Here is a 144,179-nt window from a genome sequence, read left to right on the forward strand (position 1 = left end):
ATAGGTTCTTGTTTAGTGGTCTACCCCCATATCTGATCAAATGAACATTTGAAGCTACAACAAGGTTAGAATAATGAAGTATCTTCCTATGTGTCTTGAAGTCCTCAAACAACCACAAGTTAGACTTCTTCACTGTGTACCTTCTAAGCAATGTACCAATAACAACTACTAATCATGTGGGGTACTCAATATTTTCTCCATCCACCACAGGGCAATCCAAATTCTTTTTTGTGTCCACACAACGACACAGGTAATAATATGTTCCTTCTTCATTGTCTTCAGCTACAATTATTGCATAAACATGCCCTGTAATGATAAAGTGAGAAGAATTTAGCAAACAACTAAGGTAAAATATTAAAGTACAAAAAATTGCATGTGGATAATTTACCTGGTTGGACTAAATCTGACACATGGTCAAAGTCAATTGATGCTTCCATTTGTGTGAGTTGTAGTGCACTTGGAGGTCGGTATGTCTCAAGTAGGATTAGAGGCCTCATACACCATTCGTCCACCCACTCCTTTGACTCGCTCTCATTATAGGAACCATCTCTACATGAAGAACAATAACATGCCATCTGCCATGTATGGATAGTCCATGAACTTGCATTAGATATTTTGAAAGAGTGTAGCTCACTCGATCCTGTCAATGTACAACAATCTTCTAATCTTGCAATGTTAGTATCATCTACCAACCAAAAAAATATGTGAACTGAAGACATACCTTGTTTACCTAGACCAATTGTACCATTTCACCATTGAACAATTGATTTTGCATCTTTCAAGTTTGCATTTCCTTTGTACTTTAAATCTTCTCATGCTAAAGCTCTTTTAATACATGCTCCTGCACCATCATGCTCCCCTTTTCCATGCCCAGCCTCAGAGAAATTCCACATATGTTGAATAGTAGTAAACTTATGCATCCTACTCAACCAATAAAACATCTGAGAGTTCTCAAATTGTGATGCACAATTATCTGACCATATGATATGTTCACAGAATGATATGCCTCGGCTAGCCAAATCATCGTAGAATATCTGAAAATAACCTTGCACAAACTCTGTAGAGTGTGAGAGATCATCATTGATGTAAAAATAATACTCCCTCAATATCTTCCTATCCTCTTCCATACTATCATGTGCATGAATGAATGCTATATGCACAAATATGGTAGCTTGTGTGGAGTTGTAATATTGTGATTGCACCTCGTTCTGTGGTTGTAGGGTGTAGTTCTCTACAAAGTCAACAATTGAAACGATTGTATGAAGTGGAAATGTGTCCTTGCATAACTTAAATTGTGAGTCCAACCAACGAACTCAATGGTTATGCCTTGCATAATCATAAAATATATTCTCATGAAAGATGCCCATAAACTGATACACTGGAATCTTCTCACTAACCAATTCACACCTTTTTTCTTCTTTTCCATCTTTTAGCATGTAGGCCACTGTCTTATATTTTCCAAATTCTACTAGTTCATTACCAATTTCTTGTCCAATATCCATATGTTGACAAATTTGTAAATGTCACAATCCACCACAATCAACACATGTGCCATCCAAGCAACACTTATTGTAATATACTTGACAATCTACTCTTTCACATAAGATGCTAGATATGAATTCTCTTGAAGATGTTGGTGGACCATTTATGTTGCATTCCTACAAAACATTGTTAGCATGCAAATCTATACATATGCGTTGATAAGCATCATAATGGTTAGAAAATTCAATATGTACTCTACAACAACAAGTTGTGCATGTGTGATTTATTTTGACATAAAAAGGCTTTACCATTTCAAAAAATATTTGACTAATTTTTATTTGAGGATACATATGCTGAAACTTGGCAAAAAATTGTGTTTGAGTCATATCCAAAAAATGTTTTGGATGTGGATCACAGATTTTACTACCAATCCTCCTTCTTACAACATCTCTTTGATTTGGAGAGACCCTTGTGTTATTATTCCAAAAATCTTCAATTAGGGATCTCAAGGCTTCAACAATTGCTTTATCTTTCTATGGTAATCTACTAGAAAATTCCCATAACTCATTGTTATATGGATCCTCTGCTCTTTGTCGCCTTCCCATAGCTCTCATTAGAGTTTGTCTACTTATCTTCAATTCTTTACTTTTCTTTCTAAGGAGGCGATCTTTCTTACTTTGAGTGCTTATAATTGTTGATGTAATGACACGTCGTGTGGCATTACTATCTTTTGTGCGTGAGTTAGAACCAACAGTATCATATGCATTCATCAAATTCTTCACAATAGATTTGTCGCTTGATTCAATCGATGTTCTTAGCCTAAGAATCTTCATTATAGACCTAAATTTCAGATTTCTCATCATTTCAACAAATAGTTGACATCTTCTTGTCTCATTTAAAGGCTCAAAAACTATTTTCCATATCTGGTTAGCATGCCTTTGACAAGTATGCTTCGGAATCTTGTCAACCATTGGTTTCAAAACATTAGCATCAATATCAGTCAAATACTTAGGCTTTCTATGCAAAACTCTAGGAGGTGTTTGCAAACTTTGAGTTACCTCAAGATTAGGAATTTCAACAACATTAGGGATAGGTGGCATACCTTCAACCGGAGATGAAAATAATGACATACTTTGAAATTGAGGTGTACAAGATGGTGTAGCTCCAATACTTGATGTCAGACGTGAAGTACTTGCAATGACAAATGTCATAGAGGGAGTTCATTCAATATGAGATGTTGTAGACACTGACGGTGTGCCAATAAGAGATGGTGTGCCTTCAACTTGAGATGTAAGAGATGGGGTGCCTTAAACTTGAATTGTGCTAGACATGCTCTCAACCTCAGGATTCAATTGTCTCATTGCATGAAGGTTTTGCATCCATTGCCTTTGTGTGGCCAATTTTGTCTCTCTCTTAGATTGGATGGATATTTCATGTTCCTCTTTGATTGGCACCTCTTCAATTGGCACCTCTTCTTCTATGGTATTCAATTTCCTTTATTCATGAAGTTGCTTCATTCCTTCTCTTTTTTTTGCATTCTTAGCTTCATGCTCTTCCGCTGTTACATTTTTTGGTCGTTTCCTTGGCATGATGATGATTTCTACATGCACATGCACATAAAAGAGAATAAAGTGAAATTATGCATCTATGATTGTCCTAATTATGCACATGTTAAAATGGATATATGAAATTGAAATTATTTCATGTATTCCTTTTCTCAATTATTTCATCAGATCTTAAAAAGGATGTATGAAATTGCAAAAAAATTTTAAACCACTAAACAAATAATTTTCTTATGCAACTTCCTTCAAATGCATTGTTAAATCTAATGTAAATCTAATAGGATTATAATCAATTTTGACTCACACTTTTATTCTAACATTTAAACAAAATAACACTTAATAAGTATTTGAATTCTAAAAATAAGAAAATATTACCTCAATTATTCAAATTTGATAAAAAAAACTTTGTTCTTCCTCTTTGACATTGCCAAATGAAAAAAAAGGTGGTGGAGACCTAATGGAATCTATAAAATAACCTTGCATAAAATGTCAACACCATGCAAAAACCAATTTTTTGTCTGATCATGTGCAGAAAGAAGACAAAATGAGAGAATGTGGGCTTGAATCACGGGTCCAGGGTCCCATATAACCATTTTTTAGTGCGGCTCATTTGGCTAGCAGCCATATTTGGCACTAGCCAAAAGACTTCCATTGAAATTATTTAACCTTTCATAAATTTCTACTCTATAACCTATAACCGTTTTTTTGTGCAGCTCATTTGGCTAGTGGACTTCCATTGAAATTTTTTAACCTTTGATAAATTTCTACTCTATACCCTATAATTTGATATCCACAACCATAAAAATTAAACCATATGACTCTTTAGGATACAATATGGTGTCTTACGACACAAAATGGTGTCGTTATTGGTCGTATGGTGTCCTATCACCCCTTAGGATACCATATGGCCCCTTAGGATATCATATGACCCCTTAGGACACAATAAGGAGTCATTATGGGTTGTATGGTGCCGTAAGGGGTCATATGGTGTCCTGTGACCCCTTAGGACACCATATGGACCCCTTAGGACACAATATGGTGTCGCTATAGGTCATATGGTGTCGTAAGGGGTCATATGGTTTCCTATGACCCCTTAGGACACCATATGACCCCATACGACACAATACGATGTCGTTATGGGTCGTATGGTGTCCTAAGGGATCATATTGATGAATACTAAGAGGGGGTTGAATTAGTATACCAAAAAATATTGAACTCAAACACTTTAACAGTCTAGCAGTAAACCGGTAAAATAGTTTTGCAAACACACCAGTTAACACACATGCAAACCAAACAACAAATAAGGTATTCACCCATAGAAGCACAATCACCATAACACAAGATATTTTGATGTGGAAACCAAAATGGGAGAAACCACGGTGAGATGAAACTCACAAGTAACTATCTGCAGAATAGTAACTAGACCGATTAAGGTCATACAATGTTCTTCACCAGAATAGATCCTGTTAGGAATCTCAATCTCTGTTAGGAGATAAGTCTGATTAAAGACTACCTTGTAATAGGATTTCAGATCCACAAATGTGAACCAGCTTGTTAGAGGATTTACAAAGGCTTTGCCAAGCCTACCCGGTTAAGGGTTTCGGACTTGTCAAAGATGTAAGTAATCAACAAGTGAATGATCTAAAAGTTAGCATAGTATGCTTGGTTAGATCCCTGATAGCTCATTGTTAATGCATTCCAGCATTACTTCAGTCTTCAGTAAATCTACAATCTGTCATAGCACAAAGACTTGATCTTCTCTCCTAAGATCGCACATACAAAAACTCATCAATCACCACAAACCCTAATAGCTATCTAGCATACCACAAAAACCCTAGACATGATGTCCTTAAAAAAGAATCTAATTTCATGTTGGTCCAATAGGATTACATTGCAAGTTCCTAGGCTCATTGCATCTAGAAACATTTGGTAACACGTCGCAAAATCACCGTCAAAGTGTCTGTGGATGGTAACTCATCACAGAGTATTACTAGTTTATACAACTTTACTGATTACCAGTTCGTAACTCAGAGTAATACCAGTTCAATTATTAAACAGATTATCAGTTGACAAAAATGAAGACTGGGAAAATGATAACTGCCACTTTTAGTTCCTTTGGTCCGTTGCGCTTGAGGTCGGTAAACACTTTCTGCAAAACATTGATAGCCTATAGACTATAATCCAATACCAGTTTGAAACAAATAGCGATTGAGCATAATTCATACATTCAAAAAGTGATCTCATAGCAAGTGTGTCCATCAATGACAATCACAACATAAACATCAAAAATGCCAACAATCTCCCCCTTTGGCATTGATGGCAACACTTAGGAAATTTTTTGACATCTAAGTGTTTTACAAAAAAAAATGCCATAATCAAAATTACTCCCCCTAAGAATATACACTATCCCTTTGCAGAAAATACAATGTATACTACTCCCTTACAGAGATAAACATAAAAGTATACATAGCATGCATCAAAATTTTAAATACTAGAATACTTCTCCCCCTTTGCCAACAATGACAAAATGCAACTGAATAACCCTTGTTTCTATTAGCTGAATAAGTGTTTATGACAATAAGGAGTGAAACTTGTCAAAAACAAATTTAAGGTGCTGCATAAATTGCTTCATGGATAAGGACCATGACTCAAGCAATAAGGTAGCAACCTCATTCTCTGTTTGCATCTGATAGACCTGTTCTTCCATGGCATCCAAGGTACTCATCACTTGAGTGACCTCGGGGCATCTAGATTGAGATAGCATTTCTAGAGTATTTGCAGTCTTGGCAATAGGACCAGTTGAAGTTCCTACAAATTTTGTGTCCGGTTTCTTATCTCTGCCTCTATTCTTTCAAACTAGAGTTGAAACCGGTGAATGGTTTGCCCATAAGTGGTAAAGGAATCATATGGTGTCTTGAAGGTTCTTAAGAATGTCTGCAAATCAATTTGCAGTTTATCTTTCTGAGTAAGCACATCATCACAAAATAGATGGGGTTGGCTTATCTTACTGAGGAGTAATTTCCCCTCATCCATTGCATCCCTGATATCTTTCTATGCTTTCTGAAGTTTTGACCGAAGCTCATTCAAATTCTTCACCAAGGTAGTGTTCAGAGCCTTTTGATGCTTCTTTTGTGCACTGGCTTCAACAACTTCTTCCAAGCTTTGTACCTAGTCCTCCACCACTGTGCATAAGAGTTTTAGTTGGGCTAGAGAGGAGTCGGTACTAGGGAGGTTAGTACCGGGTATCAAACCGATAAGAGTGTCCACTGTAACTTGGATCACGTCTTGCTCCTTCTTCCTCCTTATCACCTCCAGACATTCTTGAGCAAGTTTAATGCTTTGCAGTAGCTCCGATTCATTTACAGGTTGGAGGTCAATGGGACTGGTGATGTCAACTGATTTGGCCTGACTATCGGTTGCCTTTGGGGTCTCCACTTGAGTGCTCTATGCCACTTCCTCCTTCTCTTTCTCTCTTAGCTTGTCCTCTTCTACCTTCCTTTTCTCCTCTTCCTCTATCTTTCTTTTCTTTTCTTCCTTTTCCTCCTCTTCCTGCTTCCTCTTGTCCTCTTCCTTTCTCTTCTCCTCTTCCTCTGCCTATTTCTTCTTTTCTTCTTCTTGTTGATTCTTCTCTTCCTCTGCCTGTTTTTCCTATCCTATCGCTTCTGTTGGTGTACCCGGAGTAACATCTTCACCATTCAAGGCATCAACATCAATGGTTTCCATTTGATCAGTGACCAGTATTCCTTCACTGTCATACACCTCATCCAGCTTATTGATTTCTGGTTCTTGCTCAGTTTTCTTGTTGGCTTCAGCCACTTGGTGCAATCTCAGAGAAGCTTGGGCATGAGAGTGGGTATCTTTTACTACCTCAGGGACTTTCCCTTCTAGCAATAAGAGTCTCCTTCTTCATATAAAGAAGAGGCCTTTATATTTTTCCATAACTTCATAGAGTTCAGAATTGGACACATCAGAAAAATATTGTGCAAATATTTCCTCTCTTATTTCCTGTTCTTTTTCTATGGCAATGCACCATTTATTATCTAAAGAATTATATAAAGAATCTGGTGTCACAGATTGAATTTCTGATGGCGACTGGTCATTAATACATAAATATTGAATGACTTCCTATTCTACTTCCTCCTTCTCATTATCATTGAAATCATCAAAATAATTTACTAAGTCACTCAGCACTTTCCTCTTAATATTCTTAATGGTTCATTGAAAATGTGTCAAAGGTTTGTAAGAGGAGATATCAATATTTACCGGTGCAGATGATGTCGGTTCACTGCTGGTTGCTTGTGACTTCTTCCTCGTTTGCCTAGTCTTCTTAGGTGGTACTTCAGATATTGTGTCTTCAGAGTCTGGTGAGTTTTCCTTTGTCTTCCGCTTTCTTTCAAAGACTTTGGCAGGAGCAGCTTCAGGTTTCTTCTTTGCTGGTGACTGCTTGGTCACTTTAGGACTCACTAGAGTAACCGGTGCTGATACAGATGGCACTGCCTTCCCTTTCTTCATTGAGGGATCCTCAATCGGTGTAATCCTCTCCAGATAGGTGTCAATTCTCTACTTCTTGGGATCAAGCAGTGAGGAAAGTAGGATAGAAGCATACCCATCCAGCATGTCGTACACTACCTCATAGCCCATAGACTCCACTTCTTCCTTTCTGGGGTCAACAACCTCCATTATGCACTCATCTACTTTGATGGTAAAGTAGATGTTCTCTTCATATTTCTTAATAATATCACCAGATATTCTCACCCTTTGGCTCATCTTGCATCTGAACTCATCAAATTATTTGTTCAGGACTTTAGGGTAACCGGTTCCGACCGCTTGAAGACTTTTCCTGATTTTCTTTGTAACCGATTGGTCAGCAGACCACTGAATATCACCCACTCCTGGAAAGTAGCCTTGAAAGTAGAAGAACAATCCGACCAATAGTTGTCTGAATTTGAATCTCAAGGAATTGTCCTATTTTATTGACTTTAGGTTCACCAGGAGTTTCCTTTGCATACAGGTGCATAAGTCAAATGATGCATCTTCCATAATCATCCTGTAACCAACATTTTCCGCTGTAGTAGAGATAGAGTTGATCCTGCTAGCATAGAATGTTCGGTAACCTTCATCATACAAGCATACTTGACCAGATCATCCTTGATGGTATTGATGGTCATTCCCCATTGGTTGCTCACAGAACCGGTGAGCTTGGTCATTTCATTCTTGTTGATCTTCCTTAGGGCTGACGCTTCCCCAATGTTACAAAAACTAGTGACAACATGAATCGCTTCTGGTGTGATGTCATGCATCCACTCTAAATACATTTTGTCACCGTGCACCCTGTTTAGAATGATGCGAATGTGATCATCTGAGAAATCTTCAAGGAAATAGACTACATTGTGAAGCTTCTTCTTTTCCAAGATGCTGAATTCTTGTTTGATCTTCTTGTCCTTTCCGCAAAACAAACTCAACTGAGAATGGATCACTAGAGATCCTAGGTCTTCAATTTTACAGTCAATGTAATCGGAAATGCCTTCCTCCACTATAACACCAGTGGGTATTTGAGATAGGGAATTATATTTTTCCTTCCATTGGATGAAATCTACTGAATCAACAGGTGCACTAGAACTAGAGGGTGATGCGGAAGCCATGATAAATAGAGAAATTCAAAAAATACCTTCGTAAATCAAAATTTAGGGCTTGCAAATTCCACTTTGCCACACACTCCTTTGGTTGCTGAAATACCGCTTTGAGTTCTACACTTGACCAACATATATTAGCTTCAGATTCTTCTTCAAGGTTTTCAAAATTCTTTGAATCGTAATTCAAATTGCCTTTCGTTGCTGTGCTCTTGAAAAATTCTTTGCTCAAAAAATGATAAGTGAAAAATGACTTGAAAATTCCTTTTAAACAAGTTCTTCACCTACAACAATAAATGCTCCACTATTAGGGTGTAAACCCTAATTTTCCTTTTACCATTTCCGGTCTTCTGCCAAATGACAGGTATCACATACCAGTTAAGGTATTTTACCAGTGTAAACTGGGGGTTCGAAACATTTCACCTTTTTCTCCCCCTAATCTTTTCTCATGCTTAGTTTGTCGGTTCAGTGACTTCCACACTAGGTGCAGAAACTGGTTCTTCTTGAATCACTTCTTATGGCTTCTTTTTCCATGCTTTCTTCATATCTGCTTGAATAGTTTCAACATCAATCTTTCCTTCTGGAGTGACCGGTATGTCATCTGATATATTCTTTCTCATCCTACAGAATCATGCTATATGACCTAGTTTGTTGCAATGATAACAAACCATTGCAGGTGCTCTCCAAGGTTCATTGTTCATGTTTCCATTCTTCCTTCTGCATGTTGCAGTAGTGTGACCACTATCATGACAAATAAAATAGGTTTCTCTCCATCCAGTTGCCACTTGATGGCCACTGTCACCTGATTGATGATTATAGGTATTAAACCGGTTTAAGTTCTGGTTCCCAAAGGGTTCAGGAAAAACTCCTTGACTCCTTTGAGGATACCTTTCGATGTTGTGCATGACAAACCTGCATTCAAATGCTCTATGCCCAAACTTGTTGCATGCATAACAATTACCATTGAATCTATTGGGTCTAGGATTATCGTTTAGAAAATAAGGAAAATTATTGTAAGCCTTACTTCTACATAAATTGGCAGTGTGTCCTTCCTTGAGAAAGAAAATAGGTTTGAACTTTTGCTTACCTTTATCCTTTGGTGTCGGTTGCTTCTTTGATGCTCCATCTTTTGTTCTAGAGGTCTCACCTTCCTCATATTGAGAGAAACCAAGTCCATTAGTATTCTTTATCGGTTTGGCTGATTCAATTTTTTGCTCTAGCTTAACAGTGCTCTTATTGAATTTGGCAAGTATTTCCTTTGACTCAGTGAGTTTTTTGGAAATAGCAGCATTGGATTCCTTTAAGGTTGCATTCTCAGAAACAACCATGTGTAGTTCACCTTGCATTTCTTCCTTTTCCACTTTACTTTCATGAAGATGAGTGGTAAGTGCACTGATCTTTTGCTTCAGCTTGGAGATCTCATGATCTTTGTCTTCTACCAGATCTTCAGCTTTTCTCCAGTTCTCAAGCTCTTGACACATTTTGATAGTTAGTCCTTCAAGTTCCCTTCTTAGGTTGGCATTGGACTCATTCAATTTTTCAACTTCTTGAACTAGGGCTTCCATGTCCGCTTCATCAAAAGAACTATTTTAAGTTAGCTCTATCAGTTTTTCAGCATGCTCTCTTCTTTTTGCCCGAGAGGCCTTATATTTGACTTTAAGTTCATCATAGGCTCGCTCAGTCTGAGTGAGCCAATGAGTAAGTTCCCTCATAGTGTATTCCCCCATATCTCTCTCCAAGTGGTTAGACTTATAGAGAGGTTGGCTCTGATACCAATTGATGAATACTAACAGGGGGGGTGAATTAGTATACCAAAAAATACTAAACTCAAACACTTTAACAATCTGGTAGTAAACTGGTAAAACAGTTTTGCAAACACATCGGTTAACACACATGCAAACCAAACAATAAATAAGGCATTCACCCACAGAAGCACAACCACCATAACACAAGAGATTTTGACGTGGAAACCCAAATGGGAAAAACCATGGTGAGATAAAACTCACAAGTAACTATCTATAGAATAGTAACCAAACCGGTTAAGGTCAGACTGGTTAAGGTCATACAATGTTCTTCACCAGAAAAGATCCTGTTAGGAATCTCAATCTCTGTTAGGAGATAAGTCTGGTTAAAGACTACCTTGTAAGAGGATTTTAGATCCACAAATGTGAACCACCTTGTTAGAGGATTTACAAAGGCTTTGCCAAGCCTACTCGGTTAAGGGTTTCAGACTTGTCGAAGATGTAAGTAATCAACATGTGAATGATCTAAAACTTAGCACAGTATTCTTGGTTAGATCCCTGATAGCTCATTGTTAATGCATTCCAGCATTACTTCAGTCTTCAGTAAATCCACAGTCTGTCATAGGACACAAACTTGATCTTCTCTCCTAAGATCGCACATACAAAAACTCATCACTCACCAAAAACCCTAACAGCTATCCAACATACCACCAAAACCCTAGACATGATGTCCTTAAAAAGAAATCTGATTTCATGTTGGTCTAATAGGATTACATTGCAAGTTCCTAGGTTCATTTCATCTAGACACATTTGGTAACATGACACAAATTCATCGTCAAAGTGTCGATGGATGGTAACTCATCACAAAAATACCGGTTGGTAACTCATCACAGTGTATTACTAGTTTACACAACTTTACTGACTACTGGTTGGTAACTCAGAGTAATACTAGTTCAATTAATAAATAGATTAGCGGTTGACAAAAATGAAGACTAGGAAAATGATAACTGCCCCTTTTAGTTCCTTTTTTCCATTCCGCTTGAGATCCTCAAACCACTTGAGGTCGGTAAACACTTTCTGCAGAACACCAATAGCCTATAGACTATAATGCAATACCGGTTTGAAACAATTAGCTATTGAGCATAATTCATACATTCAAAAAGGGATCTCATAGCAAGTGTGTGTCCATCAATGACAATCACAACATAAACATAAAAAATGCCAACACATATGGTGTCTTATGACCCCTTAGGACACTATATGACCCCTTAGGACATAATATGGTGTCACTATAGGTTGTATGATGTTGTAAGGGGTCATATGGTGTCCTGTGAACCTTTAGGACAAAATATGGTCTCATTATGGGTTGTACGGTGTCCTAAGGGATCATATGGTGTTTTATGACCCCCTAGGACACCATATGACCACTTAGGACACAATATGTTGTCATTATAGGTCGTATGGTGTCATAATGGGTCATTTGGTGTTCTATGATCCCTTAGGACACCATGTGACCCCTTAGGACACAATATGGTGTTGTTATGGATTGTATGGTGTTGTAAGGGGTCATATGGTATCCTACGACTCGTTAGGACACCATATGGCCCCTTAGGACACAATTTGGTGTCATTATGGGTCATATGGTGTTGTAAGGGGTCATATGGTATCCTATGACCCCTTAGGACACCATATGACCCATTAGGACACAATATGGTGTCATTATGGGTCGTATGGACACCTAAGGGGTAATATGGTGTCCTATGGGGCCTTAGGATACCATATGACCCCTTAGGTGTTGTTAGGGACCATATTGTGTCTTAACGAGTTATATGGTGTGTTATGACCCCTTAAGACACCATATGACCCCTTCAGACACCATACGATCCATAATGACACAATATGGTGTCCTAATGGGTCATAATGTGTCCTAAGGGGTCATAGAACACCATATGACCCCTTAGGACACAATGTGAACCCTAATGACACATAAGGGGTTATATGGTATTCTAAGGGGTCATAGGACACCATATGACCCCTTAGGACACAATATGGTGTCGTTATGGGTCATATGGTGTCGTAAGGGGTCATATGGTATCCTATAACCCCTTAGGACACATATGATCCCTTAGGACACAATATGATGTTGTTATAGGTTGTATGGTGTCGTAAGGGGTCATATGGTGTCCTATGACCCCTTAGGACACAATATCGTGTCATTATGGGTCATATGGTGTTGTAAGGGGTCATATGGTATCCTATGACCCCTTAGGATACAATATGATCCCTTAGGACAAAATATGGTGTCGTTATAGGTTGTATGGTGTTGTAAAGGGTGATATGGTGTCCTATGACCCCTTAGGACACCATATGACCCCTTAGGATACAATATGGTGTCGTTATGGGTTTTATGGTATTGTAAGGAGTCATATAGTATCCTATGACCTTTTAGGACACCATATGACCCCTTAGGACACCATATGACCCCTTAGGACACAATATGGTGTCATTTGAGGTCGTATGGTGTCATAAAGGGTCATATGGTGTTGTATGACCCCTTCAGACACCATATGATCCCTTAGGACACAATATGGCATTGTTATGGGTTGTATGGTGTTGTAAGGGTTCATATGGTATCCTATGACCCCTTATGACACCATATGACACCTTAAGACACAATATGGTGTCGTTAGGGGTCGTATGGACACCTAAGGGGTCATATGGTGTCCTGTGGGGCCATAGGACACCATATGACCCCTTAGGTGTCGTTAGGGATCATATTGTGTCTTAATGGGTCATATGGTGTGTTATAACCCCTTAAGACACCATATGACCCCTTAGGACATGATACGATCCATAATAACACTATATGGTGTCCTAATGGGTCATATAGTGTCCTTGTTGGCAAATGCAACCTTACAATCCTATGACACTGGCAAGGCAATCCACCAGCACTAGAAAAATCAGACTCTACACCGGCACACAGACCACCAGCACTGGCAATGAAAGGAAGCATATCGGCATAGAAGCCGACAGGAATTTTGTTGATAATATATTTTGTTTATTATTGTAAAATCATTGTAAGATGACTTGGCAAGTTGTAAAATGACTCTTATATTAGAGAGTTCATTATAGAACATTGCAATAATAATGAAGTAAGCATGGAAGAATGCAATTAGGCGAAATAAGGTAGACCTATTATGCAAATTATAGGTTAAGGGTTTATGTAAGAAGCAAAGATGTAAACCGGTATTGGATCTGGCATAGTAGATGCTATTTTGAAGCAATACATCACATTGGATTTGTATAATCCATTTTGTAAGTCAGTGAGACTTCCCATTTTGTAATTGAGCAGTGAGCTCTAGGCACTTGGCCTTCCTGCATGTGCAGGCCCCTCTTGTAGCAGTAATATTCTCTTATTGGCCAGTAAGTGAATATTGTGGGTCACAAATCCCACTGAGGTTTTTCCCACACTGGGTTTCCTCATTAAACTACTGTGTTATGGTGTATTTTTCATGTGGTTGTTTTTGTCTCTATTTATTGCATTACATTTTGTTTACTGGTACACAGTTTTAATTTGTTTTTACATGTTTTAAGTTAAGAAATTCACAAAACCGATTAGATACTGATTCACCCGCCCCTCTCAGTATCTGTGGCAATCCTAAAAATTGGTATCAGAGCTTGGTCCTCTAGTTTCAGAAGCCTAACAGCTTGAGGAAGATCTTGACACTGGTAGAGATGGAAAATTTGATGAAGCAATTAGAAGTAGCTCTCTAAGACTATGATACAGAAAAATTTGAAAAATATCAAACTTGAAGATGATCTAAAGGTAGCTGAGGATATTATTCAAGCACTTCAACAGAATTTCACAATTGTAAGAAATAAGAGAAGAGAACTTTGTGAAAAGATGAAAAATGAGAATGATGAAAAGGAAACTCTTAATGATTAGATAAACAAGCTAAAACAAGAAAATATGACAATAAAGAATGAGATGCAAGATATGACTATGAGATTTTGTAAGGAAATTGAAGATAGAAAGAAGGATGAAGAAGATTTGACTAGAAGACTAAGTGATGCAACAAATGAGAACACAAGACTTAGCTATGAAAATGAGTTGTTGAAGACAGATCTGATGCATACATAGAATGAGTCCAATGAACTTATGAGGCAGAAAGAGATCTTAGAAAGAGAACTGGATACTGCAAATCAGCACAAAGAGAAATTCAAGAAAATCTCAGAAGAACTTGGTGACTTGTTGAAAAATCAGAAACCTAATGGTGACACTTGTGGACTTGGCTTTGAATTTGGTGAAAGCTCTGGTACTGCAAACACATAGGATCATAGCAAACTCGTAAGACAACCTACTGCTTATAAATTCAATGGAAAACGCTTTAACTGTAACAAGTATGGTCATAGAGAAAATCAATGTAGATCTAGAAATTATTAGAATACCAATACACCCACCGATCAATGTTCAAAATGCAACAAAGTTGGTCATAATTCTGAAAATTGCAGAATGAATGTGAGATGTTATATTTGTGGAAGATTTGGACACTTATCTAGTCAATGCAGAACACAAACTGGCAAAGGATATGGAAAGGCTATTCAGAAAAATAATGTGACTTGTTATGCATGTAACAAAATTGGGCATATTGCTAAATTTTGTAGAAGCAAGTCCTCACCGGTAAACAACAAAGGCCCTAGTTTGAAAGGAAAAGAAAAAGTTGAAGAAGTTAAGCATGAATTTTCAAAACAATGGATCAAGAAATCAGAACTGAATTTTGACAAGAATAATCCTCCATCGGCAGAACAGAGTAGTACCCAACTGGCAGAAGTCTCTTCATCTAATTGAAGAAAATTCCTTGAGGGTTTGGCAATCAAATATGAAATATGCTATTATTCCCTCGGTTGATGGTAAGAAGTTAAAATTACTTCTATACCGGCAGATAAAGTTAAGTGATTACTTAACCGACATGCATTAAATGTGGTAGTTGGCAAATTAACATTATAAATTAGTGTTTTTGGCTCCATTTTTCTTCACCGAGCATTCAAACATTCAAAGAGCGTGAAATTTCCAGAGCTAAGGCATTTTCAAGAAAGAAGCAAAGCAATTCAGCAATCAATCTTTCCAAAGGCAGAAAAAGGTATTTATAATCATGGCATCTTATTCTGTACCTAAATTTATAGCAAACCCTAATGTAGTGGAAGTAATCAAGTGCCCTAGGCTCGTATTTCAGTTAGTTCTCGAAATAACAAAGAAGGATGATTATATTGGTGCATTTTCTGAAATCCCCAAAGGAGTAGTTTTTGCAGAAGACCTTAGAATGTATATTCATTGCCACATAGAAGAATTAGGTGATGAAGAAATTAAGAACATGTACAAGACTGTCATATCTGATGATTCCGGTAATGTGAAACTTGAACACAAAATAATTGAAACCCTAGGATTCACTGAAATTCTCAGCATTCTAGATTTCCCTAAGGAAGTTATAAGGATATTATTGAGTAGGGTACATGGTGCATTCTTTTGGCTAGATTCAGTTCACAAAATTACTAAGGAGGCTATAAAAGTTGTAATAGGGTTACCCTCCAACGGTAACAAACCTGACAAAACAAAGAAGGTCTCAAATGACCTAGTAATGAACCTAACAGGTGCAACATCCAACAAGAGGTCTTTAAGAGTGAATGATGTAACCGACATCAATGTCAGATTCATCAGCATGATTCTAGGCTATAAAACCACACTTGCAAATAGGCTAAATTCAGTTTCTAGCTTATGTATAAAGAGTGCTTATGATATGATTAAGAATAATGTGAAAATTGATGTGTGTGAATGGCTGAAGGATGAACTTATTGACAATATGGGAAAGATTAAGAAGGACAAAAGGGGGACATTTAGATTTGGTAATTTACTTGTCTGTTTAATGCTACATATAACAAAACAGGTGCCCGATATAGGTAATAAAAATATTGGTTTTGACATATCAGTAGGCAAACAATTGTCTGACTTATTCAACAACATGGGTGAAAACAAATAAAAGAATATTAATGAGCACTTTCAAGCATTGAAGGCTTGGATGAAAACTATAATCATACTATCACAAGAAATTGTAAATAAATATAAGGATGAAATATGTTTTGTCATTAAGAAGGACGAGATCTGGATGGAGGCAGTTATCCCAAGAAAAATTTGTGTTACTGAGATGGGTTATGAAATAGATGATCACATAATTGAAACATATGCAAAAGCCCTTCTAGAAGCACACAAGGAACCTAAGGAAGAGGTATTTGGCAGTCCTGAAACCATTGAAAATCAAATCCAATCTAAGAAAAGAGTAAAGAAGGTAGAAGCAATAGTGAGAAGAGGATCAAGGAAGGCTAAGGCTATCAAAGAAGATGTACTCAAACAAACCAGTATCACTGAAGATGAGTTAGAAGCACTATAGCCTGAAACTCACCTTTCACCTGTAGCAACTTCTTCGGAGAGTGATATGACAGCCGCATTTAAAAGGGTTGTGAGGAAAAGAGAACCTTCACCGGTAACTACACCTTCGCCTAGAAGAACCAAACAAAAACAACAGGTAGTGAGGCCCCAGACTAAGAAAATAACTCCTAAGAAGAAAAAGTTAACACCAAAGAAAAGGACTCAACAAAATATTGCTCCAATTGACAGACTGTTGGATGAAATAACAGAGGAAGGAAAGCTAAAGAACATCAACAAATTACATGATTCGCTATCGGCTGATGACAAAGAAAAAGTTGAAAACAGTGTAATTCTACACTTGGATATCTACAAGAAATTCTTGATGCAAGTTGTGGATGAATTACTGGCTGAACTATTTAAAAGACTTAAAGAAAGAAGGAAAGCTATTGTAGAGCTTGACAAGAAAATAAAAGTGGAAAACTACTTGTTGTTTATCCTATAAACTCGCCAAAGGAAATAGATGATTTGATATCTGAAGCTAACCGATTAGTATTCTCCACTGCACACCGACATATTGCACTGATGGTTGGTAGAGTAAATGAGGTTGCAGAGGAAACTACAAATGGATGGGATATATTCCTTATAGAGAAAGAAAAGCAAGAAGAATATAGAAACCCCAAACCAATCAAAGTATATCAGAAAGACAAGGATAAAGGAAAAGGAAAGATTGGTGGACCTCTAAGCATTAAATTAACAAATAATCTACCCCCACTGCCTCTAGATACTCCACCAGTAGCAACAACTGAAGATCAACCGGCTAATGAGAGTATGAATATACCACAAGAGGAGACAAATCCTAATTCTGAGGTATTATACACAGTTGATATTGATACTCAAAAAGTTAACATTGTGGCAGATAAGGACACAACTGGTAAGACAGATATGGCTAGTGAGCCACCGGTAACAGATAACACAGAAGGAAAACTGATAGATGGTATCACAAAACAACAATTAGAGAAATGGGCTGATTAACAAATAGAGTAACAAGCACAACAACAGGCTAATACAGAGTCAGTGCCACTGGCAACAACCAAGCATGACAAACCTTTGCTTAAGGAAATGGAAACACAAACTGACCTACCAGAGGTCACCACAAGCAAGGATATTGCTCCCATCGGTGGAATTCAGAGTGTTGGCTCTTCAACTGCAAGATTCAAATCAACAAATGTAATTGAAGTTCTTTTAGACTCCATAAAGAAAATAACAGATTGTAGCTCACAGGCATACAAAGCTATAGATGATACAATTCCAATTTTGAAGATGATAGCTCCAAAATGTAATGTAGATAATAAGGATTCTTTGAGTCAACTTGACACTTTGTCTAAGTATATTACTGGCAACACTGTGATAGTTGAACAAATAAAAGAGGAGGCATTCAAGGAGAGGTTAGAAAAGGAAAAATAGAAATTCTGTGAGGAACAAATAAAGAAGTGTACAAGGCACTTTGACACACTTCTACCGGAACTGTGTAGCACATTAAAGGAATTAAAAAATTTGTACAGAGACACTTGTAAGACTAACATTTTGACAATTCACATTGACAGGAAAATGAGCAAGATATAGGAAGAAATTAATAAACTAGCTGAAAATTTCATTAATTCATCTAATTCATTATCAATTTTTGAGCAGAAGAAACAGGTTTTGAGGAAGAACTACTAAAACTGGAAAGAGAAAAGGAGAGAATAAAAAGTAAGGCTAAAGATCTTAAATGGAGACTAAGTCCAAAACTAGAATACCTCGCATCCTTAAGGAAAGAAATATCTGATGCATTGGTACAAGGATACAAAACACCGATAGAGAAAATGCAACACCTCACTGGTATAGTTCAGAGGACAAAGGCAGCAATAAAAGAGAGCAAAAAGTTTCTTGAAAGCATGAATTTGGTTTTGGCGGATCTTTTTCAAATTGTAACCAACCGGTTACAAGGTTGAGATAGGAAATTGTTAGGAATCCCACAGATACTGAGAGGGGGGGGTGAATCAGTATCTAACCAGAAATTAGAATTTCTTAACTTAAAACATGCAGAACATATTATAATAGTGTACCCGTATGCAAGAAATAATGTAATAAATAGAATTAAGAACATCCACATGAAAAGCACACCATAACACAAGGATTTAACAAGGAAACCCGGTGTGGGAAAAACCTCGGTGGGATTTGTGACCCACAATATTCACTCACTGGACAATAAGAGAATATTACTTACAATAGGGGCCTGCACATGCAGGAAGGCCAACTGCCTAGAGTCACTGCTTAATGGAAAGTCTCACTGACTTACAATGTGGATTATACAAATCTAATATCTTGTACTGCTTTACAATAGCATCTATAATGCCTGATCCAGTACCGGTTGTTGCTCTGCTTCTTACATAAACCCTTCAACCTATATTTCACATAATAGGTCTGCTTTAATATTTCGCATACATCACTTTCTTCACTTACTTCCTTACTTCATCACAAAATGTCTACAATGATCTCTTTTATATATAAGAATCATTTTACAACATGCCAAGTTGGCTTAAAAAGTTTTTACAATAATAAACAAAATATAATATAACAAAATCCTGTCGGCCTCTGTGCCGATATACTTCCTTTCTTTGTGTCGGTGTCGGTGTCCTGAGTGCCGGTGTAGAGTGTGATCTGCTGATGCCAGTGCACTAACTTTCTGATGTAATGCCTTATTGGTATAATGCCTTGCCAGTGCCATAGGATTGCAAGGTTGCCATCAATGACAAAACCTTCAATCACCTACAATGTCTCATTGGAGTGTGCATATGCCAACAATCTCCCCCTTTGGCATTGATGGCAACACTCATCAGAATTTTTAAAAGTGCATCCAAAAATTATCCAAAAATGTAAAGTCCAAAAATGTTACCAAAAATGAGTGTGCTCCCCTAAGCATATGATTCCTGTGATGTTGAATTTTCTCATCCCTCTACTCCCCCTTTGGCATCAATGACAAAGGTTGTCAAGATGTCAGTATAGTTTGTAGTTTAAACCTTGTAACTAGGTAGTTACAATTTGAAATAGATCTGCTAGAATCAATTTTATACTCTCCATAAACTTTTTACTATCTCTTATTGTTGTCTTTGTTCTCTTAATTGTACCGGTGAGATGCTGCAAATGCTCTGCTGGTGTTTTCTGTCCCTGTATTAGTGCCTCAGATATTTTCTTCCGCAGTGATGCTAGATAGTCCAATCTTGGACTCAGTTTTAATCTTAGATGCTTTGCCTTATTCACTATTCTCTCCTTTTCTCTTTATAATTTAAGTAAATGTTCCTCAAAATTTGTTATCTTCTGTTCAAAAACTGATAGTGTATTAGGTGAGTTGACAAAATTATCTGCAAGATTATTGATTTCATCCTGTATCTTGGTCATCTTCTTATCTATATCTATAGTCAAAAGGTTTGTCTTATAGGTGTCTTTGTATAGAGTTTTGTACTCTTTCAATAAATTAAACAATTCTGGTAGAAGTGTGTCAAAATCTCTGTTACAATTCTTTATTTGCTCATCTAAGAATTTTTGCTTTTCAATTTCTACTTTATCCTTCAATGTCTGTTCCTTTATTTTCTCAATGTTTTCTGTGATATATTTACACAAGGTATCAAGTTGTCCTAAAGAATCTTTATTGTCTATATTACAATTAGGAGCAATTACCTTCAAAATTGGTATGGTATCACCTATTGCCTTATAAGCTTGTGAGCTGCAGTCTGTTATCTTTTTAATTGAATCCAATAGTACCTCAGTCACATTAGTTGATTTGTAGCCTGATGATGAACCTAGATTTTGAGTACTACCAGTGGAAGTAACCAAGCTTGTATTGACCTCTGGTAGGTTTGTTTTTGTCTGCATTTCCTTAAGCAATGGTTTTTCTACTTCTCCAGTTGTCGGTGGCACTGTTTCCTTATGTTCCTGTTCCTGTTGTTGTTCCTATTCAGGAGCCTTTTGCTGTGTTTGTTTCTCTGTTTGTTGCATTGTTTGAGTCTGAGTCTGAGTCTCTACCTTTTTCTCTTTGTCATCTGTTGGTTTCTCCTGTGTGTTAACATTTTGCTCAGCTATCGAAGGCTCACTAGCCATGTCAGTCCTACCAACTATATCTTTGTCTACTGCAATGTTGATCTTTTGAGTATCAACATCCACAATATATACGACTTCAGGATTAGGATTACCATCTTCTACATCCATACTTTCAGTTGTTGGTTGATCTTTTGTAGCTGTTTTTTTTACCGGTGTAGTAATCAAAGGAGGTGGGGGTAAGTTGTCTTTAACCTTGATACTAGGTGGTCCACCAAATTTACCTTTACCCTTGTCTTTTTCTTTCTGATATACCTTTATAGGTTTGTGGCTCATGAATTCTTCTTGTTTTTCTTTTTCCACAAGGAAAATGTCCCATGCATTTTCTGTCTCCTTAGTCACCTCATTAACTCTTCCAACCATTAAAGCAATGTGCCGGTGTGCAGTAGAAAATACTAACTGGTTGGCTTGAGCAATTAAGTCATCAATTTCTTTGGCTTAATTCACCGGATATATAGCAAGTAGCTTCTCTATCTTTATTTTCTTGTCCAGTTCTATTACTGCTTGTCTCCTTGCTTCCATTCTTTTAAATAGTTCATCTGGAACTTCATTTACTACTTCCATCAAAAATTTCTTATACATATCCATATGTAATATAACACTATTTTCTACTTGTTCTTTTTCATCAGTTGTTAGAGTGTCATATATTTTCTCTATATTCTTCAATTTACCTTCTTCTGTAATTTCATTCAACAGTATGTCAAAAGGGGCCAAGTCTTTGTTTGTCCTCTTCTTCTTTTTGGGTGTCAGTTTCTTCTTCTTTGGTGTAGCCTATCTTACCGGAGATCTCATTGCTTGTTGTTTATGTCTTGTCCTCCTAGGTGAGGGTGTGGTTTCTGGTGAGGGATCTCTTTTCCTTACAACTCTCTTAAAAGTTGCAGGCATGTCACTCTCCGAAGAAGTACCTATCGGTGATAGGTGAGTTTCAGGTTGTGGAACTACTAACTCATCCTCCGTTATACCGGTTTGCTTTAACACATCTTCTTTAATGGCCTTTGCCTATCTAGAACCTTTTCTTACAACTGCCTCAACCTTTTTCACTCTTTTCTTAGATTGTATTTGGCTTTCAATAGTTTCTGCACTACCAAATACTTCTTCCTTAGGTTCTTTAGGGGCTTCCAGAAGTGCTTTAGCATATGTTTCATCACCCATCTCTGTTACCCAAACTATCCTAGGGATGACTGCTTCCATCCAAATCTCATCCTTCTTGATTACAAAGAATATTTCATCCTTATATTTGTCAACAATCTTTTGTGATAGTCGCATTCTTTTCTTCATTTTGGCTTTTAGTGCTTGAAAGAAATCATGGATATTGTTTTCCTTATCTTCTCCCAAATTATTGAATAGTTCTGTCAATTGTTTGCCTACCGGTATATCATATCCAAGTTCTTTCTAGCCTATACCAGGAACCTATTTGGTTATATGTAGCATCAGACATACTAGCAGATTTCCAAACCTAAAAGTTCCTTTCTTGTCCTTCTTAATCTTTCCTAAGTTGTCAATTAATTCATCTTTTAACCACTCACATACATCAATATTTGCATTATATGTGACCATATCATAAGCACTCTTAATGCATAAACTTGAAACTAAATTAAGTCTATTTGCATGAGTAGCTTTATACCCTAATATCATACTAATAAATCTCACATTAATGTTTGCTACATCATTTACTCTTAAGGACCTTTTATCGGATGTGGCACTAGTTAACTTAGTAACTAGGTCATTGGATACCTTCTTTGTTTTGTCTGTGTTGGTGTAAATAAATATTCATTTTGGATATTATTACACTTTACTTAAGTTAACTTAGGATAATCCATCTCTTCGTAGTTTGGATTTGAGACACTTACGGAAGTGTGCACATAGGGATAGAGCTTGTAGGAGAAATTCCACCTTTTGTGGTCTTATTTTGCTGTTACACTCCACATTCGGTGGGTCATCCACCTCTTGTGGAATATTATATTATTTCTCCTACCTACCCCTAGTATTTCTTACCTACCCTTGTTTCTCATTGAGCCACATGTCATAATTGTGTGCTCGTACATCCATATGGCCTTGCCTATATAAGCAGGCCTATATTCATTGTATTGGTTAATCCAGTTGATCATTTGCATATTGATGAGAATATAGTTTTGATCTTGTCATTCTATTGTCTCTCTTTTTATACTTTTCATTGTGCCCTTGATCTTGGCAAAATCCTACATGGTATCAGAGCCTATAGGGCTTCATTGATTAGTTTTTTGGAGACATTTTGGACGCTTCAATTTTTGAATTTGGGGATCTTCATTTTTTGGGGGCGTCATACAACGATTTGGACATCACTGTTGAATCCGGGAGGCCGTTTCCATGACTTTTGACTATAAAGTCGACCTATTTTGGTGAGAAATTTTTTTTTCCCCATTTTGGCTATTTTTGTACGGATTTCGAAATTTTTTTAATTATTTCTTGAAAAAAAAAAAGGAGAAAAGAAAAATTTCGGAAAAAAAGCGATCAAAAAAATAAAAAATAAAAAATAAATTATTTTTGTTGTTTTGGGGGTCCACAGACCCCCCCGTACTCCGCAGTACCCTGCAGGTTGCAGGTCTCGCCGCCACTGTGTACCGCCGCTGCCGCCGTGTAGTCTCCTCGGCCGCCTCGCTCCACATGGCCCCACCGTGTACCTTTCACCGGCTGCTCTGCACCTCTCACCAGCTGCTCTGCACACCGTCGGCCGCTTTGCACCTCCCGTTAGCCCCTCTGCACATCGCCAGCTGTTCCGCCTACCGCCGCGCCCCCACCTCCGGCGACCTACAAACTCACGCCGCCCGTCCCTCCGGTGATGCCTCCCTCCTGCCGGTGGTCCGCTAAACCGGTGACCCATGTCCGTCACATGGCAGGAGGCCACTGGCCCGTGGACACATAATCTCTACCACGTCAGATCCATATGCCACGTCTACCTGCCACGGTACGTCTGTCACATCAGCTTGCACAGTCAACGTGTCCGTACGGTACAGACGCGCAGTCAGTAGAGAGGTGAAGTTTTCATGATGGTCATATAGTCGTCAAATTTAAGCCAGTAAATTGCTGATGTCAGCACCACATCAGCAGACTTTTGAACTTTTTTGACCCCCTCTTCATTGAGCTTTTCAGTTTTGCAGTCCAACTTTGAAAGGCCATATCTTGCTCATTTTTGCTCCTTTTTTTGTGTAATTTTTTTTTAAATGGGCTAAAATTTCATGATCTTTGCAGTGGTGTGGTTATTTTCTAATTTTGGTGCACAGGTTTTTTAGAATTTTTTGGATTCTCTCAGCTGTACTTGTCCAATCCTCAATTCTGCAACTTCAAAGGCCTCGTTTGAGATCATACGACCTCCTTTTCAAGTGTTGTTTTTTTTGAAAGTGTATGTTTTTTCATCTACTTTCATAATCTATGATCAGAATTCAAATATTTTGAGTGGAAATTGTACTTTAAGATATTGGTCTTATTTGGCCTATTAGGTACTTGTAAAGTGCTTGGATCTTAGTTTAGATCTCTTGCATTATTAGTTTGAGTCTCTTTTGGCCTTATTGAGGTAGTTGTAAAATTGTAATCAGAAGTCCACTTTGCCATTTTTTGCAAGTGGCCCATTGTATACACATTAAGTATAAAGTGCCAAAATCATCACTTTTGGGGGGGTGTCTTATGTGATTGTGCCTCTCTTTGTGCTCTTTCATTTTTGTTGCAATGAGTCCTCATAAATTTACACCTTTAACTCCACATAATTATGCATCATGGAAAATTAAAGTATGGAGTAAATTAATGGAAAAGGGTCTCATGCATTACATAGATGGAACAATAGAAGCACCACCTGATCCTAAGGTTGATCCTAATGCTCAGTTAGAATGGATCACAAATAATTGCATGGCTCTTGGAACTTTGCGCAAGTATGTATCAGATGACCTCATTTTTCACATTGAGAAGTGTACAACAATCAAAGAGGCTTGGGATATGTTTTAGAAATTGTATGGTCAAGTTGATGAAATCAAAGGCTATAAGATTGACAATGAGCTCACCAACTTGGATCCCAAGAGTTTTGATACAATCCAAGATTATGTCACCAAAGAAAATGAGCTAAGAGAAAAGCTTAAGGATTGTGGAATTGACAAAAAGGATGCTCAGTTGATATTCAACTTGTTGGACAAGCTTGCACCAGAATATGCAGCATTTGTGTCTAGCTTCCAAACTCATCGTTTGACAATGGGGAGTTCCTATGTTATGCCTTCATTTGATGCTTTCATAGAAATGTTGATATTGGAACAATCTAAGTTGTTGAACATGGGACTTCTCAAGTCTTCAAAGTCCAAGGCTTTGGTGGCTAATCAAGGGAATCAAGGAAGTCAAGGCAAAGATTCCAACAAGAAGAAGAAGCAATCCAAGTCTAAGCCACACCAAGAAAAAGGACAATCATCCTCTCCATCACAAGGTGATTTTTCATCCTCTTCCAAGAAGGGGACACCACCTAAGAAGGATAAACCAACTTGTGCATATTGCAAGAAGTATGGTCATGATGAGCATCGATGCCACACAAAGCATGTTGATGAGTTAACCAATATTCTCAAGAAAAACAACATCAACTTGCCATCTGCCTACACAAAGAAGGATTCATCTCCTTCCTCTTCCTCATAGTCTAAGGGAAAAGGGCAAGCATTTGTGGCTACAATAGGTTCTTCACAGTAATGGATACTTGACTCGGGTGCCTCATATCACATGGGTTCTACAAAGGAGCAATTTTCTTCATTGGAGCCATCTAAGGTACCTCACATTTACTTAGGTGATGATACACAAGTTGAGGTTGAAGGGAAAGGTTCAATTGACATGGATGATGGAACATTTGAGAATGTTCTCTATGTTCCTAACTTGTCTACCAACCTTCTCTCTATCTACCAAATTACTCGCTATGGGAATGGGAAAAAGGTTGAGTTTACACCAGATTCAGTTGTGGTAAAGGAACTTGATGATGATGCCTTGGTAGCAATGGGACAAGTCAATGACAAATCAAGGCTTTATTCATTCTCCCACTTTGTGCCAAGTTCACCTTCTAGGGCCTTTCTTACTCATTCAAATTTAGAAAGTAAGCTATGGCATGAGCGGTTTGGTCACCTCAACTACCGCTATCTTCAGCAGCTCAGCACTAAAGACATGGTCACAGGTCTACCTCGAATTAGTTTTTCAAAGGGTGTATATTCAGGTTGTTCCATGGGCAAGCATCCTGAGGAGAAGTTTGATAAGGGGAAAGCTTGGAGAGCTTTGGAAGTTCTTCAACTTATTCACAGCGATGTAGTAGGTCCATTTCCAGCACCTTCATTTAGTAAGGCCCGCTATGTCCTCACCTTCATTGATGACTACTCCCGCTTCACTTGGGTCTATTTTCTTATTCATAAGAGTGAAGTATTTGACAGATTTAAGGACTTCAAGACTTGTGTGGAGAAGCAATCAAGGAAAGTGGTCAAGATTCTTCGCACAGATAATGGAAGGGATTATGTGAGAAAAAGACATGAGGATTTTTGTACATTTGAGGGGATTGATCTTCAGCATTCTGTCGCATACACTCCACAGCAGAACAGGGTTGCAGAACCCAAGAATAGAACTCTCAAAGAAATGGCTAGCTGTATGATACATGCATGTTCTCTTGATCCTGCCTTTTGGGCAGAGGCTATCCGTTGTGCCACACACATCCAGAATTAGGTTCCTCACAAAGCTTTGCAAGGTATTACTCCTTTTGAAGCTTGGGCTAGTAGGAAACCGATTGTGAGACATTTCAGAGTCTTTGGGTGTCCAGCATGGGCTCGCATACCTCCACAGAAATGCAAGGCATTGGAACCTCAAAGTCTACCTTGCATATCTATTGGATATCCTGAGGGTGTTAAGGCATATAGATTGATGGACCCTGAGACACATGAGGTGTTCATTGAGAGGAGTGTTCACTTTGAGGAATTCTCTCCTAGCTTAGCCTCTCTACCTCCTCCACCTTTCTCCATTGTGGATAGTGATGTTAGTGATTCATATGATGAGACTCCTGCAACTCCGACTCGTAGGGTTACACCTCCGCAGGGTCCACTTCCAGTTGAGGAGCCTCATTTTCCACCTCCACCTAGACCTTGTTGGGCTCGACAGACACTTGAGTCCATGGGTTCTCTTGTTGGGGATCCTTCTGATACACGGAGAACTCGATCACAGCATCAGGATCTACCACATGCATTCATTGCTACCACTTCCAATCCACAGACATTTAGGGAAGCATCAGGGGTTCCTGAGTGGGACCAAGCTATGGAGGAAGAGTATAGTTCCTTGATGAGGAACAACACATGGGATTTAGTCCATGTCCCTAAGGGGAGAAAGATGGTTCAATGTAAGTGGATCTATTGGACCAAGTTTGCAGTGGATGGTAGTGTGGATAAGTATAAGGCTCGACTTGTTGTGAAAGGTTTCTCTCAGGTTGTAGGTGTTGACTATACTGAGACCTTTGCACCCGTAGCCAAGATGAACTCCATTCATTTGACACTTGCTATTACTGTAGCTCATGGTTGGGCTGTACATCAGATGGATGTGAAGAGTGATTTTCTTCATGGTGATCTTGATGAGGAGATTTATATGGAGCAGCCACAGGGTTTCATCCAGGATACTTCCTTGGTTTGCAGACTAAGGAAATCTCTTTATGGCCTTAAGTAGGCCTCCAGGGCTTGGTATGCCAAGATGGATTCCTTTCTTCTCTCCGCAGGGTTCACCAAGTGTCATTCTGATCCAAATATCTACATTTTGCAACAGGATGACTCTCACTTGATACTTGTACTCTATGTTGATGACTTGATCATTACAGGAAGTATTGCATCCATTATTAGCAGGGTCAAATCTACTTTGCATGATAGATTTGCTATGACTGACTTGGGTGTTTTGCACTACTTTCTCGGGATAGAGATTTCACAGTTACCTTCTGGGATTACACTATCGCAGCCCAAGTATGCTCTTGATATACTTGCATGCTTTCATATGGCTGATTGTAAGCCTGCTCCAATGCCCTTTCTTTTAGGAGTCAAGCTTGAGGCTTAGTGTTCTTCTCCACCAGTTGATGCCACTTTGTATCGTCAGCTTGTGGGTAGTCTCACCTACTTGACTCATACACACCCTGATATTTAATTTGCAGTTGGCATGGTATCCCGCTTCATGCAGGAACCACATGAGCTTCATTGGAAAGCCGCCAAATGCATTCTTCATTACATCCAGGGTACACATCACTATGGGATTCACTATGCAGTAGGCGCAGGACTTCGCTTGGTTGGTTACACAGACTCCGATTGGGCTGGCGATCTTGATGATTGTAAGTCTACTTCTGGTTACAGTTTTCACCTTGGTTCAGGCCCCATTTGTTGGCAGAGCAAGAAGTAACATGCTATTGCTCTCTCTTCGACTGAGGCTGAGTATCGAGGCACTGTTAATGTAGAAACTGAGACCATTTGGCTCCAGCAGATTCTCATAGAGTTTGGATTCACCACTCCACAGCTGACAGTTCTCCATTGCGACAATCAGAGTGCTATTGCAATCTCAAAGAACCCGGTCCAACACCAGCGGACCAAACACATCGAGATTCATATGCACTATATCCGAGAGCTCATTCAGGAGTAGGTCATTGATTTGTAGTATTGTCCTACAGCGGAGCAGGTTGCTGACATATTCACCAAACCTTTCACCGAGAGTAAGTTCCAGTAGTTGCGAGCTCTCTTGGGGGTGCAGGATGTGTCATTAGGGGGGGTTAGCTGACTTCTCCTTCTTCTCTTATGGGGGGAACTTTTTCCTCTTTGAGGTTTTGTCCTTCTTCTTTGAGAGTCTTTTGTACATTCATCTCTCTTTTGGGGGGGAGGTTTTTCCCATTGGGTTTTCTCCCTTTCTCCATTTGTGAGAGATTGCATTGCATGGTTTTGGTTGCATTTGCATATTGTACATTGGTACCTATCATGGCCTAGTAGCTAGGACCCATCTTGCATTGTTGACTTGAGTCTTCATTCCCCTAAGTTGCACTTAAGGGGGGGTGTTGGTGTAAATAAATATTCATTTTGGATATTATTATACTTTACTTAAGTTAATTTAGGATAATGCATTTCTTTGTAGTTTGGATTTGAGACACTTAGGGAAGTGTGCACATAGGGATAGATCTTGTAGGAGAAATTCCACCTTTTGTGGTCTTATTTTGCTGTTACACTCCACATTCGTTGGGTCATCCACCTCTTGTGGAATTCTATATTATTTCTCCTACCTACCCCTAGTATTTCTTACCTACCCTTGTTTCTCATTGAGCCACATGTCATAATTGTGTTCTCGTACATCCATATGGCCTTGCCTATATAAGCAGGCCTATATTCATTGTATTGGTTAATCTAGTTGATCATTTGCATATTGATGAGAATATAGTTTTGTTCTTGTCATTCTATTGTCTCTCTTTTTATGCTTTTCATTGTGCCCTTGATCTTGGCAAAATCCTACAGTCTGGCCTTTTGCTGGTGGTCGGTAACCCTGTGATAGCTTCCTTAGTGATTTTGTGGATTGCATCTAGCCAAAAAAATTCACCATGTACCCTGCTTAAGACTATCCTAATCACATCCTTGGGGAATTTAGGAATGCTAAGGATCTCTATAAATCCTAGGGTTTCAATGATCTTATGTTCATCTTTTACATTGCCGGATTCATCACATGTGACAGTTTTAAACATGGTTTTAATCTCTTCATCTCCTAGTTCCTTAATGTTACAGTGAATGTAAATTCTGGGGTCTTCAGCATAAACAACTCCCTTAGGAATTTGAGAAAAAGCACCTAAGGTATCATCTTTCTTTGCTACTTCAAGAACTAATTGAAATACGGGCCTAGGTCTTTTTATGACTTCGACAATAGTAGGGTTTGCTATATATTCAGTTGCAGAGGTGGATGCCATGATAAAATACCTTTTACTGCCTTTAGGATGGTTGATTTCTTGAAGTGTTCTTGCCTCTTAGCTCGGAATGCCTTAGCTCGGAATCTTTGTGCTCTTCATAGGTTTGAAATCTTTGTGAAATGAAATGGAGCCAAAACCTCAAATTTATAGTGTCTTTTCGCCATCTACCACATCAAATGCATGCCAGTTAAGTATTCACTTAACATTGTCTGCCTGTAATAAGTAATTTCCAGCTTCTTATCTCTAACCAAGGGAATAATAGCACATGTGTCATTAGATTGCCAAACCCTCAAGGAAACTTTCTTCAATTAGATGAAGAACTTCCTGCTGGTGGAGCACTGCTCTATCCTATTGGTGAAGCATCACTCTATCCTACTGGTTAAGCATTGACTGGTTCTACCGGTGGAGGAGTATTCCCAATGTTTAGATCAGCTTTTCTAATTCATTGTTTTGAGAATTCTTGCTTTACCTCTTCAACTTTTTCTTTACCCTTCAAGCTAGAACTTTTGTTGTCTACCGGTGATCCTTTACTTCTAAAAAATTTTGCACTATGCCAAATCTTGTTACATGCATAACAAGTCACATTATTCTTCTGAATAGCTTTCCCATAACCTATGCCGGTTTGTGTTCTACATTGATTAGATAAATGTCCAAATCTTTTGCAAACATAACATCTCACGTTCATTCTGCAATTTTCAGAGTTGTGACCAACTTTGTTGCATTTTGAATATTGATCGGTGGGTGTGTTGATATTCTAATAATTTTTAGATCTACATTCATTTGCTCTATGACCATACTTATTATAGTTGAATCATTTTCCATTGAAATTATAAGCATTGGGTTGTCTTACCGGTTTGTTGTGATCTTGAGTATTTGCAGTACCAGAGCTTTCACCAACTTCAAAGCCAATTCCAAAAGTGTCACCTTTAGGTTTTTGATTCTTCAACAAGGTACCAAGTTCCTTTGAGCTTTTCTTGAATTTTTCTTTACGTTGATTTGCAGTTTCTAGTTCTCTTTCTAAGACCTCTTTCTGTCTCATTAGTTCATTGGAGTCATTCTAAGTGTGCATCAGATCTGTCTTCAACATGTCATTTTCATAGCTAAGTCTTGTGTTTTCATTTGCTACATCACTTAGTCTTCTGGTCAATTCTTCTTCATTCTTCTTCCTATCCTCAATCTCTTTACAAAATTTCATAGTCATATCCTGCATCTCATTCTTTGTTGTCATGTTCTCTTGTTTTAGCTTGCTTATCTGATCATTAAGTGATTCCTTTTCATCATTCTCATTTTGCAACTTTTCACAAAGTTCTCTTCTCTTATTTCTTGCAATAGTAAGATTCTCTTGAAGTGCCTGAATGATATCCTGAGCTGCCCTTAAATCATCTTCTAGTTTGATATTTTTCAATTTCTCTACATCATAGTCTGAGAGAGCTCCTTCAAGTTGCTTCATCAGATTTTCCATCTTTACTGATGTCAAGATCTTCCTCAAGCTATTAGGCTTCTGAAAATAGAGGACCAAGCTCTAATACCAATTGTTAGGAATCCCACAGATACTGAGAGGGGCGGTGAATCAGTATCTAACCGGTAATTAGAATTTCTTAACTTAAAACATGCAGAACATATTATAACAGTGTATCGGTATGCAAGAAATAATGTAATAAACAGAATTAAGAACATCCACATGAAAAGCACACCATAACACAAGGATTTAACGAGGAAAGCCGGTGTGGGAAAAACCTCGGTGGGATTTGTGACCCACAATATTCACTCACTGGCCAATAAGAGAATATTACTTACAATAGGGGCTTGCACATGCAGGAAGGCCAACTGCCTAGAGCTCACTGCTCATTGGAAAGTCTCACTAACTTACAATATGGATTATACAAATCCAATATCTTGTACTGATTTACAATAGCATCTATAATGCCTGATCCAGTACCGGTTGCTGCTCTGCTTCTTACATAAACCCTTCAACCTATATTTTGCATAATAGGTCTACCTTAATATTTCACATACATCACTTTCTTCACTTACTTCCTTACTTCATCACAAAATGTCTACAATGATCTCTTTTATATATAAGAATCATTTTACAACATGCCAAGTCGGCTTACAAAGTTTTTACAATAATAAACAAAATCTAATATAACAAAATCCTGTCAGCCTCTGTGCCGATATACTTCATTTCTTTGTGTCGGTGTAGGTGTCCTGAGTGTCGGTGTAGAGTGTGATCTACTGATGCCGGTGCACTAACTTGCCGGTGTAATGCCTTATTGGTATAATGCCTTGCCGGTGCCATAGGATTGCAAGGATGCCATCAATGACAAAACCTTCAATCACCTACAATGTCTCACTGGAGTGTGCATATGCCAATAGAAACCACACTCTATTGACACCTTGACAACCTTTGTCATTGATGCCAAAGGGGGAGTAGTGGTATGAGAAAAATAATCAGCAAAAGACTCATCTGCTCAGGGGGAGTTCACATATTCTTTTGGTACACATTTTTGGTAAAATTTTTGGACTTCAATTTTTTGTTACACTTTTGGATTTTTCTCATGAGTGTTGCCATCAATGCCAAAGGGGGAGATTGTTGGAAAATGCACACTCCAATGAGATATTGTAGGGGATTGAAGGTTTTTTCATTGATTGCAACCTTACAATCCTATGACACCGGCAAGGCAATCCACTGACACTAGCAAGATCAGACTCTACACCGACACACAGACCACCGACACTGGTAGTGAAAGGAAGCATACTGGCACAAAAACTGACAGGAATTTTGTTGATAATATATTTTGTTTATTATTGTAAAATCATTGTAAGCCGACTTGGCAAGTTGTAAAATGACTCTTATATAAGAAAGTTCATTGTAGAACATTGCAAGAATGATGAAGTAAGCATGGAAGAATATAATTAGGTGAAATAAGACAGACCTATTATGCGAATTATAAGTTAAGGGTTTATGTAAGAAGCAGAGCTATAAACTGGTACTGGATCTGGCATAGTAGATGCTTTTTTGAAGCAGTACATCACATTGGATTTGTATAATCCATTTTGTAAGTCAGTGAGACTTACCATTTTGTAATTGAGCAGTGAGCTCTAGGCACTTGGCCTTCCTGCATGTGCAGGCCCCTCTTGTAGCAGTAATATTCTCTTATTGGCCAGTAAGTGAATATTGTGGGTCACAAATCCCACCGAGGTTTTTCCCACACCGGGTTTCCTCATTAAACTACTGTTTTATGGTGTGTTTTTCATGTGGTTGTTTTTGTCTCTGTTTATTGCATTACTTTGTGTTTACCGGTACATAGTTTTAATTTGTTCTACATGTTTTAAGTTAAGAAATTCACAAAATCGGCCAGATACTTATTCACCCCCCCTCTTAGTATTTGTGGGAATCCTGACATTCCTAAGAGGTCATAGGACACCATATGACCCCTTAGGACACAATGTGAACCCTAACAACACTTAAGAGGCTATATAGTATCCTAAGGGGTCAAAGGAAACTACATGACCCATTAGGACACCATATGACCCCTTAGGACACCATATGACCCTTTACGACATAATATGGTGTCGTTATGGGTCGTATGGTGTCGTAAGGGGTCATATGGTATCCTATGACCCCTTAGGACACCATATGACCCTTTACGACATAATATGGTGTCGTTATGGGTCGTATGGTGTCGTAAGGGGTCATATGGTATCCTATGACCCCTTAGGACACAATATGGTGTAGTTATGGGTTGTATGGTGTCCTAAGGGGTCATATGGTGTCCTATGACCCCTTAGGACACAATAAGGTATCTTTATGGGTCGTATGGACACCTAAGGGGTCATATGGTGTCCTATGGGGCCATAGGACACCATATGATCCCTTAGGTGTCGTTAGGGATCATATTGTGTCTTAATGGGTCATATGGTATGTTATGACCTCTTAAGACACCATATGACCCCTTAAGACACCATACAACCCATAATGACACTATATTGCATCCTAAGGGGTCATATAGTGTCCTAAGGGGTCATATAGTGTCCTAAGGGGTCATAGCACACCATATGACCCCTTAGGATACAATGTGAACCGTAACAAAATGTAAGGGGTTATATGGTATCCTAAGGAGTCATAGGACACTATATGACCTGTTACGACACCATATGACCCCTTACGACACCATATGACCCCTTAGGACACAATATGGTGTCCTAAGGGGTCATATGGTGTCATATGACCCCTTAGGACACAATATTATGTTGTTATGGGTTGTATGGTTTCCTAAGGGGTCATATGGTATCCTATGGGGCCATATGGTATCCTATTAGCCCTCTAAAGTCCTCAAAATCAAATTTAAACTTTTCATTAGACCCCTCCAAAATAGAAAATTTAATATCTTCAAAACTAGTTGTGATCTTGTGACGTAACTTTACCAGAATTCTTATCTAGCCAGCTAAAAGCTTCAGGGAGAATTTTAAACCATTTTGTGCTCAAATGAAAACTTTCTATAAATAGTATCCTCATCTAAATTCAAGGTTGAGACACCATTTTCCCAACACAAGGCACTTGGGGTACCTTGCTCCCAATAGCAGGACTTCCACGATGCCGCACTTCCAAATGTGTAGACCGAAAATTAAACCATGACATTATCAACTAGTTTGAGTAGGAAATATTTTCTCATGTTAGCCTACTCTGAGTTTTGCACCCTAAAATGCTCGAGAGAGGTATATAAGAAAGGTATCCTCCCTCATTTTGGTAAGAATAATTAAGAACAGTACAATATTATACCAAATTCTCAAGAGAAAGTGGTGAAGTATCTCAATATATATACATGTACAAATTTGGGAGAGGTACATATATACATATATATGTGTATGTGTATGTGTATGTATATGTATATGTGTATATGTATATATACTTTATATGTATATTATATATATGTATATATATGTATATGTATGTATGTATGTATGTATGCATATACATATGTATATACATATATATATGCATATACATATACATACATATACATATACACACAGATATATATATATATATATATATGTGTGTGTGTGTGTGTGTGTGTGTGTGCGTGTGTATATATATATGTATATATACATAGACATAGACATATGCATGTATACATACATGTATATATGTACAATTGAAGCTAAGTACATGGCAGCTACTCATTCTTGCAAAGAAGCCATTTGGCAATAAGGATTATGTTGGGATGTTGGTTTTGATGAAAGAAAGATTACTATCTATAGTGATAGCTAGAGTGATACTTATATAGCTAAGAATCATACTTTCCATGCTAGAACAAAGCATACTAATGTACAGTTTTATTTTATTCATTGTATGGTGGAAGATGGAAAAGATTGATTCTTTGGTGAATGTTGCAAATGCACTAATGAAGCAAGTGAGCACTGAGAAGTTCAAATGGTGTTTCGCTTCTATCGACCTTGGGGCGTTGATAAGATGATAGAGTGTTTTGAATCTTAATAGGTCTTCAATAAGTGGGACAATGTTGGGATTAAGGTGTCTCAACCTCAGAGTCCAAACATGCCAATTTAATTATTTATTTTAATTTTCACCCACTTTGGAAGGCCTCAAGTTTAGAGAACTAGTTTCATAGGTTTCTATGTTGCGACTATGATAAATTTATATTATGACTATGACAGTTTCTAGTTCGGTAGAAGAGTCATGGAGAGTTAATTTTTTGCATTCTACATTTATGGTTTGAGTTCACTTTTGACAAGTGGTGTAGGTAAGGAAGGCACCTATTTGGTCATGGTAACTTCTATGTTGTACTTACATTACATTTGAGAAGATGACCATTATGAAAGAGATAGGTGTTGTTGCTTTAGAAGTTGCTATGTGCAACATGTCAATGGATTAGCAAGGTGTTTCTTATGACACAATTTACCTCTTGGGATTTGACGAAACTTTTGGAAACCATGGGCACATACATCTTTGTGATGCGCTCTATTTATATGTTCATGCCTTAGTAGTTATTTTTTAAGAGATAGGGTGATTATTTCTAAGGCTTTGTTATGTTGCTACTGTTCTTGAAATCTCTATTGTAGCTAATCCGAAAGAGTATTGGCTCTATGCATTGTATTGTAACTGTTGTTATTGATAATTCAATTGAGTTTGGCTTTTGGAGTGTGATTTTTTTCCCAAAATGGTTTTCCCATGTATATTTGGTGTTGTCGTTTTATTTGTTAAATCTGATTTTATATGTGTTTATTTAATTTGCAATAGTTTTAAAGTTTATAATAAATTTATACATCACCTCTCATGTTAGATTTAGAATTTGGAAGTGTTATTTCACACTTAGACTTCCTTTCACAAGAAAACCCCCACAACAAACAAGAACAAGGAACATGGAAATGAGGACTCTATGAAAAAAATTAAACAAGATATATTTTTAAGAAAAAAAATGTAAAAATAAAGTTAATCATGATATATTTAAGAAAAAATAAGTGAAGATTTATGTTTCATGCCATATAAAATTATCGTAGAATTTTTTTTGAAAAAAAGGTAAAATATTATATTGTAAATTTATTTATAAGTCTAATTTTAAATATTTTTTTAAAACAATGTCTAATTACATGTGTAATTGGTCTAATGAGAATTGCCCACTTTATATTTATACCATGAATGTATTGTTCACCAATTCTCTCAATGATAATAGTATGTTACAAATTCAAGTCTAGGTGGATAAAGTGGCTTTATAGTCTCTCGTTTGTAGATTCATAATCTATAATGAACTAATGCTATATGTATAATTCCTCATGTACCCTCTCTTGCTAGTAGAGCTTCCCTGCCTCTATGTAGATGTAGATATGATCATAACCATAATGTTCATTCTAGAGGTAGCTTTCATTTCTAAAAAAACTACTCAACATCTAGGTATTATCGCTAATCTAATGGGTTCTTATTATTTTTCTTTTTGTCAATATTTTAAAAGTATTTCCCTAATTGTTATATAAGGTAAATTCTACCCAGTTGTATATATGAAAACTCAATAAAAACAAAAAACATTTGACTCAAAGAATTAATTTTTTTACTAACGTATTTCTTGCTTTAATTTTTAACCTCATTAATAAATTGAAAGGCCATTGTAGAAAAATAATTTACTATTTGACATTCTTAAGTATGAATTCTAGTATCTTGTTTTAATTAAAATGACATTTCAATTCATTTCATAATACATAAGAAAGACAATTTTAAAACAAGGTTGCACCCAATTCCTTTTGATAAGATGTATATATGTTTTTCTATTTAAAGTAATGTTGTTAGAATAATGGGTTTTTAAGTTTTGAAAATCATTATATGTTTGAAAAAGTCCATATGTATAAAAAATTAAGTATGTTAGAGTTGAAAGTTTAAATTTTTTATTTTCAAAATTAGTTTAAAGTAATAACATGCAATTATAGAAAATTTATTTTCTACTATATTTTATGGTAGTCGAAGTGGAATTCCAACAGTTTTGAGGCTACTATTTTTTATCGAAAATATTTTTTTAATTTTATTGATATTCAAAAATAAATTTAGAAAATTAAGAACATGGTGATATACATAGAATAATACATGTCATCATTAGACATCTTATTGTCCCAGCTTAAAACCCACATGGGCGAAAAACTAATCCCCTTAACAAAATGCAACAAACGACACTAAGCTAAAATGATATCCTTACATCTTGCAATAGCTTATCAGCCCAAAGGGCTGCAAAACAACTAATATGGTTCATCTTTCTCATTTATGGAAGAACAAAAAGATTTTTGATTTTGTAAGGAGTGTTTCCTCCTTTTCACTTCAGTCCATCCTTGATTATCCCAGGTGTTTCCCTCTCTAGCAACATAGTCTACCCCACCTTCATCTACAATCTCCAAAACCTTAGGGCAATTCTTTGGCCCCAATATCTTCTTGGATGAATCAACCACCGAAAGGGGACTGTTTACAACCATTTATTGTGCCAGATGGGGATTCAGAAGAATAGGACACACATTAGGAGTAGAGGAAACCACCTTGACCTTTGAAGTAACTTGAGATGTATTTGAAACCTTTGAAGTGTTCAAAGGAGTGATGTAATGTTTAGCTTCTACACCAATCCAGTATGTCGACTTACTTGAGACCTAGGAATTCTTAGAGTGTTTTTTATGACAATGGGATGTTGAGTGACCTATTGAGAGACAAACCCTACATCCGGAAGGAATTTTCTCATAATCCACTAGTTGTTTATTACATTTGATGGCCACCTTTAGTAAAATCGTAGTTGGAAGGCCCTTGTTTAGATCTACGCTCACAAAGATATAGACACACATTGAATTTTGATAGTGGATGGTTTTAGGGGAGGAGCAATGATATCTACCAAGACCATTCCCAGTGGCCTTTGAGACATTCCATATCCCAAAATTGGATGGGAATATATGAAATCCTTACCCACAAAAGTGTATAAGTAAAAATTTCTATGTGAGGGTCAAAATATGGAAACCAAGGCTTCATACACAAAAAAATCCCTTTAAAATTTCCAAGGGCCATTCTCTAGCACCATTTTTTTTTTTCTTTCTAAATATCAAACTCCAAAATAAATAATTTTTTAGCACACAGGAAAATACTGACTTCCCCCACCACAAATTCCTTCCAACTTTCAGTAACCCAAGCATGCAAATCACATAGTTTTGGCCATATTTTTGTAAAATGAAAAAACCAAAGCATGAGTCATTAAAAAAATCCTCCTTATCCAAAGCTAATTCATCCAGACAAATTTCTGGCGTAGATAAGAAAGCACAAATCAGAAAATGAGAGTTAGAGTTTTGACTACATGTGACATCTGAATGTTTTATCTCATAAGATTTATCAGCCATATTTGAGATCTCAAAATCCTTGCGTACCCACAAGCAGTCCTCCCTCTTAAATCTAGGGAGGGAGTTGAACTTGAGACCCATGGCCCAAGCCAACTCACCTACATGTGCGAGATTTATTAGATTTTACTATTATTAAAAATGTATTATAGTCAAAATGAATAGACCATACAAACATATTACTAAAAGTGTACACACAATGTATTATAAAAATGAAGTGCTTGCATTAATTACAAACACGCAATAGATAGATAAAACTTAATATCAAAATTATTAACAAGCTTCATTTTGATTTTTAGGAAATGAAAATGTCAAAATCTACTCTATGAAAGGGACAGGTAGAGAATCAAAGTAGAAGAGAGAAATATAAAGATAAAGATAGGAAATGATATATAGAGAGGGGTAGAGAGAGGGAGATATATACTAATAGAGGGAGTTGGAGAGATAGTAAGATAGATATAAAGGGATAGATGTAAGAAGAAATATGGAGAGATAAAGATGGAGAGTAAGAGAATAAATAAAATATTACTATAAATTTAAGCATAAATATAATTAAATTAATTTAAATAAAGTAAATTTTAAAAGTTAAAATTGTATGCAAATAGTGATCCATCATGGATGAAAAAAGTAAGAAAGCATGTAGGGTTGCTAAAAAGAGGACGCGTCTATTCTTGCTCCAAAATGAGAGTACAGATTGACTAACATGTGTGTTAGTCGTGCGACGTTGTATGAAAGGTCTGTTTTGGAGCCAAAATAGTTTCGACCCTAAAAAGAAGGGGGGGAAGAGACACAAAAAAACAAAGAGAGAAGTGGGGACAAGACAAAAGAAAATAAACAAAAAGAGACTAGAGACATAATGAATATAAGACCAAGAAAAAAGAAACAAACACAAAAGAAAAAACTTAAAAAAAAAAAGAAAGGACACAAATTTACAAGAAAATTATTAGTGCGTACGTAATGAATAATGTACAATTTAATGGTTTATGGCTAGCTTGCGCTGGCTCTGCGTCAGATGGTCCCCAACAAGAGATCTGAAGGGACTTTTAGATCTTGGCACATCGCATGAAGTAAAAGGTCTGAACAATTGTCCTTCAAGGAAAGTTTAGTATCGATTGTATAAGGGCCTTAGGTATCAATTGTCTCATTCGCTTTTCAATTGTCTAATTTGCTCAGACCTGGATCTGCAGAAATTTCGTATGATTCCTGTCTACTTCTTCTGTCTGTGATAGAAATTTGGAAAGTGTAAAGGTGCAGATTCATTCCACAAAACAGAAGCGTGGATTTCAGCGTCCTGAATTGCCCGTACTTGTAATTTCTTAGAAATCTCTTATTTCTGAATTAGTTTTCTCCCATCACATCGTCTTGGAGGCGAACATGCTATGGTTCCTCTCTGCCTCTTCTCTGAAACGTGTAAGGTGTAGGTTCATTCCAGCGTCTTCAAATGCCTGTACCATGAATATGAAAGGCGTCAGGGTATGGATCCCAAGGAAGTGCTTGAGTGGGTCTACTTCTTCTGTCTGTGATAGATATATGGAACGTGTAAGGTACAGATCCATTCCACAAAACATAAAGCATCTTGAAGAGCCCGTACCTCGTGAAAGGTATCAGGGAACAGATCCTTTGCCAACTAAGCTTGTGAATCATGTCCCAAAAAATGCGTAGCTGATGGCTTGTGATCGTCAGATGGTGTACAGAATCAACTAATTTCTTTTAGTATGGTAGTGACATTCAATTTTTATGTTTAAGGTAGAGGACTGAATAAGGTACAGGACTGACTAGTTGAGCACCTTAATTTTGTGCTACATCAACATATGTTGTAGATTTTTTGTAATTGTGAAGGGTTTTACATAAAATTTCTAGAATATTATTATTATCTTGAAAAGATTTATGTACAAAATAAACTATAATCATCAATCAATGAATAATTTGTTTCCTTAGATCAACTAATTAAGTACATTTTTAAGTGTCCATTACCTTCCCTATAGTCAATTATAGCAATTATTCTAGCAACTTTCCTACCATAAATGTCAACTTTACATAGTCACATGTTATTATGAGGTCACAATATTTATAGGATCAATAATAAGTCTCTTTCTAAAATTTGAAGTTCCCCTAGAAATCTTTTCCCCTTTGTTTATATTGGTAGACAATTCTTTTGTCAAAGGAACAAAGGAATTCATTACACTGGTAAGAAAAAGTAGTACACCACATTTAAATTCATGATTCTCCTTATGGTCTAGGTATGTAATTCAAAAATCCAATAGGAGTAATAATATACTTAAGAGTTTTCAATTACATGAGATATTAAGTTTGCATGGGAGCTAAGATGGTGTCGAATGAAAAAAGATGGAATGAAAGAAGGGTAAGAAATTTGATGGGGTAGTTGAATTATCAATATGTAGATAAGTAATGAAAGGAGAAGGAATGTGATGAATGTTGTGAGAGATATAAAATCTATCTCACATATTGTGTTTCTCATTTGTTTCAAATTTTCAATTACATCATGTAAATTGATTATCAATGTTATTTGAATTTCTATCATATAGGAAATGAACTACACCCAAAGAGTTGCAGTAGTAAATATAGCTTTTAAAAACTTATCTCTAGTGAGCTGAAAATGATTTATATCAATTTCAATCATGCTTCATCATATTAAATTTTTCTCTATAGTGCAACCTATTTTATAACATCATTAGGATCATATATGAAGAAAAACCCAACAATTTAGACACTGAAGAAAGTAAGTCTAGAACCCAAACGCAACTACACAAGGGATCCTCACCTTTACTAATAGCATATTTAGAAATCCATGAAGGCATTGTTGTATAATATACACTTCTATCTTTATGAGAAGTGTAAAGCGGAAAAATCGAACCCTAGTCGTTCTCCCCTCCCCAACTCCAAGGAGAGAGAAGGGAGAGTCACTAGGGTTGATGGTTTTCACTTAGGAGAGACTTTACATTCAAAAGTGGGGTTCAAACCCACAAGATCCAATCCCACACAATGCAAGATTGGATTCTAAATGAGTTTCAAGGGGTAAGACATCAAGGATACCCTCTTTTGTAAAGAATGTAGATAGAAAGATTGAACTAGGAATGCATGTAAAGTAGGAAAGATTCACTTATAAACAGAGATAGGGATATGGGATGAAGCTGCGGACCTGGAATTAGCAGTAAAATGTCGAGACGGTGCTGTTCTGCAAATTTGAGCGAAAGTTGACGGGACGATGGCGCCCGGCGTGCACACGGTCCTCCGAAAAATCCGCGAAATGAAGGGGGATCTATTCGTCTCTGCACAAGGATTCCAGATCTTCAATTACAGCCGCGTACCTACAACCTACACACAGAAAAGAGAGGACGATTGGGGGGTTAGGGATGAGGGGTTTGCCTTTAGGTCAAACCCTGGTTTTGGAATTAACCAAGAAATGAGAATGCTGTAAATGTAAATGTTTGTAATGTAAACAAGTACTGATACCTTGTTGTAAGAATGTTTGTATTCTTACATGCGAAGGTGTAATGTATGTAGTATGTTGTATGTTGTATGTGATCTCCTCTTCAATGGTTGAATCCTTGTCTTGAATGCAACACCTAGCCTTGAATGGAGACTTAGAATGCTCAATTGCTTGAAGGAATGCTTGAATGCTTGAATGTTTGAATGTTTGAATATCGCTTCCACGTCTTGCCCACATATGTCCTTCTTCTTTTTCGACCCCCTCAAATGGGAGAGGAAATGCAGTTTATATACTTGTCAATTAGGGCTGATAGACTGATTTTCCCGACCTTAGGCCGACCAGGAAACATTATTTTCCAATTTGCAAGCTTAAAGACCCGATGCCCAAAAGAGACCGGGCCCAAAATAGGGCCAGGGACCAGGGTGCTGGGCGCCATGGTCCCACCTCCCGGGACAGTAGGGTGCAAGGAGGGATCAGGCCAGGGTGTGGAAAAATGCAGTTTTTGGTGTCGTGAACAAGTTTCGGGGTCTCCATTCAGGTTCCGTGTTACATTGCCATCGTGAAGACCCAAATGCAGTCGAAATTGCAAGTGTCGCAATTTTAGGATGCTACATTTAGCCCCCACTTTAGCGTGAGTATAAGCGTACGCTCATACTTCCGGTAAAGTACAAGGAAACAACATTGAGAGACTTTCACCACGTCAAGGAGGCAAGATACACCAAGCCCCCAGTGGACTAAGGATCTTACAACTTCGAGTGACAAAGTAAAAGGGAAGATCACGAGGGAGAACCATGACTGTCAGTAGTAAGGTTCCCTCACTATGAGTCATGCAAGAAAGATATCAAAAATTTTCAAGGCAAAGCTAAATTTGTCAAGAAATTTTCAAGTATCTTAAAAAGGTATGAACGGGATGTATGCCCCCCTACGTTAAAGCGATCACACATGCCTCACCGGGGGTGATTGCTTTAAGGTAGTGATACATATAAGAAATGGGAAAGGAGCATGTTATCACAAGGATTTAGCCCCCAAGTGTGAGATAAGCCCAAGGATAATAGACACAAAACACAAAGCACGAGGTGACTTCGCTTTCCTCGGGGTCAGTATGTTGTATGATAATTCATGTATATCATATGTATGTATGCATAATTGTTCTTCATTCCCCAATCAAGGAAGGTCACCTAGAAGAAGGGAACACATGTGTCTTTTGAGTCAACATGAGAGAGACCAAAAGAGATCTCAATGTTTTGCATCGTCCTCAAGTAGACAACACTAAGGACAACAAATAGAAGAATGAGAATAACACATAGAAGAAGTAACAAAAGAGAGGAGGAGAGAGTCTTCTATGCTAATGAACTAGTCTAGTATGTCATCTACCCCCCAATCTTGCTGATCAATATTTCAGGAAGATAGGAAACACGCTAGAGGAGGAACATCCAACACAGTAGATGGAGCTATCACAAGATCCAAACAAGGGCTATGTTCATACCCCAAGCCACGGTGTTCTTGTCTAGGAGCTAGGATAAGTGCTTTAGAAAATTCATTAGATAGATGGTTATCAACATCAATATATTCATATTCACTATCAGAATGAACAGGAGTAACATTTTCATCATGAATAACATTTTCATCTATATCATCATCAGGATTTATAAAAATAGGATCTTTAACTCGCACAAGATCAAGACCATCATGCATCTTATGTTCAGGAGATTTCGGCTCAATCGTCAGCTGAGGAGAAAATGGAATAATATTGGCTGAAGGTGTTTTTGGGGATTGCAAAGTTTGAGAAGCAGCTGCTTGAGCTCTAAGATGACGCTTTCGTCGGCGTTCATGTGCAGAATGATTTCATCTAGTCTTAGTAGGAAGTTGAGAAGATTGAGGAGGAGGAATGTTCTCATCCTTATCACTTGGGTGTTTAGGTTGTGGTCTCTTAGGTTGAATAATAGGAGAAGAGGAAGGTCTCTTCTCTCCATAATAGGAAGGAGGAGGAACTGCTCCATATAAGGGAGGAATATTTGGTTTAGGAAGGAGACCAAGTCCATCATGACGAGGAGGTATAGGTCTACTTTTAGGAAGTTTATTAGTCATAGGCATAGTCACATTCATAGGGATGGGTTGGGAATCTTCTTGAGGAAAGACATTAGTTTTATCTTTCAAAGGAAGAACTTCCTTCTCAAGAATGATAGGAATGTCAAGTTTGGGTGCTCTAGGTTCACTTAGAGATAGGATCATGTCTTTCTTCCACTTTTGATAAGATTTGAAAAGATGATCACTTCACGGAGGAAGAGATTGGAATTGTTTAGGCCAAAAGTAATCAATAGGAACGCTAGAAGTTCTTTTAGCTAGTTTAAAGAGACTATGATTGACAGTAACAACTTCACCATTATGGGGAAATTTCAAACACTTGTGAATAGGAGAAGCAATAGCTTTCATGGAAGATAGCCAAGGATAGCCTAGCTTCACACGAAATTGTTCGGATGATGGAATAATAGCAAAGTCCACATCAAGGGATTTGTTATGGACCTCAATAGATAATGTAATAGAACCAATTGCAGGAGAAGAAAATGCATCAAATAGTTTCGCAACCACATTTGTTTCATCATAGATCACTTGATTCAATTGCAAAGTAGAAAGAAATTCTTCAGTAATGATATTAACCATACAAGAAGGATCAATAAGCACTCCATGGCAAGGTGTATTCTTGACTTTTGCAACTATATATAAAGGACCATCAGGTGCCCTGATAGTTTCACTAGAATCAAAGGTGATGGAAGGTTCTTTAGGGATTTTCTGTTGCTCTACAAAGTTAATCACATTCGGATTCATAGACACAAGATCATCAGGTGAGACAAAGGAATCAGTAGTATCAATCGCATTAGAGGTGTGAGAAGGTAATGGATCAGTAAAAATCTGAAGATTTTGGTTAGGAGGAGCTACAGATGTATTGCCTTTATCATTCACTCCAGAAATAGAGATAGTATTATTATCAATCAAATCTTGAATTTTACCCTTTAAAGCAAAACATTTTTTAGTATCATGCCCAGGATGACGATGAAATTGACAAAAAGATTTGTTATCAAAATAGGGTGAATTAATCTTTGCAGGGTCTATTTGCCTTATAGGAGGAAGAGTAAGCACATTTTGTTCCAATAACTTATTCATAATACTATGCAATGATTCATTCAAAGGAGTAAACTTTCTTTCTTTCTTGAAAAACTTAGAAATAGGAGGCACACCTGATGCCGCATTCACATTGTTGTTGATGATGTTTTCATTGAATTTAATGGACTCTCTATTCGGTTTAAACTTCCCAAATGGTTGTTGACTACTATCACCCTTATCACTCGGAGCCATAGGATTTGCTTGTTCCATTTGACTCACAGTCAGTTGATAATTGTGAAGAGTTGCGCACAACTGTTGGAAAGAAGTAAACTCAGAAAACAAGAGTTTTTCTCTAATATCTTTTTGTAAATTAGAAATAAAGATTCTTTGAATATCATTGTCAGGCACTGGAAAAGAAATTTGAGCATACAAATGCTTATATCTACCAATGAAATTAGTCACTTTTTCTTTAACACCTTGTTTACAATGCATTAAATCAATCAAAGTAACTTTAGGACTTATATTGTTTTGAAATTGTTGAATAAAAGCATTGGCAAGTTGTTCGAAAGAAGTAATAGAATAAGAAGGCAACGAGCAATACCATTGTAGGGCTTTATCTATTAATGTTCTAGTAAACAGTTTTGCAAGCAACCTTTGGTCATAAGCAAAATTAGTACATATTGTTTGAAAGGTCTTAACATGTGTTAGAGGATCACCCTTACCATTATAAAGCTCCAAATGCGGGATTTCAACATGTTTAGGGGGGATAGCTCGAACAATGTCAAGAGAAAGTGGGCTTGCAACATCAAATGTGGGCACACTAAACTTAGATTGATTCATAGAGGCAATTTGTTGCTGTAAAGAAGAGACAGTTTGTGCAAGATTGTTAATGGTCGCTTCAGTCGAAGAGTTCATATTAGACGTGTTAGATTGAGATGGAGGTATTATGTTATTGAAAGAAGGTAGAGAGTAAGGTGGTGGGACACTATGATAGTTAGTCACAGGAGATGATTGGAAAGGAGGAACACTACAAGGAGGAATGGAATGGTTAAATAAATTGCCCCCTTGCGTCATGTTCATTTGTCGAGATATAATAGGGACACTCATTGAAGGAATGAATGAATAAGTTGGATTGAATGAAGGAAGAGGGTTGATTGAAGAAAAAGGATTGCCCCCATGACTAGTGATCATAGGAGGAATGTCTTGTATTGAAGTAGTCATTATGTTTGATGTAAAAGTAGGTATACTAGCAATAGGAGTTGTCAAAGGAATAGAATGATTAACTTGAGTAGGAGCTTGTGTATAACCTAAAGTTTCGGCACAACTTTTCATCGGCATCACATTCGAATCTACAATGTGTGCAATACCGCGCAAAATATCAATTCCATTCTTATCACTTTGAACCATACATTTTAGACCCTCAATTAATGAAAGAGCTTGACTATCAGGGTATTCTTGAGACATCCATTGTCGAAAATCATCAAATTGGTTATCCAATTTTGAAAGTTGTTATACAGAAACCTCATGGAGAGCTTCTTCATCATTAAGAGGATTAGAGGAATTACCCATGTCCTCGTTAAAAAGGCCATTCAAATTAGGTTCCATCTCCTCAGTAATTAAACCTTGGAAGGACTTAATTCTAAGGCTTCGTCTAACGGGAATAGTGTAAGTAGGGCTTATTGTTGTAAAACTCATGCACTAAAGAAAGAGAGAAGATTTTGAATTTTAGAGGTAGCAAATTTCAATAAAATCAGCCAATCTCCTAGATTTAAGCTGTTAAATGCAACCAGGACAATCTCCCGAAATTTCAAAAAAAATGTCCGGGACCGTGGCGAACGGAGTGCACACGGTCCTCGCAACTTTTTTCAAAATTTTCAGGGATGAAAGTTGTGATGATTTTAAAGCTAATTTGAAAAAATTGAGTGATTTTACGATCTGTAGATAGGCCAAACTAAAGTTGCAATCTCAAAATTAAACCCTACCAAGATTGTTGAAAAATGCAAATTTTGAATCTTGAAAAAGAGGGGGAAACTGAAATTTTGAATTTTATGATTTTAGAGGGAATGCTGAAAGCAATGCAGGCTTTGAAATTTAAAAGTTGACTCGATTTCATGCAAAATTCGAATTTTGAAAATGGAAATCAAGGTTGTTGCAATTAAACACTTAATTTCAAAAGTCACAAACAACAAAAATTTGAATAAAGCGCTGAAATTTTGAATGAATGCTAACACATTTTTCAGATTTAGGACAGTAAGAAACACAATTTTGATATGAATTTCAATTTCAACAATTTTTGAATGATTATAAGCCTTTATCCGAGAAATCACTAGACCAACTTTGACTTTAATTTTGAAAGTGTTAGAATTGATAAAATCAACCAAAATTCTGGATTTTAGTAGAAAAATACAGTAAGATCTAGCTCTCGAAATTTCGGAAAAAATGTCGGGGACGATGGCGCTCGGGGTGCACACGGTCCTCGCAACTTTTTTCCAAATTTTCAGGGATGAAAGATATTGTGATTTTATTGCGGAATCCAAAGTTACAGCCGATTTGGAGGTGTTTTGATTAGTGAAATTATCAGTCAAAGGTTGAATCAAGAAGGTTTTAAAAATTAGGGTTTTGACATTTAACCACTTAATTTTCAGAATTAAAGTACAAATATGAATTGATAATTTGCAATAGAAGGGTAGATCTAAAACAAGCATTAACAATTAAACATTTCACAAGTTTAATTACTAAAAGGAAAATTTTATGGTTTTTATTGAATTAGCCTCGAAAATTTGCAAAAGATCAAACATGGAAATATAATTAGGAAAGCAAAATTTTCAGATCTAACCATGAATAATCAGAATGAGGATGTTCACGTCGGGTTCACCAAAATGTAAAGCGAAAAAATTGAACCCTAGTCGTTCTCCCCTCCCCAACTCCAAGGAGAGAGAAGGGAGAGTCACTAGGGTTGATGGTTTTCACTTAGGAGAGACTTTACATTCAAAAGAGGGGTTGAAACCCACAAGATCCAATCCCACGCAATGCAAGATTGGATTCTAAATGAGTTTCAAGGGGTAAGACATCAAGGATACCCTCTTTTGTAAAGAATGTAGATAGAAAGATTGAACTAGGAATGCATGTAAAGTAGGAAAGATTCGCTTATAAATAGAGATAGGGATATGGGATGAAGCTGCGGACCTGGAATTAGCAGTAAAATGTCGAGACGGTGCTGTTCTGCAAATTTGAGTGAAAGTTGACGGGACAATGGCGCCCGATGTGCACACGGTCCTCCGAAAAATCCGCAAAACGAAGGGGGATCTGTTCGTCTCTGCACAAGGATTCCAAATCTTCAATTACAGCCGCGTACCTGCAACCTACACACAGAAAAGAGAGGATTATTGGGGGGTTAGGGATGAGGGGTTTGCCTTTAGGTCAAACCCCGGTTTTGGAATTAACCAAGAAATGAGAATGCTGTAAATGTAAATGCTTGTAATGTAAACAAGTACTGATACCTTGTTGTAAGAATGTTTGTATTCTTACATGCGAAGGTGTAATGTACGTAGTATGTTGTATGTTGTATGTGATCTCTTCTTCAATGGTTGAATCCTTGTCTTGAATGCAACACCTAGCCTTGAATGGAGACTTAGAATGCTCAATTGCTTGAAGGAATGCTTGAATGCTTGAATGTTTGAATGTTTGAATATCGCTTCCACGTCTTGCCCACATATGTCCTTCTTCTTTTTCGACCCCCTCAAATGGGAGAGGAAATGTAGTTTATATACTTGTCAATTAGGGCTGATAGACTGATTTTCCCGACCTTAGGCCGACCAGGAAACATTATTTTCCAATTTGCAAGCTTAAAGACCCGATGCCCAAAAGAGACCGGGCCCAAAATAGGGCCAGGGACCAGGGCACTGGGCGCCATGGTCCCACCTCCCGGGACAGTAGGGTGCAAGGAGGGATCAGGCCAGGGTGTGGAAAAATGCAGTTTTTGGTGTCGTGAACAAGTTTCGGGGTCTCCATTCTGGTTCCGTGTTGCATCGCCATCGTGAAGACCCAAATGCAGTCGAAATTGCAAGTGTCGCAATTTTAGGACGCTACAAGAAGTATGTAGGAACAAATTATCTTGCCAGATATTATGAAGAGGCATGTCAAAATAAACAACACTTAATGCTTAACTTCTTGAAGAAATAAGATATTAATATTCCCCTTTTCAATAAACTCTTTGACTCTAATTTTAGTGAACTCTTATATTTAAAAAAAATATATTTAATTTCATAATGATGAAGTGAGAACATTTTAATTGTTTGAAAAATATTCCATAATGATTAGCTAGTGATTGAAAGAACCTAAGAGATGAACATTTAATTGAGGTGGTAGTGATTTGAAAATTTTATGGTCTATTTCTAGTATTTTCAAAAGTGTTTCACTAATGTTTCTTAATTTAAACCCTTAATCCTATTGGCTCTATGTGATATGTATGGAAATGAGATTGTAGACCTATGGATGAAAAATGAGATCTCAAATGTACAAAGCATAGTATTAGAACATGAATGGGCTCAACTATAGTCATCATATGAGAGCTAAACACTTGGATTTTGTTTCTTTGCTGCAATAGAATTGAGATAATGAAATGTGTGTACAAGAACTAGGCTTAGTGATAGTAGAATGATAGATTTTAGCAATAATAATACCTAACAAATAAAATTGACATGGTAAGCCAAATTTAGAAAATAGATACAAAGTGGAGCCTGAATTTAAAAATTGGAGTAGAAAGTTCCAAAAATGGGTGTTATGTGCCCTAATTTGATTTTTTCTAAAGCTAGTAGAGAGGAACGAGAATGCATAACTTAAGCAGCCCTGTAGGTCCATCTCCCAAAAGTCTAATCCAATGTAGTAGGATAGGGGCACTGGGTTTTCTGCTCTAGGTGTTTTTGTCCATATGAAATCTATTAGAACACATAACAGGTTGCTCTACATAGATATACCACTTTCATAACCTCTCATCAAAACCTGCACACATTTAAAATAGGGAAGAATGGTTGTGATGTATAAGGGATTTCTTAATTTAAACCCCATGTTGGTGTCCCACCTTCACAACAACTATGATGAGATAAAAGAGTAAGTGTCCTAGGAAGGATAAAGGCAAAATAGTAATGAAATATTGAAATTAAATGATAATAGATTGGGCATGAAACCCTCTTATGGAGTTCAAAATAAAGGTGGTGATGCAAGGCTCTTTAGACAAGTCTTTCAAGTGAATGCAATATTATGAAAAAAATAAATGGAAGACATGAAATCATACTTAAATGTTGAATGTTTGTAGTCTATTTCTCAATATGCTAATAATTGAGAATTAGAATGCTTTCTTAATACTTTTGAAATTTCATAGACCTCTTAGACCTCTTAGATGTTATTAATGATAGAAGATATACTTTATATAAAATCAAAAGTTGTTTTTTAAATATAAGCCAACAATTATCAGTTTAGTGACACAATTGAGACTATACAACAAATGAACAACCCGACACATGCCCATATTTAAATTTAGGCCCCTTTTGGAGGGACAAGGGTTCTTGGTGCCTATTTTCAGTCTATAAGGACTATAAAAAGGTGTAATGATCTATTGAGGTAAAAAGTATAGGACCTAGTCCTGAAATTAACATTTGATGTTTATTATGTTGTGGGTTTTTTAAATAATTATATTTTAGAGTAGAATAGGACTTAAATAAGATTATGATCTAAGAGAAAGAGAAATAAAGTATTTGCCAAGTAGAGTGTGAAATTTTTAAGGCATACAAGTTACTACACTACATGATAACTTTTTTGTTTAATTTACTTGTTGAACACTTTCTCCTACTTAATGATTTTAGTTATAATTTTTGCCTTATAATGTCATTGGTTATGGACCCCTTTATTGTAGGCCCCCTTTTCTATTTTGGTCCTAAAGTATTTTATATTCCTTAAATCTTAATAAGGAAGGCCTACTATTTTGATCCTCACATTTATTTTGTTCTTCTGTGAGTTGTTAAATTCCTATTGGCTCACACAAGACATTTGTATGACATATTTACTAAAGTGATCCACTTTAAATATGTAAAGCTACGGTATTCACCAAATAGCAGATGTGCTAGTAAGACCTTGTTGGATGTTACTAAGAGATTGTTGGAATGATGTGTTGTCATTGACGTCAACATATTCTTTTGTGTATTCCAGTATTGTAGTCAAATTAAATGAGTTGGTTTGGTCAATATGTTGCAGTTGAGATGATGCAGTTTAATGGGTTTTGAGATAAGTATCTCTAGTTGATTCAAAATAATTTTCAGTGGTTCACAGGATGTTATGATCACATTATGAGATCTGATATTAAGTTTGATATTCAGTTGTTCATGTTATCCGATAATTTGGTTTGTGCTCTGAATTGCTCCAGAATTTCTATATATTTAGTTCTATCAGTTCATGATTTGGATGTCCACAAGAAAATATTTCATGTTGATAGTTAGTTTTGATCTTGTTCTTGAGCTTTAGTGATGAGATGGTAATGATTTTTATAATCCGAGTTATTGTGGTTGTTGTGGTGCAATTATTGTTGCTTGTGAATATTCCTAGATAATTTTCTATTCGTATTGGTCCAGTCCATAGTGATTTTTGTGCATGTTTTTAAAGATTTTCCTTGTTTGGAGGTGTTCTTCGTGTTATGCAACATTCTTGGTGGTTGTAGCATGTTGTGGATGATCGAGGCATAATTCTTGGAGGTGTTTCATTTTTGTGGTATTGATTTAGGTCCATACTATGCCTTATCTAACATTGTTCTGGTCTGCATGTATTGTTGTAGCGTGTGAGGATATTATTTTGTAATTTGTATTGAGAGTTTAGTCAACCTTAAAATACAAGTTGATGTCTTGTATAAATAAATCTATTAATCATGTAAGATATATGCCTGCAAGTGTTTGCGTTGTATATGTGTGTATGATTGAGTTGGATGTGCGAATAAGTGATCTGATCTTTCAAAAGTGTGAAGAAGAGAAGTGTTGCAGAGTAGATTATGTTCTTAACTGGAACTATACTTAGGCATATGCAAATGCTATTTTCATGATTCATATGATTTGGATTGTAGTCTGAGTGATTTTTTAATTCAATGAGACTTCATGTAAGGCAGTAGCCTTTTCTTATGGTTGTATCCTTTTTTAGGTCTCTCATTTTGAGTTGTGACTTCTAGAAAGTGTGTCTGAATGCATGTGCATTCTCTATTGTAATATTTAATTTACTCCTAAAATTGTATTATCTCATTATGGGTGGGTTCCCATCGTGTTTTTTCCCTTAATCGGGTTTTCCATTTCAAAAATCTTGGAGTTATGTGTGTTATTGATGTGGTGTTGTTTCATGCTTTAATTGTTAATTATCAGATTTAATATGTAGTACAAGTTGTAAAAAGTTTTGGGTACAAACTGATTCACCTCCCCTCTTAGTTTGCTACCTGTTGCCAACAATTGGTATCCGAGCTAGATCATTTGAAAGAAAATTTACCACTTGAGGGAGATCAGGGATGACAACCTTTGCTTTCAAGAAGGATAGTCCGAGATTTGATGGAACTGTAATCTAGAAAAAGGGTGATGAGGAGATCGAGTGCAAATATTTACCCTCCTCAAGAAAGGAGTGAAAGTTTCACAAAGGATCCTCTTCAACCTCTCACAAAGAGAGGGTTGAATTCACTAGATCCAATATCAATGGAAAGAGATTGAAGGCTAAGTGAATTAACAATGAATTTGAAAAGTAAAGTAACCCCTATTTTAGAATGGACAAGTTGAATTAAGAAATTTGAGACTAAGTGTAAAGATGACAAATAAATGATTATATCTTGAGATAGAAATGCGGGATGAAGTTGTGCACCTAGAATTAGCAGAAAAATGCTGAGATGAAGCTCCCTTGTAAATTTGGGTGAAAGTTTCCAGGATGAGGTTGAAAGTGTACTTGATCCTCCAAAAAATCCATGAGCTGAAAAGGATTTTTCTGTCTCTCAAAATGAAGCCTAAACCTACAATTATAGGTGCACACCTACAACCTACAAAAAAAGGAAGAGAGGAAACATTTTTGGGATTGGAGGTTTACCTTTTGGTCAAACCCCATTTCAGAATTAACCAAATGATAAAAAATACTTACAAGTAAATGAAAGGAAATGTATGAAATAGAATTCACCTCAAGAGAGGATGCAATTGAAATGTAGATAGATTTGTTTGAAAGGATATGTAGAGTAGGATGTCAAAGGAGACCTCCTCTTCAATGGTTGAATCCTTGAATTGAATACAACACCTAGCCTTGAAAGGAGACTTGAGATTCTCAATGCTTGAAAGGTTACTTGAATGGTTGAATGTTTGAATGCTTAAATTCTTGAATGCTTGAATGATGATAATTCTTGTTCACCTTACTTTCTCTTATACAAATAGGAGGGGAAATTGCTCATTATATACTTGACAATTAGGGTTATTTAACTGATTATTCATCTTATCCTGACATAGGGAAACTTTTCTCGCTTCACAATTAACAAGTCCAATGTAGGGTTTAAGTGGAGGGGCCCCAAAATAGGGCAAGCACAGGGGCGCCATGCCGTATGCCTCTGTCCTAGGAGGAAAAAGGCATCACGCCCCTGTCATAGGGGGACAGGGGTGCCAGGCTCCTGTCTTTCTCTAATTTAGGATAAAAAGAAGGAATAGGTAGTGCAGGGTGCAAGGAAATGCATGTTTCAGGTGATATGAGCATATCTCGGGTCTCAAATCAGGCTTAGGGATTCTTTCACCAATGTGAGGACCCAAATGCAGTCAAAAATTGCAAGGATCACAATTTTATGATGCTACATTTATCCCCCACTTTAGTGAGAGTATAAGCATATGACAATACTGCAAGTAAAGTGCAAGGAAACAAGATTGAAAGAATTTCACCACATCAAGGAGGCAAGATACATGAAGCCCCTAGTGGACTAAGGATCTTATGACTTCGATTGAAAAAGTAAAAGGGAAAATCAAGAGTAAGGTTCCCCTCACTATGAGTAATGAACAAGAAGGGATACCAAGAATTACAAAGTAAATCCAAGTTCACTAAGTAACTTTGAGCATCAAGAAGGACAATATGAGCAGAGTGTATGCCCCCACATTAAAGCGATCGTGTGTGCCTTATTGGGAGCAATTTATTTAAGGTAGGATATAACCAAGAGAGAAAGAGAGAGGGAGTACGTTATCGCAAGGATCTGGCCCCCAATCAAGGAATAAACCCAAGGATAATGAACAAAAAACACAAAGAACGAGGTAGTTTCTCTTTCCTCGCAGTTAGTATGTTGTATGATAACTCATGTATATCATGTATATATATGCATAGAATAGCTGTCATTCCCCAAAGAAAAGAAACTACCTTGGAAAAAAGGGAACACGCGTATTTTGAGTCAACATGATAGAGACCAAAAGAGATCTCAATGTGTTGCATCATCCTCAAGTAGACATTACCAGGGAACATAGAAGAACATAGATAGACATAGAAGAATGGTCACAAAAGAGCAAGAGAGAGAGGTAGATAATCTATGGTGCTAATTTAGCTAGTTTAGCATGACATCTACCTCTCGATCTTGTTGATCACTATTTCAGGAAGGCGGGAAAATGGCCATAGGAGAAACATCAAGCATAGAAGATGGAGCTATCACAAGATCCAAACAAGGACTATGCTCATGTGCTAAGTCACTTTCTTTGTTTATAGGAGTTAGGATTAAGGCTTTGGAAAATTCTACAAATAAATTATTGTCAACATCCACATATTCATATTCACTATCAAAAGCATTAGGAGTTGTATTACCATTATGAATAACATTTTCACCTATTTCTTCATCGAGATTTATAGAAAGAGGAGCTCGAGCATGAATATAAGAAAAATTATCACATGTTTTTTGAAACTTATGATTTAGAGATTTAGGTTCAACATCTTGTTTAGGAGAAAAGGGAATCATGTCAACTGTTGGAGTATTGGGAGATTGAATATTTTGAGGAATAGCTTTAGGAGCTTGAGCATGATGCTTTCGTTAGCATTCTCTTGCACAACGATTCCATTGAGTCTTAGTGGAAGGATGAGAAGAAATAGGAACATTTATTGGAGGAATATTCTCATCGTTGTAAGTTGGATGTTTAGGTTGAGGTATTATAGGTTGAACAAGAGGAGAGATAGGTATCTTCTCCCTATTGGAGCAAGGAGGCGGAACTGTACCATATAAAGGAGGAACTTTTGGTGTAGGAAGGAGACCAGGTTCATCATTAGGAGGAGGTATAGGTCTAACCTTAGGAGGAACATTATTTTTCTTTTTAGGAGAAGGCATATCCATAGAAATAGGTTGGGAATCTTCCTTAGGAGGAAGATTAGTTCTATCCATCAAGGGAAGAACTTCATCTTCAAGAATGATGGGAATATCAAGTTTTGGAGTTCTAGGTTGGCTCAAGGATCACTAATTCATTTGGTCTAGATTTCTGACGGAGGTTTCCGATAGAGAAGGTATATTGTGACCAAATTTGCTTTTTTTTGAAAAAATGCCCAAATTCGTCGGAATTCCGATGGTAATTTAACATTTGGTTTTGACTGAGAAGGCATTAGTAATGAGATTTTTTTTAATAAAAGTGCCTGTGTTCGTTGGAATTCCAACGACAATGGGCATTACTTAAAAAAAAAAAAAAAAGAGGGCAAGTCATTTGTGCATTGCAATCCCATGCATGAGGTAGATTATTTACCTTAATTTCATCATGCAAAAAATTACACCATTCAAGAGATTCCTATAAAGAGATTCAAAATTTTTTTCTTTTATACATGCTAGCTATGCTTGCATTCTTCTCGGATATTGACCAATTGTGGAAGCAACTCTTGGAGTACGAGAGATTCCTTTTTTATGCAAAAGATGTTAGGAAATGAGATATGTGGTGGTTAATTGCCCAAGTTTTAGATGCAAATTGGTCAATCTCGTATTCATACTGATTATTCAATCTCAAGTCGGATGGCTCCTGGTCAAAGGTGTGGTTCCCTAAATGTGTAATCCTTATAGGAATCCACTCTTCATAAAACCATAGATCTGTGATTGAGGAGTGAGCATTCAAGTTTGTCAGAGCAATCGCTTCCTCCCGTATACGTGCTGATTGATCATTATTGTACGAGCTAATATATAGGGCAGTGTCTGCCTTTAGCTGCTGGATCGATGGAGATCAAAATAACGCACAAGAAAACAACGAGAATGAATATTATTCAATTTATTCACAACCATCATTCAATGTTGTTCGAGAAAGCCTTTCTTTCTCTTGCCAGCCATCCTAACACACCCAACCTGGAAGCTGACGCGAAGGAAGCCCTTTTTCAAAATTTCATTGTTCTAGGATTGTTGTTAGAACCTTGCATTTCACCAAAGCCTATGCAAGTAGCTACAAATTCTTCTCAATCATATTTTGGGATTCCCCCTTTATTGCTCTTCAAGGAAGACAAATGAGAATCAACTAGTGAAGAATCTTGCCACAACGAGATGTATGGAAGTCTTTTGATCATTCCACCAAGCTTGTAGCAAGGATCATTTCAAAGACTATTATAATGGATAATGACTCTTGGGCATTATTTGTGGGGCGGTATCTTTCCTTCTATTTTCCCCATTACACCTCATCAATCTTTGTTAAAGAATTGCAACCCTAGAGAGATACAATTGTATTTGGTTCAGCACAATCCCAACCTAGAAGGGGTGGATGTAAAATTTCCAACCACACATCTTATCACTTTGTGTTTGTCTCTATTCTATCCCATTCTCTCAACCAATATTTGGAAACCTAGAGAAGTGTATGGTACAACATAGGAGTCCATTCCTGATCCACAAACTAAAGAAATGACTATTTAAATGCTCAGATCGAGAGGTAGACTAACAACACATTGGATGCCAAAAATTATTAACCACATTTTCATCATGAAAGATATCATTAGAGTAAAATAAAACAGTACAACATTAGTGATTAATTGTTGAGGGTGGTTACAATTTCTAGGTGGGGCAATAGCTAGGCAGATGGATTCATATTTTCTCTAGGTCAATGGGTATGTTTGGCCTTTAAGAATTTCCAATCTCTTATAAACCTTGGTGTTAGGGTCATGATTTGTAATTAACATACAACATAAAGCTAGTCTATATGACCCCCAAACAATTTTCATACTGTCTTAGGTTACCCTAGTTTAGGGTATTGGTAGTTTTTACTAAATCTTCTCTTGTTTAGGGTATTGGCAAATATCTCTCCTTTTGCATAGTTTTAGGTAGCATACAAAGCCATTTCCTTCTTTGGCTTCCTTGCGGCCTCAACCTCAACGATCATCTTTTGCAAACTTACTTTCTTCAATACTCTCTTCTTTTTTCTTTCAAATTTGAATTGTAGACACTTAGGAACATCTAGATTCTCATCACTTTGGATGGATGGGTTCATGGTATTTATAACCTACTTTGGCCTTTTCTCTTCATCTTTTTGCTTGTGCACCTAAGTTTAAATTTTTGGAGGAGCCATCTTGGGGGTGGGGGCCTAGATAGATTATCTTTTTCTTGTTCTCCAGGCTTCTTTGACTCCATATTCTAAGTTCCTTCTAACTTATATTTCATTTTCATGAGTTAACTTATAGTTCTTAATTCAGTTATAGGCTAGTATCTTGTGTGTTGATTGTACCTCTTAGTTTGATAAGGTTTTGGGTGGATTTTAATCTCTAATTTTGAGGAAAAAGTTTCCCTATAAATTTAATTTCAAAATTCATTTTGAGGGTCTAAGAATTGATTATTTAAGGTCGAATTTTAGTAACACTACTTAGTTTGTTTTCTTTCAAAAGACATTTAGCAAGAGGTTGTAGATTGAATACTTGTGCTTTGTTGGTATATTTTGAAGAATTAATGGAAATGAAGTTCATTGTTTGCAATGGTATTGGTAGTCTTTTTTGATTGCGTGGTATTCTTCTATTTCTTTCATTTTCCTTAGTCCTAAATTAATATTTGCATTTATGAAACATCTTCTTTGTTATAATCAATTTGTGCATCCTTCATGGTGATTGAGGTTAATAATGAACATATGAATGAATAGTAGTAGTTGTTGTAGAGCTTTCCTTTGTCTCATTTTCATGTTAGAATTGACAATTTTGGCATGATAAATTATTTACATACAAGGTTATTTCTAGATTTTGTTGATAATGTGGGTTTAGGTAATATTGATGATTCATTTTCTCATAGCCTTGTTGTATATTTTGCAATTTTTTTTAACCTTTTAGCTTAGGCAGATTGAGAAATAGACATTTCAACTTGATTAGTGACATTTTCCCCTTGAACAAACTGGCCACATAAACACTTTCTTATCTTGTATCATTGTTACCTTGGGAGGTATGGCTTCCTAGGAAATGATAAATTCTAAAGGTAAGCTAGCTTAACTCAAGGGAATGAGATGGTATCCTACCATGAAAGATGATAGTTCTAAGCAAAAGACTACCTAGTAATATGAAAGTTGATGCAAGATAGTAAGGGCAACAAGGAAATTTATTTTGAACTTTGACAAGATTCAATATTTGGGTGAAAGTTTGAATGGATTGATAGAGAAAAGGCATGGTGATGCAGAGAATCCAATAAACTCAACCAACTAGGGAGATATTTCTCCCAACTCACCTATTCAATTAGGCATCAACCCTTGACTAACTCACAAGACCCCTCACAAGGCCACAAGTTACTAAAAAGGATTCAATACCCCAAAACACACCCATACTCACCAGCCCTCACACAACCATTGAATCACACTCAAATAGGACAAAACATGTCTATTTCACAATCCAACTCTCCAACATTCAATCTCCACCAACACCCTCAACCCTTATTCACACAAATCCTCCTTCAACTGGGTCTTCTAATCCCCCATGGTACTCAACTCACAAAATGTATTAGATATCCAAAAAAAAATGTACTTTCACACACTCTTACAAGGACCAATAAACATATACCACCATGGGTCTTTACTACCTCCTAACCACCAAAAGGTCAAAGGAAGATTCACTGCTGCAACATTCACTTTTTGTGACAGTCTCAAGCTCTTAGAATATTCACTCCTTTCGTGGCCATTATTCTTCACAACACTCTCTAACATTAATTTTGATGATAGTGTGACTCCTTAAATCTTCCACCAACACCAAACTCAATACCAAAATCCTTCCAATCTTGCTAATGGACTAACTCAACTCATTGTCAAATTGTGATAGTCAATGCAAGGTTTAGGACAGTCATACACCCTGATGGATTGATGGGATTTTTTGGTCACCAAACACTTGGACTATCTTTATAAATCCCTCAAAAATTCCCCAATCCCTAAACAAGACCATTAAAGGACCCTTTAGTCAATTACAACATCCAAACTCCATGCATACACCATGTTCTCAGATTAAGACACAAAAATCATCACCTTCCACATATTTGCACATACCAAAATGCTCATGAGACACTAAAATGATTAAGAAAATAAAATAAATAATTTTATGGATCATCCCATTGATTGAAATGAATTTATCAACATGGAAATGACCCCTAATGCATTTTAGTTTGCCTCGGGTTACCCTAGACTAGGTCTTCGACATTTTTCACCAATTTGGCTATAACTTTTGCAATACAGAATGAAACATGATGAAACCAAAGGGAGATTGAAGAGGATTGATCCCTATAACATATTAAAGAGATTTTTAAATAAAAATAGCATGCTAAGTATTGGCATATGTCCAGAGTTTGATGACATGATAATAATGTATGTTGTCATTGATGTCAATATATTGAAGTGTGAACAGGTATGTTGAAGTAAGTATACTGGCAAGTGAACCGGTATGATGAAGTGTGAACCGGTATGTTGAAGTAAGTAAACCGGAAAGTGAACCGGTATATGCAAAGTTTGTATCAGAGTTTCACCTGATATGACTACTGGTTGGTAATCTCAGCCTCAGGGTTTCCAGCTGATGCATTCCAAGTTTGTGTGCGACTCGACTGATGACATCCTATGATGAGTTAGCATTGAAATGAAGATAAGATCACGTTTCCATGTCAGCCTTGTGCACGTGAAGAATTTCCTTGAGGATCTTGTATAAGAAATTGATTCTATCTACCTCAGGAATGCGCCAAGTCTTAGTAAACGATGGAGAGTGCATGATGGGTTATCAGCTTCTAGAAGCAGTGAAGAACAAATGATGCAGAACGTCTTGAGATTTGTTCAAGATTATTTTACCCTATGTAATGTGTTTAAATGGTCAGGATTGGAATGACTATATTGTTAACCTAGATGCTTAGGGTTTTGGGTTTTTTGCCACCGACCTAATTGTTGTCTATAAGGTCGATGATGATTTTCATTTGAAGTTGTTGAAAAATGAATGTATGTGAGGTGATTCTTGCCAGACCGAAGAAGTGAGTAGAGATCTGTAGAGTGTGATTACAGATGTAAAGGAACTAAAGTGGATCTGCCTTGGCATTGAGTGTTGTTACTAGATTAGTGTATTACCTATTGACTTCTAACCATTTCAGCAGTTGGAAAATCCCTTTACCGAGCAACTTTAACAGGCTTTTTGTAAATCCTTTAACAGGGTGACTCAAAATCATTGAGTTATTCAAATCCTCTGGTGAGGTAACCTTTTACAGGGTTTTAACCTCTAACTGAGTATTTAGCCATCCCTTAATCGGGTGATCCCTAGCAAGATCGGTTTGTAGCAGAACCTATTGTAAAGTCTTTAACCGGACTAGGCTCCTAACAAAGCGGGCTTCAAAAGAGTTCAAGAACAACTTGTTTGGATTCATCCCCACCGTGGTTTTTCCCAATTGGGCTTCCATGTGAAAAATCAGTGTGTTATGTGTGATGCTTTTTCATGTGATGATTTAGTGTTTTCTGTTAAGTGGTAAAGCATGCTGATCTAATGGTCATTGTATTTCTGATGTATTACTTGCTTAAGAATATGGGTGAAGTTGAGATGAGATATTAGGTTTTGAGAAGTTCTAAGTGTTACCTATTTATGTCTTTTATAGTCTTATTGTGTTTTACCAGTATTATCTTGATTTAGGTTGATGATGTTGTTTGCCAGTTAGTGTAGTTTTTGGAGTTCAAGTTGTCAGAGAAATTTTTGTCTATACCGATTCAACCCCCCCTCTCAGTACCTATTGGATATTTACTATTCATCATTATTCATCAATTGGTATCAGAGCATCCTCTAGGTCCTCGGTGCTATACGCTTAACCGCTTGAGGAAAGGATCCTATTCTAATGATGAAGAAGGAAGGTCCTAAGTTCAACAAAGATAACTTTATGATATGGAAGGACGGAATGAAGATCTATATTAATATCATGGGTGCTCAACACTGGAACTATGTTGAGAATATTATGTTTTCCCTACCGGTACTCTCACCGATGATCGAAGAAGAGAAATTTAGGAGAATGGGCAAGTCATGGAAGCTCTTATCAGCAGTCTATCTGATATTGAGTTTATAGATGTTCAGGATAAAGACAATCCCAAAGATGTATAGGATACTCTGGAGACTATCTATGGTGGTGATGAGCATGTGAAGCAAGCTGAGGAAGAGAGCCTTGGAGGAAAATTTGAAGACATGCAGATGGTTGAAGGAGTGACCATTCAACAATATGAGATAAAAATTAAAACTGTTGTTGGAGACATCAAGAGTGCATGAGGTACAATGGATGATCCCACCATTGTTAGCAAAGTTTTGAGATCCTTGTTACCGGTCTATGTAATAAGGGTTGTAGCTATTCAAGAGTTGAGATCTATTGCCAAGACAAAGGTATCCTTAGACTCCATCATTGTTAACTTGACCACATATGAGGTAAATAGTTATGATGGCAATGTTCAAAAGGCTGAATCAACGTTTAGAGCATTTGCTGCACCATCTAGAAATGGAAAAGAAGTTGGCACTAGCTATGAACCTAGACAAAGAAGAGATATGGATGATGAGGAGATCCTGATGGAGTTTGAATCTCTTCTTGCCAAGAGACTTCCTAAGGGAACTGGAAAATACAGAGGTAAGCTCCCTTTGAAATGTTTTTATTACAATAGGATAAGAAACATTGTTGTCAATTGTCCTAATAGTGATAATAAGGACAAACTAGAGAAGTTTAAAAAGTTCAAAGGAGGAAATAGGAGAAATTGTCTTGTTGCAATCGATGAATGTGTCACTGATGATGAATCATAAGATGAAGAAAGCGAAGACATAGTGTTTGTATCCATTAAGGAAGATGTGTCAGACAAGAAGGCTCTTGTCTCCTGCTTTGATATCTCTAATGAGTGGATTATTGATAGTCGATGTTCTCACCACATGATTGGTGCCTAGAAAAAGTTTTTGTCACTGGAAGAGTATGATGGAGAAGTAGTCCGATTTGGTAATGATGCACCATGTATGGTAAAAGGAAAAGGGTCCATCTCTCTAAATGGAAAAAGCAGTGCTGGTAATGTGTATTTGGTAGAAGGTCTCAGACATAACCTTTTGAGTGTTGTCTAGCTGAATGATAAAGGACTCACTCTAAAATTCAAAGGTGGAGTGTGCAAAATAAAAGGAAAGAGTGGTGAACTGATGGCCACCGGTATGCAGACCAAAGGTAACTTATTTTAGTTAAATATAAATATCAGTCAATGTCTAATGGCTAAGTTTGATGACAGTTGGATATGGCATAGAAAACTCTGCCATGTAAATTTTGATAATATTGTGAAGGCTAGTAAGATCAAGGTAGTTAGAGGATTGCCTCTGCTGAACAAACCAGAGAATCCTTTGTGCAGAGAATGTCAACTGGGGAAAATGTCTTCCTCAACCTCCAAAGGTAAATCTTTCACAACAGATAATTTACTTAATCTTGTGCATACTGATTTGTGTGGTCCTATGAAAACTAGGAGTGTTCAAGGAGATAGGTACTTTATGATTCTCACTGATGATTATTCAAGAACGATGTGGGTCACACTCTTGAAAGACAAGTCTGAAGCTTTTTGAAAGTTTAAAGCCTTTAGAGCACTAGTTGAAAAGGAAAGCAGTAAGAGGATCAAATGCCTTAGAACCGACCAAGGAGGTGCTTTCACTTCTGGTGAATTCAATAAGTACTGTAAAGAGAATGGCATCAAGAGGCAACTGTTTGCCCCAAAGACTCCACAGTAGAATGGCCTAGCAGAAAGGAACAACCATAATGTAGTTGAAGCAGCCATAACGATGTTGATTCAAGGGAAGGTTGCTCACACTTTTTGGAGAGAAGTTGTGAGGATTGTAGTCTACACTATGAATCGGGTACTCATCAAGAAAGGTAAGGATAAAACTCCTTATGAGTATTGGACTTGTAAGAATCTAGTAGTAAGCTACTTTAGAGTATTTGGTAGAAAGTGTTATATCAAGAGAAGTGAACACCAGAGCAAGTTTGATGCCAAATGTGATGAGGGAATATTCCTAGGGTATTCCACCAAGAGCAAAGCTCTCAAGTGTTTTAACAATAGGAATCAGAAAATTGTTGAAAGTATCAATGTTAGAGTTGATGAAACCTCTGAGAAACCTGAGGAAACCAGCAGCGAGCGAGTGGTAGATGAACCAGGTGTAACCTTCTAGGAACCGGTTGCAAAACAACCAAGTACAAGTAACAGTGCTCCTACACCAGTAGATGTTGTGGTAGATATAGATGAAGATGAGGATGAAGAGGAAAAGCAAGAGGAATCAACTAAGATCATTACTAGGTATGTAAAGTTGCATCATGATCCAAAGCAAATCATAGGGGATAAGGATGCAGAAATACTTAGAAGAAGAAAAGTTAGAGAGAATTCCTACATTATTTCTGAATTTGAGCCCAAAACATTTTAAAAGACACATAAAGATGAAGACTGGATTAAGGCTATGGAAGAAGAACTTGACCAGATAGAAAAGAATGGTACATGGTCTTTGGTACCTAGACCTGAGCATAAAAATGTTATTGGCACCAAATGGGTTTTTAGAAACAAGCTGAATGAAGATGGCATAGTGGCAAGAAACAAAGCAAGACTGGTATGTAAGGAATATGCTCAAGAAGAAGGAGAAGACTATGGAGAAACCTTTTCTCTAGTAGCTAGATTGGAAGGAGTTCAAATGCTACTTGCATATACAGCCTTCAAGGGATTCAAAGTGTATCAGATGGGTGTAAAATCTGCACTCCTAAATGAAATACTTGAAGAAGAAGTGTATATAGAGCAACCAGATGGGTTTTCCCTATTAGGAAACAGTGATATAGTGTGTAGGCTACATAAATCCCTGTATGGATTGAAGCAAGCACCTAGAGAATGGTATGAACATTTACACTCTCATCTTGTGAAGATTGGATTTGAAAGAACAAGTGAAGATTGCAATATCTATCTAAAATTAGAAGGATATCAGATCCTGATCTATGAAGTGTTTGTTGATGACATAATTTTTGGTGGAGATGATACGATGAGCCATGTGTTTCTAGATGAAATGAAGAAGGAATTCAAGATGTCACTAATCAGAGAGATTAAGTTCTTCATTGGACTACAAATTCAACAAATGAAAGATGGTATCTTTATCACTCAGTCCAAGTATGTCAAAGAGGTGTTGAAAACCTTTGGCATGGAAGACAACAAACCACTTGGTACACTGATGATGACCGGTTGTAAATTGTTTAAAGAAGATGATTCGGCGTTGGTGAATGAGAAGGAATACCGGTCAATGATTGGTATGTTGCACTATGTAGTACACAGTAGACAAGACATTGCACATGCAGTGGGCAGTGCTGCACATTTTCAAAAAAGTCCAAGATAATCCCACTTGGTAGCAGTCAAGAGGATTATTAGATATCTAAAGGGAACTATAGATTATGGTTTGTTGTATCCATACAATAATGATTTCAATCTCAAAGTATTTACTGATGCCGATTGGGCTGGTAATGTGGACGGCTAGAAAAGCATAACCGGTGGTGCATTCTTTCTCGGTGGTAGACTAGTCTCATGGATGAGAAAGAAGTAGAGTTATATCTCTCAGTCCATAGCAGAAGCAAAATATGTAGCAGCATTTATGAACTATACTCAGACAATTTGGATGAAGCATGTATTAAGTGGTTTCAAAGTCCCTGTATGTGAACCAATGAGTATATTTTGTGATAACACAAGTGCAATTAATATTTCCAAGAATCTGGTATTGCATGCTAGAACCAAGCATTTCAAGATCAAGTATCATTTCTTGAGGGAGAAAGTTCAGAACAAAGAGGTTGTATTGGAACATGTTTCCAGTAAGGAGCAGTTAGCAGATATATTCACCAAGCCTCTATTGAAGGCTACATTTACCTATTTAAGAGGTGAATTAGGGGTGGTGTCCCTCCAAGAGGTGAAATAAAGGTATGTGCTCCACATTAGTCAAGTATTGCATTGTCAAATCTTTTCAGGATTGATGTGTTGAAGGATGCTACTCCTCAGGGGGAGCAACATAATGGAAGATGGAAGCTTGTACCTCCACTTTGCCATTGTTGTCAAAGGGGGAAAAGATGTGAAGTAGAGAAGATATTTGCATTTTTTAAGACATATAATATGGAAGAAGATGAAGAGATATATTTGTTTATTTCCGTCAATGCTAAAGGGGGAAATTGTTGGCATATGTGTAGAGTTTGATGACATGATAATAATGTATGTTGTCAATGATGTCAATATACTGAAGTGTGAACCGGTATGATGAAGTGTGAACCGGTATGTTGAAGTAAGTAAACCAGCAAGTGAACCGGTATATGCAAAGTTTGTATCAGGGTTTCACCTGATATGACTACCGATTGGTAATCTCTGTTATCACTGATTTAAATTGGGCTTTTCTTTTCCCATGATTGGCTATGGTTTGTTGAATTTTTGAATAGGGTGTAGTTCCAAATGCTTCAGCTTTGTTCTAGACCTCATGGGTTTAGGGGTTTTTGATTTTAGATCCTCTTGTGTTCATTTTAAACCCTCTGGTTTCTAATATTTCGTTACTTTATTCACTTAAGTAATGGGTCGTGGGGTCGTAGGAAGCGTCCCCCCTTGTTGTTTGCCTAGGCGGTTATGTTAATTAATCAAAAAATTTATGCCTTGTATGTTTTTCTTCTAAAGTTGGCGGGCCCAGTAACTAGTACGCATCTCGCAGATGGATCCACGGCTTGCGTTATTTCGCTAGGCAAAGTTGCGCGTAGTTTAAAACTAGCGAAGTTGCGAAAACCACATGGCATGCCACATAGGCAGTCCAGCTGGTTGTTGACAGCGAGTAAAATGGTGGCACGTGGCACAAGTCACAATAGTCAGCGGGTCATGACTAAAGGCTAAAAGGCAGGCCCCAGAGGTGAGTCAAGTCATAGGTGGAGATGACCTGGTGGGTATAGCTATTAATAAGAAAGTAGGGCCTCGTGGTTTCCTTTTGGTGTATAACAGAGTGACAAGTCAGCTCCAAAAGTGACTGGGCGCCAGGTGTTCACAATGAGTCAGTGGGCCCACCCCTCCTGAGAGCCTTTTTAGAGGATTAAAAGCCGATCAGCTTAAGAGATGATCCAACGGCCTGCGCTATTTCACAAGGGTAAGGTGCTTGTTCTTTATACCCGCAAAATAGCAAGAGTGAACGAGAGCCATCCACGTGTCATGATGATGACCTGGAGGATATAGCTGTTAAGAAGAAAGTGGGGCCCTGTGGTTTCCTTTTGGCATATAATAGAGTGACAAGTCAGCTCTGAAAGTGAGTGTGCGCCAGGTGTTCACAATGAGTCAGCGGGCCCACCCCTCCTGAGAGCCTTTTTAGAGGATTAAAAGCCGATCAACTTAAGAGATGATCCAACAGCCCATGCTATTTCGCAAGGGTAAGGTGCTCGTTCTTTATACCCCGCGAAATAGCGAGAGTGAACGAGAGTCGTCCACGTGTCATGATGATGACTTGGAGGATATAGCTGTTAAAAAGAAAGTGGGGCCCCGTGGTTTCCTTTTGGCGTATAACAGAGTGACAAGTCAGTTCCGAAAGTGACTAGGCACCAGGTGTTCACAATGAGTCAACGGGCCCACCCCTCCTAAGAGCCTTTTTAGAGGATTAAAAGCCGATCAGCTTAAGAGATGATCCAACAGCCCGTGCTATTTCGCAAGGGTAAGGTGCTCATTTTTTATACCTCACGAAATAGTGAGAGTGAACGAGAGCCGTCCATGTGTCATGATGACACGTGGTCTAAGAAGAAAGTGTGGGCCCGCCAAGGTGGAACTGGCGGTATGAAAGAAAGACACACGGCCAGTATTAAGTGGAATGCGAAGGGAGTTTTAAGGCCAATAGTTGGACATCATGTGGTATCATGTAGCCAATAAAAAAGTGAGACCCAGAGGAAAGCCAAAGCCGTCAATTAATCTAATGCTCGATCAACTTTCTTTTGATCGAACGGTCGGCGTTATTTCGTAGGACTAAGCTGCCCGATAATTATGCTTCGCGAAGTTACGAAAGAGCAAAACGAAACACTTGCAAAAATGTCGTGACCCGTTGGAGCGAAAAATATGAATTCTTGTATGAATTCAATTTTGAAGGGACCGCCGAAGCATGCGGAATCAATGTTATAGTTAAGGCCCTGAGTACAAATATTTGATTTCCTATCAATCGGGTGAAGATATCTTTTAAAGGATTTTTCAGAAGAGCAGACACAGAGTTATTTTCCTCAGATACAGAGCAAGTTGGTTTAGTTACAGAGCAAATTCCTTCAAGAAAAGAATAAGTTCTCTCATATTTTTGTGTAGCAATTCTTGTGGAGTGTTCTAAATAAGATAATTGATTCGTCGCAGAATTGTTTAAGAGTGGCATTCATTTCTTGCATTTTCAAAATGGCTCCTAAAAGAGAATTTTCCGGCAAAGTTGACTATTTAGAAAGGAGTGTGTGTGATGATTTCTTAGAACAGTTGACGTTGTCAACTAATCAGGCATCAAAGGCAAAAGAGTTAGTGCCCAAGGCTCCCCATCTAAAGATAGGAGAAGGATTATATGACAAGGGTAATTGGTTGAGAGACCCACAGGTTGGACTATCTGGGTTGGGGTTGTTTAAAGTTGGATTCGGAATGAGAAATTCTATTGCCTCGCAAAACAGTATCTGGGAACTAGATGTTGGGAAATTAGTAGTCCCAGGGGTATTCATGGACACAGATTTGCTGACCCAAATGGCGTTAAACTATGATCCAATCACAAGAAGCATTCAGGATGTAAATGGGAAAACCCTTGTTGAAATTAATGCTGAAGAGTTTAGGATAGCATTTGGGCTTAATGAGTTCACAAACTTTCTAAAACCTATAAATTTCATATCATTAGCCCAAATTTACGGTGCACAGAGGAGTCATCTCAAGAATGGGCCTCTCAAGGAATTTTTTGTGAAAATAGGAGGGTTAACAGTTGTAGGACCTAACACACAAGTGCCCTTTTCATTAAGTATGTTCACCCTGAGGGCTAAAGGAATGTATTGGGCACATTGTCAAGTTTTGGGAGAAGATGCTGAAGGAAATATGTCGAATCATTACCTGCTAATGATTGCCCATATTTTGAATCCTTCTCTTGCAATCACATTTGATTATGCCTCTTTTATTGTTGATGCTATCCATGGAGGGTTAATAGGAATCAAGAATGGAAAGGTGGATAGGCCTTTTGGATGGTACTCACTCCTAATGCATCTTTTTCTCTTCAAAGGTGGTGATTATTTTGCCATTGGACTAGACCTGGTTAAGGAGAAGGAAGGAGAAAAAATGCCAGTACAATTATGGAGTATTGTGTTGTCATGGGATAGAGAGGATGTCAGTTTTTTGAAGTTTGATAAATATTTTGCATCTAAAATAAGGACTCTCCTTTTCTCTGAGAACCCAAGAATCCCCAAGGTTCTTCTGAAATTCATAAGACCAAAAGAATTCACAGAGAATATAAAAATTGTTCATAACTGGGGTGACATTTATTTATATCTAGTCTCCACAGTTTTCAAAGTTTTTGGTTTCAGAGGCACCCCTTTTTTGTTACCTTACCAGGTCCCTCTCAAAGTAGGAATCGTAGAGATCCTTAGACAAATTGGTGGCTTGCAAGAGGCAGAGTTGACAGGCAGGGGTAAAGGGACTATTTTCCCTGCAGCTACCATAGCCCACCAATTTGTAATAACAAAGGGATGCTGGAATTGCTTTGAGGATTTCGTCAAACCTTATCATTTTTCCACTGCAATGTCCAGGTGTGCTGATCCAGAAGACTTCTTCAATGGTATGTTTAGGAAGAAGGTAGCATGCAGAGGTAGGCCTCATCAATTCCAATTTCCTGAAGACCTCATCAGAAATGAGTTTGATCTAGATGAGTAGGAGCTAACGAAAGAGAAGTGGGTGGCTTATAAGAAAGCCTTTGATTTTGTGCATCAGTTTGATGCTAGCTATGACCCATTGTCTAGCTTTTTCCCACTAGAAGAGAAAATAAAGTTTTTGATTGTTTTCTTTGAAGATGTCATGTAGACATTGAAGGAGAAGAGGGAAGTTGTAATCAAGGGCAACCTTGAGAAAGCCAGAATGATCCTAAGAAGGTCAGCTTCCAGCAAAGCAATTCCTCTTGGTGATTACACACTGCATAAGAAATCAGGTTATAGTGTGCTGGTGCCTACAACAGGGGAGCCCTCTACCTCCAAAGGAAAGAGGAAGATACAAGATGTCATTGACATCCAAGAGAGCCCAAAGAAGCAAAGGGTGGGGAAAGAAGTACAATCAGATACACCTTTGTATTCCCCATCCCAATCCCCTATCCATATAGGAAATGAGCAAGCAGCAGCTGAGCAACTCCTACAATTGGGTAGTCTAGAGGAAATTGCATACACTTATGATGAAGTGGAGGAAGGGATGCTAGAAGAACCCATTGCTGCTGAAATGGATATCACCTCCACTAAACTTAAAGGCTAGGAGTGGGATCCTAAGATAAAGCAGGCAAGTAGTGCCTTTCTAGCTGATAACAATTTTGTCACATCAGAAGCATTTATGCAATTTATATGGAAACAACACATAGATAAATATAATGCTAGATGTGAAACAAGAAATGCTGAGCAGCCCAATAAAGATCCTGCCATGGTAGAAGAGGAAATAAAGTAAGAGATGATGGAAGAATTCAAAACCATCACCCCTGAGTAGGGAAGAGATATGGTAGCACAAGCTGGAGTGCTTATATTACCCGAATGGGATATTGCAGATGCCCTGTTATTAGATGCAGTAAGAAAAGAGACTAAACCTATGGAGGGGGTTACTTTCAATAAGGACAATGCTGCACTTGTCATGTGGTCTCTCAAGAGAAATGAGAGTAAGAAAAGAAAAGACACCCCAAGGTCAAGTTACCTTGGTGGAATGATGGTGAAGAGAGTGCAGAGTATAGGGGTAGTAGAGGCTACTAGCACTGTGTTAGAGACTACAAAATTTAGTGTTGCAGTGGCAGAGAAGGAAGCCATAGAAAAAGAGGCCCTCCAAGTTAAGCTGGAAATAGTTTTGAAGGCTTATAACAATGCCAAGGAGGAGGTAAGCAGTAAGGATAGCATCATTGCCAAGTTGCAGAGCCAGTTGATTGGACAATACCATTAAGGTGAGTCTTCAACACTGATGATTTCCTGTTCTCCTGCAAGGCCTCCACCTACCAGCCCTATCATTGAGTTTCCACCATCTCCAGCACCCTCCAGCTCTCAGATGATTGAAATTACTCCCCAAGAATAGAAAATTTGAAACAGGCTCAAGCCTTATATCCAAAGAAATATGAGGAGAAAGTAAGGGCTGCAATTTCCAGTTTTGCAGATACAATAAATGCCTCATTGCTTTACAACAATGTAGGTAAGTTTATGGAAATATGGAATGACCTCAGGAGAGACAAGGCCATTTTGATGCCTATTTTTGATAGATGGAGGCCTAGGGAGCAAGATTTAGAGTTTATGTGTGTATCCTGCGATAAAGCAAGGGCCAATCCCATCATTAAATCCAATTCTGATGTCCCTAAAATCTTAATATAATTAGCAGCACAGGTGGATAATGTGGATAGGAAGGTTAATTTGTGTAAGAAGGAATACAATGACCAAGTTTTTGAGTTGCTCCCAGGACTTTTTGCTAGCCCGGATCAGTTAAAAGACAAACAAATGTGGCTTAAGGAAATAGAAGCTAAATTGTTAGCAAGAGTTAAAGGAATTATTGATCTTGATGATGCTTCTTTCTTTGTTGTGACAATACAAGAGATAGAGAAAATTAAGTCACATTATGCTTTTCTCAATTCAGAAGTCAACAAATTGAGAAATTCTTGGAAAAGGTTGACTAAGTCTAAAGATAAAGTGATTAATTTCTCATGGCTGACAAAAGAGGTGTATGGTGAGTGGACAATTAAATATGCCACCCATGATCCAGAATAGCTGGAGAGCGCCCCTGAAAAGGTAGAAGAGGTTGCAACTGAATAGCTTGTTGAAGAAACCATAGAGGCCGAAAAGAGCTTGTAACTGCTTTTGCGAAAAGCTTGTAATCTCTTTATTTTGAAAGAAATGATTGTAACAAACTCTCCTCGAGAAGTCCGAAACTTTGTGCATCCATGTTGTTATAAATGGATACCAAGACTAGAGGAAAAGAGATCGCAAAAAATTGTAAGAAAACGCTGCAGAAATTTATCTGAGCTTTTCTAAGTCTAATAGAGAATGAAAATTTCTTGTAATATTCCTCGAACTAAATATCAATATACAGACCATTAGTTTTGAGTAAAGCTTTGTGTTGTCTTCAAGTTTGTTCACAAATTTGTTTACTGTTTTCATTCTGAATAATCTAGGGTTGTTCTGTTTGAATGGAATTGCAAAGCAATTTTAGTATAAGTGTTCGTTAGCTTTTCTCTTTAGGAGGGAAATTAAAGAGGCGGGGATCACTCATACCAGTAAATTCTTTGGAAGGAACTCTGAATTTTGATGACCATAGCTTAGTTTGGAATGCTTGAATTCTTGTAGGTGTCAAGCATATACAAAGATTAATAGAAACCAAGCCGACGGGAAGCATAAAGATGTCTTGTTTGAGGGGTTTTATTTGAGTTTAGATGACTCTGTGATCTTGGATAAGGCACTGGTATTAATTGAAGCTGTTTATTACATGCTTTGTTGATCGAAATGCTGAATTTAAGTACAATTTCCATTCTTTGTTTTTAGTTGATTTCAAGGTGAATAGATCCACTGGTTTTCTGGACTGGTTTACTGTGGGTTTATGTTTGAAAGTGTGAATTTAATTCACGAAGGTATACCCACCTGGGCACTGAGTAAGCCCAAAGTGTAGAAGGTCTAATCAAACCTTGTCATATGTTGTCTTGAGAATTTCCTTATCTTTGATATCTCTTCTGCACCAAGCTTGAATCATATTATCTTAAGGATGTTAAAGGGAATCAGATTTTGAAGACAACAAAAGTGGTGACTCTGCTAGGGAGAGTTACAATAGAGATATAAGCATAGATCTATGTTGAGGCCTGTAAAGAAAATTGTTGTGTGTTTGCGGATAAGACTGCTTGTTTTCATTTTTCCCATAGTTTTGTGGGTGGTGACTCTGTTTCTTTTGAACTAGTCCTTGTGAGATACAAATCTTTCTGAAAGGAAGAAAAGCAAGATGCAAGGAGCAAAAAACATAAGATCATTCATGAAGAAACATCCTCGTGAAACTTTGCAAGAAGATTTGCCGGAATAGTCAGGAAGAGGCCAAAAGAGATCCATGTTGCATGAACCATCAAATGCTGCTTGGGTGCAGAAAAACAATACTACTAGTAAGATGCTTGACCTACCTATTTATGCAAAGTCTAATTCATCTCCTAGAGATTCAGAGCATGATATCTTAGGCTTTCATTCAGGATTGTTTGGAAATATTGATGATGCACCTATTTTAAATCAAGATCTATCTCATGCTAGTGTTTCTGCAAAAGATAGAACCAGTTCAAATGCAATTAGGCACTCTGTTCTTAGGACAATTGATGGGAACATTAGTCTGATTGACATAGATCAAGTTAATGCATCAGACTCTGAAGAAAACTTCCCTGATGAGGATAAAGTGTCTCAAGAGATTGAAGATTTAAATAAAAGAGTCCATCATTTAATCTCCCTAAGAGCCCAAAAGGAGGCAAATAAGGAAAAGGAAGTTAAAGCCAAATTAATGGAAAGAGATAGGCTTCTTAGACAGATAGTTGATCTTGAAATGCTTGCAAAGGAAAAAGAAAAAAGTGATGAGGAAGGCCCTGTGATTAGGGAAATCCTAATCCCCAAAACTAGACAAGCTTGTAAGTCAGTAGCCCGGCCAATTAGGGAAGTATTTAATGACTCCCAGCTTCCTAAAGCCAATTTAGATAAAGGAAAACAGAAATGGGTAGATGATGGAATAGAATCTAAAACTACAGAAGAGATTTCTCATAAGGTTCTAGCACATGAGAGAGAGATGGAAAGGATGAGGAAGGAAAAGGAAGATCTCCAAATGGAACTGGAAAAAGCTGAGTTAGAAGCAGCAAATCAGGAAGTAAAAAGAAAGATTAATTACTTAAAGGCTCCCCCTATTACATTCCCATTAGAAGATCTTAGCAGGCCTAATCCCCAACACATTTCCTTTCCTCAGGTTAATGCTCAACCTACAATACAAGCTAATATTGCCTCAGTAAGCCAAATACCTATTAATGAACAATATGCCCAAGCACCTCAATCTCCAATACCAAAAGTTAAAATGACCATGGGAAATAATAGTGCTATTACCCCTTTTCAAAGAAGGCCAATCAATCTGGAACAATATAGACAATTGTTCTTTGATGGGATCTTAGGATATCCAAATTAGGTTCCCACTGAGCTAAGAGACAGACTCCATAAATTTGCTGGGAATAATGCAATTAGTGCTGAGGAACATCTGAAATCCTTTGGGGATCTAATAAATGATTATGAGATAGCAGATGAAGATGTTATTATGAAACTATTTGTTCAATCCCTGGTTGATGATGCAAGAGATTGGTACAGAGGTCTTCCAGTAAATAGCATAGGGTCATGGGAAGATTTTAACAATTGCTTTCAAGAGTAGTATGGTGACAAGACTAATGTGAGTTTCATGCTAAATGAGTTCAACAATATTAGAAAATCTGAAAATGAAATGCTCACTGATTTCAATGCCAAATTCTAGAAAGCCATGCACGGATTGTATCAGGTAATGAGGCTAGATGATAACATGTGTCTTAATACATATTACAATGCATTTGATTCCAAAATGGCCTATATCTTGAGAGATAAAAATCCCCATAACCTAAGAGATGCTTTTAGAATTGCCATAAATGTAGAAAGTAACAGAAAAGCATCTGAAAAATTAGGAAGAAGGACTGATGGTAGATTATGGCAAGAAACCGAACAACAACCTAACAAAGTTGCTAAAGAGGATGATAAAATAGAGAAATTGGTTACTGCTATGAAAGATTTGACTGCCAAGGTTAACAAAAATGATAAGCCTCATTATAACTGGCAAGATAGACCTCCTAGATTACATGATATGCCCTATAATACCAATTGGAAGGATGGTAAACCCCAAATTGAGAAGCCCAAAATTACCCAAAGTCAAGACACACCAGATCCCTTTAAAGAGAAAACTGTTCATAATATAGAAAATAGTCCTTGGTGTATTGCTTGTGATGGACCACATTCCCCTCATCAGTGTGCAGTGGCTCAAGCTCTTGAAGAATATATGAGACCAGAAGTAGAGCCTGACATTAATATGTTTGAAACCATCATAGAAAGTGATGAGGAATCCATGCAAAGTGAATGCAATGATGCGCTGGATAGTGAAAAGCTAGTGCAAGGACAGTTAGCCTTAGGTTGGCATCCTACATTGAATGTGGTAACAATTGAAGATGAAGAAGTTCATCTTAGGAGGCCTAGTGAGGAAGAAGTTAGAAATCTCACTAAGGCTGCAATCGCCAAAGCAAAACATAACTATAATCTGAGAAGCACTAAGAGAGACATTGATCAAGGTGAGCCGGGTTCTATGTTTGTAAAGGAAGTTACAAAAAGGGAGGCATCAAGTAGTGCTACTACTGTTCCTAAGGTCGGTCAAGAGAAAGGAGAACAAGTTAAAGATGTACACAAAGGCAAAGATGATAAAAATGTCGGTGATGTACAAGGAGCAGAGGTAGTGAGAAAGGCAAGTCAATTCAAAATAGAAAAGGTTAGGGTTAATACTGAAAAATGCAATAATTCTACATTTGATATGGCCCAAGCTTTAACTCAAATGAAAGTCACTGTTCCATTAGTAGAATTGCTAAAGATTAAAGAACATAAGGATGCAGCTTTGTCTTTATTCTCTAGTATATCTGATAGTGACACAGTATTAGCCACTGGTTTGGCTAAAGTTGGAAAGGATCAAGAGTTCCAAACTCCAGAGGTTTATGTTGGAACCAATATCACTTAGGAGCCTTCTCAGGTAGATCCCTTTTATGTTACTTTGTTAGTCAATAACCGGTTGATTAAAAACTGCATGATAGATTCAGGGGCTGCTGCTAATGTAATGCGCTATGGTGTTATGAAAGAATTAGGGTTATTAGTCACCACTGTGTATGGGAGATGCTATGCCATGGATAACAGAGAAGTACCTGTGATAGGTACAATGAAAGATAAAAATAGTAGCATTTCCTGAAGCTATTTACAAAATGGATGTTATTATTACTGACACTAAACCTCACTATGGTATGTTACTTTCCAGGCAGTGGGCAGCAACAATTGGGGGAAATGTCCAACTGGACTTATCTTATGCTACTATTCCTATTAGTGGTAATCAGGTCAAATTATATAGAGAGCCACGAGCTCCTAGGGTAATTGAAAATGTAGAACCTAGTATGCTTAATTGTATGATTGATGTAGATTTAGATAATTTTAGACTTCAACCAATTTCACCTCAATTAAAGAATACTGACCCAATTGTAGTCGAGCTACAAGCACAGCAGTATGGGTTGTGGCAGATGTATTTTGATGGAGCTTGCTCCAAAGAAGGATCTGGAGCAGGGGTTTTTTTTGTGTCCCCGTCAGGTATAACCTTTAAATACTCATTTTTATTGGCATTCCAGTGCACAAATAATACTGCAGAGTATGAAGCCCTATTACCAGGACTTGAGGTTGCAAAAAGGCATGGAATCCAACTGTTGAAAGTAATGGGGGATTTAGAATTGGTTGTTTCTCAAGTGAGATCTAAATATGCATCCAAAAATGATAGATTGAAGCAGTATAAGCATGCTGTTTGGGATGTTATTGAGCATTTTGATGCATTTTCTATTAATTGGATAGAGCGAGAAAAAAATATTATGGAAGATTTCCTAGCTAATGTTGCTTTGAAAAATGATGATGCAACGCTAACTGGTATTTCCACTGTGGAAATAAAATCTAGGCCTGCTATTCCTGATAATGTGTACAATTGGCAAGTTTTTGCTGATGATGAAGACATTCTTAGGTTTATCCAATGTGTTGATGATTATGATGGACAAAAGATTGATTGTAATGCATTGGTGGAAGTGGTAGACAATAGAGAGACAGTGTTTGGAAATGATGTTGTCCAGTTGGAAACCAATGAAATACCTAAAGGGCTGGTAGAGTTGGAGAGCATGTTTAGTTATAATGATAGTCATTTACATCAGTAGTCTACCACCAAGTTGGAAGAGTTGGAGGAGGTAAATTTGGGGACAGAATCATCCCCTAAGTTGGTATATATTGGAAAGAAATTACCCCCTCATGTCAAGACTAACCTTATTAATTTATTGAAAAGGTGTAAGCATGTCTTTGCTTGGTCTTATGAAGACCTAAAGGCGTATAGACAAGATCTTTTTCAGCATGAAGTTCCTTTACTTCCAGATGCTAAGCCTTTTAGATAGAAACATAGGCCTATCAATCCCTTGTTAGAAACTAAAATGCAACAAGAGTTGACTAAATTGAGAGAAGGGGGCATTATCAAACCAATAAGGCATTCTTCATGGGTCTCCAATTTGGTCCCAGTGAGGAAAAAGAATGGAGACATCAGATTGTGTGTAGATTCTAGGAATCTAAATGTTGCTTCCTTGAAAGATAACTACTCATCCCCAAATATGGAAGCCATGTTATAGAGAGTGACAGGATGTGATCTTTTTATCCATGATGGATGGTTTCGCAGGATATAACCAAGTGTTGTTAAAGGAGTCTGAACAGTTTAAGACAACTTTCACTACCCCATGGGGAACTTATGTATATGTGAGAATGCCATTTGGATTAAAAAATGTAGGAGCTACATTTCAGAGAGCTATGGATGTAGCCTTCAAAGAATTCATAAACATCATCATGGTAGTGTATCAAGATGATCTAACTTGTTTCTCTAAAAGGGCCGATGATCATTGTGGACATCTAGAGAAGGTGTTCAATAAAGCCTTGGAATTTGGTGTATCACTGAATCCCAAGAAATGTCATTTTGGGGTCACTGAAGGAAAGTTATTGGGACACATAGTCTCTAAGGAGGGGGTGGAAATAGACCCTGAGAGAATTGAAGCAATCAATAGGGTTTCTGAACCTAAAAATGTGAAAGGTATCCAATACTTTTTAGGTAAAGTAAATTTTGTCAGGAGATTCATTGCAAACTTTGCAGAGATAGTGAAGCCTATTGTCAAATTGCTTAAGAAGGACACAAAGTTTCATTGGGATCAAGAAGCTTCAAAAGCTTTTGCTGAGATTAAGAAGGCAATCCAGGAGGCACCAGTGTTGAAATCCCCTAAATATAGTAAGCCTTTTTCTCTGTTTTCTTTTGCTTCATATCACACGGTGGCTACAGTATTACTACAAAAGGACAATGAAGGATATGAACATCCCATAGCCTTCTACAGTAAATCTTTGTAGGTAGCAGAACTAAAATATGAAACCATGAAGAAACAAGCTTATGCCCTAGTTAAAGCTGTTAAGGATTTTAGGCCATATTTAGTGAATGCAAACATCATTGCCTATGTCCCACATGCTGCAGTTAAAGATATTTTGTCTCAGTCTGAGGTTACTGGGAAGAGATGCAGATGGATTAATAGAATTTAGGAGTTCAACTTGGAGATAAAGATCACCAAATTGGTGAGAGGTTTAGGTTTGGCTAAGCTCATGACTGATTCAAATCTCATAAATGTAGAAATACACAATGTTGAGGTTAGAGATGTTTTGGTCACTAGTATTAAGAGGCAACCCTGGTACACAAAGATAATCCAAGTTTTGAGAGGTGATATACTCCTAGAAGAAATGACATACAATCAGAAAAGAACTCTGAGACTCAAGTCCCAAAAATATATGCTCATTCAGGGTGATCTTTTCTGGAGAAAAAGAGATGGAGAGTTACTAATGTGTTTGGATGAATTTCAAGCTAAACAGGTGTTGACTGAAATGCATGATGGAGTATGTGGAGGTCACTATTCTGCTAAGACTACTGCTGGTAAGATAATATGGGCTGGGTACTATTGGCCCACCTTTTTTAAAGATACCCATGCATATGTTCAGAGATATGATCCATGTCAAATATTCTCATCCAAGCTCAAGTATGAAGGAGTCTTACCCCTAAATCCAGTCTCTGTAGAAGCTCCTTTTGTCCAGTGGGGCATTGACTTTATTAGAGAAATTGTTGAGAAGTTAGGGAGAGGTCATGGATGGATCATAGTGGCCATTGATTATTTCACCAAATGGATAGAAGCCATCCCTACAAGAAGAGCTACTAGTAAAATTGTCATTGATTTCCTGATGGATAACATTGTAACCAGATTTGGAACACCTACAAGATTGGTGATGGATAATGCCATGTGTTTCAGATCAGAAGAATTTGTAGGCTTCTGTACCAGTCACGGTATACTCATGTCATACTCTTCACCTTATCACCCTCAGGGGAATGGACAAGTAGAATCTAGCAATAAAAGCCTGTTGAATATCATCAAGAAAATCCTAAAAGAGAATAAAAGATCTTGGGATCAAAAGTTGAAGTTAGCTCTATGGGTAGAAAGAATAACAGTTAAGAAATCCATTGGAATGCCACCTTTTGAATTAGTTTATGGTGCCCAAGCCAGATTACCGGTAAATAACCTTCTTCTAGTGTATCAGTTTTTGCAAAATGAGGACATGGAGGTATCTGAACCAATGGAAAACAGAATGATCCAAATTGTAGAAATGGAGGAGCTTAGGGCTTTTGCCTATAAGAAAAATCAGAAGATCTAGTTACAGTCAAAATATCTTTTTGATAAAAGAACATCACTAAAGAAATTTCAAATTGATGACATGGTTCTTCAGTGGAATGCAAAAGGACAAGATAAGGGGAAGCATAAGAAATTTGAATCACTATGGATTGGCCCTTTTGTGGTTTACGACTTAAATGGTAAGGATTCATATTTCTTGAAGAATATGGATGATGAAATGCAGGAATTTCCAGTGCATGGACAATTCCTGAAGCATTATTTCTCTTAATGTCCATGCATAGTGGGTCCTTTGTTTGTACATATTTTGTTCCTTTCCTGCTTTATTGTTTTGGTCTGTTTCTCCAGAGTTTCTGAGTTTTCTTGTGTTGACCTTGCGATCAACCATCCCCAGTCAGAGCCGCTGTTATCACTGATTTAAATTGGGCTTTTCTTTTCCCATGATTGGCTATGGTTTGTTGAATTTTTGAATAGGGTGTAGTTCCAAATGCTTCAGCTTTATTCTAGACCTCATGGGTTTAAGGGTTTTTGATTTTAGATCCTCTTGTGTTTGTTTTAAACCCTCTGGTTTCTAATCTTTTGTTACTTTATTCACTTAAGTAATGGGTCATGGGGTCGTAGGAAGTGTCCCCCCTTGTTGTTTGCCTAGGCGATTATGTTAATTAATCAAAAAAGTTATGCCTTGTATGTTTTTCTTCTAATGTTGTCGGGCCCAGTAACTAGTGCGCATCTCGCAGATGGATCCACAGCTCGCGTTATTTCGCTAGGTGAAGTTGCGTGTAGTTTAAAACCAGGGAAGTTGCGAAAACCACATGGCATGCCACATAGATGGTCCAGCTGGTTGTTGACACTGAGTAAAATGGTGGCACGTGGCACAAGTCACAACAGTCAGCGGGTCAGGACTAAAGGCTAAAAGGCGGGCCCCAGAGGTGAGTCAAGCTGCAGGTGGAGATGACCTGGTGGGTATAGCTGTTAATAAGAAAGTGGGGCCATGTGGTTTCCTTTTGGCGTATAACAGAGTGACAAGTCAGCTCCGAAAGTGACTGGGTGCCAGGTGTTCACAATGAGTCAGTGGGCCCACCCCTCCTGAGAGCCTTTTCAGAGGATTAAAAGCCAATCAGCTTAAGAGATGATCCAATGGCCCACGCTATTTTGCAAGGGTAAGGTGCTTGTTCTTTATACCCCACAAAATAGCGAGAGTGAACGAGAGCCATCCATGTGTCATGATGATGACCTGGAGGATATAGCTGTTAAGAAGAAAGTGGGGACCCATGGTTTCCTTTTGGCATATAACAGAGTGACAAATCAGCTCCGAAAGTGACTGGGCACCAGGTGTTCACAATGAGTCAGTGGGCCCACCCCTCCTGGGAGCCTTTTCAGAGGATTAAAAGCCGATCAGCTTAAGAGATGATCCAATGGCCTGTGCTATTTCACAAGGGTAAGGTGCTCATTCTTTATACCCCGCGAAATAGCGAGAGTGAACGAGAGCCATCCATGTGTCATGATGACACATGGTCTAAGAGGAAAGTGTGGGCCCGCCAAGGTGGAACCGGCGGTATGAAAGAAAGACATGCTGCCAGTATTAAGTGGAATGCGAAGGGAATTTTAAGGCCAATAGTTGGACATCATGTGGTATCATGTAGCCAATAAAAAAGCAGGACCCAGAGAAAAGCCAAAACCATCAGTTAATCTAATGCTTGATCAAGTTTCTTTTGATCGAACGGTTGGCGTTATTTCACAGGACTAAGTTGCCCGATAATTATGCTTCGTGAAGTTGCAAAAGAGCAAAATGAAACACTTGCAGGAATGTTGTGACCCGTTGGAGAAAAAAATATGAATTCTCATATGAATTCAATTTTGAAGGGACCGCCGAAGCTTGCGGAATCAATGTTATAGTTAAGGCCTTGAGTACAAATATTTGATTTCCTATCAATTGGGTGAAGACACAGAGTTATTTTCCTCAAATACAAAGCAAGTCGGTTCAGTTGCAGAGAAAATTCCTTCAAGAAAAGAACAGGTTCTCTCATATTTTTGTGTAGCAATTCTTGTGTATTGTTCTAAATAAGATAATTGATTCGTCATAGAATTATTTAATAGTGGCATTCATTTCTTGCATTTTCAAAATGGCTCCTAAAAGAGAATTTTCCGGCAAAGTTAACTATTTAGAAAGGAGTGTGTGTGATGATTTTTTACAACAGTTGACATTGTCAACTAAGCAGGCATCAAAGGCAAAAGAGTTAGTGCCCAAGGCTCCCCGTCTAAAGATAGGAGAAGGATTATATGACAAGGGTAATAGGCTGAGAGACCCACAGGTTGGACTGTCTGGGTTGGGGTTGTTTAAAGTTGGATTCGGAATGAGAAATTCTCCTACCCCGCAAAACAGTATCTGGGAACTAGATGTTGGGAAATTAGTAGTCCTAGGGGTATTCATGGACACAGATTTGCTGACCCAAATGGCGTTAAACTATGATCCAGTCACAAGAAGCATTCGGGATGTAAATGGGAAAACCCTTGTTGAAATTAATGCTGAAGACTTTAGGACAACATTTGGGCTTAATGAGTTCACAAACTTTCTAGAACCTATAAATTTCACATCATTAACCCAAATTTACAGTGCATAGAGGAGTCATCTCAGGAATGGGCCTCTCAAAGAATTTTTTGTGAAAATAGGAGGGTCAACAGTTGTAGGACCTAACACACAAGAGCCCTTTTCATTAAGTATGTTCACCCTAAGGGCTAAAGGAATGTATTGGGCACTTTGTCAAGTTTTGGGAGAAGATGCTGAAGCAAATATGCCGAATCATTACTTGCTAATGATTGCCCAGATTTTGAATCCTTCTCTTGCAATCACATTTGATTATGCCTCTTTTATTGTTGATGCTATCCATGGAGGGTTGATAGGAATCAAGAATGGAAAGGTGGATAGGCCTTTTGGATGGTACTCACTCCTAATGCATCTTTTTCTCTTCAAAGCTGGTGATTATTTTTCCAGTGGACTAGACATAGTTAAGGAGAAGAAAGGAGAAAAAATGCCAGTACAATTATGGAGTACTGTGTTATCATGGGATAGAGAGGATGCCAGTTTTTTGAAGTTTGATAAATATTTTGCATCTAAAATAAGGACTCTCCTCTGCTCTAAGAACCCAAGAATCCCTAAGGTTCTTCTTGAATTCATAAGACCAAAAGAATTCGTAGAGAATATAAAAATTGTTCATAGCTGGGGTGACATTTATTTATATCTAGTCTCCATAGTTTTCAGAGTTTTTGGTTTCAGAGGCACCCCATTTTTTGGTACCTTACCAGGTCCCTCTCAAAGTAGGAATCACAAATATCCTTACACAAATTGGTGGCTTGCAAGAGGCAGAGTTGACAGGCAGGGGTAAAGGGACTATTTTCCTTGCAGCTACCATAGCCCACCAATTTGTAATAACAAAGGGAGGCTGGAATTGCTTTGAGGATTTCCTCAAACCTTATCATTTGTCCACTGCAATGTCCAGGTGTGCTGATCCAGAAGACTTCTTCACTGGTATGTTTAGGAAGAAGGTAGCATGTAGAGGTAGGCCTCATCAATTCCAGTTTCCTGAAGACCTCATCAAAAATGAGTTTGATCTAGATGAGCAGGAGCTAACGAAAGAGAAGTGGGTGGCTTATAAGAAAGCCTTGGATTTTGTGCATCAGTTTGATGCTAGCTATGACCCATTGTCTAGCTTTTTCCCACTGGAAGAGAAAATAAAGTTTTTGATTGTTTTCTTTGAAGATGTCATGTAGACATTGAAGGAGAAGAGGGAAGATGTAATCAAGGGCAACCCTGAGAAAGCCAGAATGATCCTAAGCAGGTCAGCTTCCAGCAAAGCAATTCCTCCTAGTGATTACACACTGCATAAGAAATCAAGTTATAGTGTGCTGGTGCCTACAACAGGGGAGCCCTCTATCTCCAAAGGAAAGAGGAAGATACAAGATGTCATTGACATCCAAGAGAGCCCAAAGAAGCAAAGGGTGGGGAAAGAAGTACAATCAGATACACCTTTGTATTCCCCATCCCAATCCTCTATCCATATAGGAAATGAGCAAGCAGCAGCTAAGCAACTCCTACAATTGGGTAGTCTAGAGGAAATTGCATACACTTATGATGAAGTGGAGGAAGGGATGCCAGAAGATCCTATTGCTGCTGAAATGGATATCACCTCCACTGACCTTAAAGGATAGGAGTAGAATCCTGAGATAAAGTAGGCAAGTAGTGCCTTTCTAGCTGATAACAATTTTGTCACATCAGAAGCATTTATGCAATTTATATGGAAACAACACAGATAAATATAATGCTAGATGTGAAACAAGAAAGGCTGAGCGGCCCAATAAAGATCCACCCATGGTAGAAGAGTAAATAAAGCAAGAGATGATGGAAGAATTCAAAACCATCACCCCTAAGCAGGGAAGAGATATGGTAGCACAAGCTGGAGTTCTTATATTACTCGAATGGGATATTGCAGATGCCCTATTATTAGATGCAGTAAGAAAAGAGACTAAACCTATGGAGGGGGTTACTTTAAATAAGGACAATGCTGCACTTGTCATGTGGTCTCTCAAGAGAAATGAGAGTAAGAAAAGCAAAGACACCCCAGGGTAAAGTTACCTTGGTGGAATGATGGTGAATAGAGTGCAGAGTACAGGAGAGACAAGGCCATTTTGATGCCTATTTTTGACAGATGGAGGCCTAGGGACCAAGATTTAGAGTTTATGTGTGTATCCTGTGATGAAGCAAGGGCCAATCCTATCATTAAATCCACTTTTGATGTTGCTAAAATATTAATACAATTAGCAGCAGAGGTGGATAATGTGGATAGGAAGGTTAATTTGTGCAAGAAGGAATACACTGACCAAGTTTTTGAGTTGCTCCTAGGACTTTTTGCTAGCCCATCAGTTTTGTGTAAAGCTTTGTGTTGTCTTCAAGTTTGTTCACAAAGTTGTTTACTATTTTCATTCTGAATAATCCAGGGTTGTTCTATTTGAATGGAATTGCAAAGCAATTTTAGTACAAGTGTTCGTTAGCTTTTCTCTTTAGGAGGGAAATTAAAGAGGCGGGGATCACTCATACCAGTAAATTCTTTGGAAGGAACTCTGAATTTTGATGAGCATAGCTTAGTTTGGAATGCTTGAATTCTTTTAGGTGTCAGGCATATACAAGGATTAATGGAGACCAAGCCGATGGGAAGCATAATGATGTCTTGTTTGAGGAGTTTTATTTGAGTTTAGATGACTCTGTGACCTTGGATAAGGCACTGGTATTAATAGAAGTTGTTTATTGCATGCTTTGTTGATCGAAATGCTGAATTTAAGTACAATTTCCATTCTTTGTTTTCAGTTGATTTCAAGGTGAATAGATCCACTGGTTTTCTGGACTAGTTTACTGTGGGTTTATGTTTGAAAGTGTGAATTTAATTCATGAAGGTATACCCACCTGGGCACTGAGTAAGCCCGAAGTGTAGAAGGTCTAATCAAACCTTGTCATATGTTGTCTTGAGAATTTCCTTATCTTTGATATCTCTTCTGCACCAATCTTGAATCATATTATCTTAAGGATGTTAAAGGGAATCAGATTTTGAAGACAACAATCTCAACTTCAGAGTTTCCGGCTGACGCATTCCAAGTCTGTGTGATTCGACCAATGACATCCTATGATGAGTTAGCATTGAAATGAAGATTAGATCATGTTTCCACGTCAAGCTTGTGCACGTGAAGAATTTCCTTGAGGATCTTGCATAAGAAGATTGATTCTATCTACCTAGGGAATGTGCAAAGTCTTAGTAAATAGTGGAGAGTGCGTGATGAGTTATCAGCTTCCAGAAGCAGTGAAGAACGGACGATGTAGAACATCTTGAGATTTGTTCAAGATAATTTTACCCTATGTAATGTGTTTAAACGGTCAATATTGGAACGACTATATTGTTAACCTAGATGCTTTAGGTTTTAGGTTTTTGCCACCGACCTAATTGTTGTCTATAAGGTCAATGATGATTTTCATTTGAAGTTGTTGCAAAATGAATGTATGTGAGGTGATTCTTTCTAGACCACAGAAGTGAGTAGAGATCCGTAGAGTGTGATTGTAGATGTAAAGGAACTAAAGTGGATTTGCCTTGGCATTGAGTGTTGTTATTAGATCAGTGTATTACCTGTTGACTTCTAAGCATTTTAGTAGTTGGAAAATCCCTTTACCGGGTAGCTTTAATAGGATTTTTGTAAATCATTTAACAGGGTGACTCAAAATCATTGATTTCTTCAAATCCTCTTGCGAGGTAACCTTTAACAGGGTTTTAACCTCTAACCGGGTATTTAGCTATCCCTTAACTGGGTGATCCCTAGCAGAACCTGTTGTTAAGTCTTTAACCAAACTAGGCTCCTAACAGAGCAGACTTCAGAAGGGTTCAAGAACAACTTGTGGGTATTCATCCCCACCGTGGTTTTTCCTAGTTGGGTTTCCATGTGAAAAATCAGTGTGTTATGTGTGATGCTTTTTCATGTGATGATTTAGTGTTTTCTGTTAAGCAGTAAAGCATGTTGATCTAATGGTCATTGTATTTCTGATGTATTACTTGCTTAAGCATATGGGTGAAGTTGAGATGAGATATTATGTTTTGAGAATTTCTAAGTGTTGCCGGTTTATGTCTTTTATAGTCTTATTGTGTTTTACCAGTATTGTCTTGATTTAGGTTGATGATGTTGTTTGCCAGTTAGTGTAGTCTTTGCAGTTTAAGTTGTTGAAGAAATTTGTGTCTGTACTGATTCACCCCCCCCCCTCTGAGTACCTTTTGGGTGTTTACTTGTCATCATTATTCATCACTAAGGAATTCTAAACTCCAATATAGCAGTTTGCAACTTTAAAGAACTTAGAAATTATAGGGTAAAACTGAGATGTTTATTAATTGTGTTTAGTTACAATGCTCAACTGAGCCTTGGTCATGGAGAGTGCCTTATTAAACAACTTTAAATCCTTCCTCAATGGTTAGAACCACATTTAAAAATTGTCTCAACAAACTAACACCTAATTGCTCATAAAATGTACAAAACGTTGCTTTAACAATGTTGAAAATATTAGCAACTTTGTCAAAAACATTTCCTAGACTCAACCCAAGACCACTATGACTCAAAAATTATTGAAATAGGTTCAAATAGGTATATAATACCTTTACATATCATTAAACATCACATTTGACCCATTGACACATATTTTTAACATATTGACAATTTTAACAATATTGATCATCATGACCCCCACTACGACTCAATATACCATCTAATGGTCTTAATGACATTTATTACATGAAATATGGTCCTCTAAGACCTTATTCATAACCAAACTCACAAACCTTGACCTATTACTAAATTGGCTTCATGGTGGGCATCTTGTGCTAGGTGCTCTTGCCCAAAAGGATGATATGATACAGTGGAGAGAAATATGGTGGGAGTGGTAGGAAATATTAAGGGTAGCTGCTATGCGAAGAAAGAGGAGGGAATGGGATGTGTGGGGAAAGGTGGACACAAGGGATATAAATGATGGAAGAAGGAGATACGTGGGGAGGAAGAGGTTTACGATGTGGGAGGTAGAAGGGGTTGGAGTTAGGATATGTTGGGGAATAAAGTGGAGTGGGAGGTATAAGAGGGTAATGAAAGGCTAAAGGGGATGCAGGTTATAATGAGAGTTATAAGGGGAAAGGAAAAAGGGTAAGGGGGTAGGGTGGCAGGTTAGGATAGGGATAGGATATGGGTAGGCTTGGAGGGGGGTAGGTGATAAGATGGAAAGGGTAGGTTAATAGGTGTGTGGTATAGGTAAGCTTAGGGAAATAAAGGAAGTAAGACTAATGGGATGTGGGTTAGAATAGGTGATTTTAGGGAAATAAATGGGTAAAGGGGTAGGTATTGTGGAAGGGAGTGTGAGATTTAAGGTATGAGGGGAATGAAGATGCTAGGATATAATAAGGGTAGGGGTAAGGTGGAAAGGAAGTGAGTGGAGGGAGGTGAGGGTGTAAGATCGAAGGGTAGGTTTAAGTTAAGATGTGAAGGAGGTTAAGGCATGGGGTATGAAAGGTGGATAAAGGATAAAGGATAGGAAGGTAGGTGAGTTAGAAGGTATGGTAAATGGAAGTGAAGAGTTTTAGGTGAGGTGGAAATGGGAGGAAATGGAAATGGGAGTGATAGGGTTTGGGCACCCACTGACAAGATCGACAGAAGTGGAAGGGATTATGCCTTGGCTGGGCAAAGGGAATGTTAAACCTTGCTTGATTTCAAAGAGAAAGACTTGGTCAGCTCCTAAGAAACTATGAACAAAAGGTTAACAAAAAAGACTCAACAACAACCAAATAAGATAAGACAACTAACCTAGAAAACGAAAAAGTGGGGGTCCCCATTTGCAATGGGGTGATGTGTGAATACATCACAATAGGATGTCACTCTTTCCAGTTACCTTTCTTTTTGTGAATATGAATAACACTATTTTGAAAATGATAATATAGATCCTCATCCATTAAAAAATAATTATAATGGTAAAATTTAAAATGGTAAAATTAATAGACTTATTGTAGGGTCCTCCAAGCCTAGAGTAAGGACTTTGAAGTGTAGATAAATTGATTTGGCCTTGTGGCCATCAATGAGTGTTTACCCAATAGGAGATATCTTGAGACTGGCAGTTTTGAAAGTGTGGCATTGTTGAGAGCCAACACTTAGGTGTGAACCCTGTCTTCACAAATTATGATCAGTTGCCATGAAACCTGACCCTATCCTCATGGTGTTAGCTCAATTCATATTAGTTTTTGCAAGCCTAGAAGACAAGTAATGTATCCAAGGGTGTATAGAAGAATGGAGTGTATGATCATTGACTTTGTATGTTGAAACCATTATACATGCCCCTCCATTGAGGGTATTGAGGAAGATTGGGAATAGTGTGTTTTGGTGAAGAAACAAGATGTGAGAAGTATGATGCAGAGGCAAGGGCAGAACTGGGTATTTTATATTAGGACAACAACCACATTGATTAGGCAATTCAAATAAGGTCTCTCCAATGTTTAGGATACACAAGCGCAACATTAGTCATGTAAGTATGCATGAGCATGGGAATGGATAGTTACTTTCCTTTTAGACTAACTTGGGTCTACGACTCTCTATAACTTGGGTCTATGACTCTCAATGGGCATATCACCTGCTCTAAATCACCACAAAGCCATTAGATATGTTTTGAGATGAAAAATAAGAGTTAAATGGTTTTGGTTCAATTTGCATAATTTCCATGTTCAAGTAATTTGATTTGGTATATTATATTGAAACGTGATTTCATAACTAACATTTAAACTGCTATATAACTTGTTCTATAGCCGGATTTTTTTGCCTATGAAGAAAGACCATGTTAGACAATATCAGCAAACAACAAAATAAGGAGACAATTTCTAGATTGTGGTCTAACTTGAAAAGAAAAGGTGACAGAAAATGTTATTGTTGCTGCAAAATATTTAAGGGGTTAAAGACTAGAAGACTTATAATGAAAAAAACTAAGAAACATTATAGGCTACATGGTCACATTGAAGGTGGACATGATTATCATCCATTGGTAAGTTTTTCATTATATCATTTTAACAATTTATATACATAAGAAATCACTTGATGATGAGATCATGATCATGGTTTTTTAATGTTTATCAATTTTACATAGGTTGAGCATCCCGGAGCACATGATATGGATCAACGCAACCCGAAGAATATGGTTTTCAAAGTGGAGAAACATGGAGGTGTGAATATCGAAGATGAAGATAATGATCCCATGGAACATGACGATCATGAGCCACAAAACAAAATTGAAGATGATGGTACACATACATTGATCCATGACACATTTAGTACTGGTACAATTGATCATGATGATGAAGATGACCTTGATGTTGTTCATGATGTCCCTCTACTTGAGAAGGCATCTGAGGCCCTTTACGAAGGGTCCCAGACAACTCTTTTCTCTCTTGTATTATTTTTTTTGAACTTGAAGGTTATGAATGGTTTATCCAACATAACAATCACACGTATGTTAAGGTATGTCATATATGTCATTATAGTTAATAAATGGTGAATCATGTTGTACCATTAATATTATTTATATTAACAAATTAATTTTTTGTTGTTGTAGATTGATAGGTGAGTTTTTGTTACTACCATCAAATATTCTACCTCACTCATACCGAGAATTACCTGCCATTATGAAAGATATTGGAATGAAGTATCAAGCAATAGATGCTTGTCCCAATGATCATACTATATATCACAAACAACATGAATTTTAAATTGAATGCCCTAAATGTCATATCAGTAGATATCGAACAAATCAAATAACAAAAAGGGTTACTCGCAAGGTTCTTCGCTATATTCCCATTATTCCATGTATGCAACGATTATTCAAGTGCACTAGATTGGCACAATTTATGGATTACCATGCACGCAATAGAAGTCGAGATGACATTATTTGAATGCCTGCAGATGGTTCAACATTTATGGACATAGAGGAAAAGTGGCCACACTTTAAAGAAGAACCTTGTAATCTCAGACTTTCATTAGCAGCGGATGGTGTCAATCCATTTGGAGAGCAGAGATCTATTTACTCCGTGTGGCCTATTTTTGTTATCAACAATAACATTCCTCCATGGATGTCAATAAAGAAGGAGCACATAATGTTTGCAATGATTGTTCTAGGTATTTTATCATTTAATAGTCATCTACATTTAATTATAAATATTGCAGTAAAATGGTCATAATAATTATGTAATGTTTTTGTTCATTCGATTAGGTAAGTATGAAGTTAAAGATATAAATGTATATATTGAGCCTCTTATCGATGATTTCCTGGAGTTATAGAATGGTTTCACTATGTATGATGTCTCTAGACCAATAAGACAAAGACAATTTCAATTCCATGTGATGTTTGTATGGACAATACACGATGCCTCAGGGATAACACATTTTTGTGGTATGTTATAGTGCTCAAGTTTCACATGATAATTATAATTAAAAAAATTAACTTATTTAATCCAATTATACATTAGCTTGTAGGTCTTCAAACAAAGGGAAAATTTTCTTGTCTAGTTTGTGGTCCAAAGATGAAATCTCATCATTCAAAAAGTTTAGGAAAGCAAGTGTTTCATGACTATAGGAACTTTCTCAACAAAAATCATAAGTATCAAAATACTGAAAAACATCTTTTCAATGGGAAAGAAGAGAATACATCAAAGCCACGAAGAATGACACCTCACTTGTGGAAGTTGGAATATAATAGAATTAACCGTCAAGGTAATGTCATTCCATCTAATGGTTTATGTCATAAAATATCTTTTCTATTGTGTTTTGTCTACTAATGATGTGATTGATGACCGTGAAGTTCATCAAGGCATAAATGACCACCTTCCTAAGGGACTAAAAAGTTATCCCCAACAATTTAGTAGGTTTTCCTATGATGAGAAGTTACAAATTGTGCATTTGTTTGATACTATGCATATTGGAAAGAATATAATAGAGACATTATGGAAAATATTAAATGGAAGACGTGACAAAGAAAAATTTGTCAAAATTTGTAGTGACATTCAAGATTCCAATCATGCAATGAAAAATGTCATTCAATCAAATAGCCATGGAGACCAACTTAATATAAGTGACCTTCCTTGGTTATTAATGGACCAGCAAAGAAATTCTATAAAAGAAGTAATACGAAAAATTCAATTTCCCATAGGATTTGTTGCGAACATAAACAATCTCATATAAAAGAAAAGTGAATTTGGGCCAGGGATGAAAATGCATGATTGGCATACCTTCATTATGATAGTTCATGTTCTTGTGTTTTTACTATATGTTTGTATACTGCACATGCACTTTTCATTGTATTATGTTAGAAAAAAATGTAAAGATAATTTTATAATTGTTGCAGTACATTCTACCTCTATCTCTCCCAGACGAATTCGAAAATAATGTCAAGAAAGTCATATATGATCTTGGAAAATACATGAGGTTAGTAGTGAGATTTTTTTAGTTCATTGTATAGATAATATATTTGCGATTTTTTTACTTGTTATGCAATATATTTGTTTGCATCTTGAATATCTTGTAGGTGGTTGTCATGTAAAGAAATCCATAAAGAAGATATAAAATATTGGAAGAGAAAAATTCCTCATCTAATGTGTGAAATGCAAAAGTGTCTACCTTCAACTTTTTTCAATGCACAAGAACACTACCTCATACACCAGGTTGAGGAGATTGAATTGTGTGGACCTGTACACACTAGGTCAATGTCGATGGTTGAGAGGCACTTGAAATTTTTTAAGGCTTTGGTTTTACAAAGAGCACATCCTGAGGCTTCTATGGTGGAGGGATATATGGTATACCAGACTATGGTGTACATTTCTGAATATCTTCCTACGTTTGCAGAAAAGATCCACGTGGATCGCATTTGGGATTCCAACCCCATCAACAAATTTGAAGGGGAGTACTTAATGGGGAAAGGTAGACTGAGGAAAGTGAGAGGTAATTATAAGATGTTATTGTAGTTAATTAATTCTTAATCTTCAAAATAAATTGGTTGTAAGATGTCTATTTATTTTTTGTACAGCTGGTCGAGAGTGGGATACACTACATTTGTATATTGCAAACAATATTGACTGGATGATGGTATAGATTAAACGTTGTAAACATTCTACTCGCACATTAACATGGGGAGGTGTTGCTTCATTGGTTAAAAAAGCTCATCGTAATGGAGTTTCCAATGTTACACAAAGAGAAATTGATTTAGCATATGATTTAAGAAATAAACAGGTAGATATAAATTTATTAATCACCCATATGTTTATCAACTCACGATGCAATAATTTTTACATGTTTGACATGTCATAGGTCAAACACCACAATGTTATGTGCTGCATATAGGAGTTGAGAAAATACAACACCACAGGAGCCCAAATAATCTCTGCAAGCTGAAAAACCTGTTACAAGGAGAAGCAATGAAGCAAATCACAGAAGGAAAGAATACAGAGGAAAAATATGCTCCAAAATGTATTGTCAATAATAATCCTTCTTTGTACAATGAAAAGAAAGAACTCAACCTTTAATAGGTCAAGAAACCCTAAAAAGGGAAAACCTAGGTTTGCACATTATAATTAATTAAAATAATTAATTATATGCACTAAAGTTAGCTTAAGTGTAAAAGAGATAAAGGGAACTTAAATAATTAAACAAATAATGTTTAATTAATCAAGTAAATACCCGAATACTCTAACACCCCCCCTTAAGCTAGACTTAGGGAGAAGCTAAAATCTAGAGCAGCTACTGAAAGCAATAAAGATGGGTCCCGACAACAAGGCCTAATCAGGTACCCAAATACAATGAAATCTCTATGAACTGGAGAAATAGAGAAAACCACGTGGGAACAAAACTCTACTTAAAAAAGAGATAAAAAGAATATCACTGAAGCATGAAGAACCTACAAACTTTGTCGAAGAATAATTGCTGATCTGAAGAACATGCACTGAACTAGAACATGACCAGGTAGAGAAGACTGTAATCTGCATGAGTGCCCTCAAATGACACTACTCAAATCAGGAGGCAAACAAGGCAAAAACAACTGAAATCAAAGATGCAGATGGCATGAGAAACCAAAGCCTGAAGAGCTGATCAATCGAACGATGGAAGCATTAGAACCAATAGGATAAACCTCCCCATTATGCGGAAGTCGGAGAGGGACAGGAACACTGGAAAGGAAAGCCAAAAACAACTGCATGACGAAGAACCAAGAACATCAAAGGTACTGAGACACATCATCATGAGGCAAATGTCATAGAAGGAACACTCACTTGACAAAGGAAGATGGCAAACAACAGGCAAACATCAACCCCCTCATGGCACTTGATCAATAGTGCATGTACAACAAGACACAAGATATGCAAGATTCCAAGTAAACAATGCATGATGGCACTTTATCTCTGTGCGTTTGCATATATATAATGCTACAATGATAAGAAGACTGGAAATAGAAACGAGAATCAAAACAGAGACACCCTACTCAGAAAAGAGATCCTAGGACCTGAAACAACCACGATATCCACCAGAGTACTTAAAAGAAAAAAACTAAATAAAATATGCATGGAGCAGAATATGGAAAAAAAAATCACATTTCAAGAAAGTACACAACACAAGCTTTCCGAAAAATATAAAGTTTTCAAAAAATGGAGGTCAGATGCTCATTCTACGTCTTCCGGAGTGCAAACAAGAGACCTCACTTTGACTGCAAGAAACACAGTCAAATAGCAAAATTTCAAAAAATTACCAACACCGTGAGGTTATTCTCGGAACCAACTTTTTGACATCTATTTGTTTTCAAAAAAATGAATCCGTATGCCCAAGATAGGGCCAAAAAACCAAACCCTCCCATTGAAAAAGCCAAAAAAGGGGGTCTGGTGGCCAGTGGGTGGTCTGGTGGCTAGGGAGTAGCACTCTGGTGGCGGCCAGGTGGTAGGGTGGTGGTCAGGTGGTAGTTAGGTGGCAGGGTGGCGGCTCGGTGGCAGGTTGGAAAAAAGGGCCGAGCAGCAGTGGGGCCAAACGGTTGAGCGGTGGGGGCCAGGGCGGAGCTGGCTAAGCGGAGAGCTAGGGCCACAGGGAGCGGGGGCCAGGGGCACGGGGAGCGGAGGGCTACAGGAGGCGGGAGCTACAGCGGCAGTGGTCGGCGGCAACGGGTGGTCCTCGGAGGAGGCGCTGCCGACGGGGAGAGGAGGGTCAGAGGCGGCGGCGGCAGCAGGGTCGCCGGAAGGGGGCCAGTAGGGGCCGGTGCTGGAAAGTGCAGGGTGGCGGTAGAAGGGTGTGGGGCTCGAGGTCCTATAGGGTCTACGGAGCCAAGGGGCCCATGGTACACTGCGTACCGTGGGATCCCCCCCCCCGAAAAAAACTTTGCCCACAAAATTTTTTTTTTTTAAAACAAAACCCTATTTTTACTTGCCTCTTTTTTAATAATTTTTTTTTTTAAAAACAAATTTTCGCCTGCATGCCATAAAAAGAGAATTTTTTTTTTCTTGATCTACGTGCCAGGGCCGTACGGCTTAAATCTGAGAAAAAAATTCACCCAGAGGCTCACGAACCAAAATAGGTCAAATTTTATATGACCATAGGGGTTTTTGGGCCTTCTGAGCATGATAGCGAGGTCCGTTTAGGACCAAAGTGCTCAGAAAAAATGTCAAACCCTAGGTACATAAAGAATTCCTAAAACCCCAGATCTGCTTCCAAAGCAAAATTCTCAAAAGAACAGGTAGTTGCAGATCTGATGCTCTGATACCATATAGGAGTTGAGAAAATACAACACCACATGAGCCCAAATAATCTCTGCAAGCTAAAAAACCTATTACAAGGAGAAGCAATGAAGCAAATCACAGAAGGAAAGAATACACAGGAAAAATATGCTCCAAAATGTATTGTCAATAATAATCCTTCTTCGTACAATGAAAAGAAAGAACTCAACCTTTAATAGGTCAAGAAACCCTAAAAAGGGAAAACCTAGGTTTGCACATAATAATTAATTAAATAATTAATTATATGCACCTAAAGTTAGCTTAAGTGTAAAAGAGATAAAGCGAACTTAAATAATTAAACAAATAATGTTTAATTAATCAAGTAAATACCTGAATACTCTAACACTGTAATGGTCATAAATTTCGCATCAAAAAGTTGGATGATAGGAAGAAAACTTGTGATTCTAGGATAACTGCAGTCTTTGAGGTGACAAATATTTCATTGAGAAATGACATACATCCTCAAGAGTCTCAAAATCAATACTATGGCATTTTGGATGATATTCTTGAGTGCGACTTTAATTCCTTCAAATAAGTTTTGTTTATCATCAAATGGTATAGGCTACAATTGAATAAAAATGACCCTGATAGAACTGTTATTGAACATGATAATGGTTTTACAATGGTTAATACAAGGTCATTTGAACCAGTTGGGGATGAACCCTATGTTCTTCCAAACCAATGTGAGCAGGCATTTTACTCTGAGGTTCCACATAAACCGGGTTGGTCATTTATTGTTAGACATGATCCAAGAGGAAGGTCAATAAAGTATAATGTGATGGAAGAAGAAGATACCGAAGAAGTAGAAGATGATGTAGATGATGATCACGTTCGACAGTTACTCGATGATGATGAAGAAGAAGTTGTTGTTGATGATGATGATGATGATGATGATGATGATGATGATGATGATGTTGATGCTGATGCTGATGCTAATGGTGATGGTGATGGTGATGGTGATGGTGATGGTGATGGCGATGGCGATGGCGATGGCGATGGCGATGGCGATGATGATGGTGATGGTGATGATGATGAAGAAGATGATAATGGTGGTGGTGGTGGTGGTGGTGATGATGATGATGATGATGATGATGATAATGATGATGATGATGATGATGATGATGATGATGATGATGATGGTGATGATGATGATGATGGTCATGATGATGAATGAAATGTATGAGGTATGCAATTAATATATTATCTATTTAATATTAATTTCTTGATAGAAGTTTTTTTGACTTATATGGTTACATAATTAATTCATTATGTTTTGAATTCTAATGCCATTACATAATTAATTCATGATGCACCTTTTAATATTTTTAATTCATGTTTCATGACCTCTTCAGGTCCTTATAGTAGAATTGTGCCACCCCAAACAGATGGAGATAGGGAGAGTGTTTATTTATGGAATTTGGATTGTCAATTAGCTATGTGATGGATGTTGATTTAAAATAAACATGTGATGGATTACATGTTTATGATGATACATGTGACATTTTTTGAACTTTTTGTTTATTTATAAAATGTGGATTGTTTATTACCTATGTGATGGATAATGATTTATGATACATATGTGATGGATTACATATTTATGATGACACATATGTGATGCTAATTATGATGCTCAATTTTATATATAATGATATGTCATGTGATGCTTATGATACATATGTATTTATTATTTATCATCTTACAAATGTAATTCTTATGATGCTCAATCGATGGTGTTGATTTCATGTATAGTACCTATGTGATGTTGTCACCCTTGGTGGGAATAGGTCATTGACTACAGACATCGTTAACCCTTTAGTTGAGGATCCTGCATAGTCTACATAAAGTATAGGTAAGGAATTAAAACAATTACAATGATTATGATGACAACATCTTCTTTTTATTTAATACTCTTTTTGTCTACAAGGTTCATGTTGTGTACTATGTAATTTTTAGCTAACATAAGATAATTGAATTACATGTGCAGGAACCTAAACCCCTTTGACAAGGATCCTGCACAATCTCATGGATCGACAGGTATAAGTCAATACAATCTATAGAAATAGTTTATTTTTAAAAATTAATTGGAAAAAAAACTTCCTTAGTTTTTCAAACCTCAATGTTAACAACAAATCTAACATGGTTATCAAAACTTGAGGCCCTAGTTGGACTTATTCAAACTTTAATCTCAATATAAACTTTAGGGCTGACTTCTTCATCAACATTACCCTCATTTGCAAAATATCTCTCTCATTACCAACTAACTCAATCATTTGATGGAGTGCAGGTACCACCAAATAGGTATTTGTCAGATGTGTCTTCCTCGAGTGAGGAAAATGAAGGAATTGAAAATGAAATTGAGACATGTAGTAGGTCTACAATAGGGAGATCAACTAGAGGTCAAAAGATTAGAAGAAAATTCAATAAACGCATGAAATTTTTCCTTGCTCAAGGGGGGTCATGTTCTTATGATGATGAGACCAAAGGTGACATTGAGGTGCCCTTGAGGTACAAACATCTACATAAATAATGGGTACCCAAGGAACTTCCTCCAATAAACATTGTTTTTTGTGTTAACGATAGGATATATCACATAAAACCTTTGTCATTACATGGTTTGGGCCTATTTTCCATGGACGACATAAATGTCTATTACAAAAAAGTTGCTGAATTGATTGAGTTTGTTAGACCTTGTTACAATTATAATAATTGGATGCAGATTGTTCGATATAAAAAAAGTATGTGTAGTTATGCACTGTTATCAAAATACATACAATAGAAATATAATGATCAAAGGAAACAAGTGGTTGTATACATTGATGGAAGGCCAAAAGCAACATGGAATATTGTAGGTTTTATAAATAGTATGGAACCTGGGTCAACTAATAAATAACCCAATTGCATATTTGAGGCATGCGAGGGAAATCATGTATTCGTATGTGTGATAAAATCAATAAGTGTAGGGGAAGAGCTGATACAATAGAAATATAATGATCAAAGGAAACAAGTGGTTGTATACATTGATGGAAGGCCAAAAGCAACATGGAATATTGTAGGTTTTATAAATAGTATGCAACCTGGGTCAACTAATAAATAACCCAATTGCATATTTGAGGCATGCGAGGGAAATCATGTATTCGTATGTGTGATAAAATCAATAAGTGTAGGGGAAGAGCTGCTAATCGATTACAATTGAATCATATAGATACAAACAAAGTTACTATATATCATGGGCATGGTACATACTATATACCATTTAAATTAACCAACCTCCAATTAATGACTCCAATATACCATTTATTATGAAGTTTTTTTGCTAATTCTATTGGTTTAATTTTGCTAACGTTTTTTTATATTTTTTCTTTGTCATAGGACGACATAGATCCATCTCATAGTGCAGACAGGAATGTAGGTCATGACATTTCTACTAAGTAGGTAAACCTCGTTGTAACTGTACATATTAGATAGAAGCAAATTGTTATATTATTATGTTCTTTTTTTGAGTGGTTTAGACTAATTTTGTAATTGTTAATGGTATTCTTGTCACAAAAGGATGTCCGGGGAAAGGGAAAGGGAGCTACAGTACCTGAGAACCTCTCTAGGGATGTGGACTCAATAGGATTAAGCGATGATGACCCTGGAAACTCCACAAACCCTATGCAATTGATAAAAAAGTCTATTAGAAAAATTACTAGAGAGATTGTTCTTTGGAATCTGTAGAGCCTCAAACTGATGAGATACAAGAGAGGGTGCAAAAATTGATTCGAACAGTAGACAACTTGCAAGTAAGTAGCAATAAAAGCTTTAATTACAGCAAAAGTTCAATAATGGTTTATATTTATACTCTTTTATGTCATTCACTAGAATATATACGTGTTGTTTTTACAACAATTTATGCGTCGTCATGAAACTGGTGGCCATGATCAGGGTGTTGCAGGTAGTTCAGGTGATGATGATTTTGTTGGCCTATCACTTGCTTGGCTTATCACTTTGAGTACCCAAAATACATCATACTTGATACTCTCAATGTTCATAATAAAGGTCATCCTTGTTTACAATTCTTGCACTTTTCATATATTTAATGTTTTATATATTTGATGTAGTATTCTTTAGGTTCTCACAATGTTCCTACACAAATGTCATCAACACCTCGTCAGAGGTTAGCCCCACCTGTATTTTTGACTGCAATGTCAGCAACACGTAGCATGCAGCATCCTCTACTACACGTCATATTGGCCCGCCCACTATTGGTAGATCCCTCATTTGCTCTATCTTTTGTTATGTGTTTATTTCCCTTCAAGCATTCTTTCTTGGGGGAATTTCATAGCGGATTCATTTTCTATAGTAGGAGATGCACATGAGGATGTGCCAGAGGCGACTAAAGCTGTTAACATACCATCATCTCCTGGATCTTCTCGTATTCCTAGTATGGGAACGTTGCAGGCCATATTGGTGGTGAGCGATGAAGAAATGATTCTCGTAAAGATACAAAAGGTTCCAAGTACTTTAAAATTATTATTATATATAGTCTAATTGTAATTTACTTTCTAATCACTAGTTTTGGACTAATGATCCCATGATTTTTTTTGTAGGAAATGATATTTTTAATAAAAATCTTAGTGACATTGCATTGCAAATATTTGGGCCCACCATACGTAAAAGGGGGAGCATCATATGTGAACTAACCCTAATCCACTATTTTGATTTCATATCATTGCTAGAACAATTTTTCTTTGATCCATTTCTTGAACTATAATAAATGTAGCTTCAAGTCATTTCTTAATCTAACAGGTTTGTTTTTGCTTTAAAAGGTGGAATTTCCAAGAAAAAATGTTAAAAGATGAATTGACAAACCATATGGTTGAGTGGTTTGGAAATGATACCTTTGACAAAACCAAGCTCCTTGAAAAAACTGGCAAATATCTAAAGTATATGAGGGACCAATACAGGACCCATTTATAGGAGATAGTCAAGTACGAGCGTCCCCCCATGATTCTAGAGAGGGAGTGGAAGGCCTTGATTTTGGATGCTAAGGATTGAATTGAAAGGAAAAAAGGAAATACACCACCAGATACCAAAAGAAGGTATGAGATACTATTAAGAATGTAATTATGTACTAATTAATTACTCTTTATATTTATATAATCTAACATATTTCAAACTTTTCATAGACTGAGTGACACGTCAAAGGCAACCGAGGCAAGACAAGAAAAGCATGGGCAACACAAAATTAGTTTTGGTGGTTATATGAAACTTGCCACATGAATTATATGTATCTGTAAATGAAATATCATATCAAAATATTTATAAATTGCAAACGATTTTTTTTATCAAACAATGCAAGAAAAATTCACGATACCAAGCAAAAATGTAGGGCTCTAAATTCAATAGAGCATCCATAGAAGATGACAAGAGTATTGCCTACCAGCAAGGCTATATAGTCGTGACTGATCGACTGTGAGAATAGAGTGGGCAAACACAAGATTCTGGTGCATCCATCACACAGGTAAATAAGCTAAATGAAAATTGTTTCAAAATGAACTTTACCAATAATATAATTGATGTTGAATTCCAATATAAAGTGAGTATATTTATTTTAAATAAGGAAGCAATTATAACAATGTCCATGACATTGGAATGCACCCTACTAATCATGAAACACCACTTGCACATGGAGGTCCGGATGTGCATCCTAGTAGTGGAGGTATTCATTTGCTATTCATATTTATTTATATAATTATTCATACAATTAAACATCTTAATTTGTAAGTAGAGTAGTAATTAATGTAACCTTTTTTGTTAATATTTTAGAGCATGTAGTTGGTGGTGACCAAGTGGAGCATGATCCAATCATCTGAGTACATAACATCAGGAATGTGATGTTCCCCAATCAAGTAAAGAGGACCAATGTTATTCCTTTAAATAAATTTAATTACAATTGGTGTGGAAAATTAATGTAACCTTTAGTATTTCAACTTCAGAGGATCTAGAGGGTGTTCAACATGTTGAGGTTGAGGCTAGATAAAATGATGTGGCCCCAACAGGTAAAGAACACAATAGTTATGTTCTATAAATTAATGAAATACTTGTAACAATAATAAAAAATGTTTTGAATTTAACCCATTTTTTTGTTATTGCAGAGGACCCCCCTTCGCTTCAGTGTCCTCATCCTCAATATTGGACTAGGCATACATCGAGATCACGAGCAAAGGGCGAAACAACTGAAGAGGGGGGAAATGATAAAGAAAATGATGTTCCACTTAGTCTTTTGATATCTTCAAAGAAAAAACAAAAAAAGAAATGATTTTAATCTACCTTATTTGATAATGACTAATTTTTATGTGTGAATGAATGTAATTCAATGCTAATGAATGGTTATGAATGATATGTGTTAATTAATATTCATGAATGTTGCTTGTTAATTATTGTTAATCAATCTTATGTGTTAATGAACAATATATGATATTAATGAATGAATGTTATATTTTATTAATGGTAGAAAGAAAGAAAGAATAAATGGTAGATGTTAACAGGGAATTTAGAGTGATGTTAGGGGGGGCGGGGGGGCCAAATGAGCTTCCACCTTCATGTGGTTGGCCCTGTGAAGTAGATAATATTAAACTATTCTCAAAACCAAGCAAAACTCAATAAGATAACGCACTTTTCAATATTTCATTATGCTGCACAGTTAATCTTATTGAATAATGTATATTGAATCTTAATTGCAGGGTCCAATAGAGCCAACACGAATAACAACACCACAAGCTACTTAGTATAATGAACTCCCATATTGTCTTGTATGTACACTAATAGTATAAGTTGCTTCTAGTATTGATATCCATGGCGACAGTGCAAAAGTTATTAATATGCCTCATCCTTGTAAGATTTTTTATTACTATACTTTTTTTTTAGCATTTTGTTCCTTCATGAATGAGATGTTTTCAGATGTCTATTCCATGAATACCTCTCTCTTGCATGATTCATGACCAATGTGTCTTCAGCATGTCCACTCCATGAGAACCTTTCTCATATATGCTTGTAACTTATGTGTATTTATGTACTACTTCATGGTATACATGTATGATTCATGTCTTGCATGTATTCATATGTATGGTTTGTGCTTTAAATAGTTCCTTCATTCCTTATGAGAATTACTTCATGCCTTGCAGTCTTCTCAAAATATTGCAAAATCATTCAACAAGAAAAAGAGTAGTAGAGGCTACATACCAAAATAAATTAGATCTCCCTCTTTATTTCCTCACTTTTTTCCCTATTTTCTTCCTCCCTTCTTTATCACTTCCCTTTTTCTTTATTTTTCCTTGATATAACTAACCTTTTCTCCTTAATGTTCTTCATGAATCCAAAGACTCCTTTACACTCCCCACTTTACATCCATGGCAGCTACCTCCGTAACTTCACTTAGTGTGAAGTAAATATTCTCTGCTACCATGGCCTTCATATATCCTTCATATATCCTTCCAAATATTACCATTCATATATATATATATATATATACATATATATATATATATATATATATATGTATATATATCTATATGTATATATATATGTATATATATATATATACATATACATATATATATACATATATCTATATATGTATATATATATGTATATATGTATACATATAGATATATATATATACATGTATATACATATATATATATATGTATACATATAGATATATATATATATACATGTATATATATATATCTATATGTATACATATATACATATATATATATATATACATGTGTATATATATATATCTATATGTATATATATATCTATATGTATACATATATACATATGTATATATATATATATATGTATATATATGTATATATACATATGTATATATATATACATACATATATATATATATACATACATATATATATATGTATACATACATATATATATATATATATATATATATATCAACCTCATTCTAAGACTTTGAATCTGCTGTGTCTAGTTTTGCTTCATATTTCTCTTATGTGACAGCAAAATGTGAGGATTTAAGAGAACCTTCAAATCATAATAGCGCTTAGCATTGGTTCAAAAAGAGTCTCATATTATGTCTCCTAGATTGGATGGCTTTGATCCTCATCACACTATTGGACTTTGTCCTCCTCACTAGATTGTTTGCATTCATGATGACATAATTGTGAAGATTATATTTCAACATTTTTTTTTTCTCGCTTCTGATTCAATGAGAATCAGTTAAGATATCCTTTCGATGAAATATTTTTGTCCACCTTTGGTCAATGAAAAGAAATTTATTTTCATGTATAAAAGAGAGAATGGATGGTGGAAACATAGACCCATAAAGAGACATTTAATACAATATATATTAAGATGTATGGTCTAAAAAAGTCCACAATATATATTAAACTACAATATGAAATTGAAGAGTAGCAAGTCAATCTTTCCTATCCCTAGCCTATTGTGCCTTGTTACAAAATATGAATAGAACCTTAGCATCATTGATCATACTCACCAGTTTTTATTTTAAAATTTAAAATCAACATCCGCCTCATTTCTAATGTTGGTAAGGTTCACTATTTTTAAAAGAGTATTAAATAAAAGATTTGATGGAACAAAATTGACAGAGGAAAAAAATAACAACATTATATTTTAGATGTTAAATGTTTTTTAATATATATTTTCTATATGATAAAAATATTTTGGGAGTAGTTAAGGATAAGGAGATCATTCTTCTATTTAAAATTCTATCACCATCCTTATGTTATATTGTACTTTTGTTCTAGGAAAGCTTTTGATCTTTTGCAATTAGTGTGGGTTTTTTAAGGTGACTCTTTATATGTCCTAAACTTTTATGAGCCTAATAGCTTCTACTCTTGTTGATATATTGGTGGCTCTGAAACAATGGCTCATTTGAAGAAGCATTATCCTTGTAATTTTGGCCTTCCTTGTATTTTTGGCCTTCCATGATGTGAAAAGAGGTTATGTTATGAATAATGGTACAGATGATTTAGTTATTTCTTATTATGTTGAGTATGAGTAAATTTGGGCTTCCTTGGCTATAGTCACTTATGCAGAGGCACCCAATCAAAACTCCAATCATGACTCTAAGGATGAAGAGTGGGATCATTACAGTGTCTTAGTGTGTCTTGTGATTCATGTATTCAATAAATCCCACCATGTAAGCCCATGTCATCAATTAGGCAATTTGATAAGCCAATTGGGACAATGTGGTCAATAGGGGTAGTAGATGGTTTAGTTTTGTATTTTATAGGTTTTTGACATGTTTTTGGAGTGTTTGGTTGATCCAAGTGTGTGGATCCCAACCTTGGGAAGTATGACAACATTCTATACAAAATTGCAAAATTGCAACTTTTGGAAAATGCAACTTTTGAGTGCAGAAGTGTAACTTTTTTGAAATGCGGTTGGGTACACCTTTCAATAGCTCCAACCACCTCCAAATTAAGTTTGAAAAAAATTGAGAGTTGTATAAACATTGTGGACATGATTCCCAAGGTTTTTGATGTTGTATGGTGAAGTTGTGAAGCAATTCAACACATAAATACTGAAGTTTTCCCATAAATTTTGTTTTTGCATTGCTTGCATGTGCTTGTACGGATTGGATTGAACCACACCATTCATGTATTAGATAGAGGGGTAAAGTACCTTGGTTTTTCTGGTGGTCTAAGGTCCTAATTATTCCTAAGTGGAGAGAACCATCCATTTTTCTGACTGTAACCCAGAAAGTGAGGGTTTGGAGAGGGTTTTGGATAAAACTGGCCTTATCTTGCATTTTAGTCCACTAGAAGACTCTTCCTTTGGTGAGATGTAGGATATGCCTCTGTAATTTAGGGTTTTATGGATTGTTGTAGGGAAAACTTGGTTGTGTGGATAAAGAAGAAAAATTAGGTAGGCATATCTATGTGACTACCTAGGACAAGATTTAGGGCAGTCATCATAAAAAATCATAGTGGTCGATTCCAGGCGTATAACGTTGGAATTGGAGGTTAATAACCATCCCCCAAATTCCCATAGAGCTGGTTTTATAGTATGAATTCATTGATTGGTAATTGTTTTGAAAAATAGGCCTAATTGCCCCTATTAGGTCTCTTGGCATCTAAAGGGATCAGACCTTCTAATTTCAAACCTGGTCAAACCATTTTGGGGATAAGTAGAAATTATAAAAGGGTGCTCAAAATGGTAACTTTTTTGTATGGGTGTGTGGAACATTTGGGAGTTAAGATCCATTCTATCTCCAAATAGGGCTATAAGCCTAGGGGTAGTTTTCTAAAGGAATTATAAGGAACTGGAGTCTAATCTCTAAGACAATGTTTGGACCAGTTTCTAATGGCTAGAAATGAACCAATTCCTAAGCCCTTAGAAGAAGGGTGTCATGGGATAGTGTAGGGTAGGTATTGAGACATTTACTCATCTTGAGTAGGCCCAAACCTAGTGAACTTGTGAGTAGACTCATCCAAGGTGTGGAGTCCTTCCTTACAGGACCCTTGTGATCTTTTGGGGGGTCATAAGTCTAACCTTGTTTGGGATTGTCCTTAGGTGTTTGGGTAGGGCCTTGCATCAAGTGGTATCAGAGCATACGAGTGTTCTTTGGATAGAAGGATAAGACAAGATGTCAGAAGAAGAGGGATCCTAAGATGTACCTTCAAGAATGACCAATTCTGAGTTGAATGTCTTTGTGAAGAAGTAGATGGTAGAGAACAAAGAAGTCAGGGCTAAGAATCAGGCATTGAGGAATGAGATGGACCATTTGAAGGATAGAGTGGAGAGGGGAGAGAGAGACTCTAGAGAAGAAGGGGATGAAGAGGAGATCCCTAGGCAGGATGAGCTAGAGGTTCCTGCAGACTAGAGACCCCTGATGAGTGTCATCAAGTCGATGGAGAGAAGAACAATATATTTGAAGATGGATTTGCCAGTGTTTGCAAGTAAGATGGAACCTGATACAGTGATGGAGTGGATAAACTCCTTGGACAATTTTTTTGAAAGTGAAGACATACCGGAGCACCAGAGGGTGAAGATGACCCAATCCCAAATGAAAGGGGTTGCACTAACTTGGTGGTCTTTCATCCAAGATGAGAGGGTGAAAGAGGGAAAGAGAAGAGTGGCTACATGGAAGAAGATGATTGCTTTGGGGAAGGAAGCCTATGTCCTAATGGACTACAATGTCCAATTGAATAGAAGACGACAAAACTTGAAGCAGAAGGGGATAGACATGAGTTCCTATACTAAGGAGTTCATGAAGTTGTGTGTAGAGTGAAGATGAGAAGGTGGCAAGATATCTCAATGGGTAGAAGACCACCCTCTAGGGGAAGATCCCAAGGCAAAGGCCCTCCTGATTTCTATAACTGCAACCAAGAAGGGCACATGGTTACTAGGTGTCCGGAGAAGGCTTCTAGCTCCATGTGAGAAAGGAGAAGCAATTTGGTGCAGGAATCAGATTGCCAATGTGTGGCAAGTGAAAACACTTATCAAAGTGTTAATACTCCCGATATATATGGCTATCCTGAAAGAGGAGATGCTTTGATGATGAGAAGAGCAACAACCACCATGAAGGTACCTGACAAGGAGCCTACATAAAGGAAAACTCTTTTCAAAACCACTTGCAAGGCAGGAGGAAAGGTATGCAAGGTCTTGATAGACTCTGGATCCATTCAAAATTTTGTATCACTTGAAATGGTAGAAAATCTTAAAGTTAGAAAGTTGCCTCATCCTTACCCCTACAAGGTCTCATGGCTCACCCAACGTCAAGAAGCAGTGGTAGAAGAGAAGGCTTGGGTAGAGTTTCAGATTGGATCATATAAGTATAGATTGCTATTTGATATAGCCAAGATGGATGCATGCCATATCTTGTTTGGGAGACCATGGCAGTATGACTTGAAAGCTCATCATGATGGGTTGAGAAACACCTACTCAATCACCAAGGATGGTAAGGTGATAGAACTCTTACCTTTGATAGAGGAAGAGATGAAATCAAAAGGGAAGGATGCCAAAGTGCTTATGGTAGAAGGAAAATATTTCATGAAGGAGATTGCAGAGAAAGGTGAAGTTTGCTATGCCCTCATGCCTACCCCCAAGGTCATAAGGACAAAGTAGTTTGCAGAAGAGAAAGAAGGAGGACATAAGCACATGGAACCTGTAGTCAGATAGTTGCTTGATAAGCGTCAAGGCATCATCTAAGATGGAATGCCCAGATCCCTAGCACCAGTGAGCGACATCAATCATTGCATAGATTTGATCCATGGATCTAGTCTCCCAAACAAAGCAATCTACAAAATCACTCCAGACCCAAATGCAAAAATGGCAAGGTAGATTAAAGAGTTGCTTGAATCAAGATTGATTGGCATGAGCTTAATCCCATGTGCAGTACCTGCTATCCTTGCAGCCAAGAAAGAAGGCACTTGGAGGCTTTTCACATAATCAAGGGCCATCAACAAGATAACTATAAGGTATAGGTTCCCAATCCCTAGGATAAAGGATTAGCTTGATGGATTGGGGAGTGCTAACTATTTCACCAAAATGGATTTAAAAAGTGGATACCATCATATTAGAATAACGCTAGTGGATGAATGGAAAACAACTTTTAAAACCAATGAGGGGTTGTATGAGTAGAAAGTCATGCCATTTGGGTTGTCCAATGACCCTAGTACCTTGATGAGGTTGATGAATGGAATCTTGGTGGAATTCATCGGAAAATTTGTCATAGTATACCTACATGATATCTTGATCTTCAGTCACACAAGGGAAGAACACCTCAAACACATAGATATGGTTCTCAAGAGGTTACATGAAGAGAAACTAATGATCAATTTGGATAAGTGTTTGTTCATGCAAGAGGAGATCATCTACTTGGTTTTTATAATTTGAAGATGAGAAGGTGGCAAGATATCTCAATGGGTAGAAGACCACCCTCTAGGGGAAGATCCCAAGGCAGAGGCCCTCCTGATTTCTATAGCTGCAACCAAGAAGGGCACATGGTTAGTAGGTGTTTGGAGAAGGCTTCTAGCTCCATGTGAGAAAGGAGAAGCAATTTGGTGTAGGAATCAGATTGCCAATGTGTGGCAAGTGAAAACACTTATCAAAGTGTTAATACTCCTGATATATATGGCTATCCTGAAAGAGGAGATGCTTTGATGATGAGAAGAGCAACAACCACCATGAAGGTACCTAACAAGGAGTCTACGTAAAGGAAGTCTCTTTTCAAAACCACTTGCAAGGTAGGAGGAAAGGTATGCAAGGTCTTGATAGACTTTGGATCCATTCAAAATTTTGTATCACTTGAAATGGTAGAAAATCTTAAAGTTAGAAAGTTGCCTCATCCTTACCCCTACAAGGTCTCATGGTTCACCCAAGGTCAAGAAGCAGTGGTAGAAGAGAAGAATTGGGTAGAGTTTCAGATTGGATCATATAAGTATAGATTGCTATTTGATATAGCCAAGATGGATGCATTCCATATCTTGTTTGGGAGACCATGGCAGTATGACCTGAAAGCTCATCATGATGGGTTGAGAAACACCTACTTAATCACCAAGGATGGTAAGGTGATAGAACTCTTACCTTTGATAGAGGAAGAGATGAAATCAAAAGGGAAGGATGCCAAAGTGCTTATGGTAGAAGGAAAATATTTCATGAAGGAGATTGCAGAGAAAGGTGAAGTTTGCTATGCCCTCATGCCTACCCCCAAGGTGATAAGGACAAAGTAGTTTACAGAAGAGAAAGAAGGAGGACATAATCACATGGAACCTGTAGTCAGATAGTTGCTTGATAAGCATCAAGGCATCATCTCAGATGGAATGCCCAGATCCCTAGCACCAGTGAGAGACATAAATCATTGCATAGATTTGATCCATGGATCTAGTCTCCCAAACAAAGCAATCTACAAAATCACTCCAGACCCAAATGCAAAAATGGCAAGGCAGATTAAAGATTTGCTTGAATCAAGACTGATTGGCATGAGCATAAGCCCATGTGCAATACCTACTATCCTTGTAGCCAAGAAAGAAGGCACTTGGAGGCTTTTCACATAATCAAGGGCCATCAACAAGATAACTATAAGGTATAGGTTCCCAATCCCTAGGATAAAGGATTGGCTTGATGGCTTGGGGAGTGCTAACTATTTCACCAAAATGGATTTAAAAAGTGGATACCATCATATTAGAATAATGCTAGCGGATGAATGGAAAACAACTTTTAAAACCAATGAGGGGTTGTATGAGTAGAAAGTCATGCCATTTGGGTTGTCCAATGACCCTGGTACCTTGATGAAGTTGATGAATGGAGTCTTGGTGGAATTCATAGGAAAATTTGTCATAGTATACCTAGATGATATCTTGATCTTCAGTCACACAAGGGAAGAACACCTCAAACACATAGATATGGTTCTCAAGAGGTTACATGAAGAGAAACTAATGATCAATTTGGATAACTGTTTGTTCATGCAAGAGGAGATCATCTACTTGGTTTTTATAATTTCACAAGGTGAGTGCTATATTATCTTGGCCAACACCTAAGACTATGAATGATGTCCAGAGCTTCCATGGTTTAGCAACATTTTATAGGAAGTTCATAAGAGGATTTAGTCATGTTTGTGCACCCATGTTTGACACCATAAAAGGAGGAAAAAAGTGCAGGTTCAGTTGGACCAAAGAGGCAGATGATTCATTTGAAACATTGAAGAAGAAGGTTGCAGAATAACCAATCCTTGCCTTACCCAACTTCAACAAGATATTTTAGGTGGAATGTGATGCAAAACACATGGCTATTGGGGTAGTTCTTAGTCAAGAAGGAAGGCCTATTTCTTTTTCATTGAAAAGATAAATGATGCCAAGAAAAGATACTCATCTTATGACTTGGAGATGTGTGCTCTAGTATAGTCTTTGAAGAAGTGAAGGCATTATTTATTGCCTAACAAGTTCATAGTTTTTACTAATAATCAGACACTCAGTTTCATAAATAGCCAAGAGAAGCTAAACCAATGACACATGAAGTGGGTAGAGACCCTAAAGCCTTCACCTTCACCCTCAAACACAAGAAGGGAGTCAAGAACAAAGTTGCAGATGCTTTGAGCAGGAGGATCTTAACGGTCAATCAAATCAAGATGGATATTGTTGGTATTGATTCCTTGAAGAGTATGTATGATGCGGATGAAGACTTTGGAGAGATATACAAGGTATGGTTAAACTTTGGTGAGAGGTATCATATTGAGTTTTCTAAATTTCTGATACAAGATGGATTGTTATTTAAATGAGTATAGTTGTCTATTCCTAAGTGTTCCATGAGGTTGAATATCATTAGGGAGAAGCATTGTGGAGCTATGGAAGGTCACTTTGGCCTTGACAAGACCTTAGAGCCTGTGAAGAGACATTATTATTGGCCTAAATTGTCGGCAAATGTAAGGAAGTCTGTAGAAACTGATAGTTCTGATACTTAATGTTAAGTACAGATGCCAAACTAATAAGATGAGATGGGGGGGTGAATCATACAAACCTAATCTTCCATAAAAACATCAGATTCAACCTCGGTAACCTATACATCAGTAATATAACCAAAACTGCTAAACATGCAAACTCAAAAGCATATAAACATCATAACACTCATAACACCAGATTTAACGTGGAAACCCAAATAGGGAAAAACCACTGTGGGATTTCAGACCCACTAAGAAATATACTCTTCTAGAGTATGCTCGGTTAAAAGCAAATCCTGTTAAAGATTACAAACATATTGCTAGATGTGACCCGATTAAGGGATTTCCCTTAGATCTGTTAGGATCTTCACCCTGTTAGAAGTGACCTTATTAAAGGATTTCAAAAGCTCAATCAGAATGTCACCTTACTAGAGGGTTTTACAAATAAGACTATTATGTCCACTTGATTAAGATATTTTCTGTCACTTTACAAAATAACAGTAATAAAGATCTTTTTGCAACTTCACATCTAGAATGGTAAAGCAGATTCTTATTTGCTCAATACAATATAGGACTTATCTTGTCCATCTGGTGGGCTCTATACTCTGTTATTCAAATAGTTCTTCAAGCTTCCATGCTCGGTAATCATTATGTAGCATCCCTGCGCATACACTTGCCTGCATACATTGTTTATCAACAGTTCCTTATTTATAAACAATAGCTAACCATTTAATCTCCTTGATCACATTTCCCATGATCAATCATAGCCATCAGATCTTCAAACTTTGACCAGGTTCAATGTATCCTTCGATCTAAAAATGTTTTACCCCACCTAGGAACTTGCATACATTTCTTGGAACTTGTGCTAGGGTATTGTGGTTCAATCTAAGCTGTAGATCTTCTTGCTGATTTTCCTTTGCCATAGATTCTTTAACAAACTTCATTCACGACATACCAATCATTTAATCATAGCCAGCTCATCAGCTTCCTTCATTAAATAATGCATGTAATCATTTAATGCATTCTGTTAATACTAGATTGCAACTCGGTAAATACTAAACTTCACTCAGTAGACATTCCGCCTTCATTAACCAATAGCGATAACCTTAGGGTTTACCGACTAGGTTCCTTAGGGTTTACCGACTAGGTTCCTTAGGGTTTACCAACTAGGTTCTTTGCTCAGTAACAGTATTAACCTTACAATCAATAACATATGTATGATATCAAAACAATCTAAACATCATGATCTCATCATTGTCTAACTCGGTAATAGTTGCCCATTGAATAACTTATTCCTCCCCTTATTCATCATATTCTTTTTGTGTCTTTTACTGACTTCATTATACACATCAAATCATACTTCTCAAGATATGGCAATATCATACTGAATTAGAAAATCAATTTCTTGACATCAATGGCAAAATAATAATATTAAGACAGTAAATATCCTTAATCAGTTATATCCATAATCATCAACAACCTTCTCAATATCGTTATTGAAATGCCAACAATCTCTCCCTATCTGTTATAATGCCAAATGCCAACAATCTCCCCCTTTGGCATTGATGGCAAAACCAATTGATTTGACCTAATTGATTCAGATTGCTATGAGATTCTGAAATGCTAAAATGCTCTCCTCCTGTCATTAGAATTATCCCCCATACATTAGTCTTCTCCTCTTTTTCCTGTCTTGCTTTTCTCCAGTCTTCTCCCCCTTTGACAACAATGCCAAAAAGTAAGGAACTAAAACATAATTTCATCCACTGAGAAGTGAATTCCTACTATTATGTGTCAATTTAATCTTGGTCAGAGCATTTTGTCTTCAATTCCTGTTCCCTGTATTGTTTCCTGTATTGTTTCCTGTACACCTTTAGAAAACATCCTAAAGAGTGTAAATAAGCATCAACTCCTAAAAGATATTTTGTAGAGTAATCGAATTGATGCTTTCACCGAACTCGGTCAGTGAGTAGAAGATAGGGGTAGGACCCCTAACTTACTTCTGAGATACTCAAATGTGTCCCTTGGTAATGGCTTGGTGAAGATATCTGCTATTTGTTCCTTTGTGCTTACATAATCCAACACCACTTTCTTCTCTTGAGATTCTTCTCTAAGATAATGATATTTGATAGAGATGTGCTTTGTCTTAGAGTGCATAATAGAATTCTTTGAAATGTTAATGGCACTAGTATTGTCACAGAATATAGTTATTGGCTCGGTAAATTTCTCATTTATACCTTCCAACAGTTGTTTGATCCATGCTATGTTGGTACAATTCAATGCTACAACAACGTATTCAGCTTCTGCTGTTGACTGTGAAACACATCCTTATTTCTTGCTAAGCCAACTCACTAGTCTTTCTCCTAAAAAGAAAGCTCCTCCACTTGTGATTTTCCTGTCATCAATGTTGCTTGCCCAATCAGCATCAGTACAAACTTTTAAATCAAAGTCATTTAATTTCTGATATACTAAGCCATAATCCTCAGTTCCTTTCAAGTATCTAAAAATTCTCTTGATCATTGTCATGTGTGTTTCCTTAGGATTTGCAGAGAATCTTCCAACTATACCTACTGCATGTGCTATATCTGGCCTGCTGTGAACAACATATTGCAACTTTCTAATCATGGATCGGTAAAGTGTCTCATCAATAGATATAGATTCATCGTTCTTTGATAATTTGCAGTTGGTAGTCATAGGAGTACTTACTGGTTTTGAATCCTCCATTCCAAATTTCTTCAAGATTTCCTTTATATACATGGATTGAGTAATGAAAATCTCATTTTTCATTTGCATTATCTGTAAACCTATAAAATACTTTATCTCACTGATTAATGACATCTCAAATTCTTTTCTCATTTCATTTCCAAAGTTCTTGCATAAAGAGTCATTTCCACAAAATATAATATCATCAACAAATATGGCTGAGATCAGTATTCCATTTTCATCATTCTTCATGTACATATTGTTGTTTACACTTGTCCTTATAAAACCAATCTTGATTAAATAAGAGTGCAATCTTTCATACCATGCTCTAGGTTCTTGTTTCAGACCATATTAAGCTTTGTTCAATTTACATACCTGATCTTTATTCTTGTCTTCAACAAATCCTTCAGGTTGTTCAATAAAAACTTCTTCTTATAATATACCATTTAGAAATGCAGATTTGACATCCATTTGATATACCTTGAAATTTTTGAAAGCAGTATATGCCAACAATGTTCTTACTCCTTCAAGTCTAGCCACAGGTGCAAAAGTTTCACCATAATCAATTCCTTCTTCTTGAGCATAACCTTTGCAAACTAGTCTTGCTTTATTTGGAATGACCTCACCTTTTTCATTCAGCTTGTTTCTGAAAATCCACTTTGTATCGATTACATTTTTGTCCTTCGTTCTTGGGATCAGTGTCCATGTGTCATTCTTCTTGATTTGATCAATCTCTTCTGTCATAGCATTTATTCAATCTTCACTATTAAATGCCTCTTTCACTATTCTTGGTTCAAATTCAGATATCAGATATGTGTTCTGTCTCAGTTTGTTCCTTGTCATCATTGGATCATCCTTATCTCCTATAATTTGAGTTGATGTATGATGTCTTTTGACATACTTGGCTAATACATGTTCAGTAGGCTCTGTATGATATTCTTCATCACTCAGTAACTAGACATTATCTTTATTTCCTTCTGTAGTTTTCTCAGTAGGACTTGTTAGTTGAACATAGACAAATTCATCATAATCTTCTAGTTCTTTGGAGTTTCCTTCATCATTTCTTTCTGCAAATTCATCAATTTTCACATTTGCACTTTCTACTATTTTGTTAGACGATTTGATCAGACATTTAAATCTTTACTTCTAGAAGAATAACCAAGAAATGTTCCTTCTTCACTTTTCTGATCAAACTTGCCATTTCTATCATCTTTGTGTACATAGCATCTACTTCCAAAGATTTTAAAATAACTTAAATTAGGTTTCTTGTCATACCAGATTTCATATGGTGTCTTCAAAGTACCTTTCTTCAGTTGTACTTGGTTCAAGGTGTAAACTGCTGTGCTTATTGCTTCTCTCCAAAATGTTTGTGGCACTTTCTTTTCAATCATCAGGGTTCTGGCACAATCCACAATAGATCTATTTCTTCTCTCAGCAATTCCATTTTTTTGTGGAGTTCTCGGTGCAGAGACTTGTCTTTTTATACCATGATCATTGCAGAATAAGTTTAACTCATCAGATGTGAACTCTCCTCCTCTATCTGATCTAAGACATTTCAGTTGTCTTCCTGTTTCATTTTCAACTCTTGCCTTGTACCATTTAAACATTTGAAAATCTTCTAATTTTTCTTTTAAAAACATTACTGACATCATCCTTGAGTAATCATCCACAAATAATATGAAATATTTATCACCATAATAACTTTGAACTTTCATAGGACCACAAAGATCAGTGTGCACAAGATCTAAAATTCCCTTAGAAGTATAAGACTTACTTGTAAAGCTTGATCTTGTTGTTTTACCCATCTGGCATCCTTGGCACATAGCATTCTCAGGTTTTTCCAAACTCAGTAGACCTCTTACTCGGTGCTTCTTGCTTATTTTGATCAGATTATCAAAATTTACATGACAAAACCTTTTATGCCATAACCAGGTATCATCTATCTTTGCATACAAACATTTATTCTGAGTTGAGTCAAGGTGAAATGTTTTACCTTTTGTTTGTGTCCCAGTAGTAGCTAACTTTCCATGCTTGTCATGAACTTTGACAATTCCTTTCTGAAATTCTATTCAGTATCCTGTATTGTTTAGCTGTGCTACACTCAACAAATTATATTTCAAACCTTCAACCCAATAAACATCATTGCATCTTGCATTGTCAAGAAGTGTTATGGATCCTTTACCTTTTACTGGACATGGTGCATCATTACCAAATCTTACATAGCCTCCATCATAGTCTTCTAACATAACAAACTTGTGTTTATCACCTATCATGTGATGTGAGCATCCACTATCTATGATCAAAGAATCATTAGTATTTATGTGAGATATTAGGGATTTTTCTTCATACCTTTCTTCATCTGATCCATCTTTGATAGCCACATAAACTACTTCCTCTATATTAGTTTCATCTCATTTCTCATCATTGGATTCCTCATCGGCTATTAAGCATGACTTTCTATCTCTTCTTCTAAAGCCTCGATGTCCTCTGTAATGATTATCTTTCTGTCTATCATCTCGGTAAACTCTCTTTTTATTAGATTCTTTGTCAGGACAATTAGAAGCCATATGTCCTATCTTATCACAATTGAAACATTTCAAAGGTAGTTTTCCTTTATACTTACCTTTGCCTCTCGGTAACATTCTGGCTAATAGTGCTTCAAACTCTTCTTGCTTTCTGATTTCCTCATACAGTTTGTGTACTTCCTCCATGTTCTTACGAAATCTTTCACTTGCTCCACTGTGATCCCCTTTAGTGTACTTACTCATTCTATCATTGTAATCATCAGATTCACCAATATGAAAAGAACTAAATGCATATTCAACTTTATTTACCGATGACCCACTGTTATCAAAGTTACTTAACTCAAATGCATGTAGCTTACCAATAGTAGCATCTAAAGAAACTGGCATATTGGGTACAAACCTTAATTCATTGATTGCAGAAACTTGGATTGCATAAGTTGGTAGAAGGGTTCTTAACAACTTACTTGTTATGTCCTTTTCTTCAATAGTTCCACCTACTCCTTTGATTTGATTGACAATCTCCTTTAGTCTTGTACTGTACTAAGTTATGTTCTCACCTTCATTCATCCTCATAGATTCAAGTTGTCCTCTTAGACTGTCCACTTTTGCTCTTTGAACATGTTCATCACCTCCATACATAGATATGAGCTTGTCCCACATTGCCTTTGCATCATTTCAACCTTCTAGATCATTAAACTCTGAATCGGTCAATGCAAATGTTATTTCAATCATTTCTTGGATATGTTCTTGCTTTGCCTTTATCTCTTCCATTGTTAATGGATAGGTGCTCGATGTGATGAAATCATTCTCCAGATAATATACAACATATTCTCCAACTCCTGATAGGTGCAAATTCATCCTTTTCTGCCATGTAGAGAAACTTGACTTGTTCAGCTTCAGTGCATCCCTCTTATACATCTTTGGATCTTTGCCTCAAGTACCTTTAAACTTTTTCTTCCGGAGTCCAAAGCTCTGATACCAATTGATAGTTATGATACTTAAGATTAAGTACAGATGCCAAACTAATAAAATGAGAGGGGGGGTGAATCATACAAACTTAATCTTTCATAAAAACATCAAATTCAACCTCGGTAACCTATACATCGGTAATATAACCAAAACTGCTAAAAATGCAAACTCAAAAGCATATAAACATCATAACACTCATAACACCAGATTTAATGTGGAAACCCAAATAGGGAAAAACCACTATGGGATTTCAGACCCACTAAGAAATATACTCTTCTAGAGTATGCTCGGTTAACAAATCATGTTAAAGATTACAAACACATTGCTAGATGTGACCCGGTTAAGGGATTTCCCTTAGATCTGTTAGGATCTTCACCTTGTTAGAAGTGACCTTGTTAAAGGATTTCAGACACTCAATCAGAATGTCACCTTGCTAGAGGGTTTTACAAATAAGACTGTTAAGTCCACTTGGTTAAAAGATTTTCTATCACTTTACAAAATAACAGTAATAAAAATCTATTTGCAACTTCACATCTAAAATGCTAAAGAAGATTCTTATTTGCTCAATAAAATTTAGGACTTATCTTTCCCATCTAATGGGCTCTATACTCTATTATTCGAATAGGTCTTCAAGATTCTGTGCTCGGTAATGATTATGTAGCATCCCTATGCATACACTTGCCCACATACATTGTTTATCAACTGTTGTCTTCAAAATTTGACTCACTTCAACACCTTTATAATAAGATGATCAAAATCTATGCAAGATGGATGTTAAGGGGAAGGAAACTCTTAGGACAACATATGAAAAGGTTTGATTCAACCTTCTACACTTTGGACTTATTCAGAGTCTAGGTGGGTATACCTTTGTGAACCGAATTCACACTTTCAAAAGATAAATCCACAGCAAACCAGTCCAGAAAAACAGTGGATTTATTCACTTTGAAACTAACTGAAACAAAGGGATGAAAATTATAATCAAATTTAGTATTTCGATCAAGAAAACATGCAATGAACAACTTCAATCAATACTAATGCCTTATCCAAGGTCACAGAGTCATCTAAAACTCAGATAATACTTCCTCAAACAAACTATCTTTACACATCCCATTGGCTTGGTATCTATTAATCCTTATACATGCCTAACACTTATAAGAATTTATGCATCCCAAATTAAACTATGATCATCAAGATTCAAAGTTCCTTCCAAAGAATTTACTGGTATGAGTGATCCCCACATCATTAATTTCCCTCCTAAAGAGAAAAGCCAGCGAACACATCTACTGAAAATAGCCTTGCTACCCCATTCAAACAAAATAACCCTCGATTATTCTGAATGAAAATAGTAAACAAATTGTAAGCACACTTGAAGACGACACAAAGATCTACTCAAAACCGATGGTCTGTATATCGATACTATATTCAGAAAAATATAACAAGAAGTTTTAGAATATTCCCCATTAGACTCAGAGAAGTTTAGATAAATTTCTGCAGCGTTTTCTTACAATTCTTTTGCGATCCTTTTCTCTCTAGTCTTGGTATCCATTTATAACAACATGGATGCACAAAGCTTCATTCTTTTCTAGGAGAGTTTGTTACAATCATTTCTTTCAAAAACAAAGAAGTTACAAAGCTTTTCACAAAAATAGTTACAAGTTCTTTTCAGCCTCTACAGCTTCTTCAACAGGCTGTTCGGTTGTAACTTCTTCTACATTTTCAGGGGTGCTCTCCAACTATTCCGGATCATGAGTGGCATATTTTGTTTTCCACTCATTATACACATCATCGGTCGGCCATGAGAAATTAATCACTTTAGCCTTAGCTTTGGTCAACGTTTTCGAGGAGTTTCTCATTTTGTTGACTTCTGAATTGAGAAAACTATAATGTGCCTTAATTTTCTCTATCTCTTGTATTGTTATAACAAAGAAAGAAGCATCATCTAGATCAATAATTCCTTTAATTCTTGCTAATAGTTTGGCTTCCATCTCCTTAAGCCACATTTGTTTGTCCTTTAGTTGATCCGGGCTTGCAAAAACTCTTGGGAGCAACTCAAAAACTTGATCAACATATTCCTTTTTGCACAAATTAAACATCCTATCAGCATTATCCACCCCTGATGCTAATTGTACTAAATCTTTAGTGATGTCAAAAGTGGATCTAATGATAGGATTGGCCTTTGCTTCATCACAAGATACACACATAAACTCTAAATCTTGCTCCCTAGGCCTCCATTTGTCAAAAATAGGTGTTAATATGGCCTTGTCTTCCCTAAGCTCATTCCATATATCCAAAATTTTACCTACATTATTGTATAGCAATGAGGCATTCACAGTATCTGCAAAACTAGTAATAGTGGCCTTCACTCTATCCTCATATTTCTTTGCATACATGGCTTGGGCCTGTTTTAGATTCTCCAACTCTTGAGGAGTAATCTCAATCATTTGAGAGCTAGAAGGTGTTGGAGATGGTGGGAACTCAATTATAGGGCTGGTAGGTAGAGGTCTGGCAGGAGAAGAGGAAATCATCAGTGTTGAGGATTCAACATGATGATGCTGTCCAGCTAGTTGCTTCTGCAATTTAGCAATGATGCTATCTCTATTTCTTACCTCTTCTTGAGCATTAGTGCAAGCCTTTACAAACTATCTCCAATTTAACCTGGAGATCTGCCTTTTCCTTGGCTTCCCTTTCGGCCACTGCAACACTAAATTTAGTAGTTTCTAATACAGTGCTAGTAGCTTCCACTACTCCAGTAGTCTGCACCCTCTTCACCATCATCCCTCCAAGGTAACTTGACATTGAGGTGTCCTTTTTGTTCTTATTTTCATCTCTTTTTAGAGACCACATAAATAATGCAGCATTGTTTTTATTGAAAGGGACTCCCTCCATAGGTTTAGTCTCCTTTCTTACTGCTTCTAGGACTAGAGCATCTGCTATATCCCATTCGGGGAGAATAAGTACCCCAGCCTTTCCCAGTATGTCTCTTCCTTGCTGAGGAGTGATGGTCTTAAATTCTTCAACCATTTCTTGCTTTATTTCTTCCTCAACTATAGTTGGGTCTTTATGAGGCTGCTCACCTTTCCTTTTCTCGCACCTTGCATTGTATTTATCAATGCTCTGCTTCCACACAAATTGCATGAATGCTTCTGATGTGATGAACTTGTCATTAGCTAAGAAATCTTCACTAGCTCACTTGATCTCAGGGTCCCATTCTCGGCCTTTGAATTCACTAGTGGTGATATTCATTTCAGCAGCTAAGGGTTCTTCTGGCATTCCTTCCTCTACTTCATCATAGGTGTAGGCAATTTCCCCTAGACTGCCTAACTGCAATAATTGCTCAGCTGCTTCCTATTCATCTCCTATATGGATAGGTGATTGTGAGGGTGAATACATAGGTTCTTCAGGTTGTATCTCTTTTCAAACTCTTTATTTATTTGGCCTAGTAGGGATGTCAATGACATCGTGTATCTTCCTTTTACCATTAGAGGCAGAGGGCTTGCCTGAAGTAGGCATAAGTACACTATAATTAGACTTCTTATGTAGCATATAATTACCTAGAGGGATCGGCCTATCAGATGCAGACCTATTCAAAATTAATCTTGCTTTCTCAGGGTTATTCTTGATTACAACATCCCCCTTTTCTTTTAGTGTTTGCATCACCTCCTCAAAACTAAGAATCAAAAACTTCATCTTCTCTGCAAAGGGGTAAAAGCTAGACAAAGGGTCATAGCTTATGTCAAGTAGGTGCACCAAGTCTAAGGGCTTCTTATAGGCTATCCACTTTTCCTTTCTCAGCTCTTGTTCATCCAAATCAAATTCATTCCTAGTGAGGTCCTCAGGGAACACAAATTGATGGGGTTTGGCCTTGCATACAACCCTCTTCCTAAACATACCATTGAAGAAATCTTCGGGGTCAGCACACCAAGAGACTGTAGTTGATAAATGATATGGCCGGAGGAAATCTCCAAAACATTTCCAACCTCCTTTGGTTATTACAAATTGGTGTGCCACGATAATTGTAGGGAAAATTGTCCCTTTGCCTTTACCTATCAACTTTGCCTCTTGCACAATACCAATCTGCCTGAGTATCTCTGCAATTCCTACTTTAAGAGGGACCTGATAAGGTAACAAAAATGGGGTACTTGTGAAACCATATATTCTAAAAACTATTGAAATAGGGTATAGGTAGATATCACCCCAGTTGTGGACAATTTTTATGTCCTCTGCAAACTCTTGTGGCCTAATGAATTCCAAAAGCACCTTAGGGACTCTTGGGTTTTCCAAACAGATAAGGGTCTTGATTTTTGATGCAAAATATTTATCAAACCTTAGGAAGCTTGCATCCTCTCTGTCCCATGACAGAACAGTACTCCATAATTGTACTGGCATTTTTTCTCCTTCTTTCTCTTTGACAAGGTCCAATCCACTTGCAAAATAGTCACCACCCTTGAATAAAAACAAATGCATAAGAAGGGAGTACCACTCGAAGGGCCTATCTACTTTCCTGTTCCTGATCCCTATCAATCCATTATGGATAGCATCAGTCATAGAAGAAGCATAATGAAAAGTTATTGCCACAGAAGGATTCAAAATCTGAGCAACCATCAACATGTAATGAGTGGGCATACTCACTTCAGCATCTTCCCCTAGGATTTGGCAGAGTGACCAGTATAATCCTTTAGCCCTAAGGGTGAAAAAATTTAGAGAGAAGGGCTCTTCGGTATTAGGTCCCACAATAGTTAACCCGCTTATCTTCAAAAAGAATTATTTGAGAGGCCCATTTCTTAGGTGATTTCTTTGCACATTATACACCTGAGCTAATGATTTAAAATCAATAGGCTCCAGAAAATTAGTGTATTCACTTAACCTAAAGGCATTCCTAAATTCCTCATTTTTAATTTCAATGAGGGTCTTCCCGTTGATATCCTTTACAGTTCTTGAAGTTGGGTCATTGCTATGTGCAATCTGAGTCAGAAGATCTGCATCAAAGAAAACCCCTCGAACCACCAACTTTCCAACATCTAATTCCCATATACTGTTCTGAGGGGCAAGAGAACTTCTCATAGTGAAACCAACCTTGAATAATCCTAACCTAGACATCCCTACTTGAGGGTCTCTTAACCAATTCCCTTTATCATATAAACCCTCTCCTATTTTTAGGCGAGAAGCTCTTGGCACCGATTCTTTCATTTTGGAAGCCACAATAGTTGACAATGTCAATTGCTCAAGGAAATCATCACAAATTGCCCTCTCGTGATAATTGACTTTTCCTGATAACTCCCTTTTAGGTGCCATCTCTTTTTAGAAAATTAAGCAAGTGATTCAACAATTTCTTTCAATTGTTCTATGATAAATTAAAATCTCAGTAAAACATACACATTTAAAAGAAAGATGGATGAACAAGAGTATAGAGAAACCTGGTTGTACTCGAAGGAATTAACTCTGCAATTGAAGAAGTCTGCTCTACAACTGTTTCTTTACAAGTGCTCTTCAGAATGATATCCCAATTCAATTGATACAAGATCATATATGGTGGTTGGGCTCTTAATTCCAACGTTGATTCCACATGCTTGGCCGTCCTTTCAGAATTGAATTCATGAAAGAATTCAAAGTTTTTGCTCCAATGGGTCACAACACCCATGCATTTTTCCTTTTTGCTATTTTACAGGAATTAGTTTCTTGGCAACTCTACTTCACAAAATAACGTGTGCTGTCGGATCAAATCAGAGTTGATCAGCCTTTACACTAGCTTAATACCTCCACCCTTTTCATTGAGCCTTATTTTGTTTCGCCATTTCGCAAGTGTTATTTAGTGAGCACTTTTACCTTCGCAAAACTATGCCAGAAGTTGGATGGGACCTGAACTGCGTGGCCTTTAACCTTTACCTAGACAATTAACTTTTTCACTAACTACGCCTTCACCTAAGAGCTAATGGGTTTTCTCTATTTTGCAGAGCTTAAATTGCACTCAACTTTAGGCCATGAAACAACACCAACTATTGGATCAAATCATACTTGATTGCCCTTTAAATGAATACTCTTATGCTGACTTGCTTACTCCGCTCCTCCTTTGGTTACTCGATACCACTTGGCACCCAACCATTGGCCCCAGGGAACTTACTAAGTTTAAAATCTGAGTCAGCCGCATATTATACCCCTTTTTAAAACTGTTGGTCCCACCCTTGCACCTTAAATCTCTATGGAAGACATGTGCTCATGTACACATCATCGTTTATCCTGGCATCGAGATGAATCTCCTTTACTTTCACCATTTCACTGAGCATATCCTTCAGGCATCTTACAAGTGCAAAATAGCGCCAACCATTAGATCAAACCATACCTGATCATCCTTTACACTTCATGTTCACTTTGCCTTTAAGAACGAAAAACCTTTTTGCCATTTCATCGGGGTTAACACGCAAGCACTTCACCTTCACAAAATTATGCAAGCCGTCCGATCAAATGAGAATTGGTTGGTCTTTACAATATAAACGTTTACATGAAAACATGGGCCCCTTGACTCGACCTAGAAAACCCGACATCCAGTCATCTTTCAAGCTGATATGTCGATCTTTGCTTTGCCAACAGAAAATATCGAGTTCCTCTCTATTTTCACCACCTGTATCTGTTAGAATGCCTTTTTCTCATGGTATCTCTCTTCTTTGGGACCCACTTCACTGACTGTTACACTTTCTGCCACATGCCATCAACTTACTCGCCCTCAGGACTAGCCGGACCATCCGATTGGAATGCCACATCATTTCGCCATTTCGTAGGTCTTAAACCATGAACCATTTTGTCATGCGAAATAGCGCAGACCGTTGGATCAATGAGACTTGATTGGCAGTTACACTAATAGCCTTGGCTCCGCACTGGGTCCTGCTTCTTTATTGACTTTGTGCTACCACATGGCACTTGACCACTGGCTTTGAAAGGATATTTGCATTTAACGCAACGTTGGCCGTGTGTCTTTCTTTTATACTGCCGGTTCCACCTTGGCAGGCCCTCGGCTTCTTTTAAGACCACGTGTTCATGGAAACGTTACCATCTATCATGACACATGGATGGTCCTTGTTTACTTTCACTATTTCAAAGGGTATAAAGGACAAGCATCTTACCATTGTGAAATAGCGTGAGCCATCAGATCATTTTCTAGTTGCTCAGTACTTAACCATTTGAATAGACTTCATGAGGGGTGGGCCCTCTTACTCAACTTTGAACACCTGGCGTCCAATCACCTCAAGAGTTGACATGTGATTTTTTCATTTGCTGAGAGAAAGCACTGGGCTCCGATTAATTCTTTGACACCTGTATCTGCCAGGTCACCTCTCCTCCTACGATCTAACTCACTTCTGGGACCTGCCTTGTAACCTTTAATCCCGACATGCTGATTGTTATAGGTAGCGCCGCATGCCACCATTTTACTTGCCTTCTTAACCAGCTAGACCGCCTAAATGGCATGCCATGTCAGTTTCGCAACTTCGCTAGTTTTAAACCACACACAACTTCGCCTAGTGAAATAGCAAAAACCGTAGATCGATCTACGAGATGCACACTACTTACTGGGCCCGACAACTTTAGGAGGGATACACATAAGGCATAAATTTTTGCGATTAATTCACATGACCGCCTAGGTAGAAAAACAAGGGGGGACACTTCCTACGATCCCATGACCCATTACTTAAGTGGATAAAGTAATGAAAGAATAGAAACCAGAGGGTTTTTTATCAGATATTAGGCGATTTAAAATCAAAAAACCCTAAACCCTTAAGACCTAAAACGGAGCTGAAGCAATTGAAAATGTGCCTTACTCAAGATTTCAAAAAAAAGATAGCCAATTATGGGAAAAGAAAAATGCATTTTTAATCAGTGATAACAACAGCTCTAACTAGGGATGGTTGATCGCAAGGTCAACACATGAAAACTCAGAAACTCTGGAGAAACAGACCAAAACACAGACCCAAATAGAAAAGCAAGAAAGAAACAACATATGTACAAACAAAGGACCAACTATGCATGGACATTAAGAGAAATAATGCTTCAGGAATTGTCCATGCACTGGAAATTCCTGTATTTCATCATTCATATTCTTCAAGAAATATGAATCCTTACCATTTAAGTCACAAACCACAAAAGGGCCAATCCATAGTGATTCAAATTTCTTGTGCTTTCCCTTATCCTATCCTTTTGCATTCCACTGAAGAACCATGTCATCAATTTGAAATTTCCTTAGTGATGTCCTTTTATCAAAAAGGTATTTTGACTACAATTGGATCTTCTGATTTGTCTTATGGGCAGAAGTCCTAAGCTCTTCCATCTCTACAATTTGGATCATTCTATTCTCCATCGGTTCAGATATTTCCATGTCCTCATTTTGCAAAAACTTATAAACTGGAAGAAGATTGTTTACTGACAATCTGGCTTGGGCACCATAGACTAATTCAAAAGCTGACATTCCGATGGATTTCTTAACTATTATTCTATCTGCCCACAGAGATAACTTCAATTTTTGATCCCATGATCTCTTATTCTCTTCCAAGATTTTCTTAATGATATTCAAAAGGCTTTTATTGCTGGATTCTGCTTGTCCATTCCCCTGAGGGTGATAAGGTGAAGAGTATGACATGAGTATACCGTGACTGATACAAAAGCCTACAAACTCTTCTGATCTGAGACACATGGCATTATCCATCACCAATCTTGCAGGTGTTCCAAATCTAGTTACAACATTATCCATCAGGAAATCAATGACAACTTTACTAGTAGCTCTTCTTCTAGGGATAGCTTCTATCCATTTTGTGAAATAATCAGTGGCCACTATGATCCATCTGTGACCTCTCCTTGACCTCTCAACAATCTCTCCAATAAAATCAATGGCCCACTGGACAAAATGAGCTTCTACAAAGACTAGATTTAAGGGTAAGGCTCCTTCATACTTCAGCTTGGATGAGAATTTCTGACATGGGTCACATTTTCGAACATATGCATGAGTATCCTTAAATAGAGTGGGCCAATAGTATCCAGCCTGGATTATCTAACCAGCAGTAGTCTTAGCAGAGTAATGACCTCCACATACTCCATCATGCATTTCAGTCCATACCCGTTTAGCTTGGAATTCATCCAAACACATTAGTAGCTCTCCATCTCTTTTCCTCTAGAAAAGATCACCCTGAATGAGCACATATTTTTGGGACTTGAGTTTCATAGTTCTTTTCTGATTATGTGTCATTTCTTCTGGGAATGTAGCACCTCTCAAAAATTGGATTATTTCTGTGTACCAGGGTTGCCTCTCAATACTAGTGACTACAACATCTCGAACCTCACCATTATGTACTTCTACATTCATAAGATTAGCCTTAGTCATGAGCTTAGCCAAACCTAAACCTCTCACCAACTTGGTGATCTTTATTTCTAGGTCAAATTCTTGAATTCTATTAATCCATCTGCATCTCTTCCTAGTAACCTCAAACTGAGACAAAATATCCTTAACTACAGCATGTGGAACATAAGAAATGATATTTGCATTCACTAAGTATGGCCTAAAAGCCTTAACATCTTTAACTAGAGCATAAGCTTGTTTCTCCATGGTCTCATATTTCAATTCTGCTGCTTGCAAGGACTTGCTATAGAAGGCTATAGGATGTTCATATCCTTCCTCATCCTTTTGTAACAATACTATTGCTACTGTATGATATGAAGCGAAGGAAAATAGAGAAAAAGGCTTACTATAATCAGGAGATTTCAACACCGGTGCCTCCCGGATTTCCTTCTTAATTTCAGGAAAATCTTTTGAGGCTTCTTGATCCCAATAAAATTTGGTATCCTTCTTGAGGAGCTTGATAATAGGCTTCACTATCTCTGCAAAGTTTACAATGAATCTTCTAACAAAATTTATTTTTCCTAAAAAAGATTGAATACCTTTCACATTTCTTGGTTCAGACACCTTATTGATTGCTTCAATTCTTTCAGGGTCTATCCTTGCCCCTTCCTTGGAAAAAGTGTGTCCCAATAGCTTTCCTTCAGTGACCCCAAAATGACATTTCTTGGGATTTAGTGATACACCAAATTCCAAGGCTTTATTGAACACCTTCTCTAGATGTCCACAATGATCATCAGCCTTCCTAGAGAAACAAGTTAGGTCATCTTGATAAACCACCATGATTATGTTAATGCATACTTTAAAAGCTACATCCATAGCTCTCTGAAATGTAGCTCCAGCATTTTTTAATCCGAATGGCATTCTCACATAAACATAAGTTCCCCATGGAGTAGTGAAGGCTATTTTAAACTATTCAGACTCCTTTACTAACACTTGATTATATCCTGAGAAACTGTCCATCATGGATAAAAGATCACATCCTATCACTCTCTGTAGCATGACTTCCATATTTGGGGATGAGTAGTTATCCTTCAAGGAAGCAACATTTAAATTCCTAAAATCTACACACAATTTGATGTCCCCATTCTTCTTCCTTACTGGGACCAGATTGGAGACCCATGAAGAATGCCTTATAGGTCTAATAATCCCCCCTTCCCTTAATTGGGTCAGCTCCTACTGCATCTTAGCTTCTAATAAGGGGTTAATAGGTCTCTATTTTTGTCTAAAAGGCTTAGCATCTGGAAGTAAAGGAACCTCATGCTGAAAAAGATCTTGTCTATACGCCTTTAGGTCTTCATAAGACCAAGCAAAAACATGTTTGTACCTTTTCAATAAATTAATAAGGTTAGTCCTGACATGAGAAGGTAATTTTTTGCCAATATATACTAACTTAGGGGATGACTCAGTCCCCAAATTTACCTCCTCCAACTCTTCTAATTTGGTGGTAGATTGCTGACGTAAGTGACTATCATTGTAACTGAACATGCTCTCCAGCTCTACCAACCCTTTAGGTATTTCATTAGTTTCCAACTGGACCAAATCATTTCCAAACATTGTCTCTCTATTGTCCACCACTTCCCCAAATTCATTACAATCAATCTTTTGTCCATCATAATCGTCAACACATTGAATAAACCTAAGAATGTCTTCATCATCAGCAAAAACTTGCCAATTGTACACATTGTCAGGAATAGCAAGCCTATATTTTATTTCCACAGTGGAGATACCAGTTAGTGTTGCATCATCATTTTTCAAAGCAACATTAGCTAGGAAGTCTACCATAATATTCTTTGTTCTCTCTATCCAATTAATAGAAAATGCATCAAAATGTTCAATAACATCCCAAACAACATGCTTATACTACTTTAATCTATCATTATTGGATGCATATTTAGATCTGACATGAGAGACAACCAATTCTGAATCCCCCATCACCTTCAACAGTTGGATTCCATGCCTTTTTGCAACCTCAAGTCCCAGTAATAAGGCTTCATATTCTGCAGTATTATTTGTGCACTGGAAGGCTAGCAAAAAAGAATATTTAAAAGTTATACCTGATGGGGACACAAAAAGAACCCCTGCTCCTGATCCTTCCTTGGAGCGAGCTCCATCAAAATACATCTACTATAGTCCACACTATTGCGCTTGTAATTCAATCACAATAGGGTCAATATTCTTCAATTGAGTTAGAATTGGTTGAAGCCTAAAGTTATCTAGATCTATATCAATCATACAATTGAGCATACTAGGGTCTACATTTTCAATTACCCTAGGAGCTCGTGGCCCTCTGTACAATTTTACTTGACTTCCATTGATTGTAATAGTAGCATAGGATAAGTCCAGTTGAACATTTCCACCTATTGCTGTTGCCCATTGTCTGGAAAGTAACATACCATAATGGGGTTTAGTGTCAGTAACAATAACATCCATTTTGTAAGTGGCATTAGGGAATGCTACTATTTTTACCTCAACATCTTTCATTGTGCCTATCGCAGGTACTTCTCTGTTATCCATGGCATAGCACTTCCCATACACAATGGTTACTGATAATCCTAATTCTTTCATAACACCATAGGGCATTACATTAGCAACAACTCCTGAATCTATCATGCAATTTTTAATCAGCCGGTTATTGACTAACAGGGTAACATAGAAGGGATCTAGCTATGAGGGCTCTTGAGTGATAGTGGTTCCAACATTAACCTCTGGGGTTTGGAACTCTTGATCCTTTCCAACTCTAGCTGAACTGGTGGGTAAAACTATGTCACTGTCAGATATGCTAGAGAATAGAGACAAAGTTGAATCCTTATGTTCTTTAATCTTTAGTAATTCTACTAATGGAACAGTGACCTTCATTTGAGTAAGAGCTTGGGCCATGTCAAATGTAGAACTATTGCATGTTTCAGTGTTAATTCTGACCCTTTCTATCTTGAACTGGCTTGCCTTTTTCACTATTGCTGCTCCTTGTACATCATCAACATTTTTTTCATTTTTGCCTTTGAGTACATCTTTAACTTGTTCCTCTTTCTCTTGACCGACCTTGGGAACAATGGTAGCACTACTTGATGCCCCCTTCTTGGTGACCTCTTTTACGAACATAGAACCCGACTCACCCTGATCAGTATCTCTCTTAGTGCTTCTCAAGTTATAATTGTGTTTTGCTTTGGCAATTGCAACTTTAGTGAGATTTCTAACTTCTTCCTCACTAGGCCTCCTAAGATGAACCTCTTCATCCTCAATTGTTACCACATTCAATGTAGGATGCCAATTTAGGGTTAACTGTCCTTGCACTAACCTTTCATTATCTAGCACATCACTGTATCCACTTTGCATGGATTCCTCATCACTTTCTATGATGGTTTCAAACATATTGATGTCAGGCTCTACTTTTGGTCTCATAGATTCTTCTAGAGCCTGAGCCACTGCACACTGATGAGGAGAATGCGGTCCATCACAAGCAATACACCAAGGAGTATTTTCTATATTGTGAACAGTTATTCCTTTCAAGGGATCTGGAGTGTCTTGACTTTGGGCAATTTTAGGCTTCTCAATTTGGGGCTTTCCATCTTTCCAATTGGTATTATATGGCATATCATGCAATCTAGGGGGTCTATCTTGCCAGTTATAATGAGGTTTATCATTTTTGTTAACCCTGGTAGTCAGATCCTTCATAGTAGTAACCAATTTGTCTATCTTATCATCTTCTTTAGCAACTTTATTGGGTTGTTTTTTTGTTTCTTGCCATAATCTACCATCTGTCCTTCTTCCTAACTTCCCAGATGCTTTTCTATTACTTTCTACATTAATGGCAATTCTAAAAGAATCTCTCAAGTTATGTGGGTTCTTATCTCTCAAGATATAGGCCATTTTAGAATCAAATGCATTGTAATATGTATTAAGACACATATTATCATCTAGCCTCATCACTTGATAAAATTTGTGCATGGCCTTCTGGAATCTGGCATTGAAATCAGTGAGCATTTCATTTTCAGATTTTCTAATATTGTTGAATTCATTTAGCATGAAACTCACATCAGTCTTGTCACCATACTGCTCTTGAAAACAATTTTTAAAATCTTCCCACGACCCTATGCTATTAACTGGGAGACCTCTGTACCAATCTCTTGCATCATCAACCAGGGATTGAACAAACAATTTCATAATAACATCTTCATCTACTATCTCATAATTGTTTATTAGATCCCCAAAGGATTTCAGGTCCTCCTCAATGCTAATTGCATTGTTCCTAGCAAATTTATGGAGTCTGTCTCTTAACTCAGTAGGAACATGGTTTGGATATCCCGGGATCCGATCAAAAAACAATTGTCTATATTGTTCTAAATTGATTGGACTTCTTTGAAAAGGGGTAATAGCATTATTATTTCCCATGGTCATTTTAGATTTTGGGATTGGAGATTGTGGTATTTGAGTGAACTGTTTATTCACATGGATTTGACTTACTGAGGCAATATTAGCTTGTACTGCAGGTTGTGTATTAGCCTGAGGAAGGGAAATGTGTTGGGGATTAGGCTTGCTAAGATCTTCTGATGGGAATGTAATAGGGGGAGCCTTTAAGTAGTTGATCTTTCTTTATACTTCTCGATTAGCTGCTTCTAACTTAGCCTTTTCTAGTTCCATTTGGAGATCTTCCTTTTCTTTCCTCATCTTTTCCATTTCTCTCTCATGTGATAGAAGCTTATGAGAGATCTCTTCTGCAGTTTTAGATTCTATTCCATCATCTACCCATTTCTATTTTCCTTTATCCATATTAGCTCTAGGAAGCTGGGAGTCATTAAATACTTCCCTAGTTGGTTGAACTACTGACTTGCAAGCTTGTTTAGTTTTGGGAATTAGAATCTCTCTAATCATATGGCCTTCTTCATCACTCTTTTCTTTCTCCTTAGCAAGTACTTCAAGATCAGCTATCTGTCTAAGAAGCCTATCCCTTTCCATTAATTTGGCTTTTACTTGCTTCTCCTTATTTGCTTCCTTTTGGGCTCTTAGGGAGATTAAGTGGTGGACTCTTCTATTTAAGTCTTCAATCTCTTGAGACATTTTATCCTCATCAGGGAAGTTTTCTTCAGAATCTGATGCTTTAACTTGATCTATGTCAATCAAACTAATGTTCCCATCTATTGTCCTAGGAACAGAGTGTCTAATTGCATTTGAACTGGTTCTATCTCTTGCAGAAACACTTACATGAGATAAATCTTGATTTAAAATAGGTGCATTATCAATATTTCCAAACAATCCTGAATGGAACCCTAATATATCATGTTCTGAATCTCTAGAAGATGAATTAGACTTTGCATAAACAGGTAAATTAGGCATCTTACCAGTATTATTGTTTTTTGCACCCAAGTAGAATTTGATGCCTCATGCAACACAGATCTCTTCTGGCCTCTTCGTGACTGTTCTGGCAGACCTTCTTGCAAGGTTTCACGAGGATGTTTCTTCATGAATGATCTTGTGTTTTTTGCTCCTTGCATCTCGCTTGTCTTCCTTTTAGAAATATTTGTATCTCACAAGGACTGGTTCAAAAGTAATAGAGTTGCCACCCACAAAACTATGAGAATTATGAAAACAAGCAGTCTAATCCACAAACACACAACAATTTTCTTTATAAGCCTCAACACAAATCTAGGTTTATATTATTATTGTGACTCTCCCCAGCAGAGTCGCCACTTTTGTTGTCTTCAAAATTTGACTCACTTCAACACCCTTATAATAAGATGATCAAACTCTATGCAAGAGGGATGTTAAGGGGAAGGAAACTCTTAGGACAACATATGATTAGGTTTGATTCAACCTTCTACACTTTGGACTTATTCAGAGTCCAGGCGGGTCTACCTTTGTGAACTGAATTCACACTTTCAAAAGATAAATCCACAGCAAACCAGTCCAGAAAACCAGTGGATTTATTCACTTTGAAACTAATTGAAACAAAGGAATGAAAATTATACTCAAATTTAGTATTTCAATCAACAAAACATGCAATGAACAACTTCAATCAATACCAGTGCCTTATCCAAGGTCACAGAGTCATCTAAAACTCAGATAATACTTCCTCAAACAAAATATCTTTACGCATCCCATTGGCTTGGTATCTATTAATCCTTATACATGCCTAACACTTATAAGAATTTATGCATCCCAAATTAAACTATGATCGTCAAGATTCAAAGTTCCTTCCAAAGAATTTACTGGTATGAGTGATCCCCACATCTTTAATTTCCCTCCTCAAGAGAAAAGCCAACAAACACATCTACTGAAAATAGCCTTGCTACCCCATTCAAACAAAATAACCCTGGATTATTCCAAATGAATACAGTAAACAAATTGTAAGCACACTTGAAGACCACACAAAGCTTTACTCAAAACCGATGGTCTGTATATCGATATTATATTCAGAAAAATATTACAAGAAGTTTTTGAATATTCCCCATTAGACTCAGAAAAGCTCAGATAAATTTCTGCAGCGTTTTCTTACAATTCTTTTGCGATCCTTTTCCCTCTAGTCCTGGTATCCATTTATAACAACATGGATGCACAAAGCTTCAGACCTTTTGAGGAGAGTTTGTTACAATCATTTCTTTCAAAAACAAAGATGTTACAAAGCTTTTCACAAAAACAGTTACAAGCTCTTTTCGGCCTCTACAGCTTCTTCAACAGGCTGTTCGGTTGTAACTTCTTCTACCTTTTCAGGGGCGGTCTCCAACTATTTTGGATCATGAGTGGCATATTTTTTTGTCCACTCATTATACACATCATCGGTCGGCCATGAGAAATTAATCACTTTAGCCTTAGCTTTGGTCAACCTTTTCTAGGAGTTTCTCATTTTGTTGACTTCTGAATTGAGAAAACTATAATGTGCCTTAATTTTCTCTATCTCCTGTATTGTTATAACAAAGAAAGAAGCATCATCTAGATCAATAATTCCTTTAATTCTTGCTGATAGTTTGGCTTCTATCTCCTTAAGCCACATTTGTTTGTCCTTCAGTTGGTCTGAGCTATCAAAAACTCCTGGGAGCAGCTCAAAAACTTGATCAGCATATTCCTTTTTGCACAAATTAACTTTCCTATCAACATTATCCACCCCTGATGCTAATTGTACTAAATCTTTAGTGATGTCAGAAGTGGATCTAATGATAGGATTGGCCTTTGCTTCATCACAAGATACACACATAAACTCTAAATCTTGCTCCCTAGGCCTCCATTTGTCAAAAATAGGTGTCAATATGGCCTTGTCTCCCCTGAGCTCATTCCATATATCCAAAATTTTACCTACATTATTGTATAGCAATGAGGCATTCACGGTATTTGCAAAACTAGTAATAGTGGCCTTCACTCTATCCTCATATTTCTTTTCATACATGGCTTGGGCCTGTTTTAGACTCTCCAACTCTTGAGGAGTAATCTCAATCATTTGAGAGCTAGAAGGTGCTGGAGACGGTGGGAACTCAATGATAGGACTGGTAGGTGGAGGTCTGGCAGGAGAAGAGGAAATCATCAGTGTTGAGGATTCACCATGATGATGTTGTCCTACTAGTTGCTTCTGCAATTTAGCAATGATGCTATCTCTATTCCTTACCTCTTCTTGAGCATTAGTGTAAGCCTTTACAACTGTCTCCAATTTAACCTGGAGATCTGCCTTTTCCTTGGCTTCCCTTTCTACCAATACAACACTAAATTTAGCAGATTCTAATATAGTGCTAGCAGCTTCCACTACTCTAGTAGTCTGCACCCTCTTCACCATCATCTCCCCAAGGTAACTTGACATTGAGGTGTACTTTTTGTTCTTATTTTCATCTCTTTTTAGAGACCACATAACTAATGCAGCATTGTCTTTATTGAAAGTGACTCCCTCCATAGGTTTAGTCTCCTTTCTTACTACTTCTAGGACTAGAGCATATGCTATATCCCATTCAGGGAGAATAAGTACCCCAACCTTCCCCACCATGTCTCTTCCTTGCTGAGGAGTGATGGTCTTAAATTCTTCAACCATTTCTTGCTTTATTTCTTCCTCAACTATAGCTAGGTCTTTATGATGCTGCTCACCTTTCCTTTTCTCGCACCTTGCATTGTATTTATCAATGCTCTGCTTCCACACAAATTGCATGAATGCTTCTGATGTGATGAACTTGTCATCAGCTAAGAAATCTTCACTAGCTCGCTTGATCTCAGGGTCCCATTCTCGGCCTTTGAATTCACTAGTGGTGATATTCATTTCAGTTGCTAAGGGTTCTTCTGGCATTCCTTCCTCTACTTCATCATAGGTGTAGGCAATTTCCCCTAGACTGCCTAACTGCAATAATTGCTCAGCTGCTACCTATTCATCTCCTTTATGGATAGGTGATTGTGATTGGGAATACACAGGTTCTTTAGGTTGTATCTCTTTTCCCACTCTTTGTTTCTTTGGGCTACTAGGGATGTCAATGACATCGTGTATCTTCCTTTTACCTTTAGAGGTAGAGGGCTCGCCTGAAGCAGGCATAAGTACACTATAATTAGACTTCTTATGTAGCATATAATTACCTAGAGGGATCAGCCTAGCAGATGCAGACCTATTCAAAATCAATCTTGCTTTCTCAGGGTTATTCTTGATTACAACCTCCCTCTTTTCTTTTAGTGTTTGCATCACCTCCTCAAAACTAAGAATCAAAAACTTCATCTTCTCTGCAAAGGGGTAAAAGCTAGTCAAAGGGTCATAGCTTATGTCAAGTAGGTGCACCAAGTCTAAGGCCTTCTTATAGGCTATCCACTTTTCCTGTCTCAGCTCTTGTTCATCCAAATCAAATTAATTCCTGATGAGGTCCTCAGGGAACTAAAATTGATGGGGTTTGGCCTTGCATACAGCCCTCTTCCTAAACATACCATTGAAGAAATCTTCAGGGTCAGCACATCGAGAGACTGCAATTGATAAATGATATGGCTAGAGGAAATCTCCAAAACATTTCCAACCTCCTTTGGCTATTACAAATTGGTGTGCCATGGAAATTGTAGGGAAAATTGTCCCTTTGCCTCTACCTGTCAACTCTGCCTCTTGCACAGTACCAATCTACCTGAGTATCTCTGCAATTCCTACTTTAAGAGGGACCTGATAAGGTAACAAAAATGGGGTACCTATGAAACCATATATTTTGAAAACTATTGAAACAGGGTATAGGTAGATATCACCCTAATTGTGGAAAATTTTTATGTCCTCTGCAAACTCTTGTGGCCTAATGAATTCCAAAAGCACCTTAGTGACTCTTGGGTTTTCCAAACAGATAAGGGTCCTTGCATCCTCTCTATCCCATGGCAAAATAGTACTCCATAATTGTACTGGCATTTTTTCTCTTTCTTTCTCTTTGACAAGGTCCAATGCACTTGCAAAATAGTCACCACCCTTGAATAAAAACAAATGCATAGGAAGGGAGTACCACTCGAAGGGCCTATCTACTTTCCCATTCCTGATCCCTATCAATCCATTATGGATAGCATCAGTCATAAAAGAAGCATAATCAAAAGTTATTGCCACAAAAGGATTCAAAATCTGAGCAACCATCAGCATGTAATGAGTGGGCATACTCGTTTCAGCATCTTCCCCTAGGATTTGGCAGAGTGACCAGTATAATCCTTTAGCCCTAAGGGTAAAATTTTTTAGAGAGAATGGCTCTTCGGTATTAGGTCCCACAACAGTTAACCCACCTATCTTCAAAAAGAATTCTTTAAGAGGCCCATTTCTTAGGTGATTTCTTTGCACATTATACACCTGAGCTAATGATTTAAAATCAATAGGCTCCAGAAAATTAGTGTATTCACTTAACCCAAAGTTATTCCTAAATTCCTCATTGTTAATTTCAATGAGGGTCTTCCTGTTGATATCCTTTACACTTTTTGAAGTTGGGTCATAGCTATGTGCAATCTTAGTCAGAAGATCTGCATCAAAGAAAACCCTTGGAACCACCAACTTTCCAACATCTAATTCCCATATACTATTCTGAGGGGCTAGAGAATTTCTCATACTGAAACCAACCTTGAATAATCCTAACCCAGACATCCCTACTTTAGGGTCTCTTAACCAATTCCCTTTATCATATAAACCCTCTCCAATTTTCAGGCGAGAAGCTCTTGGCACCAATTCTTTCATTTTGGAAGCCACATTAGTTGACAATGTCAATTGCTCAAGGAAATCATCACAAATTGCCCTCTCTTGATAATTGACTTTTCCTGAGAACTCCCTTTTAGGTGCCATCTCTTTTTAGAAAATTAAGCAAGTGATTCAACAATTTCTTTCAATTGTTCTATGATAAATTAAAATCTCAGTAAAACATACACATTTAAAAGAAATATGGCTGAACAAGAGTATAGAGAAACCCGCTTGTACTCGAAGGAATTAACTCTGCAATTGAAGAAGTCCGCTCTGCAACTGTTTCTTTACAAGTGCTCTTCAGAATGATATCCTGATTCAATTGATACGAGATCCTATATGGTAGCTGGGCTCTTAATTCTGACGTTGATTCTACATGCTTGGTCGTCCTTTCAAAATTAAATTCATGAAAGAATTCAAATTTTTTGCTCCAACGGGTCACAATGCCCATGCATTTTTCCTTTTCGCTATTTCATAGGAATTAATTTCTTGGCAACTCTACTTTGCGAAATAACGCAGGCCGTCTGATCAAATGAGAGTTGGTCGGCCTTTACACTAGCTTAATACCTCCACCCTTTTCACTGAGCCTTATTTCATTTCGCCATTTCACAAGTGTTATTCAGTGAGCACTTTTACCTTCGCGAAACTATGCCGGGCATTGGATGGGACCTGAACTGCATGGCCTTTAACCTTTACCTAGACAGTTAACTTTTTCACTAACCGTGCCTTCACCTAATAGCTAATGGGTTTTCACTATTTCACATAGCTTAAATTGCATTCAACTTTAGGCCGCAAAACAACGCCAACTGTTGGATCAAATCATACTTGATTGCCCTTTAAATGAATACTCTTACGCTGACTTGCTTACTCCGCTCCTCCTTTGGTTACCGGATACCACCTGGCACCCAACCATTGGCCCCAGGAAACTTACTAAGTTTAAAATCTGAGTCAGCCGCATATTATACCCCTTTTTAAAACTGCTGGTCCCACCCTTGCACCTTCAATCTCTAAGGAAGACACGTGCTCATGTACACGTCACCGTTTAGCCTGGCATCGAGATAAATCTCCTTTACTTTCACCATTTTGCTGAGCATATCCTTTAGGCATCTTACAAGCGCAAAATAGTGCTAGCCATTAGATCAAACCATACCTGATCATCCTTTACACTTCATGTTCACTTTTCCTTTAAGAACAAAAAACCTTTTCGCCATTTCACTGGGGTTAACACACGAGCACTTCACCTTCGCAAAATAATGCGACCTATCTGATCAAATGAGAGTTGATCGGTCTTTATACTCTAAACATTTACCTACAAACATGGGCCCCCTGACTCGACTTTGAAAACTCAGCATCCAGTCATCTTTCAAGCTGATATGTCGATCTTTGATTTGCCGAGAGAAAATATCAAGTTCCTCTCTATTTTCACCACCTGTATCTGTCAAAATGCCTTTATCTCATGGTATCTCTCTTCTCTGGGACCAACTTCACTAACTATTGCACTTTCTGCCACATGCCATCAACTTACTCGCCCTCAGGACTAGCCAGACCATCCAATTGGAATGCCACATCATTTTTCCATTTCGTGGGTCTTAAACCACGAACCATTTTGTCGTGCAGAATAGTGCAAACCGTTCGATCGAATGAGACTTGATTGGCCGTTACACTAATAGCCTTGGCTCTGCACTGGGTCCCGCTTCTTTATTGACTACGTGCTACCACGTAGCACTTGACCACTGGCTTTGAAAGGCTTTTTGCATTTAACACAATGTTGGCCACGTGTCTTTCTTTTATACCACTGGTTCCACCTTGGCAGGCCCACGACTTCTTTTAAGACCACGTATTCATGGACACGTTACCATCTATCATGACACATGGACGGTCCTTGTTTACTTTTGCTATTTCACAGGGTATAAAGCATGAGCATCTTACCCTTGTGAAATAGTGTGAGCCATCAAATCATTTTCTAGTTGCTTGGTACTTAACCATCTGAATAGACTCTGTGAGGGGTGGGCCCTCTTACTCAACTTTGAACACCTGGCGTCCAATCACCTCTAGAGTTGACATGTCATTTTTTCATTTGCTGAGAGAAAGCACTGGGCTCCGATTAATTCTTTGACACCTGTATCTGCCAGGTCACCTCCCCTCCTGCGATTTGACTCACCTCTGGGACCTGGCTTTTAACCTTTAATCCTGACTTGCTGATTGTTGTAGGTAGCGTCGCATGTTGCCATTTTACTTGCCTTCTTAACCAGCTAGACCGACTAAGTGGCATGCCATGTCAGTTTCGCAACTTCGCTAGTTTTAAACCACGCGCAATTTCGCCTAACGAAATAGCAAAAACCGTAGATCGATCTGTGAGATGCACACTACTTGCTGTGCCCGACAACTTTAGGAGGGATACACATAAGGCATAAATTTTTGCGATTAATTCACATGACCGCCTAGGCAGAAAAACAAGGGGGGACACTTCCTATGATCCCATGACCCATTACTTAAGTGGATAAAGTAATGAAAGAATAGAAACCAGAGGGTTTTTAATCAAATATTAGGTGATTTAAAATAAAAAAACCCTAAACCCTTAAGACCTAAAACGGAGCTGAAGCAATTGAAAATGCGACTTACTCAAGATTTCAAAAAAAAACATAGCCAATTATGGGAAAGGAAAAACCCATTTTTAATCAGTGATAACATCAATAGTTCCTTATTTATAAACAATAGCTAACCGCTTAATCTCCTTGATCACATTTCCCATGATCAATCATAGCCATCAAATCTTCAAACTTTGACCAGGTTCAATGTATCCTTTGATCTGAAAACATTTTATCCTGCCTAGGAACTTGCATACATTTCTTGGAAATTGTGCTAGGGTATTGAGGTTCAATCTGAGCTGTAGATCTTCCTGTTGATTTTCCTTTTCCATAGATTCTTTAACAAACTTCATTCATGACATACCATTCATTTAATCATAGCCAGCTCATCAACTTCCTTCATTAAATAATGCATGTAATCATTTAATGCATTCTGTTAATACTCCGTTGCAACTCGGTAAATACTAAACTTCATTCAGTAGACATTCCGCCTTCATTAACCGAGCGATAACCTTAGGGTTTACCGACTAGGTTATTTGCTCGATAACATAGTATAGTATTAACCTTACAATCAATAACATATGTATGATATCAAAACAATCTAAACATCATGATCTCATCATTGTTTAACTCGGTAATAGTTGCCCATTGAATAACTTATTCCTCCCCTTATTCATCATATTCCTTCTGTGTCTTTTACTGACTTCTTTATACTCATCAAATCATACTTCTCAAGATATGGTAACATCATACTGAATTAGAAAATCAATTTCTTGACATCAATGACAAAATAATAATATTAAGATAGTAAACATCCTTAATCAGTTATATCCATAATCATCAACAACCTTCTCAATATCCTTATTGAAATGCCAACAATCTCTCCTTGTCTGTTATAATGCCAAATGCCAATAGAAACATGTGTAATATGTCAGAAAACCAAGGGGAAGTCCACAAATGCAGGTTTGTATCACCCTTTACCCATTCCTTGTAGGTCACGGGAGAGCATAAGTATGGACTTTGTGTTGGGTCTACCTAGGACAAGGAGGGGATTTCAAAGTGTCTTTGTAGTGGTGGATGGATTTAGTAAAATGGCTCATTTCTTGTCATGTAAGACTTCTTGTGATGCATCATATGTTCTAGACCTATTGTTTAAAGAAATAGTCTGGATGCATGGGTTTCCTCTAAACATGGTTTCAGTAAGAGATGTGAAGTTTATAGGTCACTTTTGGAGGACCCTTTGGAAGAAGTTGGTAACTAACCTAGCTTTCCCATCAGTCTACCATCCTCAAATGGATGGGAAAACTAAAGTTGTGTATGGCATCAACCCAAGGGGAGTATTGGAGTTAAGGGATTTATCCAAGGAGGAGTCGATTAGTGCAGATGGTGAAGCTTTTGCATCAGCCATCAAAGAGGTGCATGACCAAATAAAGTCTCATCTCCAACAGTCTACAGTGAAGTAGAAGGCTTATGCTGATAAGAAAAAGAGAGATGTATAGTTTAGTGTTGGGGATTTGGTATGGGTACATTTGAAGGAGAGACTCCCAAAAGGCAAATACACCAAGCTCATGCAGAGGAAGATTGGAACATGTTAGATATTGAATAAATGTGGACAAAATACCTATGAAATACAACTTCCTCTTGATCTTGGATTATCACACATTTTTAATGTGTGTGATCTTACACTTTTCAAAGGTAGTGACAATGAAGGGGATGAACCAATGCAGGTTGTAGCAAACAATGACATTCCAAGGAATGAATCACCTAAGATGAGAAAATTGTTGGACACTAGAGTCAAAAATAAGACAACAAACATGGACAACATTGATTACTTGGTTGCTTGGTAGGACAAACCAGACTCTGAGGCAGTTTGGATGACAGATGAACAAATTTCCAACCATGGTGCAGATTTACAAACTCTGATCTCAAGTGGGCTTGCGATCTCTTCTCCCGCGAAGTATGGTATAGAGGAACCTCATCAACACTCCAGTCATGACCCTCAGGATGAAGACTAGGATCATTACACTTTCTTATTGTGTCTTGTGTTTCATGTATTCAATAAACCCCACCATGTAAGCCCATGCCATCAATTAGGCCATTTGATAAGCCAATTGGGACAATGTGGTCAATACAGGTAGTAGATGGTTTAGTTTTGTGTTTGATAGGTTTTTGACATGTTTTAGGAGTGTTTGGTTGATCCAAGTGTGTGGATGCCTACCTTGGCAAGTATGACAACATTTTTTGCAAAATTGCAACTTCTGGAAAATGTAACTTTTGAGTGCAAAAGTGCAACTTTTTTGAAATGTAGTTGGGGAAGACTTTAAATAGCTCCAACCTCCTCCCAATTTGGTTGGAAACCATTGGAGAGTTTTAAAAACCTTGTGGACATGATTCTTGAGGTTTCTCATGTCATATGGTGAAGTTGTGAAGCAATTGAACACAAAAATATTGAAGTTTTCCTAGAAATTCCATCTTTGTATTGATTGCACGTGCTTGTATAGATTGGGTTGAACCACACCATTCATGTATTAGATAGAGGGGTGAATTACCTTTGTTTTGGTGGTGGTCTAAGGTCCTGATTATTTCTGATCGGGGAGAACCCTCCAATTTTCTGACTGTAACCTAGAAAGTGAGGGTTTGGAGAGGGTTATGGATAAAACTGGCCTTATCTACCATTCTAGTCCACTAGAAAACTCTTACTTTGGTGGTATGTAGGATAGGCCTCTGTAATTTAGGTTTTTCATGGGTTGTTTAAGGGAAACTTGATTGTGTGGAGAAAGAAGCAAAATTAGGTAGGCATCTCTATATGACTACCTAGGACAAGATTTAGGATAGTCATCATAAAACATCGTAGTGGTGGATTCTAGGCATACAAACTTGGAATTGGAGGTTACTAATCATCCCTCGAATTCCCATAGATTTGGTTTTATAGTATGAGTTCATTGATTTGTAATTGTTTTGAGAAATAGGCCTAATTGTCCCTATTAGGTCTCTTGGCCTCTAAAGGGATCAGACCTTGTAATTACAGACCTGGTCAAACCATTTTGGGGATAAGTACAACTTCCAAAACGGTGTTTGAAATGGTAAATTTTTTGTATGGGTGTGTGGAACATTTGGGAGTTAAGATCCATTTTATCTCCAAATAAGGCTACAAGCCTAGGGGGTAGTTTTCTAAGGGAATTATAAGGAACTAGAGTCTAATCCCTAAATGAATGCTTGGACTAGTTTCTAATGGCAAAAAATGAACCAATTACTAAGCCCTTAGGAGTAGGGTGTCATGGGATAGTTTAGGGTAGGTATTGAGGCATTTACTCATCTTGAGTAGGCCCAAACCTAGTGAACTTGTGAGTAGACTCATCCAAGATGTGGATTCCTTCCTTGCAGAACCCTTGTGATCATTTGGGGGGTCATAAATCTAACCTTTTTTGGGATTTTCCTTAGGTGTGTGGGTAGGGGTCTACATCAGTCACTATTTTCTACTAACTATTGTGATTTATTAGGATTTGACAATGGACGTCAAGTAATCAAGAGGGTGGAAACAATCTTCAAGTGTTAGGGGGTACATAGCCTTGACCAAGGGATGAAAGCAGGAAAGTATAAGTGATTCATGTGTAGATCAATGTATCATTCACCTATTAATTCCTAGTACCATTCTCAAATAAACAAGCAAAGAGGTATGTTGAGTGCATATATACATTTTATGTTACCATGATATAAGTAAGATATCAAACATGTAAATTAGATCTTTCTTGTGGATTTTTGAATGCATAATATCTCATTAATTTCAATATCTTTATTGCAAGTACTCTTTTTACCATGAAACTCCACTCATTGAGGCCTCTTACTAAATGCAAGTCAGTTATCCTATGAATGATGATATGTTTTGCATGCATTTTATGGGGAAACCTTATTAATAGCTATGTTTGGGTTGTTCATTGTTTTTTGAAAATATATACAATAATATTGGGACATTAGAGTTATAGTGATATTACATTATCTAGAAATTCAATAAATAGAGTAGTTTAAAGTTAGATAACCATAAACATCTAACTCATGTGGAAAAGTTATGTGATAATCTCTTCTTACTATAAAATATTTGGCATCAAAAATAGATAGGCTTTATAGCCTATAAGTCCTCACTAGATAATTATTAATTAGTGAGTATATTATTAGGAGGGCATGAAAAAATTATGAACAAATTAATAGAATGATCATGTAGTGATCTATCAAGTATAACACAGTATATGTCCTTGATTGTGCACTCAACTAATTGTTTCAATATTATAATTTATAAATGATTATATATTCTAACTCATATTTTTAGGGATATATAAGATATGACAAAATATGAATACTATATATATATATATATATATATATATATAATGAGGTAGAGTAAATATTTAAAGATGATGAAGATGTAGACTTGGTCAAATTTAATGACGGGGCATAGAGCTATGACTCTTCTCAAGTCAAGACTTCATGGCTGTGTAAAAATTACACCTTATCGGCTACAAGGGTGGAGCACACCAATGTGCCATTACATTTCAGCTTCTCGTGGCCTTAGATAGGCCATAAATTTATTACAGTCCAACACCTACAGAGGTGATGGTCCTGTCAAAATATGTAAAGGTTAAATCCTTTCTCCGTATAGGTTGTTATGTTGACACGCCATGGAGTAGATAAGGTTGAAATGAGGTTAATGTAAGAGTGATGGACAACTAAGAGAGAAGGAAATAAATAGGAATTTAAGGAAATCAATTTCCTTGATTCCAATAGGCAGACAAAAGGCATTTATGAGGCATGAAGTCCCACAATTGGGATAGGGGTAGTTTTTCAGGCTAAGGACTAAGGAGATTGAAAATGAGCATGTAGGGATGGGCACCCTATAACTCAATATGGTCTGCTTAGTTTGAGGGGATACAAATAGAGAAGTGTAGGGGAAGAAGATTAATGGTTGATAGTGAATTTTAGGAGATGAATTTCCTCTAGGGGCATCGACTTAACATATCACATTGCCCTGCCTATGCTTCCACATTTTGCATACATGTCTACCAGGACATAGGAACGGTGCTGGCAAGGGTTGTTGAATCTAGTTTTATACCTACCAATCATATTTTCTTGAAATATTCTAAATCCTTTTCAACAAACCCATCCCATGCTTATCTTGCAATCATAACGTTTCATGAGGTGACAATAGCTATGAGTTTTAGTGGTGGGTACATTGAGAGTATCATTTGGTGTTGATGTAGCATTTAGGTCCATATTCAAAGATTTCAAACAAAAGAGGACTTTGGAGCCGTCATCAGGTGACCCCTTCAAATTTATGAGGTAGGCTTTGTCTGGAAAACCTTATTCTCTGTCAATATGACAAGCTACTCATGTATAATAAAAAAATTAAATAAAATAAACTAAGATTTTAAGAAAATCAATTTATTAGTACCTATTTAGGTTATTAATGGAAAGTGTGTTTCTTACAACATTGGATCATATGGGTCTTGGTCCATAATTTATCAACAAAACGAGACTAAACTATTGTGTATTACCAGTTGGACATGACTGGAAGAATGTTTGAAATGGTCATGGCTGGAAAAAAAATA

The sequence above is a fragment of the Cryptomeria japonica genome, chromosome 9, assembly GCF_030272615.1.
Source record: "Cryptomeria japonica chromosome 9, Sugi_1.0, whole genome shotgun sequence".
NCBI classification, from domain to species: domain Eukaryota; kingdom Viridiplantae; phylum Streptophyta; class Pinopsida; order Cupressales; family Cupressaceae; genus Cryptomeria; species Cryptomeria japonica.